This window comes from Lynx rufus, unplaced genomic scaffold, assembly GCF_022079265.1.
Source record: "Lynx rufus isolate CCGP_SWC_20201006 ecotype Redwood Valley unplaced genomic scaffold, mLynRuf1.p SCAF_23, whole genome shotgun sequence".
Lineage (NCBI taxonomy): Eukaryota > Metazoa > Chordata > Mammalia > Carnivora > Felidae > Lynx > Lynx rufus.
In genome coordinates this window covers 10,356,067-10,500,245 of record NW_025814838.1, presented here as the reverse complement: position 1 = coordinate 10,500,245, position 144,179 = coordinate 10,356,067, and the positions used below count along the sequence as shown (strand labels likewise).

At 40.3% G+C, this 144,179-nt stretch overlaps 3 protein-coding genes and 1 pseudogene across 5 annotated transcripts; 1 reads left to right on the top strand and 3 right to left on the bottom strand.

The window, feature by feature from the left end:
* Positions 1-2,098: 2,098 nt before the first annotated feature.
* Positions 2,099-2,717, top strand: LOC124518029 (60S ribosomal protein L15-like; annotated as a pseudogene).
* An 11,397-nt stretch (positions 2,718-14,114) lies between these two features.
* On the bottom strand, positions 14,115-19,201 carry RPS15A (ribosomal protein S15a). The gene is made up of 4 exons (XM_047087686.1): positions 19,064-19,201; positions 18,397-18,476; positions 15,401-15,486; positions 14,115-14,252 (listed from the first exon to the last, which is right to left on the bottom strand). Exons 1-4 carry the CDS (start codon positions 19,194-19,196, stop codon positions 14,159-14,161), a joined length of 393 nt encoding a protein of 130 aa, XP_046943642.1. The 5' UTR covers positions 19,197-19,201; the 3' UTR covers positions 14,115-14,158.
* Positions 19,202-26,133: 6,932 nt separating this feature from the next.
* On the bottom strand, positions 26,134-34,431 carry ARL6IP1 (ADP ribosylation factor like GTPase 6 interacting protein 1). Its single transcript, XM_047087569.1, has 6 exons — positions 34,286-34,431; positions 31,974-32,107; positions 31,378-31,497; positions 29,005-29,122; positions 28,285-28,369; positions 26,134-27,887 (listed from the first exon to the last, which is right to left on the bottom strand). The coding sequence occupies exons 1-6, from the start codon at positions 34,319-34,321 to the stop codon at positions 27,769-27,771; spliced, it is 612 nt and encodes a 203-aa protein (XP_046943525.1). The 5' UTR covers positions 34,322-34,431; the 3' UTR covers positions 26,134-27,768.
* A 2,357-nt stretch (positions 34,432-36,788) lies between these two features.
* Positions 36,789-141,051, bottom strand: SMG1 (SMG1 nonsense mediated mRNA decay associated PI3K related kinase). Of its 3 annotated transcripts, XM_047087643.1 has the most exons (64): positions 140,649-140,725; positions 115,717-115,774; positions 112,487-112,650; positions 110,663-110,818; positions 108,392-108,528; positions 107,386-107,444; positions 106,161-106,374; positions 103,133-103,258; positions 102,643-102,715; positions 101,639-101,736; positions 98,961-99,134; positions 97,050-97,274; positions 95,760-95,861; positions 94,396-94,665; positions 92,692-92,822; positions 92,392-92,553; positions 91,817-91,935; positions 91,015-91,102; positions 90,820-90,921; positions 90,201-90,341; positions 89,426-89,625; positions 88,606-88,802; positions 88,289-88,450; positions 87,402-87,556; positions 85,725-85,867; positions 85,378-85,579; positions 82,123-82,232; positions 81,291-81,438; positions 80,756-80,915; positions 79,516-79,636; positions 76,141-76,389; positions 75,541-75,825; positions 73,337-73,481; positions 73,066-73,204; positions 71,892-72,122; positions 71,620-71,797; positions 70,937-71,098; positions 69,928-70,145; positions 69,444-69,598; positions 67,795-68,017; positions 65,674-65,920; positions 65,041-65,270; positions 63,473-63,721; positions 62,833-62,971; positions 62,636-62,745; positions 62,297-62,515; positions 61,286-61,476; positions 59,905-60,077; positions 59,477-59,756; positions 58,742-59,014; positions 58,277-58,511; positions 57,786-58,012; positions 54,779-54,929; positions 54,491-54,680; positions 53,642-54,111; positions 50,790-50,927; positions 48,999-49,151; positions 47,843-48,022; positions 46,720-46,947; positions 45,854-46,065; positions 45,587-45,693; positions 44,280-44,459; positions 44,094-44,200; positions 36,789-41,317 (listed from the first exon to the last, which is right to left on the bottom strand). In XM_047087643.1, exons 2-64 carry the CDS (start codon positions 115,728-115,730, stop codon positions 41,240-41,242), a joined length of 10,905 nt encoding a protein of 3,634 aa, XP_046943599.1. In that variant the 5' UTR covers positions 115,731-115,774; positions 140,649-140,725; the 3' UTR covers positions 36,789-41,239. The 3 variants fall into 3 exon arrangements, with proteins under 3 accessions (XP_046943599.1, XP_046943597.1, XP_046943598.1); XM_047087641.1 differs by lacking the exon at positions 115,717-115,774 and having other exon boundaries at positions 140,649-141,051; XM_047087642.1 differs by lacking the exon at positions 115,717-115,774 and having other exon boundaries at positions 44,280-44,456; positions 140,649-141,051.
* Between the last annotated feature and the right edge of the window lie 3,128 nt (positions 141,052-144,179).

Here is a 144,179-nt window from a genome sequence, read left to right as displayed (position 1 = left end):
AATTTACAATTGCATGGAGAACCATAAAATACCTAGGAATAAACCTAACCAAAGATGTAAAAGATCTGCATGCTGAAAACTTATGAAAGAAATTGAAGAAGACACAAAAATATGGTAAAACATTTCATGCTCATGGGTTGGAAGAACAAATATTGTTAAAATGTCAATACTACCCAAAGCTATCTACACATTCAATGCAATCCCAATCAAAATTGCACCAGCATTCTTCTCCAAGCTAGAACAAACAATCCTAAAATTTATATGGAACCACAAAAGACCCTGAATAGCCAAAGTAATGTTGAAAAAGAAAACCAAAGCGGGAGGGATCACAATCCCAGACGTTAGCCTCTACTACAAAGCTGTAATCATTAAGACAGTATGGTATTGGCACAAAAACAGACACATAGGTCAATAGAATAGAACAGAGAACCCAGAATTGGACCCACAAATATATGGCCAACTAATCTTTCACAAAGCAGGAAAGAATATTTAATGGAAAAAAAGACAGTCTTTTTAGCAAACGGTGCTGGGAGACTTGGACAACGACAGGCAGAAAAATGAACCTGGACCACTTCCTTACACCATACACAAAAATAAACTCAAAATAGATGAAAGACCTAAATGTGAGACAGGAAGCCATCAAAACCCTAGAGGAGAAAACAAGCAATAACCCTTTGACTTCAGCCGCAGCAACTTCTTACTTGACACGTCTCTGACGGCAAGGGAAATAAAAGCAAAAATCAACTATTGAGACCTCATCAAGATAAAAACCTTCTGTACTGCAAAGGAAACAACAAAACCAAAAGGCAACCGGTGGAATGGAGAAGATATTTGCAAACGACATATCAGATAAAGGGTTAGTATCCAAAATCTATAAAGAACTTACCAAACTCAACACCCGAAAAACAAATAACCAGTGAAGAAATGGGCAGAAGACATGAGAAGACATTTTTCCAAAGAAGACATCCAGATGGTCAAGAGACACAGGAAAAGATGATCAACATCACTCATCATTAGGCCACACTGAGATACCACCTCACGCCAGTCAGAGTGGCTAAAATTAACAACTCAGGAAACAACAGATGTTGGTGAGGATGTGGAGAAAGGGGAACTCTTTTGCACTGTTGGTGGGAATGCAAACTGGTGCCGCCACTCTGGAAAACAGTGTGGAGGTTCCTCAAAAAATTAAAAATAGAACTACCTATGACCCAGCAATAGCCCTGCTAGGAATTTACCCAAGGGATACAGGAGTGCTGATGCATAGGGGCACATGTAGCCCAAAGTTTATAGCAGTGCTTTCAACAACAGCCAAATCACAGAAAGAGCCCAAAAGTCCATCAACGGATGTATGGATAAAGATGTGTTTTATGTATACAAGAGAATATTACTTGGCGATGAGAAAGAATGAAATCCTGCCATTTGCAACAACGTGGATGGAACTGGAGGGTATTATGCTAACTGAAATAAGTCAGTCAGAGAAAGACAGACATCATGTTTTCACTCATATGTGGAACCTGAGAAACTTAACAGAAGACCATGGGGGAAGGGAAGGGGAAAAAATAGTTTCAAACAGAGAGGGAGGAAAACTCATAAGAGACTCTTAAATACAGAGAATAAACTGAGGGTTGAAGGGGGGTAGGCGCAGGGGAGAGGGGAAAATGGGTGACGGGCACTGAGGGCACCTGTTGGGATGAGCACTGGGTATTGTACGTAAGCGATGAATCACGGGACTCCACCCCGGAAAACAAGAGCACGCTGTATACACTGCATGTTAGCTAACTTGACAGTAAATTATATTTTAAAATATAAATAAAAAGTAAAATTAAAAAAATAAAAAGTATATATTTAAAAAAATTAAGTTTATTCATTTATTTTGAGAGAGAGAAAGCACAAGTGGGTAAGGGGCAGAGAGAGAGGCTAGAGTGAGAGTCCCAGTCTCCGTGCTGCTAGCGATGCGGGGCTTGAACGCACGAACCGTGAGATCGTGACCTGAGCCGAAGTCACTTAACCAACTGAGCCGCCCAGGCGCCCCTCAAAAAATACTTCTTGCTTTCCTTCTGGCGCAAGGATAAGCCATCAGCTCCAGGATAAGCCCAAAATGGGTGCTTAGAAGCACATCCAGCAGATACAGAGGAAGAAGCAGTCGGGCGTAATGAGCTTTCTTCTCAGGCTGTGCTGCAGGCAGTATTGCCAGCTCTGCTCTCCTTGCCCACCGCCCTCCCCCCCACCCCCCACCCGCCACAACACAACCCGGTAAGAGCGCGCAGACTGGGGTACAAGGCCAAGCAAGGTCATGTCATGTATCGGATCTCTGTGCAGCGTGATGGCCCAGTTCCTAAGAGTGTGACCTACGGCAAGCCCGTCCATCATGGGGTTAACCAGCTAAAGTTTGCCTGAAGCCTTCATTCTGTTGCAGAGGTACAAGCCGCATGCCAATGTGGGGCTCTGAGAGTCCGGAGTCCTTTTACCGGGTTGGCGAAGATTCCATGAAGTTGTTATCCTCACCGATCCGTTCCGTAAAGTGATCAGAGGAAATCCTGACTCCCAGTGGATCACCAAACCAGCCCACAAGCACAGGGAGCTGGGAGGACTGACAGCAAGCCGCAGGCCTCAAGAGCCGTGGCCTTGGAAAGGGTCACAAGTCCCACCACTCTACTGGTTTCTCGCAGAGGCCATGGAGAAGACGCAGTACTCTCCAGCTCCACCATCCCTGCTAATATAAGTAATGTTTGTAAAATAATGACCTAATAGACAATTCAGGACAGCCAAAAAAATAGGTTTCTTGAGGGCCTTCACTGTGCAAGGCACTGTACCAAGTTCAAGATTCCATGTGTGCTGACAGGAACGGTTTCTGCCCCATTTAAAATAATCCCTGTAATACAACAAACACTTCTTGTCACCTCAGGATGTACTGTCCTTGTACCTTGAAATAACAATAACTCATCATTTCACTGGCCCAGTGCCCTACTGGCTCCCGGGGGGTCTACACTTTCTGCAAAGTGCTCTGAAGTATTTCTGGGAGTCCCCAGGTGCTGCCTTATGTGGGGTCACAAAGGAGCCCTGCTCCATGAGGAAGCATCTGTTCCACGAGGGGCTGCCTCCAATGTCCTGAGGACCTTCATGGGTAAGTTCCACAGCAACCTGGGAGAGAATGACTGTCTCCTCTTCTGTGTCTTATACTCTGTGAGACGGCTCCCAAATGGGGCTTATGAATTTTAGAATAACAGACTTGCAAAGTTTACATTCAACCCTTCTGTCCAGGAACAGATCTGGGAATGTCCCCAACACGGACTGCACCGAATGACAAGGCCAAACTCAGAAACACCCCTTTTCTTGGATTAACAGGGCCATGTGGTTCTTTCCTAGGCCTCTGAGGGTCTCACCGCCCCACCCCCACTTATCAGACATATGAAGACACGTTTAAATCCCACTAAGAGGGAACCCCAAATATACCCGTAAAAAATGCCACTTCCAAAAACAGCACAGACCTCACTGCTGTTCGAGGCAGGGTGGTAGACATCCATCACATTTTCAGGCTGTGTAGCACCTCTTTTTATTTTTTCATTGAGGTAAAATTCACAGAACATAAAATTAACCATTTTAAAGTGTACAATTCAGTGGCATTTAGCACATTCACAAAGTTGTAAAACCATCACCCCTTCCATGTTCCAAAACATATTCATATCCACGAATGAAATACCATACCCATTAAGCAGGCATCCCGTTCCCCCCTCTTCCCAGATTTACCTATTCCGGATGATTCATATACGTGCACCAATACAATATATGACCTTTTGTGTCTGGCTTCTTTCACTTGGCATGTTTTTGAGGTTCATCCACATTACAGTATGTATCAGCACTTCCTTCCTTTTTATGGCAGAAGTGACAGTCCGCTATCACTTCAGATTGTTTATCATGCCATGGACATTTGAGTTGTTCCCACAAGTTGGCTCTATTGTCAACAGTGTATGAACATTTTATACAAGCATTTGTTTAAATACATGTTTCCAATCCTTTGTATATATACAAAAAATATACCTCAGAGTATGTACATTAGAGTGATTGCTGGGGCGTACAGTAATTCGGATTTTAACTTGTTGAGCAATTACCAAACTGCTTCCCACAGTGGCTGCACCATTGCATATTCCCACCAGCATTGTCTGAGGGTTCCAATTTCCTCAGATTCTCACCGACACCTGTTGCTTTTTTTCTTTCTTTATAGCCATCCTATTGTGAAATGGTATCTTGTCGTGTTTGGACTAGCATTTCCCTCACAGTTAACAATGCTGAGCATCTTGTTTCATGTGCTTGTTGGCCATTTGTATATCTCTTTCACAGAAATGTGTATTCAAATCCTCTGCCCATTTTTTAATCACCTAGTCTTTTTGTTGTTGAGCTATGAGTCCATTATATATTCTGGATGCTACGTGTTAATCAGATACATGAGTCTGCAGTATTTTTTCCCATTCTGTAAGAGGTCTTTTCACTTTCTTGACAGTGTCCTTTGATGCATAAAAGTTTTAAATTGTGACATTGTCCCATGTATCTATTTTGTTGTTGTTACTGCTGCCTGTGCTTTTGGGGTCATATCTAAAAATCCATTGCCAAAATCAAAGTCATGAAAACTTACCATATTTTCTTCCAAGAGTTTTCTTTCATTTTAGCTCTTACCTTTAGATCTTTGATTCATTTTGAATTCATTTTTGTATATGATGTGAGTTCAAGGTCCAAGCCCCGATGTGGGGCTCAAACTCAAACCGCAAGATCATGACCTGAGCTGAAGTCAGACGCTTAACTGACTGAGCCACCCAGGCGTTCCTCAAGGTCCGACTTTCTTTGCACATGAATACCCAGTTGTCCGGCATAACTTTTTGAAGACACTATTCTTTCTCCATTAAATGGCTTTAGTATCCTTGCCAAAATTAATTGGCCATAGATGTATGGTATCTGTGTGTGTGTCTCTAGACTCTCATTCTATTCTACTGATCTGATTGTCTTTACTCCTTCTGGGACTCCCATTCACACAGATGTTAGTATTCTTGATGGTGTACCACAGGTCTCAAGCTCTGGCCATTTTTCTTCATTCTTTTCTCCTTCTGCTTCTCAGACTGAATAATCTCAATTGACCTACCTTTAAGTTCACGGATTCCTTCTCCTGCCTGCACAAATCTGCTACTGAGCCTCCCTAGTGAATGAGTTTTTCCTTTCAGTTATACTCTTCAGCTCCAAAATTCGTATTTGGTGCCTTTTTAAAATTCCTGCCTCTTTATTGATATTCTCTATATGCTCAGACATTGTTCTCCTGGTTTCCCTGAGCTCTTTGAGCATATTTAGGACAGTTTAAAGTCTTTGTCTAGTTAAGTCCAATATCTAGGCTGCCTCATGGACAGTTTCTATTTTATGTAGCAACTCTAGAAGTCAGATTTTCCTTCCTCCCAGGGTTTACCATTGCCTATTGTGAGTTGCTGGTGTTAGCTTGCTTACAGACTTTCTCAACTATTTGTATTGAGGTCTGTGCTCTTTACCACTGAACTCTGCGTTCCTTTAGCTTATTCGGATAAGATAGCTGGTATCTTACAGTTACCTTAAATGCCTGCAGCAAACAAAAGAAAGAATTTTTTTAAGGAAAGAAAAAAATACTCTCCTGTATCTTTGCAAAATGGAACCATGTCAGGGCTAATTCCTTGAACGTTTATTCTGGCTGCTTACAACTCTGCCTTAGCTTCACTCCCTCCTCGCACAGAGCCCAAAGGCCAGCAAGACATGAAAGCTTCGAGTCTTCTTAGGCCTTTGCCAACTATGTGTGTCTCACTCTTAGTCTGCACATGGCTTTCTTGATTCCCAGGCATACACAGAAGCTTCCAAAAGCTCTATTCCCACATAGGTCTGTCCCAATCTCTTCTTTCCCAGGCTTCTTGGTCTATTACTTGTCCCAGGTGTTGTTCCAGGCCACTGAGGCCAGTACCTGTGCCTTTAAATGCTTTCAGCAAAAGCCACCTGGAAAGCCATGACAGCCCTGGGGATGCCCTGAGTGAAGAAATAGGAAGCCTTTCCACCTGTCCTTGAGAGAGGCACCATCCACACAGCTGGACACCCACAGCCACACTCCTTGAGAATAAGTTCTATATTGCTTCTTCTGGCACTAGCAACCAGCACCAGACATTTGGGCACCCTTCCTATGGCCATTTTAAAATGCCACAGCACTCTCACCATAAAGCAGCAGTTTCCCTCTTCAAGCTTTCCCTTGTTTTCAGTTTTTGACTAGATTTCCGAGTTCTTCAAAAGCTGATTCTGACAGTTTTTGTCAGTTCATTAGTTGTACTGGGAGAGGGATGCAGCCCTGGATTTCTCTATTCTACATTTTTGGTTCCCCAGCACCTTTTGAGCACTCTGTGTTTGGAGAAAATTCCTGTATGGAGTCTAAAGATCCCCAGGGTAGAGGCCAGGGACTTGTTTCCCCAGGTTCCTTCCAGCCAGTAGTGCACTTAGATCCTACCAAGATTGGCCCCGTATCTCAGAAATACATAAAAAAAAAAAATAAGCATATGAAGGAACAGAGGGTGCTCTTGTCACTCAGGATCATGTGCTCGGCACTGGCTCTGCATGATCCGTAATCCTCAACATCCCATTGCATAACTACCACTGTTCAGGCCCCAAGGAATGATCGCTTCACCTCTTGCCCTAAAGTCTCTCAACAAAAGGCAACTGTATCTAAAGGTCACAAAGGTTTGTGGATTCCAGCCTCTGCCAATGTCGTAGACACAAAGTGCTTCAGAGGATGAGAAGGAAGTACTGAAAATGCACTTAGGTAAGAGAAATGACAGATTAATTAACTTAATTAACTTCTCGAGTGGCATGCATGCATTAGATTCTAACATAACAGCAATGCTGAGCATCCATTTTTCTGTTTCTCTTCATGTTCTCAGCTGTCCTCAGCTTACTGTAGCCAAGGAACATTCTGCAATTTAAACAATTTATATCACTCTCTAATTTGTATGCAAGAGATCTAGACACAAGATGTGTGAAGTGACACCAGTTCTTTACATTAGCAACTACACTGACACTGAATACTAGAACTACAAAAACTTGTGTAACAAAATTACATAAGATTAAGTTTTGAAAATATTATTTAAAATTTTCAGCTTTATACAACTTTGCTTTAAAACTTTGATACCTATTACTTATATAATACTTTGTATTTTGCCCTGTAATAAAAAATTTTTTTCAATGTTTATTTATTTCTTTTGGGAGACAGTGCACAAGCAGGGGAGGGGCAGACACAGAGAGACAGAGAGCGCGAGCAGGGGAGGGATAGAGAGAATCATACAAGTAGGCTCCACACCATCAGTACAGAGCCCGAAACGGGGTTCGATCTCACACAACCATGAAATCATGACCTGAGCCGACAACAAGAGTCAGATGGTTAACCAACTGGGCCACCCAGGTGCCCTTGCCCTATAATTTTAATAAATACTTTTGAATATTTTAGAAAATCTGACTGATGTTTCTGAACATTTAAATTTTTTTTTACATTAACCTTCATTTACATTTTCTCTGAAAATAAATTCAAACTTTTTTTATATTCTGAAATTGTAAATTTTGAAAATTGTATTTTGTCCTTTGAGTCATTACTGCCAATAGAACACAAATTACACAAAAAAATTTATTATAACAACCTACTTAGTGATTTTATGGAAATGAAGGCAAGAGAAATAAACTTTAAGAAATAAATATATAAGAGTTTGTAAGTCACAAAGGTCTTCATTTTATTTCTCACCCAAATATTGCTGGCCCATCAACTTACTCAAATATATCCAACAATCAAATTGTTTTGATATTTTGTCAACTTTATCACATAAAAAGATTTGTTTGGGGGGCTGGTGTTATGAAGTTGTCAAGGTAGGAGGACAGAACTTTTTTATTAAACAGCTTGATAGCCTGAACTACAACTTTTATATAGATGAATGGCACACAGGCCTACTTCTGAACTTTGCTCTGGCACTGTCTGTTTGCATTTGGGTTGTTAACTTTTGACCTATAGAGCACCGCTTCTCAACCTGGGGGATGTGACAATGCCTGGAGACGTTTCTGGTTGTCTCAAGTGGCATCCAGTGTGGAGAGGCCAAGTATGTTGCTAAACATCCTACAATGCACAAGACAGGACTTCCCCACCCCAACAAAGAATTATCCAACCCAAAGTGTCCATGGTACCAAGGGTATTCTAGTAAAGGTAACAGAGAAACCTCAAGCTTCTAGAAATAGCAAAGAACTCAGGAGCATGTTAGGAACACGGGGTCACAGAGGGAGCTGTGTGTCCAGAAGCAGCTACAGTTCTCCAAAGAATGGGCCAGAGGTAAAATGGAAAATCCATGCCTAGATGCAAAGGCCAAACAAATTCTCTGGCCCTTCCAGAGATTCCACGAGTTATTTTATATCCTTCAATAAATTAGACTAGCTTGAGAGGTTTTTTGCAACTGAGGAACACTAACTGATAAAGGAGGGAGAACCAATTTCCCATCCCTCGTTTGAGGAAGGGCAAGATCAAACCCCATAAAGTCCCAGAACACAACAGGGAAAGAGCTGGAAGTAGGACTGTTATTAGTATGCAAATGAATGACTAAAATTTAGCCCAAACTAGTAGCTTTCAGCTCAAACAAGTACTTCTTTTTAAGTAAAAGAGGAGAATGTTATTCGGTGCTCACAAAATACAAACGTGGGAAGGGATGTAGCAGCATCTCAGGGAGAGCCCAGACTCAACCACACGAAGACTTGATCTAGCTTATCTGTGCTGCTCATTCATAGACCATCCTTTTTGCCCAAAGTAACCTTTTTCACGTGGCAGAAATAATGAGAACCAGGAGCACTCAATGTTTTCACCTTATAATTTCCACCATTTTAGAGAGACAAACTACACATCTCCCAAGTTCAAAATATCTTAAGGTATCTTCAACCTGATTTGCAGTAGGTGCTCCCTCCAGGGACTGAATATCTGTGTCAGAGGGCTGGGGGGTGGGGTATTTAAGACCCACATGGACACCTGGAGGGGGACAGAGGTAGTTGATGAAAAAAAAACTACATTCAGAACCAAGAGTGCTCTAGTCTCCATACACCCACCCAAAGAATCCCTTTTGTTATTCTACATTCCATCCTATTCCTTTTTGTAATTTAGTACATAAACCCTTAATAAATCTCAGAGATTGGTCTAAACACTTATATCAGTAGATATGTAACAAACCAAATCATCAGATGATTTCTTGTTCTTCCTACACTCCCACTGGTAGATGGTTGGAGCTTCTGGACGGTCACCATCACTGAGGCCTGGAGTAATGAAGCAGCTACTTCTTGCACAGCACCCATCACCATGGCAGAAAGAAAACAGGCACAAAGGTCTCACACCAGCCACTAAATGCTCCAGTTTGGAAGGTACAGACAGCACTTTTTCTCACAGCAAATTCACTGGCCAGAAATGGTCACATGGAAAGTGCATGTGCCTGGCAGGGGAAGAACCAGGGTATTTTGCAAATAGCTCTATTTATCACTCCAGCATTTCACAAGCATTATATTTAATCTTCACAGCCATCACAGAAGTATTACTATTATCCCTATATTAAAGATGTGGAAACTGATACATAGGCAAGGCAAACAGCCCAAGGTCACACACTGAGGCCAGCATTTGATTCCAAAGTCCATTTGTTTAAACATGGTTTTTGTTTTAATTGCCTCCTTTGGTTTATCTTCTGTATGGTCTTCAATTCCATTGCCCGTTAAATCACTTAAACATAAAAGGGGGGACCTGAACGCCAGGACAACAACCCTACACTGAATCCCGCCCACATCCCACTCTACTCCCAATTCTTGGGTCAATGGAAATCTGTGGACTCAACACAGCACAGCACGGGTGCTGGACAGGATTCCACTTTAAAAAGCATGCTTTCAAGAGACTCTTAAAAACTGAGAACTGAGGGTTGATGGGGGGTGGGAGGGAGGGGAGGGTGGGTGATGGGTATTGAGGAGGGCACCTTTTGGGATGAGCACTGGGTGTTGTATGGAAACCAATTTGACAATAAATTTCATATAATGAAAAAAAAAAAAAAGCATGCTCTCCAGGGTGCCTGGGTGGCTCAGTTGGTTAAGCGCCCAACTCTTAGTATCAGCTCAGGTCATGATCTCATGGCTGAGACTGAGCTCACACCAAGCTCTGCACTGACAGTACAGAGCCTGCTTAGGATTCTCTCTCCCTCTGCCCCTCTCCCACTTGCACACTCTCTCTCAAACTTCAAAGAAAAAAAAAAAGCGTGCTGTCCCACACAGCCATGAAGAGTCAGAAAGGACTTTTTTTAAACATGTCAATATCCCCTTTGATAGTCTAGCTGCTGGTTATAGAGATGAGTAACAGGCTTCCCCCCCCCCACCCCCATGGAGAGGTCGGTCTATTACAGATGAAAAGGGTCCAATGAGCAATGAGGGTGGGGACCAGATGCTTGTACCCTTGTACCCCAAACACCTAGACGTGTTAAGTATCTCATAAGCCCTAGGTACGATGAAGACAAGAAAGCATGACAGAACATGGTTAAGGGCCAGGAAAGTCTGTACATTTAAATCCTGACTTTGCCATTTCACAGCACCTTGAACACATGGCTTCACAACTCTTGCACTTCATTTTGCAGCTGAAAAACTAGAGCCAGTAATAGTAGTCATTTGGAAGAATTGCTGAAATTAAATGAGATGGTATATGTAAAGCTAAATTCTGTGCCTGGCACATAGTAAACATTCAACAGGCATTCTTATTTTTAGGAGCAAAGAAACCTACTTATTAATGCATTCTTATCTTCAGGAGAAAAGTGTAACAGCACATATTCTGGAGGAAGACTTATAGCAGAAGAGACATTTAAGCTGGCTCCTAGGAACATCTCCAGAGAACAGGAAAAAGACATTCCAGGTGGGGTGAGCCTTAACCAAGGTTCAGAGGTGAGGGCCATTTGGGGTGGTTAATTTAGGAATTAGGAATCAAGTGAGAACCAAATTTGGGATCTCCCAGAGCTTGCTTTCTTTGGGGTCAGGAGTAGGAAGCAAACTTCTTAGCCTGCAGTGAAGCCATCTCTCAGATGACTTGACCAAGAAAGACATTCTTACCCTAAGAACTTAGAGCTCCTCTATCTGGCACCATTGCCAGAGTGAACCCACATTACCCAAAGGTAAGGTCAAACAGCCTGTAAATGAGAACACAGCACACACTGACCATGGACACAGATGTCCTAAGATGAGGTCTTTGGCAGTGTGATTCTTTAACCTTCCTAAATTTCTTTCAGCCTCTGATCAAAGGCTCTATAGAATGTCTCTCCAAAAACAAATGCATGAGTATCAATTTTGCATGTTGTTTTCATAAAGGTCGTCTGTCATCTGTCTATAGGTTTTAGGTTAAAAATCCAGGATCTGGATAGGTGCTGAGGCCCCTTTTAAAAAACACAAACTCAAAATGCATCTGGTAGGCTCAGATGATCAAAATGCTGGCAGCCCCACACTCACCTCCTGGTATCTGCCTGCCTGTGGGAGCGGCAGGTTGGGAGGAAAGGCTGTGTTCACACCACACCTCTGAGGTAAGCTATCCTGTCAGCAGGAACCTACGTGGTCTCCAGATCCTCAAACCTCGGAGTCTAGTTCAGGCCAACCAGCTCTCAGATCATGTTTATTACTCTATTTACTGGATCTCAGAAATATGGGCTAAAACCATCTGCTTCCTCATCAACACAAGGGAACTGTTGCCATTAAAACCATCAACTGGCCACTCAATTTTCCCTACCTTAGCACCTATTTTCTACCCATGACCACTTCAAAGGACAGAAGATCCCCACTACATGTTGACAACAAATGGAACCATTTTGTTCTATTTTAGTACTTAGAATCAGTGCCCAAGAGGATGATTCATTCATTCAATCAAGATGCACTTTCAGAGGCATCCACTGTGCCAAAGCATCAGTCTAGGGGGAGATACAACAGTAAACAAAACACGACCGGTCTTCCTAGAGCTCACAATCTTGGCATTAAGAGAAATAATCAAAGATTCTTCTGGACTCACTTCACCTCTCTGAGAAATACAACTACATATAGGACTGCCAAGCGCTAATTAGCTGTTTTACATAACGTCATCTTTCCCCCAACTTTCAAGTAGGTTTTCCACTATTCCCATTATGCAGATGAGGACATCATGGCTTAGTGGAAAAGCACACTTCAATTCTGGTTTGCTAAACCCCTAAGCACATCATAGGCCCGAAATCCAGACATGCCTGTCATCTTGCTTTCTTCTAAGATTAAGTGGAGCCTACTAATCAGGGCCAGTCTTGGCATTCCTAGCTAGTTCCCACATCTTACAGGATCTCCTCCTTTCAGAAAGTTACATTACTGGGGCGCCTGGGTGGCTCGGTCAGTTGAGCGTCTCAGGTCGGACTTCAGCTCAGGTCATGATCTCACAGTCTGAGTTCGAGCCCTGTGTCGGGCTCTGTACTGACAGCTCAGAGCCTGGAGCCTGCTTCAGATCCTGTGTCTCCCTCTCTCTCTCTGCCCCTCCCCCACTCATGCTCTGTCTCTCTCTCTCTCAGAAATAAACATTAAAAAAAAATTTTAATTAAAAAAAAAAAGTTACATTACTGAATGCTGGCCATGCCCTGGCCCCAAGCTGTTTCAAGTGCACTGTTAGCATCCCTTGAGGTAGTTTCTCTTTTTACCTAACAGGGAGACCTACAGAAGTTGTCATTTGCCAGACATCACCTTACAACCAGGGGAGTGATAAGTGAACATCCCTACTACTTGAGTGTTGAAAACTGCTTGACCTACCAGGAAGTCAGAAAGTAGTCTTACAGGAGTTACTAAAACAATCAAACAGTGAAAAAGCACCCTTTTCTGAAAAGGAAAAAAAAAAAAAAAAAAAATCAAACCCAAACCCACACCCTTCCAACAAGCTCTTAGCACCCTACATCCTACCGGACCTAGTAGACTTCTTGAAATCAGGCTGGCAATCAGACTTTTTTTTCAACTTTGGCTCACAGGACTAGAAGACAATTAATTCTTGAGGCTGTGATCTGCCCCATTCATTCTACTCCCCTGCCTGGCAAATGCAGCTAGCCAGGTGCACAATGATCCATCTGGGCTCTCTTCCAAGCTTCCTTTCTCCTTAGCCAGACCCACAGAACTTCCAAGAATCAAGATCTAGCCTGTGCTGTCCAATAGGGAACACCAGTCACATGTGGCTATGTTAGGGGGCTGGTCCCAATTAAAATGTGCTGTGAGTGTAAATACATAATTTCAGAGACTTATTACAAAGAGTAAAACTCCATTTCATATCCATTGCATGTTAAAATTTTAAGTTTGAACATACAGGTTATTAAAAAAATTCAGTTTCTCTTCGCTTGTCTTAATACAGCTACTGCAAGGTTAAATTACATATGTGGCTTTTGTTACGTTACTGGACAGCACTGCTTAGAAATGGGGAGTGGAGCCCTGGTGTACTTCACAGAAGCCACCCTACACTCTTTGATGGTTGAGCTATTTATAAGCATTCCCCATGTGACACGGTCCAGCAAACTAATTTTTCTCAATTCCAGGAATACATCTGTGACAGGTTTACCATAAAACTAGTTTTTAAAAGGTTTCATTTTTCTGACATTTTACAAACATATACTGCTAATATGTTACTGACATGCCATCCAAATTTACTCGGAGATAAATCTTAGTGAGCTGTGGGCTCTAGTGGTCTGCTTCCTGCCTGCTTCCTCATAGGCACTTACAGTTAATTGTAGCCATCTCATACTTCTAGGACAGTTAAGAACAGTGCATGAAATGTGTGTTGTCAAGCTAACATCAGGAAAGGCATCACTCCTTCGAGGGTTAACATAAGACTCCAGAAAGGGAAAGCTTCACCACCTGGACCCCAACCCAGATTCAGCGATCCAGGGCTAGATACAACCTCCTCTGACGAGCCATGAGCATGATGGTGGGAGTTATCACAAGGCAAGACTTTCTCATGCACTTCAGGGAAACAGCATTCCCCAATTAACAAAGGCTGCACAGTGACGCTCTTGCTACTCTGCTGTAAAGTTCAAAACGACCGAGGGAAGCACTAGAGTCCAGTGAGGCATTTTATTTGTATGAATGTATTACATCCCTAGAAAAAGAATCCCAGGATTTTCCCTCCTGTGTGTTTTCGTCTTGCTTCTTCATGGTCCATGATGCCAGCTGAGGTTGTCAGTACAATGAAACTATGGAAAGTTAAAAAAAAAAAACAAAAAACAAAAAAACATGTTGGTGAGTTTTTCCTAAAAATAGTTCAACATAGAGCCACTTTGTGGTACAGAAAAAGACCAACATTCATCAGTGCTTAAGACGCCTTCCCTTAATAGGGTGCAGAGACTAAGGCTGCCTATTTGGGCCAGCAAGTGCAAGCATGGCTCCTGGAACCAAAGACCCAAATCCAAAAACCTTAGCTACACAACACACTCCTACAGCCTTGCCCTCAGCTAACACCAAGACACAATGCTATTAAACCTAACTGTAAACAAAAACTGAACTCCCTTATTTCAAACTGTCACTTTCTGTTCTCAGGGAAGGAGACAGTTTAAAGCAATAAAGCGTTGACATAAACTTGACTGAGTTGTTTCTGCCACTTACTATATGATCACAGGCAACCTATTGTAGAGACAGTCATCTGGACAATGGAAATCCTACGTGGCCTGGCTACCTCAAGGGTTACTATGGGAATCAAAGTAAACTGTGAGGCATTAAAATTAGCACCATAATTATAATCGGAAATAATTCATGACACTATACATGGAAAACAGTAACCATGAAGTGGGAATAAATCCAACCACATCACCAAACATATGACTGGGGGTGCTTACGTTCTTAACCACAAACAGCTAAGTGCTTACAGGATCATGTCAGAGCCTGAAAGTATTTTGCCAGAATCAAATCAGTTGATAATGTAAATGAAGAGAACAATTATCATTTTTACAGATGACAAAACCAAGGCTAGGAGTTATGCAAGGCCTCACAGCTTTAAAGCAGGAAAGCAAGGATTTGAACTCCTTCTCTTTAAAAGGATGAAGAAATTGAGTTTCCCCAGAGGCCTAGGGTTCAGAAGTGATTCTAGCCATAGAACAAGATCACAGTGAACATAATATAAATGAACTATATGTATGGAGTCAAAAGAGCAGATATTAAAGGGGACACACTGTCACTTAGCACATGAAATATGGCAACGCAAGAGAGCTAATCCTTGAGTCAGGACGATTGGGGATGGAGGCAATTACTACTCTAACAAAAACAAAAAAACCTCCACTCTAGTGGTCCAAGTGCACCACAGCAATCCTTAGCATTAATTTCTTTCATATGAGGAAAGTCAACTCACCCAAACTGGCGGGATGGGAGCAGATTATTCTGCCATTTTTCTAGATCTTTGAGTTGTACATCAAACCTGGGGCTGATCACTCCACACTGTAAAAGCATAACAGAAAACACCGTTCACATCTCACCAATACCAGAAAAAAATTATTAACACAAATGGAATTTGTATCTAAATAGTCATATAAACCAACCAACTCAGCATTTATTGGGTAACTATTCTGTGCAATCTTTAACATCCACATCATTACAAAAATACACTGAATTACAACTATGCCTGGAAAAAGTTATTTAAAAAGTAAACAGAAGAGGCAGAACACAAGGCAATATATGGCAAGATCAGGTCAACTGCGTACATCCCTATTGGCTAGTTGTCCCAAAACAAATAACCAGATTTTAAAGAGATAAGAGACTAAGACTTAGACAAAATTGTACTCAAAAAAATTTTTTTTCACATAGGCTGAAATGAAGATGTAGGGTCACCAATTCTTCACCTATGAGCTAAAAGTACAAAATATTAGAACTTAAAAAAATTTCAGACACAAAACTGAAATCTAAGAACTGCTGTTCCACATCAATGAACTACCAGGATACATTTACAATTAACTAATCTAGCAAAATGGGTGGAAGCCAGAAAGAACAGAGTCCTTACAGTTACCTGCCCTGTTTGCTACTGGGACACAGCAACAATCACCTTCCGGCGGGGAGAGCTCGCCAAGAGCACTAAACATTTAATCGTTCAATTACATGCAAATCCTAAAACACAAGAAAAGTTCAAACATCCACTAGCAGACTGTTTGTGCTTACTGTAGGCTCATTCAAGATCCCTGACTAGATCAACTGGGTTTAGAAAGTAAAACATGAGGGGATCAAAAATCTCCTTGATTAGAGCTACATATGCCCCCCTCACATCTCTACCCTACAAATCACTAACACACTTGTAAATATCAATGCAGAAAGGTTCCTGATATTTATACACCAGAGATGATCATGTGAAAACACTCAGGATTACTACCATTCAAGTAGAACTCCAGAGGGCTAAGAGAGCTGTGTGCACATCCACACAGGAGTCTTGCGACTCCAAAATGCCTACCAGGAAGCTAAAGGACACTATGAGGTTAGAACTTACTCAAATTTTTACAACAGTTACACTTCCACAGGCAGATCTGAACCCAAAGAAACTGAAAATGGGCCTCTGAGGCCCAAATGCCCTAAGCCAGGAGACCCACTCAGGTTTTCCTTTTCATCAAGATCTTGTCAGCTACGGTGTCAACTGTCAAGAGCAACCCCACAATGGATAACAGGAATACAGACACAAGAAAAGGGCAAAACAGTTCTTCCTCCAAGCAAGCTGTAACGGTAGACTTGTGAGGCCTCCACTCGACCACACCCAGGCTTCTATTTATTCCAGCAGCAAAATCTCTTTCGGCTAAAAGAATTAAACCTCTCCTAAACCAGACAGATCTTAGGATGTGACCAAAACTGGAATTTCAATCTAATTTCTAAACACTACCTTACTTCTCAGCCCCATTAAACTTCCACAGTAAGGGTACATCCATTTCTTGCATGAAGGAAACTGAGGCAACGGTGTCCTACAAGGGAGGAAAACTGAAGTTGAGAAAAACTGAAAACTGACGTTTTGTTTTGCCCCACCAAGGTGAGAAAGCTAAGGTCAGAAAGCTCAACTGCCACCATTTTTCAAGCTACCACAGAACAAGAATGCCACAAAGGAGTTCCACTTGGGAAATACTGTTCAAACTTACTTATCAAGTTTTATGTATAGTGAATATTCGAGAGGAATTGGGTGCACAGCACTTCTAAGAGGTTTTTGTCTTTGTTTTTTAAACTTCAGGTCATTCTGTGGGACAGTTTTATAATGCACTGTCAACTACATTCTGGAGCCAGCTCTGCCACTGTTGGGCAGTGCGAGATGAGGGTACCTTGGGCCTAAGTCAGCTTCCTAATTCCTAAGAGTAGGAAAACACACCCTCTTCTACTTCAAAAACACTTTGTGAGGGTCTGAGTGACAATGAGTAGTGAATCCAAATTCTATTTTGGCTGGAGTCTACTGGCTAACAACTAGAACAGTCTCAAAATTAACTTGAAAACTCTTCTAATCTCTCATGAAGGCTTCACATTCAGTAGTTTTCATCCAATATTAGGTAGGTATCCACACATGAAGCAAGTTCACTAGACAAGGAAGCAACTTTATAAAACAAATTGTTGGACCAGGGAATAACCTTACCAATCAATTTGGCCCCTGCCACTAACGACTCATTTCTCGACCTGTTTTCCCCTCATCTGTGTTGGACCACAGGATGTCAAGCTCCTTGCAAATCTGAAAGCTAGAAACCTGAACACAAAAAGGAGGGCAGCAATTCAGGGACCCTAACTTGTTAAAGATACCTGCCCCTTAACACATGCAATAAGTTAAGCCACATCAGATCAAATATATCCAACAGGTTATGCTGACAACGCAAAATGAAATGGAGCACAAAACTCAAAGACACCCATACAGCCCACGCCAGTAAAAATGTAGTTATTAATATTGTTAGAGAACCCAATCCTGTTCAAAAAACACAACATTATCACCAAGAGAGACGAAGAACAAAGTTATTTACAGATAGGATTAGACCTTCCTTCGGCACAAGTTCAAGCCACTGGGTGGGCAGCGCGTACCATCCGATATTGAAACACCAGTACCATCAGGAGTTCAATGCACCCCCACCCTGTGGCATCTCCCTTCAGACAGCCCCCATACTCCACAAACATTAGGTCAACTAACAATTCTAGAGCAAATACAACCCTAGAGGAAAAAAAAAAAAAAATCAATCAAAACGTGACATAAAAATTAATGATTTCAATCAATTCTTAATTTTTTTAACCTAACTAGGTGGAACAAGCACACCACTAATTCAGTTTTATAAGGCCAATTACAACATGTCTAACACCATGTTTGGAAATTCTTAAAGTTCTTCTATGTGGAAGATAATCAACTCTTACCTTGTTTAACCTGCCTGTGAGGTTCACAACAATTTTCCCAGCTCTGTGATCATCGATGATTTCAAATTCGCCAATGTAACCTACAGAAAAGAAGTTATCAACTTAACAGACCTAAATGCTTATGCTCTAGGATTCCCACTGTTTGCCTACTTTCCTCTCACATCACCTCAAGTGACTGCTTGTTTACATGGTTTAGGAAAAGACCGTTGCTCTGAATCAAAACTTTTCCGGCTGCCAACACCCCAAAACGACCCACCCTGCAATTCTAGCGGGGATTATTTTCCCCTTGCCTCCCATTAAGCTACTCTGTGCCCAAGACCCGCAAAAATTTTCCTTTCCATCCCAAAACTCTTGGAAGAGCTCAGGATACACTGAACGACCAGTTCCAGCAGCAGCTATTACACAAGAAAGGCCATTTTAGCTCCCAAACTACTAACAGAGCAACAGTCACAAACTTCCTCCTCTTTTCAACAGTCCTAACTTACTCAGCGCTTCCTGAATAGCTTATCTGTCCCAACTACCCCTTCCACAGCCCCACTGCATTGCATGAGTTTCCAAGTATAACCTACACCTAGCTCCCCCATCTTCCCAGTCCTGTCCTGCACAACTAATGTCTACAGAACGGATTCCTTCAGTATCCTTACATGAAAACCTAAAACACACTTACCATGCTTCATCATCACAGTCAGAAATCGCACGATGACTTTGGAGCATGGCCTAATAAGCACCTGGCGTTTGCCTCTCTTTTCAGCATTGTTAATGCTCTTGAGAGCATCTGCCAGGACATTCATGCGCACCATTATGGCTGTTCAGGGAAGGAAAAACAGGGGTTTTACCGGCATTCTCAACATCAAAAGGCTCCCAATCATTCCACTGCAAACGCATCCTTTTCCTTCTGCCTCTATCATTAAACTGTCCTATCTCTAAGCAGACAGGTTCCCCCGAGCAATATCAGCTACGGTCGCTCAGCTACTGAGAACGGGACCTGCGAATCACCAGGCAGGTTTTCCAAACTTTTGAAATCCAACAGCAATAGGACTATTAACACTGCCCTTTAACCAACAAATTCGATGTCAGCCTTGTCCAAAAGATACTTAGCTTTCACTAACACTAACTAAAAACGTCGGTACATGTGCCAACCAAAGTTGTGCCCCGGCAGCAATCGTACCACAGTGACAAGTAGAACTTTTTACGTGCACCGGACACGACTGTATCCTAACGTGCACGAACTGCCCGATACTCTAATGTGAAAACTGAGGATGGAGCCCAAAGCATGCTTCAAGCTCCAACAGTAGGAATCCAACCTGCTTCCTCAAGTTCCACAAAGTATCAAGGGAAATCCCGGAGCCCAGAAGATCTAGGCTAGCTCCCAGCAAACTGCCAGCCCAGGCAGAAGGCAATTTTTCCCTGCTGAGTGGCCTCACCCTCCTAAGCTTACAGCGCGGCTGAAGGAATGGGACGCCAGCTCGGCCCACGTCGGCCACCGTCCCCGATGCTTCCCGCCGCCCGGAGCCAAGGCGCTACCCCAGCCACTAAGGGGAGGTCCTGGAGCCGCCGACCACGCTGGGTCTACCGCCTCTCCCGTCGGCCGATTGCTCCGTTCCCGCCAGAGCTGCGGCCTGCGTTTCTCAAACCGGGATCCCCAAAATGCAGAGCGTGGAGCGGACGGGCATGACTCTCCTCTACTCCTGCCCAAACCCTCGCAAGCGCAGCATCCTCCGCCCAAGAAGGCCCTGGCACCATCAGAGAACACCGAAGTTGAGGCTCAGACTGCAGGATGGCAGAGATAGCCAACGGATGATGTTGGATCCTTCAGAAAGAAGTACTCACCGGCGCGGAAAGATGGCGGAAAGAGGACGGGAGGGGCGAGCGCACGGAGTTATGGGAAGCGGGCGGCCTATCGCGAGACTTTTAAAGGAGGGCCAAAAAAAAAAGTATTGCCTACTGGAAGAAGGCGGGTGAAGGGGCGGAGCCTCTTCAGGGGTGAGAAGCAGAGAATCGATGGAATCGACCTCTCCAGGTGAGGCCGGGGTGGGAAGGATCGAGGTTGACACCTTTCTAGCCCTTACTCTGTAAAAAACTGAACTGAAAATGGCTGAGATATTTGCTAATTTTTGTTGTAATAACTGTTCACCATTTAGAATAGATTTTTACATTTGTGTATTTACAGTATCTCTGAAAGGACCCACGCAAATCGATAATTGCCTCTGACGAGGGCCTGAGGAACTGGGATGAAAGACTTGCTTTTCTCTATATACAATTGTGGTTTGTTTTTCCACACCTGTGTATAGATTATTTTTCCTTTTTTTTTTTTTTTGGAAAAATTTTTTAACATTTATTTATTTTCGAGAGAGACAGAGACAGAGACAGAGAGACAGAGTAAGAGTGGGGGAGGGGCGTAGAGGGAGACACAGAATCCGAAGCAGGTTCCAGGCTCCGAGCTCTCAGCACAGAGCCCGACGCGAGGCCCGAACCCACAAACCGTGAGATCATGACCTGAGCCGAAGTCAGGCACTCAACCGACTGAGCCATCCAGGTGCCCCTAGATTATTTTTTCAAAGTCAAAAACATATTTTTAAGTCAGTGCTCCCTAATTCTTAGAAATTATTTACTGGAGCTCCAAACATTTCTTTCTAAAACTTCCAGGATACACAGTTTGGATGAAAGCCACAAACGTTTCAAAAAAAAAAAAAAAAAACTACTCAGGATTCTGAACCAGTAGTTTTTATCAACAGTTCTGCACCCGGACAAGAACTAATTTTGATAAGTCTTCGTATTTTCTCTGAACCTTCCCTAAATAGGTGGCAGGGCGGGGAGGGATAATAATACTTAACTCTAGAAAGTTATTGCAAAGGTCGGATGAGATAATGGGGCAAAGGGCTTGCACAGTGTCTGGCATGTAGTAAATGCTCAATGTATTTTTTTTTAAATGTTTATTTATTTTTGAGAGAGAGAAACAAGAGCACTAGTGGGGGAGGGGCAGAGAGAGAGGGAGATTAGAATCCGAAGGCGACTCCAGGCTCGGAGCCATCAGCACAGAGCCGGATGTGGGGCTCGAACTGGGGAACGGGGATATCATGACCTAGGCGGAAGCAAGCCGCTTAATGGAGAATGAGCCCCCCAGGTGCCCCACTCAGTGTATTTCGACAATGGGAACAACAGGGAGCTTTAGCTATTGCTTGAAGCCGGGATCTGATACCCTGTAAAGGAGTGAGTTCTCCGAAGCTGAGGGACCTGAGGCTAGTTACTTAACGTCCCAGTCCCACGTATTTGCAATAGCATCCTTAGGTCGCTGCTTTCACCCTTGACCTCCCTTTTACTCACCCCTGTTTTTCCCACAGGTAGCCAGAATGACCTCTTTAAAACCTAAATCAGATCACACACTGGCTCCCATCACCCTCAGCAAAATGCAAATTCCTTACAAAAGCTTACAAGGTCCTCCGTGATGTGCACACCTGCCTTCTGGCCCTGGCACAACAGACCTCATTCCCCACCATTCTTCCCTAGCTTGTTTCTTCAAAGAAACACCCCAAGCGCACTCCACCTCAGGGCCTTTGTATTTGCCTTTCCCTCTAACTTGAACATTTTTCCAGTTTGCCAGGAAGCTGGCTCGCTGGCTTTCCCAGACTCTATTCACACACACACACACACACACACACACACTCATGGAGCCTTCTCCCCGTTCCTCCTAACTCCATTGCCTGGCTTAAAATTTTCTCCATAGCACTTGGAATATTGGAAGTGTATTTAACTGTCTCCATTAAGTTCCAAGAAAGGAGGGATTTGGTCGGTTGTGTTCACTGCTGTACTCACAGCTCCTAGAAAAATTATCTGGCACACAGTAGGCTCTTGATACATATTTGGTGAATAAATCAGTCTGCCCATGTGTAAAATGGGAATGATGCTCCTAATCACTTGAAGTTGCTATGAGGATAGATGAAATAATCCATATAAAAGAGATTAACACACTATAGGAATGTCACGTGGTGACAGATGGTAACTATACTTACTGTAGTGAGCATTGCATCATGTACAGAATTTTCAGTTCACTATGTTGTACACCTCAAACTAACAACATTGTGTATCAACTACACTTCAGTAAGAAGAATAAACACAAAACCTGACAGAGTGAGCGCTCAATCAACAGTAGTCTCTCAGCCCACCTTGCTCCTAATTCTTCTCAAATCCTAAGTGAACCTTGAGGGGCTCCTGGCTGGCTCAGCCAGTAGAGCATGTGACTCTTGATCTCAGGGTTGGGAGTTTGAGCCCCCTGCTGGCTGTAGACATGACCTAAGTGAACCTTGAGGAAACCAAAACTCAGTTTGCACAGCTCCAGGATACAGAATTCTCTGGGTATAATTTACATTACAAAAGGACCATTAGCTGTTTTTTTGTTTTGTTTTGTTTTAGTTTGAGAGAGAGTGTGCTCTCTCTGTGGGAGTGGCAGAGAGAGGGAGAGAGAATCCCAGGCAGAGAATCACCCTGATGGGGGCCCCCCCCCCAAACCCACCAACCGTGAGATCACGACCTGAGCTAAAATCAAGAGTTGAACGTTTAACCGACTGAACCACCCTGGTTTCCCTTAATGAAAATTACTTTGATGAACTGGTTCTCTGTACACTTACATGTCTTGTTTACTAAAAATGTGCAGTTCACCTTAATTGAGGCATTAACAACAGTGGGGAGTTAAGAAACCCACTTTCGGGGCGCCTAGGTGGCTCAGTCGGTTGGGTGTCCAACTTCAGCTCAGGTCATGATCTCACAATCTGAGTTTGAGCCCCAGAGCCTGCTTCGGATTCTGTGTCTCCTGCTCTCTCTGCTCCTTCCCGCTCGCTCTCTGTCTCTCAAAAATGAATAAACGTTAAAAAAAAAAACAACCCACTTTCCTTCAAGAACCTTCCCATAAACAGAAAAATAGTACCACCACTATCTCCTAATACATTTCACTCATTCATTCAGCAAACATTTAATGAGTGTCTTCTGTGTGCCAGGACTTGTATGAAATGGAGAGAGGATGAAAATACGTTTCTGACCTTAAGAGGTTCGGATCCCAGCAGGGAAAACAAACCTCTAAGTAACAATATAATAGTGAGCAGTGTGCTTTAATGGATGCCGATGAAGTGCTGTGGGAATGCAGAGGTGGCCTGGGAAGTTGAAGATTTCACAGAGGTGCCATTTGACCTGTGTCATGAAGGGTACCAACACTACCAATTCGTGACAACCACTGTGTGCTTCCAGTAAATTAACTCATGTAATCCTCAAAACAAATGCGGTTGTATAATGCCCCTACGAGATCTGTACTTTTACCCTCATTTCACAAATGAGAAAATGAAATTCAATCTGAAATTGACTTTATTTTTTTAATAACGTTTTTATTTATTTACTTTGAAAGAGAGAGAGAGAGAGCGCAGAGGAAGGGCAGAGAGGGAGGGAGAGAGAGAGAGCATCTGAATCAGGCTCTGCACTGTCAGCACAGAGCCTGATGTGGGGCTCCAACTCACAAACAGTGAGATCACGACCTGGGCAGAAATCAACAGTCAGACGCTTAACAGACTGAGCTACCCAGGCGTCCCCAAATTGACTTAATTTAAAAAGTCAAAGCAGGGCGCCTGGGTGGCTCAGTTGGTTGAGCACAGAACTCTTGATTTTGGCTCAGGTCATGCTCCCAGGGTTGTGGGATTGAGCCCTGCATTGGGCTCCCTGCTGAGGGTGGAGCCTGCTTGAGATTCTCTGTCTCTCCCTCTGTGCCCCGTTCTCCCCCTCACCCCCACTTGCACAAACAAATCAATCCACCAACCGATAAATGCCAAAACAAAAAAGTGGTTACTTGTCTAAGCTATTAAATTACTTGATGTGGTTTCAGCCTAGGTCTACCTGATCTCAAAACTTGAAGACCTGTGGGGCAATAGATATTCTAGGCTTATAACAGCTCCAAGAACTAGGAAGTAATGGAATCATATAAAGACAGATAGAAACCTCAGAATGCCTGGGCTGAAACTGAGAAATAAGTTGGAGGCATATGGCAACAGGACGAGGGCCATGTGTAAATTGCCTCACAAGCTTGTCATATATGCTGTAGGCAAACTGGAACCTGCTTGCTGAGAGGTCTTTGAAGAGGATTGTGATCTGAGTTGTTAAAATGTTAACACGTGGGGGCACCTGGGTGGCTCAGTCGGTTAAGTGGCCAACTTTTTGGAAAAAAAAAAAAAAAAGTCAACATGTGGAAGATAAAATACTGGCAAAAATCAACTCTCCTCAACACTCACAAATCCCCCTTCTTTTGTCCTTTAAACAGGGCACTTAAAAGTGCCTTTTTTGGGGCGCCTGGGTGGCGCAGTCGGTTAAGCGTCCGACTTCAGCCAGGTCACGATCTCGCGGTCCGGGAGTTCGAGCCCCGCGTCAGGCTCTGGGCTGATGGCTCGGAGCCTGGAGCCTGTTTCCGATTCTGTGTCTCCATCTCTCTCTGCCCCTCCCCCGTTCATGCTCTGTCTCTCTCTGTCCCAAAAATAAATAAGCGTTGAAAAAAAAATTAATTAAAAAAAAAAAGTGCCTTTTTTTAGACAAGCACCATGCCCAATGTGGGGCTTGAACTCACAACCCTGAGGTCAAGTCACATGCTCTACCAACTGAGCCAGCCAGGCACACCCCTTAACTCTTCTTCATCCGACCAACTCCAAACAGCCTCCGGTGTCCTGTGAACTCCAGGATGATGGGAACTCCACGGGAGATGGTGTCAAGGCCAGCATCAAAAAAGGACTTTTGCTGGAGCCCGAGCCGGCCCAGGGGTAGCCAAGCTGGCCTGAGAATGAATCACAGCTGGATGGAAGAACACCAGCATTTCAAAACTCAGGTGACCATGGGCAGACCTACCATGACTAAGATTTTCCTTTTCTGGAGATCACCAAACCCACAGAAGGCTCTAAGAAGGAGCCAAACTTTTTGGTGGGGGGTGGGGAGCAATGGTTAGAGGGCTCAGAATTTGGTATTGAATCTGTTCCTAAGACCCACTAAGTATAGACAATGAGGCCCACTGATCAAACAATTTAATCCTTTTAAGTAAACTCTATGCCCAATGGGCTCAAACTCACAACCCCAAGATCAAGAGTTGCATGCTGTACTGACTGAGCCAGGCAGGTACTCCTTCCTCAATTAAAAAAAAATTTTTTTTTTTTTTTACTATATTTTGAGAGAGAGAGAGAAAGCCAGCGCAGGGAAGGGGAAGGCACAGAAGCAGGAGGGAGAGCAAATCCTAAGCAGGCTCCACACTCAGAACGGAGCAGGACTCGATCTTACAACCACGAGATCGTGACCTCAGCCAAAATCAAGAGTCAGATGCTTAACTGAGCGAGCCACCCAGGTGCCAGTAAAACTTTTCATGATTAGAGTTCAAAGTACAGACAGAAGTCATCCACCAATAAGCGAGTACGTCATGCAACTCTGAGCTGGGTCCTGCAGAAGTAACCGTAACAGGCACTCTCTCTCCAGCCTGCACTGCTCCCTGCCTATTCTTCCAGCATGGCCCTCTCATACTTCATCTTTGGCCATGGCTTTCCGTTGTATCTCCTTTTCCATCTAGCACGGTGCCTGAAGTTTGCTGAATCAATTAATTTACACCTTTTATTTCATTTTGTTCTTCAAGAGTAGGCATGTAATGATCACTCAGGGTAGTTCAGTAACTGGATTCACACATCCTGTCAACACCTTAATGGCTAAGGTATAAAGAAAGCAAGACACAAGGAGGGATTCCAGCTTTATTGTTCCCCTTTTACACAAAACCAAGTAGAAGAAATAATACAAGATTAAAACTGCAAAAGTAGTTAATTGGTAGAACACATATACACAAAAAAATCCAGACAGCAAGACAGGCTTATCTACAATGGAAAACACATGTAAAAATTAAGGTAGTTTGTAGGTTTCATATGGAACATTAAAAAAAAAAAAAAATCAAACATTATGCTACAATGGTTGCCATTGTTTACAGTAATATTGAAGGGGAGAAAACAACACTTATTTAGGGACAGATATACCACAAGGTCCAGGTTTTACAGCATCAGTGCAATAAATTCACAAAACTATATTACAGCTACTTAATCAGAGTTTAAGAACTGTTCCCAAATGTCACATTTTCAGCCCTCAGAGTTTCAATTCCTACAGTTTTCAACTATTCTAAATTTCTAGCTACCGAGAGGGAGGATGATTCTACACTTTCCAAGGAGTTACAAAATCTCTGTAGACCAGAGGCCACCTATCGTCGCCAAAAGTCTGCTCTCCCCGACAGCCCCTGCATTCTTCACAGAAATAACTAGGGAAAAAGTCAGATGCCAGCATAGTCACCACCTCATATGCCCAATCTAAGGGGACCAAAGCAGCCCACAATTACCTTCAAATGAGAATCTTGAGGCTTACCTTTAAAAGGCTTAGTCTGGTCTTGAAAAATTAGTAGGGATAAGATTTATTTTCTACTGAAATGAAATCTTGACTACATATAGGAAGACTTCTGTCCTTTATTGGCTGGTATCGGAGTGAAGGTCATAGACCTGAGTCTTAACCTATTATATACTTAGGTTCAGTCAGCTGGAAAATCTGAAATTAAAAATATGCTAAAAATACTTAACACAAACTTTTAGAAGCCTGCTGTTAAAAAGCCTTTAAGGATCTACTAACTCAAAGTCTCAGAGCAAGGAGAGAAGAGCTCTAAGCCTGTCATACTCCCCATTTGAGAAGAAGGATCAGTGTTTCTTACAAATTGCTAAGTTTTGCACAAGGCAGAAACCAACCCATACTAGGGCATGGAAATGGTTTCATTTGATTCCAGAAGGATCTTCTCCCACAGTACAGAAACAGTGTGAGGAATGAATCTTAATTGGTCTCTTCATCAGAAGCGGGAAACTTGGTCTCTGTATTCATGGAGCCAGACAGTTTAAGCAGACTGTGGAAGCAGACAGTAGAACCAGCTTCCTGTAGCCACAGACCACTACCTTGTATCTAGCTAAAGCGAAGATCAACGGGAACAATTATCCAATGTCACAGTTAAGTATACTAAAAGGTGAAGTTCACCACTACGTATTTTTAAAGGAAGTTGCCTAAAAGTAAGAATTCAATGAACCTGGGTGAGAAAAATCAAAACAAGTCGTACTCACGAATGAATTGTCCACATAAGGCCAAGTGATGAGAATGCATTCAGCTACACTTCACATGAAGACACTATGCATAAAGCCTTACTTGGCAAGGCTGAATTTCTACTAACTAAGGGCAGAAAGAGGGAGAGCAAGGAGCTACTTCTGTAACATTTCAGAATCCAGACAGCATTAAGAGAAACTGTTCCCAAGGACAAGGTGTATGCCATTCATTACACTCAGTAAAGCAGACGCATTATTCATTTTTCTTTTCTTTTTGTTTGAGAAGCTTATTTATCTCCCTTTTGGCCATTCCAATGTACTTCAAAATGATTCCGTGCTGGTTCAATCCAGGAAGCAACAGTAAGAAAGTCACTTAAAAATAAACAAACAAAATTAAGGAGGCATTAATTAACTTCCTACAGGTGATTACATTTTATAGAAGTTAGTCTCCCAGACTATCAGACACTCCATTACTTTCACTGGTATTGATCCCCTGAAACTTCTGTCACACCCCCCCCCAACCTCAGATAATGAACGCTGCTTATTTTTACCTCTTCCACACCACTTTCTACCTTGGTTAGTATGTCTTAACTTACTCGAAGACCACAAACTCCCAGAAAGCAAGGCTGTAGGTTTTAATTCTCTTTCTAGACTGGCAGTTCCTCCATCTGTACCTTCCAACTCGACAAGCACACAGATACTACTTTACAAAGTCCCACTCAGACTTCTACGGCCAGAATATGTCTACAGCCCCTCCTCAGAGACTTACCTATCAGGTAGGTGAGCAGCAGGTTGTGGACTTGCTGTCCCACCCACGCAACCGCAGCAAGAGAAACGATCATGGTCATGAAGTACTAACAATGAAAACAACAAGAAGTTATCAACCCCTAGAAACAGACCCAGAAGCCTAACTGTAGGACGCTGTTTCAAAGGTTAGAAAATAATCCAGTACTTGTTACAACTTTTCTTAAAAGACTTCGTATCTAAGGATTATATATATCTTACATATTAGATATTAGGTTTTATGTATTACATAAAAACCCATAGGAAATTCCATTAGGTCTACTTTATAGAATTTATACACATTCCCTTCTAGAATTACTGTCATTCTATATATAAATTAGTTTAAAATCAATTATACTTTTACAATTAATAATTCACATAGTAACCTCATGTGAAGCTAAGAGATAAGAGAATAAATGCTTTTTAAGTATTTGTCTTTTACTTTTATATTAGTAAGCATAGAAGAAACATTTTGCTCTGCTAGAGTACAAAGTTAAATGCAAAATATAATTTTAACTTCCAATAATTCAATCTAATTCATACAGATAAACATTTACAAATGTAGTTGGAGGAGTCAAACCAACGAATAATAAATATCAAACTACAACTATTAAAACAAAAAGGCCATCATTAGGCTACAATGAATAAAAATGGACTCGATCTTAAAATTTTGCTCTACTTAAATAAGTCAAAACAAAAAAAGTACCATTTTAGGCTTTTCTTCCTTTAGTGTAAAGAGGCGTTTCCACCAGCCCACAGCTCTGCGTCGAGTTTTTACTAGATTGCTACAAATTTCATGGAATCTTTGCTGTTGCTCAGTGGTCCTACAAAAAAATTTTCCCCTTCACTATAAGCAAATCTTTATAGTAAACAGAAAATATCATCCTCTCAAATTTAAAAAGCTATCCCCTAAAGAAAGTCTAAATAAAAAACAATTCACCATTCTCTTATGAACGTGAAAAAGTTTCTGTACTATTAAGACCCCTTGTATAGCACAGGAATGAGTTTTTACATAAAGGCACGTGTAGGGGCGCCTGGGTGGCTCAGTCAGTTGAGCCTCTGACTTCAGCTCAGGTCATGATCTCCCAGTTTGTGAGTTCGAGCCCCGCGTCGGGCTCTGTGCTGATAGCTTGGAGCCTAGAGCCTACTTCAGATTCTCTGTCTCCCTCTCTATCTCTGCTCCTCCCCTGCTCATGGGGCACAAAGCCATGGTAATCCCTGGTTCTAAAGCCACATTTAATTATAGTAACAAAAGACTCAAGGCTACTATGGGCCATGTTATAATCGGTATAAACTAATTTCTCTATTCCTGTATTATTTTTCAGATTCTAATGAATCCTGGGTTGTAGCCCATCAGGGTCTCACTGTTTTGAGGAGGACGTTAAGTTTCTACCCAACAGCTGTATCTGAGCATTCCAGTAAGATGGTAACAACTACATTCCAAGCATAATACTGGGCTTCATGCCCACTTGATGCCAAGGTAGCAACCAACAGCTCAAATCCAAATTCTTTATAAATTTAGTCCCAGGGAGGGAAAATAGAAATAAAATAGAGTAAAAATACAAAAAGATCCTCCAAGAAAGCCCTTTTTTGTTTTTTTGAATTATGATTAAAAAAAAAAAAAGTTCACCCTTGTATTGTCTTTGCTACACAGATATGATGGCTGCTGTAGACCCTCACTGGGCAGATATGTACCTTTCTCTCCTCTAGTTCTTGTCCCTGTAAAACTGCAGTGACAGATACAGCAGAAGGGCTCCTGATGAGCCCTGAGACTCCTTGTCAGCAGCTGGACCTTACATGCTGCCTGTGGTCAAGGCTGAATTGTGGCTATGAAACGGTGTTCTTCCTTCTCCATTAAGATCAAAAAATAAAATTGTTATGGACTGAGCCACATACTGATTACCATGAAACGTTCACTGTTTACTTCTGAAAAATTTTCTCCCAGAGTTATGAATTAGCAGATTAGAATGTCATCTGACTAATAAACTCAAGGTCAGAGGATGATGTCCTTTGTTAAGTTGTTACATTACATGGTTACAAACTTGCCCAAAACACAGCAGCAATGCACTGTTACATGTGAAAAACAATTCAAAGGACATTTTCTACCACTAATCCATTCTGCTATAGGGGAAACATCTTTAAATAAACATGCTTAATTATCCCATAACTTAAGCATATTCCCCTAAAATGTCCAAATTTATTCTTAAAGATCCATAAGGCATATTAATTTAAAAAGTCTTAATTTTACAGAATTATAATTTATAAATTATATAATTATAAAAAATATTTTTAATTTATATTTATGTATAAAAATTATATAATTTATAAAATTATAAAATAATTTGGTATTATACTTTGTTATTATAATTGAACAAAAAACTAAAGGCACGTGTAGACTACTAATCAAATTAAAATAAACAACCAAGGAAGAACAGCAACTAGGACCAAAAAAACAAACAAAAAAATCTACTCCATCTAGTTTTGTTATTTTTTGGATCAGAAGGAAGTTAAAATATTTGAATGAATCTGTTCTGAAGCACTTGCTATGCATTTAGCTGACTACCACTACACTGCCTCAGTATCAACCTTAAACACAAGATCAATCTTAAAAGTCAAAATATTTCACAGCACTTAGAACAGTGCCTAACAGCAGACATTCATTACATAAATGGACAAAAAAATCTGTTACTATTTCCGTATTCTTTCAAAAATAGCTTGCGAAATATACTATCTTAAATATCAAAGAAAATGAATGTAAAATGTAAACAATTTCTACAGAAAGTTCATTATGAGTTCTGCAGTATTTGATAAAACATTACCTCAAAAAATATCACTTTAATAAAAGGTCTATAAAGAAAAAAAAAAAGCCAAAATAAATGCTAGCCCATAAAGGAACTATGAACTGTAAATACTGAAAATTCATGATTTATAGGCATCACCTAAGAAATTCTTCACGTAAAAGCAACAATCCTAACCTCTAGGTATCTGATGATTAGACAATTCTCGCTGCATAGTAATCACAGCCACCAGGTTCAGTAACTTCACAGAAATTAGACTGCCAAGTCATTACGCCACCTACCATTTATTGGAGCCAAAAATTCTAGGAGCCAGAATGGGAACAAGGTAGTCAGCCAAGCACAAAAACATAACAAAACAGGAAACACCAGACAGAACAGATGGATCTAGATAGTAGATAGTCCTGTTTAAAAAAGAATAATAATGAAAGTTAGAAAAACACAGTCATTATTATTCCTAGCTGAAGACATTTATTCATTTAATCCTCTGAGTCTTAAAGATGTTATCTGCCCTTTTCCTTCTAAGTTTCTCACAAGTGGTTTTCTGAGAAGCTTCAGAATACATGACATCATAGCTGCAACGGTTAATGTGAATATCAAGAGACAAAAGCTCCCTGGGGCCCTCAATACCTTTTAGGAGTGTAAAGGATCTTAAGACCAAAAAGGGTGAGCGCCACTGATTTTTTCAACTGCATTAGGTGACCGAGCTTACATAAGTACTATAAATTCTGAAAACTAGAAGAAGTGCTTTAAGAAAAGGCATTCTTTACAGATTACACAATACAAAAGACTTAAGGCACTTTCAAAAATGGAGGCCGGGTATTACCTGAGCCCTTATTAATAACAAGTACAATCCATATTAATTTAAGAGCTCACTTACAGAAACACCAAAGAAACCACACCCATGATGGCAGGTGGAAACCAGGCTCTTTCCCATCTGAGGACTTTATCAGCCATCAGCATCACTTCTCCCCATCCTTGAAGCTGCTCTTCCAGACTTGCAGTCTCTGCGGCCTGCAGAGAAGATCAACGTGTAAAGTGATCATTTTACTGCTCTCAGCATCTCTGTCCTTCCTAGAGAGGTAAATTATTTTTAAGGCACCAAGAATGTAAAACAGCTCTTAACCAAATCATTATCTTAAATCAGTTTCTAAAAACACTCTGCCATTTTGGTACCAAAGACAAATTAATTACGAGTAAAAAAACAAACAAACCCCACCTATCGTTCAGTGGTCAACTTCCAAGTCCAAGCACTGGGCTACTCTTTTCATAAAGAATGTGACATAATTCCTATAAAGCCCCTCAAGGTGGGGATAATGAGACCCATTTAACAATTAAAGAAAGTGGGCTCAGAATGGTAACTACCTTTCCCAAAGTCATGGACCAGTAAGTGACAGCCCTCAAAATATAAAATTAAATCACATTAAGTTCACTCATTTTTCGGGTGGTTAGAACAGATCTGTTGTTTTGTCATTTCACTGATTTATACCCCTACTTCTAAAGCCATTAGGAAAGCCTCTCCCTGAACAGCATTCAATTTTTAAAATAGCTTTGTGTAATGGAATCATTTCGATGCTGGCATCATTTGCACAATTAAGTCAAACTACTTTCACCAAATTACATGAGGCATCTTAAGCTCAATATATCTCAATACACGGAGTGCTTTTTACACTTACCAGGACATCTGGTGAGACTTCAAATTTCTCTGCGAAGTAGGCTTTTAGGATAAGCTAATGTGGTAAAAAGCCCTTAAACTGGTTTTGGTACAGGAAAAATAAATGAAACAAGAAACCCACATGTTCTTATAAATGTTATCACAGGGAAAGATGCAAATGCAGCCTAATCATAATAAACATGCTATCTGTGCCACACTCATCACTTAGGTGACTTTCACATTTCTGACTTTGTATATCCTGCTTAACACAGTTAAACACGGGATTACTATGTGCCACAAACTCGAAGTATTTTATATACTTACGCTTTAATTCATCCTCCCAGCAAGCTAAAAGGATGGTATTGTTACACTATCAGATACGCAGAGGTTAAGAGATCTGAATTGAGGAAATGCAAAGCCAAAGGCCTTGTTCTCAAGTTACGCTGCTCTGCTGGAAAGAACAGTTAAGCTCCAGGTCAAGCAGGATCTGTCGTTTCAGTAAGCTGTGTGAATCTGGGCAATTTCTTTGTGCTTCAATCAATCCTCTTAAATGGAACCTGGCTGGGGCTAACTATGCCAACTATTGAGAAGTGTGTGCGTTTAAAGGAGTAGGTCATGCATTTCTAAAAACCAACCCAAGATGAAAATCGTGCACAATCAAAACTGCTCTGCAAAGTCATTTAATTAGTTAGCATCTGGGCTCTTGGAAAAATCAATCGTCAAACACTAAATTCTTTGGTTCCTCTATTCATTGTGGTCGTGGTGTGTGTCCGGTCTTTCCTTGGGGAAAAGCAACGGAGACAAAGCAAGGATTTCTCCCGTGTTTTGTTTGTTTGTTTTTGCCAGATCATGCCGTGAAACTTGTAGTGAGGTTGACTCTGTCCGCCTGTGATAACGTCACTGCAGTTCCTTCGGACCCCTGCTTATTCTAAGGTCGTCCTGTGACACACACACCCCCCTTACAAACTCCAGACGAAAGCCAGGTCCTCCCACTATCCACCTTGCTGGTCTCCTAGTCCCGGTTCCCCGCGGTGAGCTCAGAGCCTCCTTGCGGTTTAAGCGGTGCCAGCTCTAATAAATTCTCGCCAGCAGCCCCTTAACCCTCCACCCCTGCCCAAGTATTGGGGGGGTGGGGGGCGGAGAAAAGAACGAAACCCAGATACGACTGGGGACCTGGGACTGAGAAGCGCTCGACAGGCCACTCGCGGCCCTCTGTCCCAGGCTGCACCCCAGGCTTATCAAAGCCCTCCTACTCCCACTTCCTCTTCATCCCCTATTCGCGGTGATCACTCGCGGTGCCTGATCACGCGCCCTCCTCCCCCCGTCGCGTACCCTCCCCGGGATGTTAGGGGTCGATACATCTAGCGACCGCCACGCTGGAGCTACCTAAGAGGCCCAAGGGGCAGGCGTCGTCGTCTGCGCCCGGGAACCGGGAGAGGAGGGCGGGGCCCGCTACAGGGCATAGGAACGAGGCCGCAGCACCGCCTGGCGAAGCCAACCGATGTCCGGAGGCCCTGCTCGGCTCCCCCTCGACTCACCAGCAGGTTGGTGCTGCGATTGTCTCCCTCCGCCATCGTCCCTGAGGCGCTGCCTTAGCGAACACAGCCCACTCTCCCAACGAGCCTTCCGCAGAGCCCTGCACGGCGACCCCAACGCGAGGGTACGCCCCGCAGGCCACTTATATAGGCCAGCCGCCTTTCCCGACAGTCCCCGCAAGGCCCGCTCCTCATTGGGTGGATTCAACTCAAGTTTAAGGGTAGCCGGACCAACCGCTGCTCAGCGCATGGCTTGAAATCGAGGTCAAAGGACACCGAGGCGGCGCAGGGTCGAGGGGGCGGGGACAAGGAGTGACCAACCAGCGCCCAGGAGCCGCATGACGCCCCGCCCAGGCCTTTGGGTAGCGGTTGAACTGCCGCATCCTCCTGCTGGGTCTGTCAGCGGACGGAGCGGGTGTAGCCGCCGTGGTCGCTCTCGGACCCCCTCCTACTGGAGTTCAAAGCAGCTAAGGGGCCTTGCTGGAATTTTAGTCCTTGAAGAAGTTGGACTTGCATTATCAGGCGGGGGGCGGAGGGCGGAGGCGGGCGCGTGACACTAACCTCGCTGTGATTTAGAGGCCCGGTGCGCGTCGCCCTCGCTGTGGCCCTGCGCGGCCCTGTCTTCTAATCCCTGCTCTGGCCGCCCTACCCAGGCCCCTGAGTCTCGGAGACTCGTGCCCGCCCCAGGAGATTTTGAGCACAAGTAAAAGAGCTGTTTATGTAAATTTGTAGCAGTTTTTCCCATCAGTTAAGAGTAAGGCCTGTAGCTTGATGGAGGAAGGACGAGGGGAGGGGGCGGATTCTGGGTTTAGTTCTCAAACTTGTGAAAAATGCACCAAGTTACGAAGTTGGCTTACTGGGTCTTCAGGAAAATCCTTTGTGGGGCAGGGCGTTTCAGTTACTTAGGGAACCAGGAACTCCTTCTCCATCAAGGGTCATGCCAAGGAAAGATGTTAAATAAACCCTCTGCTAAGCAGTGGAATTCATAAGCAATTTAAGAACTAGATGAACTACTAGATAGATACACTACTTACTAGATGAATAACTTCCACCTCTTTTCTCTGCAGGATTGCAAAATGCATTAAGTGCTTGATTTTTTATTAATAGGAACAAAACCATGCCAGATGTGGACCTGGTCGGATAGGTTTCAGGAAACTTTACCGTAGCTTTTAACTTACAACCTTTTATCCTTTTATAATCACCTGTATTATGTCACAAGTTTAAATTTATTTTAAAAGTATTACTTAAATAACTACCAGGTTCCTAAGAGTTCAGGGAAGGCATAAAGAGATGTGAGAGAACAAGCCAGTGGGGAAAGGAGCATTGTGAATTTCATGGAAGGGTGTGAATTGCCACAAATCTTTGGGGCGGGAGAGGCGGGAGAGGCGGGGGGGAAGCATCTGGATGAGGTATAAATACTTGGGGGGAAGTAACCCTTTACAAAGGAAGGGGGACTCTTAAATATAAGTGCCACTTTCCGGAATGTTGGAGTGGGGATCGGTTTTGTGGGTAAGATGAAGCCGGCTGATAGAGATCCCATTTGGGGAGATTTTAAGCTATGAAGTTTGAGGAGCAGGCCCTTGCCTACCTCTTCAAAAGGACATTAAAAGGTCCCTATCAGCAGCCACATAATTAGTGAATACATTTAGCACTGTGTGCAAAATCTTGATCTAGACACGATAACATCCGCATCCAAAGGAGAAGCCACAGAATTATTATGCTTTAAAAATGACATTTCTACTCTGGGAAATCAGCCTCTGCTACAAAATGCTTCTGATTCAGCCAAGTTCCCTATGTACAACTTCAACACCAGCTTGCGAAATTGAGGTAGGTGAAAAAAACTGAAGCAACTCCAACAGCACAGGTTGCCCCAGTCCCCAGTTACTTTTGTTACTCAAGGAATGAGGTCCCAGACCTATTGGCAACTTCACAGCACAGAAGCCCTGCTGTAAGGTCTTTCTGTAAACTTCCAATTGGCCTAATCATTAAAAAACACCTACCCTCAAGGGCTTTCTTTTGCCCTTTGTTTTTATACAACAAAAATAGGATGTGCCCAATGATGACACGGTTCACATAAATCCTCTTAAAATGAACTGGCAAGAACAAAATGCAATCTCATTTCCAGATATTAAAACAAGCCAGACATTTTCATTCTATGAGCTTTCATACCCCAGGGAATATACATATTAAAAATGTGCTATAGTTTTGTTTTTAAATACTGACAAGCTGATTAAATTATACCTTGATACTAGAACTTACCCACAGAAGTAAAATTTTAGCTGCTGCTCAAAAATAGACTTTGACGATTAAAAAATTACTTTGAGGTCCACCCACCTGGCTCAGGTAGAGAATGTGACTCTTGACCTCAGGGTTAAATTCAAGCCCCACGCTGGATATAGAGATTACTTAAAAACAAAATCTTAAAAAAACAAAAACAAAACCTCTAACCATACTGAAAAAGTAAGCTTTCTGAAACTTACTTTAACCAATAAATCCAGAGCTTAAATGCTATGTCTTTCTTTAAGACTTTATTTTCTGAAAAACAGGTATTTCATACAATCTTTGCTGTTAATGCAAATATGCACAAAGTAGGCATGTATTTTTGTTGTCCAAAAGATGCATTATGAACATTTTCAGGAAGCTGGTGTGATTTATTCAACTTTTAATCTTAAATACAATCACAAAATTATATCCATCAGGAGGCATTACAACCTTTTGTACAGAGAAGCCACTTTATTTATACAATGTTACTAGGACAAGGAAGATTCATTTAAACTCAATTTGCTCTTATAAGGGTAAAGTAAATTAACAAATGAAGTATGATGTTGCCACTGACATTACAGGTGGAAATATAAGAGAAATTTAAAACAGGAAAATAACTGACACAACAACTTTAAACAGGAGCTGAAACTTGGACTGTCAGGCAAAGAAAAGAAAAAAAAATCAGCCTGTTTTGAAAGAAAAACATTCTACAAGCCTGCATTTCAGGAGAACATGCAATTCCTTAAGTTTACCATCTTCAAAAATCAAACTAATTGTATGACATTTTTACATTAGCACAACAAACAGCTTTTCCCTAGTAAGCCCAATTTCCCTTAGAAAGCAAGGGACTCTAAGTGGTTCATGTTGTACAACTAACCCTTAACCTGTAAAGCTTCTCAATTGGAGTCCATTTGCCTTTTTGTAAATAAGGGATGGTGGTGATGTTACTCAGGCCTAAAAAGCAGGAAAAGTGCAACAAATCCTGAGGGGTTCATAATACAGGGGATTCCCCCTTCTGCAATGTTTGGAAAAATTTGTAACCCTAAGCTAGCTTTTCCCCACAGGAGGAAAATTTCTACTACAACCCATACATTGAAAACAAAATCTACCTTCTTTAAGTGACCCTTACATTACTATAGTCTACCTCCCTGATTTAAGGGGGGAAAGTCCTAGCTCTAAATTACATTTTACAAGCCTATGATGATAGAGCATGGAAGGTCACTGTTTTTCACATTCATCTAATCTTATGTAAAACAAAGGTATGTGCGCTAACAGTAAAGCATTTGCTGATTTTTGATGTATATGAATCGGTCTAACAGGCTAATTGTAGGTGCTTCCTTTCATATGAAAAGAATTAGGTAAAAGAAGAACCAGCCCCTTTGATTTTAGTACTGCCAAAACAAGTAAGCCCCCAGAATAATTACAAATATGTGGAGGATAATAGGCCAGGAAGACTTTTCAATTTAAAGTACTGCCTATAATACCCCAGATTTAAAAGGACCTAAGATTGCACATCAACTCTAATATTTTTGGCTGTACTTGCATTGCCCTGCTCGGCATTTTTTTAATGGCTCTTTCCTTAAATTTCACACGTCAGAACAACCACAATTAAAAAACAAAAACAATGCAGAAGACACCAAACACGGACAGTATTAAGAAAAACTACACACTAAGCTTCATAGTGGCAAGTGTTAAGGGCAGAAGTTACGAAAGTTTTTCTTTGTATTACAAACCCTCACCCTGAACTTGGGGTTTGGGCTCTTAAAAAAAAAAAAAATTAGGGAAGCAGATCAAGAGCTTGATTATCAGTTCACACAGAGAAATCTCACATATCTCAAAAACACTCACCACAAGTGCCAGACGCAAAAGAATCTTAATCCTAGCAAACTATGTTAACTCATGACCAGAGAGAATGAGATCCTGCAAGACACAGCGAAGAAAGACTAAACGAGAAATACACACAGCTCCGTAAACCACTAAGCCTCCACAGCTCTGTAGAGATATCAACTAAAATTCAGGCAATTTTAGAAAATCAAAGACAACAAAACACTTACGATCAACTTCAATTTCCAAGGGTACTTTGAATGGAAGAAGAGGTTGTAGGTTATTGTATACCCCCTGAATCTTGGAGAGAAAGGAAAAGAGAGGAGCAGATCCCTGGTTGTCCACAGGTATTCTGTATCAGCAAAGACGTGTGACTTCACAACTACCGCACTCTCAACTTTATCTTACAAAACAATCCCCCCAGTATTGCGCTGGCTTCTCAGTCTGCTCCATCACTAGGGCCTTTCACCACGGATTACATCTGCTGAGTTTGCTTCCAATGGTTCAGAAAGCCAAGGCTGCTTACAGAAAGACTTCCCAGACGAAGGCAAACCGTACAGATCAGGGTCTCATTGTGCAGAGTGCAGTAAAGAGCAAGCTTTGAAGTCATCGGTCACATCTGCCCCACAACCAAACATGTATGATGCCACACTATTTCTTCTCAGAGGGACCATTTTAAAATAAAAGCGATGGATAATTTATCAGAGGCACATGTTTCTGATATAAAGCTGTTTTGTTTTTGCTCGGATAAGGTGCCAGGTACCTCTGAAGCCTGAAATTCTCAGGCAATAAAACCCACCTATTTCCTTTACCTTCCTTACCTAAAAAAAAGCAATTTCTGTCGGGACAAACTAGTGTGACCTTGTTTTATCACTGTGATAAAAGTTTTTCCTTGTGACAACAAAGAATGTCGCTGGAAAGACTTTACTTTGAGAGAGCAGAGGTAATCAGGTGATGGACGTGGCAGCTCCCACAGAGCCTCGAGGAAATAAAGCAGCGTGCGAAACACAATATGGCATCATTATTCCAGATAGGTTGTTTCGATTGTGAAAATAAGGTCCAAATGAATGAAGAAAATAAAATTTGATGCACTAGGTTCCTTAACTGGCTATCGGACACACGGGTATTTGAAAATACCACCTTGCTTGCAATACTTGCCTAAGTATTAAAAAAAGCACTGATCCTGAGATGCATTCTCTCACGGGTACCTAAGGATTATAGATTAAGGTGGCAATCAGAATACAGAAAAGGCCAGAGCTATGTGGAATTTTTCCTTAATACCCTTCAAGTTTGTCTGTGAAGACCGGCGACCAGAAATGATCACAGTCCTAATCTCTAAAATGCAGGAAAAATGTATTCAATCAAGATTTTGTGTTCTATTTTGTGTTGATACGTGATTTTAAGAATCCTATCCTAGTCTGTGTTTTATTGTGGATCAACAATTCAGCTTACAGTACTGAAATGCAACACTAAATTTAAGGAAACCTTGATCATGAATTCACAGCAAACTATTAAAATTGTGCAAAAAGTAAAGGACTTCACAGATTAATAACTGAACTTAATAAACGATGGCGGTGGTTCTCATTTGCTGATGTTTCATGTACATGTCCTAAAATGCCAGGTAAACCAAAGCACTTTTAATTTACACTTTGTAAATTAAAAGTATCAAATGAGAAAACTGAATTAAAAAACATTTCACTCTACCTCCACCAGAACATCACTTTATTGTTAATCTGTCATCAACAATGTAAAACTCTAATAGGTACTCTATCCTGGTTTTTAAAAAGGTAAAAGATTACATTGGATTAGCTACTTTCTATGAAAGAAACTACAGCAATCGCAGAAGAGGGAAAATTTGAATGACCTCCCAAAAATGCACACTATAAGCAAAGGGGAGTGTACATTAAATCAAATGTCTGTTAGATTCATTACTTTTGAATGCACAGTGACAATTCTGGAAACTGTACATGATAGAATCACAGAAATGACTTAAATAACCAGGATTACATTTTGTATGTGATCATCAGACCTTTAAACAATCCTTGAATTTTCCATGTTATCAGTGGTTTTGGAGAAATTCCTGTTTATCACTCCAAATGGGTTGTTAACAGCATCGAGACGGAAGTATATGAAATGTAAGGATTGAAATAAAAGTAAATTTGAAAGATGGCTAATCTACTAGATCAGGTAAAAGGAGGATGGGTAGATGGTGTGGGGTTGGGGGAGGAGGACAGGACGATGGGTAGTTTTTTTTCCCTTCATTTCAGAAGTAAGTTCTTCCAATGTAGTGTATCTGTTACATAGCTCTCCATTTCCAGTCCATTTCTGAAATTCTTATCGCATAGCCTTTTTGTGCCTACTGGTCAACCCAACCAGTACTGTTGCCAAGCAACAAGTGTTACACGAGAATCTGAATGCATCAAATCTTCCTTGGCTGTGATTTCTTCGCGGCCCCAGTCTTCTCTGTTTCTGAGCGGGGTTTGTTTTTTCCTGGATTGTACACACAGGGTCAGGTGGAATGGAGTTCCAAATCACTCTGTGCTCCGCGGCATCCCGATTTCTTTCTGCAGCTAACCTCCTGACACGTTTGCAGCTGTTCTGTGGCAGAAAGACAATCTCCATGTTCAGGCGGTGAGCTTTCTTTCTTTCACCCTTGACCCTGGGGTTGCAGGCCATGGTGTTGGGCGTATCCCTGAGTGCAGCTGTCCTGCAGGATTCACTTCCTAGCGCCCCGAGATTTCCTAGGTTTCCTCAGAGTAAGCCCCCAGTTGCATCACCACCGACTGTGGTGTGGCTTTGGATGCCTGAGGCTGAGTTGATTCTGGTGGATGTCTGACCTCGCTTAACCAGACTCATCTACTGTCTTGCCATTCATACCCAGGCTGTCCAACCTTCATACAGCTGAGCCAAGTTATCTAGATTAGTTGCTTCCTTAATGACATAGTCAACCTGTAAAAGTAGGCAGGATAATATTTTAAACCATTTAAAACTTCAAAGGACATATATGAGTTCTAAGAATTGTTTAAAAGTTAAGTTTCTAATCACCCAAATTAATTGCCCATAGGACATGTCATTGCTATGGTGGAGAGGTTAAGTAACCTGAGCTTCCCTCATAATCCCAGAGTTTACAAGAGGTGTGTCTTGGGAAAGTCAAAAATCCCTTTGAGGCTTGTCAATCCTTAGATGAAGAGAGCCCCCACTGACCCCACAGGTGCTCCTGGGGTTAAACACATGAAGTCACTAGGTAAATGCTTAGGCAGCGTATAAGAAAGTGCCTGGCACATTCTGCAATACAGTTGGGTACTCAACAAATACCTTGATTCTGACTCAGCTACATTTTCTTTTATAGTAAGAGATATAATTATCTCTGTATCCAGAGGATCCGATTGTATATTAAATGCTCAATATAGGGCTGCTGAATGATGACTTATACCAAAAGCCGTGCACAAAGATCTCTACACTTACCCCACTCCTCTAAGTCCCTTAACTCTCTTTCATATAAAATTTAGTAACTATCAGAATAAAAAGCACAATAGCCAAAGATCCTTCCAACAAATGGATAGAGAGCGAAGATAGGCAGTCGCGAAAGTACACAAGCTATTAACCTACCAGAAAGCTTCGGAAGCAAAGATACCCCTCTGACTCAATATCGTCCATGGTTTTTTTAAGTTTAATTATTTTGAAAGGGAGAGTGAACATGTGTAGGGGGCGGGGGGATGAATCAATCCCAAGCAGGCTCCACACTGCCCTACGCAGGGCTCAAAACACAAATGGTGAGATCATGACCTCAGCCAAAACCAAGAATCGGACACTTAACCTAAGACTGAGCCACCCAGGCACCCCCTGTCCATGGATTTTTTTTTTTTAACAAACTTGGTAATTTCTAAGGAAGTACCTCTTGACCAAGAAGAGTTTAAGTTTCTACACAGTGGTGCAGCAGCATTTAAAATAAAAAAACTTTTAGTGCTGATGTTAAAACTGAATTGTGGATGTCAAAACATTGAAAACAGGGTAATCATAGTCTCAAATTTTCAACCCACAGAAGAAAAGGTACATTTGTAAAGGAGAATTCAGGAGAACACTACCATTGACCAAATGACCTAACTTAGTAACACAAAAGATGGCACAATGACCGGTATCCCTTAATGTAAAATTCTGAGAAAGACACATCAGCGACATAGCATTCCTGACAAAAATGTTGATTCTGAATTTAATTATGAGGAAAATATCAGACAAATAAAAAGTGAGGCACACTCTACAAAATGACTGGTCTGGACACATCAAAAAGGTCAATGTCATAAAAGAAAAAAAAGAAAAGAAAACGATCAGGAACTGTTCTAGACGTTGAAGACAACTAAAAACTAGAACAAGTTGGGGCGCCTGGGTGGTGCAGTCGGTTAAGCGACCGACTTCAGCCAGGTCACGATCTCGCGGTCCGTGAGTTCGAGCCCCGCGTCAGGCTCTGGGCTGATGGCTCAGACGCTGGAGCCTGTTTCCGATTCTGTGTCTCCCTCTCTCTGCCCCTCCCCCGTTCATGCTCTGTCTCTCTCTGTCCCAAAAATAAATAAACGTTGAAAAAAAAATTAAAAAAAAATAGAACAAGTATATGAAATGAAGATGAGCCTTGACTAGATCTTGTTGGGGGCAGAGCAGGCAGTTCAAGAGAGAAGGGCTAAACAATAAAGGCCATCCGGGGATAATTGGAGAAATCCGAGTATGGACTGAATGTTAGGTAACAACCAATGTTAACATCAATGGTAAGTTTCCTGAGTTAATGTTTTGTCTAGGAGAGATATATTGAAGTATTTATTAATTTTTTAATAATACATAATAATACCTACTAACACTTCATGCCTAAATACTTCAATATATGGGGCAACTAGGTGGCTCAAGTTGGTTAAGCTTTCGACTCAGGTCATGATCTTGCGGTTCATGAGTTCGAGGCCCGCATCGGGCTCTGTGCTGAAAGCTCAGAGCCTGGAGCCTGCTTCAGATTCTGTGTCTCCCTCTCTCTCTCTCTCTCTCTCTGCCCCTCCCCTGCTCGCATTCTCTCTTGAGCACACATGCTCTCAAAAATAAACATTAAGAAAATTAATTTTTCAAAATAAACAGCTAGAGGGGAATTCATTCTCAAATATATAATTTTAATAACACTAATGAGAAAATTTAAGAGTAATGACTTCAGACAAACTGACACCCCCAAACACTTTATAAATACTATTCCTGCACCCAAACATCACCCTCATTTCACTGGAAACCTTCAGATAGTCCTCTTTAAAATGCAGATTAACTGTGTTCTCGTGGAGGAGAGAGGGTCAAGTCACACTTCTAATTTCTGCTAAAAGAGGGACTGGGGAGAAAGGAACATGCTAACAGGGTAGTCAGAATAAAATGGTGAATGTTTGACAACTCCAGAGTTATGTTACTCAAAATCTTCGGAATCCCGAAAATAAATTCCAGTTCCTCATTTCTTGATGAACCTCCAAGAATATGGGTGAGTTTATCTTTTAACCTGTACTGTTTCAGCAGCATGAAAATGTGTAGATCAAGTTTAAAAATGGTCACCTGGGGGCACCTGGCTGGCTCAGTCAGAAGAGCATGTGATTCCTGATCTTGAGGTCACAAGTTCGAGCCCCATATGGGGTGCAGAGATTACTTAAATATAACTTTTAAAAAAATAATAAAAATAATTAAAGTAATAAATAAATAATTTTTAAAAGGTCACCTGTTCAGCAACTGACATCCTCCTATTTGGATCAACATCTCGGCCCTCTAGCTTGGCTTTCACTCTCTTCCACACACTCACCGCATATGAGTTTCTCTCTTGCACAGCTACAAAGCAACGGAAACACAGATGTCAAACCACAACTTTGTACAAGTATCTCAGGCACCCTTATTCTTACTAACTTACCCTTCCCAGTTTTAGGGTCTCTGACAGCCTTTTTAGGACTACAAGCAACACTCTTGCCAGTTCCTGGAATGGTGCTTGGTGGAGTATCGGCTGATGTGGCAAGATTTTTCTGAATCAGCTTTCTAGCGTTCTGTGACATCACATCAGGCTGAGTCTTCTGGCCGGTGTTGCTCCGGACTGCTACAGGGAAAGAGTGGGTAGCTCAATTCACATGTAAACAGAAGATGGAGGGAGACAAAGAGCAGGGCAGGGCTCTCTCAACCATCAACTACACATATATAGCCACAAAGGTGAGTATGATTTTAGAACCTTAAAATCCTTATCCCTTCAAATAGATACTGTCCTCTGAAAAATATAGCCTAAAGAGCTAGACATTCAAAAACGAAATTTGTACAGTGATGCTTGTTGTGGCACCAAAATACTAGAAACGTATGAACTGTCCAACAATATAAGGCTAATATGGTAAAGACACAGAATGGCATATTAAATTTGGGCATGAAGTCACTTGTTAAAAGACCATTTGGTGGCGAGGAAATTACCAATTTAATATTAAGTGGGAAAAGACAACAAAAATTGCATTCACAGAATGATCACAATTTGTGCATGTACTATGCATACGTAACTACAAGTATAACAACAAGTATATTAACGGACTGACCTCTAATTGGAATGAAACTACAAATTTTTCTTTTTATAATTTCCCTGACAAGTATTTATTTTATATTCATGTGTTATTTTTTTTTTAAGTTTATTTATTTGTGAGAGAGACAGCGTGAGCGGGGAGGGGCAGAGAGAGAGGAAGACAGAGATCTGAAGCAGGCTCTGTGCTGACAGCAGAGAGCCAAATACGAGGCTCAAACTCACGAACCGCAAGATCATGACCTGAGCTGAAGCAGGACGTTGAACCAACTGAGTCACCCTGGCGCCCCATTCATAAATTATCTGAAGAAGATTTAAACACAAGGTATTTTTACTCTCTCACAGAAGCACTTTTAAAGTTAAGCCAAAACTTAAAAGGGGGAGGGGAGCACCTGGGTGGCTCAGTTGGTTAAGCACCTGACTCTGGAAATCAGCTCAGGTCATCATCTCATGGTTTGTGGGATCAAGCCCCATGTCGGGCTCTGCGCTAACAGCAGGGAACCTGCTTGGGATTCTCTCTCTCCCTCCCCTCTGTCCCTCCCCCGCTCAATTGCGCTCGTGCTCTCTCTGTCTCTCAAAATAAACAAATAAACTTTAAAAATAAATTAAAAAAATAAGATTAGGAACAGATGAAGTTTCAGGTCTTTTCTGAAGTGGAAAAGTCATACCTGCAGCAAAGGATGGCTGATAAGTAGCAGCTGACGTTGGACTCGAACATTCATTTGTTGCATCGGTGACTAAGGGTGATGCAAAACCCACTAAATTATTATAGATACTGAAATACAAAACAAAATGGCTTATTTATGAAATGCTTCACCAGGTAGCTACTTATAAATCTGAACAAAACTGAAAAAATTTAAATGAATTAAATAAGCAAAACTTACTCTACCAGATTTTTGCTTCCATTTGAAATCTAGGCCAGAAGGCATCCTTACCTCTGACTCTGTGTTTTCAGTTCTTTCAAGGTGGGAGTTATTTCCTGGAGCATTTCAACGTGTTCTTGACTTCGAACCTGACCCATAGCTTGGACTAATGTGAACAGCACCGTCTGAATGTTGTCTTGCCATGATTTGTATTCACCTAGGAACTGCCTGACACTGCTCTCATAAGGGACATCCTCGCCGTCTGCCAGGGCAGCTTCTTCATCCTGGAATCCACATGTTAATGACTGACAGAAATGGTACTGGTCTCAATAGTAGCTCCTAAGACAGTCACATTTTGAATAACAAGTAATAAGTGTTTTTCCAGCAAGTGTTTAATTTGTTTACCATGATTAACTCCTTTTCTACAGGAATCTGGTTTCCAGTACAAAACAAAAAGTCAAAGTAGAAATAAATCCCCAAGTTAAATGATTCATTGTTTTGTAATGATGAAGTTATTTAGCTTTTTTGTGGGGCTGAGTTTCCTTACTATGGAAATTATGTAGGATACTGAAAGGAAGAGACAACATTTCATTCATTTTGGAGGTGAACGAGCTTAGGGATAAGGCTGGGTAGGAGGACGAGACATTGGAGATCTAAACACCTGGAGACTATATTCAAGTTTCAGCTTTGTTGTTAAGTTATAGGACTCTGGGTTAATCCATTTCTTTAACCCCCAGTTTCTCTGGGTACAAAATCAGAATACGACTACCTGCTTTAGAAAAAAAAAACGTTGATAAAAACACAAATTAACTCCATTACAAATTGGAAGATGTGAACCAAGAAGTTGTTTTTGTTTATATCGTTATTTTCCCAAATACGACTACTTGTAATTTTATGAAAAGAGAGATCTGACTGGGTGTCACTCATATCAGTCTTACCTTGGCCATTGCTTTTAGGAGGTGTTTGACATCTCCAAGTTGCCGGTTATGACCAGTGAGCACAGTTTTTATATTATCAACCAGATTCTGAATTGTTTCACAGACCGTTTCTATCTGTTGCTCTTTCTCTGTCTGAATTGCCCTCTGAGTAGACATATCCTGAGTCAGTTGTTTGTGTGCTGACAAAAGCCATTCAGAGCTGCCAATAGGATGTTCAAGACTGGTGTCCTAAACAGAATAAACATTTGATTTTAAGCATTAGATGGAATAAATAATGGAAGATTCTTTCCTTCATCATCACCATTAAAAGGTACTAGTAACTCAAAGTGACACAAACTCATTTGCCAAGTCATGAACTAATGACCTACACAATAGTTTAAGAAATAGAAATAGTTTAAGACATAACAAATGTATCTAGAATAACAAAGATGATCCGAATCTAGAATGCTAAACCCAATGTAAATCATGCTTTCAAAGGCCACGAGAGCTTCCTAATTAAAGTCTTCTCATAAAATATAAACATCAAATGTATCAATTTGCTATTTTTGGACTTAGCCCTCCTGTCCAGCATTCACCTTCCACTAGCCCCCTGTCTGCTACCGTATTTTCAGTACATTTAAGTCATTTGCTATACGTTGTATTTCTCCTCCCTCTGAAACTCCACAGAACTTCCAACTGTGGCTCTGAGAACCCTTTTCACTTTTTTAAATACAAATACATTAAAATAATTTTTTAGTATTTTATTTATTTTTGACAAAGAGAAACAGGGAGACACAGAATGTGAAGTGGGCTCCAGGCTCTGAGCTGTCAGCACAGAACCTGACACAAGGCTTGAACTCACGAACTGTGAGATCAGGACCTGAGCTGAAGTTGGACGCTTAACAGACTGAGCCACCCAGGCTCACTTTTTAATTCATTGTATTTATAATTAATAGGTTCCTTGGGCGCTAAGAGCAAGATTTAACCACTGTTATATCCCTCATAACAACATCATATATATAGTATACACACTGCATAAATGTAAAGCAAGTGAATATATTAAATGGAGTTTGAGCACATGCCACTGGCCTTATCATTTTCATCAACAAGCCTCTTTACCCCCACACCAAGATTCAAGACTCACCACTCTCTGTAATAAACGAAGCTCTAACTCAGAGACCGAACTGTTAAACTGTGATGCAAATGAACACATTTGCTGGCATCGTTTGATTAGTTCAAATAACGCAGCATCCAGGTTTAAGGCTTCTGCAGTTCTAGTTCGTAAACTTTCAAAATGAATGATATTGCTGCAGAGGAAAGTGACCTGTGAAGAGGCAAAAGAGGAATGGAACCACCACAATAAGGGGGGAATGCAATTTTAATTGACATGAAAAAATACTGCCTATTCATTTCCAGAATTCAGGACCAAACTGGTCCTGAAAATGGTATGAATGTTTGACTCTTCTGGGACAAAACAGAAGTAAGCCTGAGAAAGGCTATGAATAAATGCACTTTTTTTTTTTGGTTGATGTTATTAGGTCTGAGATGGTTAAAAGCACCTAAGTACAATTGGGTAAAAGTATCTGCTGTACAACTGCTTTCACACAGAAAATTTATTCCGTAATAGAACTATCATCATATTCAGGGGCAGCTTATTTGTGCTATGTGCAAATTTCAATTTGGAATGTTGCCCTTCTGCTTCTCCTCTTGCCTAACTTCACAATAAAGATCACAGAATACTAACTGGCTATTTGACGACATTACGTACATCTTTTAAGGTATGATAATACTATTGTGATTATGCAAATAGTTCTTTTAAGTACGTACTGAAACATGTCATTGATTTAGTCTAATTTTCTACCTGACTGGACATACCTAATAGTTTGTTTCCATTCTCCACCCCCCAAAGTAACAAACTTAATCCACAACCTCTGGCAGAATTCAAGATCATAAAGACATTTTATTGCCATGCTGAAAGAATAGTATCAAATCTTTGGGTCACCTAAGCTGCATAAAGAGAACCTTAGACAAATATGGAATTCAACTCCATATTTTCCAACAGACGCTGAATCTACTTTATCTTTAGCTGGGAGGCAGTAAAGGTCCAGGAAAATAACTGGCTGTGAGCTCAGCCTAAAGGATGGATGCCCTTCCCACCAAGGCCTACCAGGTCCCTCTTCCCAGTACTGTCAACTTGAGGGTGGGTTCTCAAGCTACCCCTAGTTATCCCACACGTAACTTCCAATCAGCTGTATCATCATGTAACTGAAAACAAAGATGGCACGCACGGGTCACAATACCTGGCTTGCTCTTTGGCTCTCTTTAAGGACAAGATTTCTTCTTTCGGCTATTGTTGCTTCAAAATCCTGCAGTACAGGTGCCAGTGCAGGGTTAGCACCGCCTGCCCACTTGAGTCGCTGTTCAATACTTGCTTCAAGTGCTGCTAGTTTCTCCTGTAAAAGCCAGCAGAATCTCAGTGAATATCTAACACTCTCCAATTCCTACCGGGCATTTTATATCAATACCAGGGAGATTCAAAAGAAGCACATGCATCATTCAGAAAACATTTTTAACAAACACCTTGTGGAATTAATCGCGATTTCACTTTCAACAGGTTCAACATGTCTGGGAAGAACTGGCTTTCAGTTTGTCTTAAAATTTTTCATTTTTAAATAAAGTAGTCTTTAAAATCAAACACCTGCTACATCCAATTCCTAATGCACTTTATGTGCTATCTAGAAGAAAATCCATTTATCGCTTGCAACAACATGGATGGAGCCACAGAGTATAATACTAAGTGAAATAAGTCAGAAAAAGACAAATATAAGGTTTCACTCATATATGGAATTTGAGAAACAAAACAAGTGAAGAAAAAGAGAGAGGGAGAGAGAGACAAACTAAGAAACAGACTCTTAACTATAGAGAACTGGTGGCTACGAGAGGGGAGGTCAGTGGGAAGAGGGGAGAAATGGATGATGGGGACTGAAGAGTACCCTTATCATGATGGGCGCTGAGTAATGTAGCGCATTAGTGAATCACTATATTGTACACCTAAAACTAATGTAACACTGTACGGTAACCACCTAGAATTAAAATAGAAAGCTTAATTCAAAAAATCCATTTATACTTTTGGTTGTGAAAGATGAAAATCTAATTCTCAGAAACTCAGAAGCTTATGGAAGATAGTAAAAATGTATCCAGATTACCATGATAAAGAAGGTTTTATGTAACAAAATTATTTCACTATTTATTCACCACTTCAGGCAAAGGGTTCCCATCCTTTGTCTTTCCTGCACTTCTCTCCCGTTCTTTCTCTCACACAAACACACCTCTCAAGTGAGAAAGGCTCTCCACAGTTGAAAACTAGGCCTAGTATGCTACAGAGAAAAGGTACTTCGATCTTCAAAGAAGTGAGCTCCAGAAAGTTTCATTAAATATGTAAAAATTATAGAAGTGACTACACTTGATTTTGTACTCACATTAATTTATAAAATGAACAGGAAGACATCAGTTACTACTACGTACATGATATAAGAATACACAATACAAAGATACGTATATAACCATAATCAAGAACTGTTTCTCTTATTTAAAAAAGGGAGGTGAGACTAAATATTAAGCAGAAATGACAAAGAAATACAGTCAATAATAAAAGGAAAACATTCTATCGCCTTTAAATACCTTTAATTATACAACAGGGATAAGAACTGCCTAAGTTTTTTAGGTCTGAACAGTAAGCCAGATGGAACTGTTTATGTACATTTCACAAGACACATTTTTCTAATCACCAGAGTTCCCTTAATGCACAAAGGCAGAGTGATCATCAAATCCATTAAAAACCTGAAATATTTAGTATGTCTCTATTCTCTGGCTCAAAATACACAGCTTAGTAGCAGGAGTAGATTTGGTTACCTTGGAGGGTAAGGAAAAAAGATAAATCACGCGTAAAAGTGAAAAGTAGTGTGCCCCTGTAGCTCAGAAGCCAAGGACAGACGGGCAGATACACTGAACCACGGAGCACCGACACGTCACTACGGTGCAGGTGCTCTCTCAAAGTCAATGTGCTGCAAGTAAGGTCTGACCGAACACACCTGAACTGTTGCAATTGAAGTTTCAATTTGGCTCAGAGTATGGAGTTTCTTTTTCATGCTGGTTAGGATGGCAGACCGAGGGGGAGGTGTGACTGACACGGCTTGTGGTCTATTGATAAGGAGGTCTTCATGCTGCCACTGTTCAAAGAAAAAGCAATGTAATAAAATCAGCAGGAAAAAAAACCTTTAGATAAAGAGATGGGAGGTATGAATTAGGACTGGGGGAAAGGAGAAAAAAAAAAACAAAAACAGCTGCAGCAAAGCGAGGCAGGCAGAGAAGTGTAAGTGCAAAATTACAAAATGATCACAACCAGGTGAAAAGTTTCCTAATGTAGAGAATGGCTGATAAATTTCTTCAATCAGTGAAATGCAACATCTAAGTAATAATTCTGAAGATATTTCCAAGTCTGTAAAAAAGTTTAGTATACAACCTCCCCCAAAAGACATCTCCAGTTAAGAGATCGGAACAGGTACTGGGGGGTGGGGAGGGGTTGTCCAGCATAAGGCTACAGAAGTGATTAAAAGAAATGATGGCAGGAGTCACAGAACAAAGACTTCTCCGGAGAAGAAAGGGGCAGGCAGTTGCTGACAGAGGGTCAAGCGCCTTCCATTTCAAGGGTGACCCCAGAAGGCCAACTGGGCTATAATTTAAAAGTAATACATTGCGCTTTTATTAAAATGATGGACAGCTGTTCAGATGAACAAAACTGAAAGGCTTTTTTATGTTTTCCATACGGCTGTCAATTTTTAAGGAAATAAACTAAAACGTATCAAATAATGAAACTTTCAACATCACACTTTTTAGAAGAAAAAATTTTAAAAACTCCAACGTGTTAGAAAGACTATTAATACATAATGAAAACAACTTCAAAATCTGAATAAATTAGTTTTCTTAATTCATGAGCTAAAAAAAACAGCTATTGATAAAACCGCAAAGAGAAGGAAATACACTGGTTCCTCACACTGGGCTATAACCACCAATTCCACCACTGGGAAGCAGCTTCAACATAAATGATACCAAAAAACCACTGTCTGTACCAAAACAGACCCCAAGAAAATGGCAGTCCCCAAATATTACTCTATGAGTTATATAACCTGTTTGAAGCTACTGATAATATTGAAGCCTGTATTGGCGGGGGTGGGGGTGGGGGTGGGGGTGAGGGTGGGGGTGGGGGAATAGCTACAATTTATACTGTGCTTAGTGTCTTAAACAGAACATAACTTTTTTTTAACATTTACTTTTAATGTTTATTTTTTGAGAGAGAGCGCGCACGAGTGCACGCATGAGAGTAGAGGGAAGGGGCAGAGAGAGAGGAAGACACAGAAGCCAAAAGAGCACAGTGCGGGGCTCAAACCCACAAGCTGTGAGATGATGACCCAAGCAGAAGTGGGATGCTTAACCGACTGAACCACCCAGGTACCCCTTTAATGTTTATTTTTGAGAGAGAAAGAGAGAGAAAGAAAAAGGAAAGAGAGAAAGAAAAAGGAAAGAGAGAAAAAGGAAAGAGAGAAAGAAAAAGGAAAGGAAAGGAAAGGAAAGAAAAGAAAGAAAAGGAAAGGAAAGGAAAGGAAAGGAAAGGAAAGGAAAGAAAAGAAAAGAAAAGAAAAGAAAAGAAAAGAAAAGAAAAGAAAAGAAAAGAAAAGAAAAGAAAAGAAAAGAAAAAAGAAAAGAAAAAACACAGAGCATGAATGGTGGAGGGGCAGAGAGAGGGGCAGGGAGACACAGAATTCGAAGCAGGCTCCAGGCTCTGAGCTGTCAGCACAGAGCCCAACACAGGGCTCAACCCCACGAATCACGAGATCAGGACCTGAACCAAATCGGATGCCTGAGCCACCCAACTGTCCCAAACATCATTTTTTTTTTTTAAGTTTATTTATCTATTTTGAGAGGGGGGTGGAGAGAAAATCCAAGCAGGTTCTGCACTGACAGCCTATTCAGAGCTCCATCTCACAATCCGTGACATCATGACCTGAACTGAAAGGAAGAGTCAGACTCAAATGACTGAGCCACCCAACATTCCATATAGATCATCATTTGGGGGAGAGGGGGGAGCGGTGGACTTTTTAAAGTTTATTTATTTTTGAGAGCGAGAATCGCAAGCAGGCTCCGCGCACCTCCCCAAGCCCACCCCAGTGCAGAGCCCAATGTGGGGCTTGAACTCACAAAACATGAGATCGTGACCTGAGCGGACACCAAGAGTCAGATGCCTGATCAACTGAGCCACCCAGGTGCCCCTAGAACATTTTTAACCCTCATGGTCCTGAACTTTTGTGAGAGGTACTGTCCCCACCTTAGGGAAGTTAAACTCAGATTCATATACCTGAATCCAAATCCATCTCACCCCCAAAGCCTGTGCTATCATACTGGCCCCCTAACTAATCAAGGACAAAAACCGGCTTCTCAAAAAAACAATTTCCAAATGATGACAGATTCATGCACAAAGTTGGTAACACATCAAGAGAGCATCAGGGAAACAGAACAGAAGTCACCTTAGAAATCATCTTAATTACACGTTAAATCACATAGGAGGCACATTCACATAACGAATAAATTCAACCATTAGAAATTATATTTACAAGCAATACTTAATGATGCAGACAACACCAAACATACAACGCTGATGGAAATGAATTCAAAGGTCACAAAGTGTAAACACAAAACACTCTCCACTACATGGAACACAGACAAGGAATAACAGGAAAGAAACACCAAAATTCCAAAAAGCTGGGTTTGCTGCAAGCTGGCACAATTCAGAATGTTTATATTTTTTTCCCCTTATATTGTTTTATATTAATCTCCCCAGATTTTCAAATTCCTACACTGGGGAAAACCACACTCGAAAAATACTTACTTGAAACATGGCAATATGCAGCTGAACACGCTGCAGGCTTGTCTTACAAGAAGAAATACTGGTTTCCAGCCTGCGCACCAAATCATGCTTCTTCCAGGCAGTGTCGTAGGAACTCGCTAACACAGTTGCCCTGTTCATGACCAACTGAGAGAACTTTCCGACCTGGATGTTGTGCTCCACTGCTTTCTTACAAAGATCGTCAACAGAAACTTTGCTTTCAGCACCAAAATCCTTCGCCTCTACTTGAGCAATAATGTCTACACCTAGAGCACTGATAAAACTGCAGAGGGTGAGTCCTAGGGCTTGGTTGGGAAGTCCAATCAAGAGCTGCCTCACGAAGTCAGCCGTGAATGCCTTTATAGGTTTGGCCATCTGGTCTTCACTGAAACAAGAGTTTCTAAAAAGGGTTTTCACATTGACCATCTGAACAGGCCCATTTACAGTATTCTGATCTTCAAGTGAACTTGATCCTAAAAAAAGAAAATCTTCTTAAAGTATTTCATGCAAAGCAAAATAAGGTGACAGTACTGCTTATTTAAAAACAAGACTTGGGGAGCCTGGGTGGCTCAGTTGATCGGGCGTCTGACTTCAGCTCAGGTTGTGATCTCACAGCTCGTAAGTTTGAGTCCCCGTCAGACTCTGAGCTGAACCTGTTTCAGATTCTGTGTCTCCCTCTCTCTCTGCCCCTCCCCAGCTCACACTCTGTCTCCCTAAGAACTAAATAAACATAAAAAAATAAAAAAAAATAAAAAAAGACTTAATGAACATACAATTAAATTAAGCCCACCCCGTCCTGCACAACTAAATTCTACACAACTAAATCCAACTCGTTTAAATGTGAAGTATTACCTGACAAAGTTTTAGAAAAGGTACCACAGAGCCTGAAGAACTCCTTAATTGTCTGTAGTCTTTTTAGAAAGAAAATTTCTTCTAGCACCTGCCGGTGATTATCATCATCAAAAAAATTGACTTGGGTGCTCCTAGCTTCCCTTATAATGTCAATCTTTCGCCAAGCTATGGGAATTTCCATCTTGTTTAACTATGTAAAAAAGAAGAAAAGTTCATTTCTCCACTCTTTGTACTGTGAACAACTACTTTACTACACTTGCATTATTTATTCATAAAGTCAATATTTACCTTTTCAATTAGTAAACCAAAAGCAGTTTCCACTTGGGCAAACATGCCATCAAATGCTACCAACAACATCTGGCCAGCTGACATTTTTGGTGTTTCATCAACTGAACCATTTCTTGGTTGGATTAATTCACCATATTGAGCATGAAGTATTCTAGAGAAAAAGAAAAGGGAATTAAAATCCTACCTGAAGAGTAGTAAGTTTGAGAGAGAACACACAGAAGGTCAACAAGTGTCAGAGCCGGCTAACATGTAATCTAGAAAACAAATCTTGTTGCGTGAAGAGTGTTAACGGTAAAACGGCATGTAGTGTCCACCATAATGTGAAGTTAATGATTCCAATTCAGTATTAGTAATTGATCATGTGATTAAATTTAATGCAAACCTGAATTATAACAATTTTTAAAAGAACTATATAAGATATTACAGTCTCATTTTATACAAAGAATGTAAAATAATATAACCTCCCAATAACTGTCAAGAATCACAAAATTCGTGAAGTTGGAGGACTTAGCAAAAACTGTCCAGGATGTTCACACTACTGTCACATGACCGAGCCAACTACAGGCAGTAAACTCAGACGCCTGCCATCTTTGGCAAGCTTGGTTTTGAATAATGCATAGTCTGAGCACAGGTTTTCAGAAATTCACCCTGCTCATCATTGTTAACTTAAGACTTACAAAGTGGCTTATGGATCAAGACACTATTCCGAAATTTTTATATAAAAAAAAATCAAAAACAGCACTCCTAGTACCTAAACTAGTATCAGTTTATGTCACTAATGTTAACTAGATTGTCAACTTTATCACACAGAAACTGCTACGAAACTATTAAGAGAATTTAAAAACTAGGCTAACCAGAGCAATTTCTTCTTCTTTTTTTTTAATATACGAAATTTATTGTCAAATTGGTTTCCATACAACACCCAGTGCTCATCCCAAAAGGTGCCCTCCTCAATACCCATCACCCACCCTCTCCTCCCTCCCACCCCCCATCAACCCTCAGTTTGTTCTCAGTTTTCAAGAGTCTCTTGTGCTTTGGCTCTCTCCCACTCTAAGCTCTTTTTTTTTTCCTTCCCCTCCCCCATGGGTTTAAGTTTCTCAGGATCCACATAAGAGTGAAAACATATGGTATCTGTCTTTCTCTAACCAGAGCAATTTCTAATGGAAAAAAGAGCTACAACATGCTATAGAATTTTCCTTAAGATGATGAAAGTTTCTCCAAAACAAGGTACAAATATAAGCTGTAACAGAACCAAGCATGAAGATAGTCACCCAACTCATACAAAACAGTGGACAATCATCCATTTGAGGTAAGGGAAATCTGAATTAGATATTAAAGGGAGATAAATGAGGGCTGAAATACAGTGAGAAAGAAAGGTGTACAGATCTACATTTCACATTTGAAATAATGCTAAAAATTAAATGATAAAGATGTTAGGCAAATAATCTAAACCATCGTCTAGCTGACATTTATAATAATTACACTCTTTTTTTTATTGTATGGTGAAGTAACTACAAGTAAACATAAAATAGGAAAACTGTGAGTGCAGAAAACACTAAAAATTATTGTTAACATTTTAGGTCAAGTAGCAGCACCATGATTAAGAAAAATAAGTTTAGGGGCTCCTGAGTGGGTCGGTTGGTTCAGCGTCCAACTTCAGCTCAGTTCATGATCTCACAGTTTGTGAGTTCAAGCCTTGCATTGGGGTTCTGTGCTGACAGCTCAGAGCCTGGAGCCTGCTTCAGATTCTGGGTCTCCCTCTCTCTCAAAAACAAACATTAAAAAAAAATTTTTTTTTAAGAAAAATAAGTTTATATTTTAGATACATATACTTCCTACAGTATTTAAGAATGAAAAGATACCTGCTTCAAACTAATTGGGGTAGTACAATTTAAAAAAAATTTTTTTTCTAACGTTTATTTAGTTCTGAGAAAGAGAGAGAGAGCAGGGGAGGGGCAGAGAAAGAGGGACACACAGAATCCAAAGCAGGCTCTGGGCTCCAAGCCAGCAGCACAGAGCATCACTCGGAGCTCGAACCCACGAACTGCGAGATCATGACCTGAGCCGAAGTTGGACCCTTAGCCGACTGAGCCACCCAGGCATCCCAGGGCGGTACAATTTAAACTTAATTTAAACAACTTAAACAGATGCAGATAATACCCAAAGGTGGTAAAACAAAGGTTCATTCTACTATTCTACTTTCTTTAATCTTTGAATTTTCTCATGGAGGAAAGCACGGCAGGTCAATCCATTTCAACTCTCTCAATTATACTTTCTGGGGTCAACTGGACACGAGAATGCCAAAGAAAGAGGTCTTGAGTCACCAGAGATAAAGGGACTTAAACCATGGGGATAGTGCATGGCTGGAGGAACCACCCAACCTTTACAGGGTCCAAGGTCAAACTGTTTTTCTGGATTTATGAGATGAAAAACACAGCGTTCAGTATCTAAAACAAACTTAATAAAATTTAAGCAAATTTAAAAGCCTTCACCTGAAGTGAGTGAGCCGTACACTCCATTAGCTAACTAAACTGGCGCATGTGATTTCATGGAGTTCTGAGGGCTGGCTTAAAAAATACTACACTCCACTCCGTGTGTATTCACATAGTGAAACACCACCCACACACGCGTCGTGTATGTGTTAGAACGGCACGGAGCTACACACACACAAACAAGCGCGTGAGTAACTGGTGAAACCTCAGGAAGCCCTGCTGACCGCGGCAACATCCCTTTCGCGGTGCTGCCACAGCCCATCAGTAGGCAAGATGCTAACGCCGCAGGATGGATGAAGCATGAGCGAGATGTCCCTGCACACGGTTTTTACGACTTCCTGAGAACCTGTAGTTATTCCCAAATAAAAGTTTTTTAAAGATAAGTAAGCATTTGCAAGTAATTGTATCTGCTGTAAAATTAAAACTGAACTCAGAGTAGAATAAGAGCTCAGAACCCCTTTATCTGGCTTCCCCATCTCTTTCCCAAGAAAACTGCACAGCTAGCATTCACTTGCCTGGCTACATCGATGTAATGAGCATGTGTTTCTTCCTCGAGTCCCATAGCTGCATTTCTTAAGTAGGCCTGAAGAGATTCAACTAGAGTCTGCAGGGGAACGCCATCAGTGGTCTGCTCAATAAGACTGTCCAGCTCATGAAGCATACTTTCTAATGTGTACTCTCCTTTCATCAAACATCTCAGTGCTTCTGGAAATATGATTTGCCGGAAATTTGAATTTAATTCCTATAAATATGTGAGAAATATATTTTAATGTTTTCTGAGTTTAGATAAGTTATACATTTACAGGCTTAATGCCATATATTAAGAACTTATGCAACTATAACCAACATATGGCCACAAACCTCTCAGTGATCTTTAAGTGACCAATGAAGCAGGATTAAAAGGGGAGAAGTCAAATTGCCTTTCTGAACCAAAGATGTAAGAAGTACGGTGTTCAATTGATCTAAAACAAATTCATCAACTTTAAGCTAACTTAAAAGTGCTCACCTGAAGGGAGGTGTATACTCCGTTGGCCAGGTGAACCGCCTCAGAAGCTTCCAGGGGGTTCGGGATGTCTAAGTCCTGCGGCACCAGGTGGCACTGCTTCAGTAACTGCACCAGGCACGTGACGTTCCCGCTCATGCTGCAGAGCTCCTCCAGGAACCAGGCTCCGTCCCGAGAGGTCAGATCCACCAGCTGCTCTCCCGCGCTTGAAGCTGCACCTTCCATCATCAGGTTCCGCCTAAACTCAATTAAATATTTGTACAGTGAAACCGACCCAGCTACCCTCACTCACAAAAGCGAATGCCTCAACACTGGAAAGGAAGTAAAGCAGTTGTGACGTCAAGCAAGACCCAGGACAGTACAGAATACCTTAAGTTGGGGATTAAACAAAAAAACAGTGAAATCGCAAATAAACATCAATGTTTTCAAGACAACGAAACGGTCTCCACAGGAGGCTGGCTGACTCACCTTGTGAGGGTACAAAGGGCCGAAATAATAACACTCGCTAGACTCAAAGATCCTTCTTCTCCATTCTCGTGAAGAAAAACTTTAATACAACGTTCAATTTCTTTCAACTGATCTTCACAGACAGGCACAGTGACAGCTTCCTGTTTCAAGCGTTCCACTTGCCTAATAAGCCTGCTGTTGATGTCGGCTGCGTACCGCTGCAGAGTCATTTCGGTGGCAGTGATGAACTGACACACTGTTGGGGGGGGCTGGGGGGCATACTGCATTTCGTATCTATAAAACCAGAGAGAGGCGCTTGTTTACAACACAACCACACTGGACCCAGGGCGACATGGGGTATCGCATATGATCCTCAAACCTTAAACAGGAGAAATCGTGATTTCCATTTTTACAGCCAAGTCTTAGGAACTGAAGTAACTTTCCATGATGACTCGTTAAGGAGGGACAGATCAATGTTTGAGTTTAGCTCTCTTGACCCAGATCCCCGTCAGTGGCTAAAGAGACTCCGACACTGGGATCCACTTTATTTAATGAGGAAAACCACACTGTCTTAGGAGGGAAAGCATGAGCTCAGATTCTCCTCAAACCAAGAAAAAAGTGACTCCGTTTAAAACCCCATCCATCAACCCATTCTCGCAGAAAAAATGAAATATCATGCACACATAATGATAATCATTTGAACACAGCTTTGCTTCCAATCGCAGAAGTTAAGCAAATGAAGCATGACCAACTCACTTCCTGTAGAGCTCTTGACAGCGCTCTACTGTGATGTTACAGATGAGCTCTTCCATCCAGGTCTTCCACTGTTCAATCCGATGTTTCTGAAATATGGCCTTGGGGTACTGCAGAGCCACGGTCGCATAGTGATGCAGCTGCTCCAGGCAGCCCCGGAGCACGGAGCGCCGCTGCTGGAGAAGGGCGCCCACCTCCCCCTCCAACTGCTCGCACTGGCTGATCAAGTGGGCCTGGCCGGCATTCTGTAGGAAGGCTGTCGCTGGCACATAGCTTGGAGGACCTTTTGGTGAAAGAGGACTATTAATACCAGTGCAACTATTCCCACCCAGCAGTCACTGCAAGGAGCACAGAGCAGAACCCCACACATAACAAAACAACCCCAGATTCACAGGCTCACGTGTGTATCTAAAATAAATCAAAACCCATACCAAGGTCCATTTGTGTGCTGATCTCCTGAAGCAAACTTGCAAGCTGTGTTGCTTCTAAATTATTGAACGCAGCCTGATAATGTGTTATCCACTGTTCAAATTCATTGAGCTTCACCTGGATTGCTTCCTGAACAGCCCTTTGCTGAGTCTGTAGTTGAGTGTGTTCAGAATACCTAATAGGAAGGGAAAACATTTTTTAATTGGTTCTTTCTTCTACGTACTTTCATAACCTTGATTTTGCTCATACTTGGGACTGCCTAGTAAGCTCCCTTTTCAATCTTGAGGGCAGTGCTCAAACGTAATACCTTACTTCTCTGATTTTTCCCGTAACTCTCTCAACTATACTCACAACATTCTAAATAAAATTCTACCATACCTTCCAGGTTTTGAGTTCTCTTCAGCATAAAAGACAAGAAGGTTGACAGATCTTCTGAATCTCACAGACTCGTGCAATGTGTTGCATCTGCATATTTACCGCTTATTGAGCACCTACCTACTCTGTACGAGGTTCATTCACTTAGATCATTCTAGTTTAATGCTTAACTCAGCAAAGTGGATAACATACCTGCCACTGTACTAATGAATAAGGACTCAGACATAGACTGTAGAGAGAAAACCCAGGTTTGCCTGAATCCAAGTTCATATTCTAACCACTATACCCACCCATCTCCCACAGTTACATGCTCAAACATATGAATATAAAAAAGCAGAAAATTTAAATGAATTTTTGTGCATTAACATTTTGAAACTGCAGTCCTTGGGAGTATTTTTATCATTTATGTAAACTGCTGTAATAATTCTAATTCAGGTTGACAATGTTTACACAAATGTGAAAATTCTCCTTCATGGCAAATATTAAGAAACAAGAGCTTGGGGCTCCTCGGTGGCTGTCAGTTAAACATCTGACTTGGGCTCTCAGTTCATGATCTCACAGTTCACGGGTTCTGTGCTGACAGCTTGGAGCCTGGAGCCCACTTCATATTCTTTGTCTCCCTCTCTCTTTGTCCCTCCCTCTCTCATGCTCTGTTTCTCCCTCTCCCTCCTTCCCTCCCTCCCTCTCTCTAAAATACATAAACATTAAAAAAAAAACTTTTTTTTTTTTTTTTAAAGAAACAAGAGTTCAGGGGCGCCTGGGTGGCGCAGTCGGTTAAGCGTCCGACTTCAGCCAGGTCACGATCTCGCGGTCCGTGAGTTCGAGCCCCGCATCGGGCTCTGGGCTGATGGCTCAGAGCCTGGAGCCTGTTTCCGATTCTGTCTCTCCCTCTCTCTCTGCCCCTCCCCCGTTCATGCTCTGTCTCTGTCTGTCCCAAAAATAAATAAATGTTGAAAAAAAAAAAATTAAAAAAAAAAAAAAAGAAACAAGAGTTCAACACTTTTAAACCTGTGTTGCAGAGTGTGAGAAGGATGGTCCACTCCTTCCGCTCCTTCTAGAAACTCTATTTCTTCTAGCAGTTTGCCCTGCAGTTTTTCCACATCTGTCAGTTGCTCTTGCAAGCTTAGGTATTCATCTAAGCTGCTGTCCAGCTTAGGAAGCACAACCAGCATCTCATCCCTGTTCTTAAACCAGTTCACCTGTAGAAAGATAATTATGATTAGAAAGATTCTTACAGGGTCAACTGTGAGACAGCATGACACGTGCCAGAAGGAACGCGTTAGATGAACACCCTGTCCCTGACAGGGTGATGGTATCACCTGCATTTTACAAATAAAGATAAGCAGGGCGTTCAAGTTCACACAGCTGTAGTAAACGGGGACTCAAATCCCACAATAGCATGTAGTTACCACCAAGGTACACAAAACAGTGTTGGCATCACTGGCTACCACAATACTAAGATTAAGACTGACGGGAGGCTATCTAATTAAAGAACACCTAAAATAGTCACTGGTAAACACACTGCAGTGTATTAAAAAAGGTCTAATTTTTTTCAATTCATGAACCCATCTCCAACAAACGGGAGTGTGATCATGTGCCTTTGTGCACAACACAAATGTGTTGGCAGCATTTCCTACTAAGACATCAAATCGCCCTATTCTGCTGCCCTTTCAATGTTGTACATGACAGTCCTCCAAAAAATAAAAGCTATCTTTTTTTAAAGATAGCTTTAGAGGCACGTGGGTGGCTCAGTTGGTTACACGTCTGACTTTAGCTCAGGTCAGGATCCCGCGGCTCGTGGGTTCGAGCCCCAAGTTGGGCTCTGTGCCAACAGTTCGGAGCCTAGGGCCTGCTTCAGATTCTGTGTCTCCCTCGCTCTCTGCCCCCCCCCCCCGCTGAAAAAATAAACATTAAAAAAAAATACTATTCCTATGAAAATAACTAAATCAACAGAGTTTCACCCACTTTTTGATGGACATGTTAACACTAATAAAAGACGGTGACTGTCACTGCCCTCACCTTAATTTCAGCTACTCTGGAAGAAAAGAGGCTGCGGGTGATCTCTCGCTCCATCTCTCTCTTGCTCTGCTTGCTCTCGGCCTGCTGGCCGCCTCCACCGTACACAGCGCCAGCAAACCCGGCCTCGCCCCCGGCCGTCCAGTCCACCAGAGGGTCATACACAAAGGCCTCCAGCAAAGTCAGCAGAGTCTCTCTGCCACGCCGCATAATGTGTAGAACCTGTTTTTAGAGAAGTTTCAATCAAGCTTTCCCCCAGTTTCCTCACTGAAATGCAGTCTTTCATTCCACAAGATCTGTTAATTTAACAGGTACATGAAAAGGTGGAGAGAAACAGCGTACCTGCTCGCATGAAAGCCTAAAAACACCTTCTACTCCAGTTACACCCAGTGCCGTTTCAATGTTCTGTGTCATTCGGAAAGGGACCTTCTCAGGAACTCTAAGGCTTTTACCTTGAAAAGACAAATGGTTCTATTTTTGTCCTTTCACCAAAAACATCTGACCCACACGTAAATGTAAAAAGTCCAATTTGATTTTACCTTTTTCAAAGCAAACGTTGTAGTCTATGTGAACCACCTCTCCAGTCGTCATATCTATGAGAACGTTATCCAGATGTCTGTCTCCAAGGCCAATTATGTATCCGACCATAGACATGACTGCAGTAGATCTGGCGTAAGACTAAACAAGAGGGTAAAGGGTGGGGAGAGCAGGCTCTAACACCATCAGCAAATCTCCTTCCAACACAGACTGGACGCTTCAAAATTCCCAACACCATAACCCCGCTCCCTCATTTCTAACTAGCTGGCACTCCTCGGGGCTGCTACAAGCGGTCACGGAGGCTCTGCGCTGAGCAGCAGCACACAACACTGTGGTCCTTGTTGGTCGTGCTCAGTATCAGAAGGCCGGATTTTAAAATCAAACTATTTTCAGTCTCCCTAGTTTTTCCTTTTCTCAAATTTTTATTCTTTCGTCCCATCCATAATCCCCTCTGTTCTGCCCACACACAGTCATGGCCACGCCTCATAAAAATAAGTGCACATAAGATTCAAATACAGTTCTCGAATTTCCACGTCTGGAGGGAGACAAGGGGGAAGAGAAGGACGGTGAACAACACACACAAGATAGGAAACAGGCAAAAGAAACAGCAATATTGATTACAGTCCCAAACAAAACACATACCTGTGTGACTCTCCACCATTCGTCAGGGGTGGTACAAGATGACCAAAGCTCTTTAGCAAGGAGATTTGGGGGGGTGGCCTCCATTAACTCTTCTAATACCGCCTTCATTACATGAAGAGGCCAATCTCGTCGGGACACATCCAAACTAAGTCCAACTGCTTTTAAAGCAGGGCCAATTTTACTATAATAAAGTTCACTAGGACGAGGTACAATTCCCGGATTCTGAGGAGTTTGGTAGGAATCTTGGGCCTTAAAAAAAAATTTTTTTAAGAAAAAAAATTAACTTTATTTAAACAAAGGTTACTTGGAATATAAAGTAGTATGTTAAAAACTGATTTTTGAGTGGCATTCTCCATCTATCTAGCCAATTTATACACACCAAACAGGTAATTCTTCTGGAAGTTCCATCTTTCTTACAATCTACACATCTTTCTCTTAATTAACTACTATGACTTTATTGGAAACTTGGTCTACTGTTCTATTTTCTCGAGGTTCAATTCAAACTCAACATCCAATTTACATTCTTCTTTGTAACATACAATTCTATTTAAAATTAGTCGTTAATTTGGAATGCCTGAGTGACTCAGTACGTTAAGCATCCTACTTTTGATTTCTTTGGCTCAGGTCATGATCTCGCGGTTTTTGAGTTCAAGCCCCACGTGAGACGCTGTGCTGACAGTCTGGAGCCTGCTTGGGATTCTCTCTTTCTCCCTGTCTCTGCCCCTCCCCCACACGTGTGCGCTCTTGCTCCCCCTCTCAAAATAAACTTCAAATCTATCATTAATGAATGTACAAATTTCATTCTTCACTGATCAAGTCATTTAACAACATTCAGACAAATATTTAGGTAGTCCCTAATTCCCATCGCTAATCTACCCCCCAATAATTGTTCTGTAGTCTTCTATGCTTATTTTTTAAACTCGACTCCTTTCAAACTCTTGTTCCTTCCTATACCTAACCTAATTAGATTGTTTTGGCTAGATACGGAATCCTGAAGTTCAGACTAGAAAACTTACCTTGTATGTCTGTAGCACTTGGTACTGTTCCTGGCATATACTCAACACTCAGGTACTTAGCTACAATTAATGCTAAATTGAATCCCTAGTCTAAATCAAAATCATAAATTTCCCAGTCACAAAATCACATAATTAACCCTAAATATAAAGTTGTTTATTATTTACATCCTTAATTTAAAAGAACCTGGGTTTCCAAGCTGTTTCTTATTATAAGTTTAACTTAAAAGACCCTAGTAAGCCCAATAAAAAAAGCATCAAGATGTTAAACATCAACTTACTGAGTGATTAATGACCATACTACCATCCTACCTGCGCCCCCCTGTATTCGTCCAGAACAAGACTGTCAAATGTCACCATTTCTTCCTCTTAAGTTTTTATAAAATGTGCCTCAGAAACACTTTCCCAGATACCTTAAATCTATTCTGTAACATATAAACTTTCCAAAACACTCAAGAACAGTAGCCTGTAAGCATTTCACACAGAACAAGAGACTAATATGCTTTTTTATGTATATTCAAATAAAAGTATATGCATATTTGAGTTTGAATCAACCTTCTGTGCTTGTAAGGCGGCCTCCCGTTGTTGCCATCGTTTGTAAAGACCAAATAAAGGTGTGGCTCCATCCACCCACTGGATTAGTCCTGATCGTGTTCCTAGCGGTGTTACAGAATAGTGTCGGGCATGGAAACGGGGCGTTTCCTGGCGATTGATTGTAGCAAACATGGTATTCACAATAGACAGGAATTGCATTATTCTCTCATCCAGATGTAAATCTTCCAATCCTATGGAAACAAAAGTTAAAGTAGCTAGAGTGGTGACCACATGGGTGTAAAGTGCAATGGGGTGGAGGGGCATGGGGGCTTACAAACACACACTTTTGTGTTTCTTCTCAGTTAACAGAGGCAGTCAAAAACTGAGAGCCAAAGAAGCACAATGACAGCATTAGAGAACATTCCATTTAGTCACAAGGTATTAAGACACTACCATTATTAGCTGCACCTCATTTCTGCTTATATAAGTTCTTAAGCAAAGAGACAGTAGGAAATGGAAAAATCTTACTACAGAGCCTTCAACCACTGCTATTCAAAATCACGGCCAGGCTATTCACCTGAAACAATCCTCTCCCATCACATTTCACACACAAAATCAGATTAATCAGATTAATGCTCTTCTTTTAAATCCCACCTTTGAAAAGGTAAGGATAGCTTTTCCCATCTGACCCCAGAAAGAGAAGTTTCTTTGGCTTGGTTTTGGTAGGTAAGATGGTGATGGTTCCGCCCACACTGTGGATTGTGACAGTGTCTCTAGCTGACACCTCTCCAGGAAGAGCAATTTCAGTGTTAGTCATGGCAGCCAGCCAGGGGCTGATTTCTTCAAGACGCAAGATGTAACTTGCACGTTTCTGTGCTCTCTGTTGCAAACTCAGCATTATCTATATTTAGGAGATGGGGAAAAACAAGTCCATGTTATCATTATAGCACTTATTATTTTCTTCCACATTCAACTGGCATTAAAGTAAACTTAACATACCAACACAGATACTTCTTATTGTAGTGCCTATACTTATTTGACGTTATGTATTTAGGCCATCCTGAGAAGGGAAACAGTGGTGTGCAGATGTGACCTAGGTGATTTTTACTTTGTTCAGACCAACTTCTCTGTCCAAACAAGCAATGAAATCCCAGCAGATGGAAAGAAAGCACTAATTCAGCAGCAAAATTCAGAGCTTCTAACAAGCTAATCCCCCCACTGTTAAGCTACGTTTGATCAGTGCCAAAACAAATCAATTAAGTCCTCACAATAGAGCAGATGTAACTGACAACTGTTGGCTATCAAATAGATACACTGTTAGAGCTCTGACCACTTAAAGTATGTAGAATAACACCACAACCCCCTCTAATAATTTGCAGGGAGTGAATAGCATATGTAGGTGTATCCCCGCTTGCAGCTAACTCAATAATGTGCACCTGAATTAATGAACTCTGGATTCTGCTTTCATGTGAAAAATGTGTAATCAATCCTTAGCGAGCTTTGTTCCATAAAAGGAAAAATACAACTGGGAACACCCCAAGTATCCATGACAGGACAATGGATACACTGTGGCATTTTCCCATATTAGATCAATGTTCACCTGCATACAAAATATGGATGGACCATTAAAAAAAAAGAAAAAAAAAAACCCAATGCTAATCTATCAATTATGGAAGTAATAAAAACATACATGCATACACGCACACATACACACATATACATACATACATACTGGTATACTGTATATAACCTCATTTATATTAAGTTAAAAACATCCTTTAGAAATGCATCAGTAAATAAAAACTATTTTTTAAAGTATTCTTCCTATCTCTTCCTCTGGTTTTCTTGGTTAATTTATTGACAAGGAGACACAGAAGCAAGGAACTGCTAATGAAACACAAGCAAACAAGTTTGGCTGGGCCACACACACAATGAACTTCAGTCTTCATGTTAGCCCTCTAGCCTTGTGCTTCTAGCTTACGTCCTATGAATTTAGCATGTACTCTAGTTTCCTCTAGATTGCACTTACTCATTAAAGTCAGGTGGACTTTCTTTCTACACTATCTTTTAATAGTTTTCTCATTGCTAAAGTTAAGTAAGGAAATTAGAAGTAAGGTAAGGGATAGAGAAAGAGAGAATGAAAAAAAGAAAAGGCAACAACATGATAAATGTTCTCCTAAAATAATGGTGCTGTTGCTGTACCAGGTCAAAGAAAATACACAATTAAGGGGACCAAAACATAAAAGACAGGATTCTCAAATATTTAAAAACGCTAATCATCCCCAAGTAGCCTATGCAGAACCGATTTCAAAACAGTTACTTATAAAAATTGATGTTGTTCCATGTGAACATTTTGTCTGTTATAAATATTTAATAACAAAAAAAGAGAGGAATATTCAATACCCACCCCAAAGAAAACTATATAGGTACACGGTTAAATTTTATAATCTTTATGAAGACAATAAAGCAAGCAATCAATATTTAGTTCGAGGCCAGACCTCTTCCTTGGTTAATTTTTTACAGTATATTCTTCCTTAGTGTGAACCCTCTACAGATAAAAGTTTGCTGCCCTAGGCCCACTCACCACCAAATTCTCAAAATAAAGAAAACACCTTTCTTTCTCCACATTCCTTATAAGCAACTGGTCATAGGTTGCCTTCTAGGGGCCTACAAAAGTCTTCTCTCACATTGCAAGTAAGGAGAGTCCCCATATTTAAATTCTGTATCTCATACGGAATTTCCCATTCTAGTAGCATTCTTGAGATTTTTCTGTACCTCTTTAAAGGGAATCCAGCTGCTTCCAGGCTTTGCGGGATTGGAGGGTGTCTTCAGTTTTTCAAGAGCATTTTCAATTGCTTCACCATAGTTATCCTGAAACCACTTTTCATGAGGTGTCTCCGCAGGGGCCGCGGTGATGCTCCTCACATGCTCCAAAGCAAACACAATGGGCTTCATCAAAGCTGTGTGCTTTTCCCGCATGATAGCAATTTTCTCTTCTCTGGCCAGGAAGGCATAAAGAGTTTTACAAACATGGAACAGTTTAAATGCATCAAGTGCAAGTAAATACTATCAGAGAGTAAGCTAAATAAATAAAATACTGGCAAAATAACTTACTAACACAGCACTGTAAAATATCCAGCACATGAAAGAGGAAGCTTTTTTCAACAACTGGTACTGGGAAAACTGGACATCCACTTGCAAAAGAATGAAGCCAGACCCTTACCTTCCTTATACGACATGCGAAAAAATAACTCAAAATGGATCAAAGACCTTAAGGGCTAAGACTTTAAAACTCTTAGGAAAAAAAATGTAGAGGAAAGGCTTCTGGCCGCTGGATTTGGCAACAATTTCTCAACAAAAGGCAAAACAGAAAAACCAGGCTACTATATCAAACTCCACTTACGTGCATCAAAAGATACTATTAAGAGACTGAAAAGAACGCGCAAAAGGGGAGAAAATATTTGCAAATCATACATGTGAAAGGGGGTTAATATTGAGAATTACAGAGAGAACTCCTAAAATGACAAAAAAAATTCCCAACAACCCAAATTCAAAACTGAGCAAAAGATTTAAATAGACATTTCTCCAAAGAAGCTATTCAAATGATCAAAAGGCACATGAAAAGAGGCTCAACATCACTAGTCGTTAGGGAGATGCGAGTCAAAACCACAAGCAGATACCACTTCACACCCATCAGGATGGCTACTATATAAAAAAACAAAAAATGACAAATATTGGCAAGTATGCAGAGAAACTGGAACTCTTGAGCACTTGTGGCAGGAATGTAAACTGATGCAGGAAAACAGCACCAGTTCCTCTGGTGGTTCCTCTGTAATTCAAACATAAGAGTAACAATATGACCCAGGCAAATCCATTGGATCATACACAAAATAACTGAAAACGGAGTCCAACAGATACTTGCACACTGATGTTCACCAAAAAGCAACCCAAATGTCCACTGAGAGATGATGGCATGAACTGAATGAGGTATATGCATACAATGGAATATTATTCGGCGATAAAAGGAAATTCTCACATATGCCACAACATGGATGAACCTCCAAACATGCGAAGTGAAACACGCCAGGCACAAAAGGACAAATACCTTTGATTCCACTTACATGAGGTACTCGGAGGAGTCAAATTCAGAGACAAAAAGTAGAATAGTGGTAAAGAGGGGCTAGGGTTAAGGAGCCATGGAAGGTTAGTGTTTAATGAGTACAGAGCTTATGTTTGGGATGAATAAGTTCTCGAAATGAACAGGAGTGATAGTTGCACAACACTGGACACACGCTTACTGTGACTGAATTACACTTAAAACTGGTTAAAATAACAAACTTTATGTCTTGTGTATTTTACGTTACAAGCGGGGAGGGGGGCAGGGAGCGGCTTTGTTTTCAGAGTAAAAGCGTATGAAAACGTACTTGCGTAAGGTGTTGTTGTTCTGGACTCTCTTCACCTCATCTTCCAGCTGCTGGATTCGTCTCAGGACATACATATGTTGCTGTAACAGAACTCCCAACCAGAGCTCGTCCCAGAGAACAGTGACCCTGCGCAGCTCAGCCACAAGCATCTGAACCTGCGACACATGGTACATCCAAATACGCTCAGCTACAAGTCCACACACCCAGCACGGTTCTGCAAACACTAGGAATTACAAGTTCACTGTGTGCATCTTTGATTCATTCTATGAGCAGAGAACCTTGATTAGTGATTCTATCAATACTGATTTATAAAACCGGTACTGACTTGTAAAAGCTCATTTAGAGTAAAAACTCTAAAGGTTTTTTTGTTCTTCAAATACTGTTTCCATGACAGTGTTTATGGATGGGTTCTAGGTTGTTTTATGGGGAGGGAGAGAATATAATAAAAGCTGTTTTAAAACATATGAATTGTGCTTTTCTGTACCTGTAACACCATGGTTGGGTTTGCAGAGGACAGTTTATCGACAATTTTGCTGTAGCAATCCTGCATCATGGCCTGGTCTTCATTTAATCCACTTTTAGGTTCATCCTTGTTGCTATCCTGAGAGGCAGGAGGACTTCCTCCCTCACATTCAGAAACCAGCAATTCTTCTCCTTGAATATTGCCAAGTAAAGTTGGAATTGCAGAGGAAAACTTATTTCCTATGAGAAAATGCAAGAATAAGGTACACTTTGGAAGTTTCTCCTATGCGCATACGTTAAGAAAAACATCAGTAATCTATGGGGCGCCTGGGTGGCGCAGTCGGTTAAGCGTCCGACTTCAGCCAGGTCACGATCTCGCGGTCCGTGAGTTCGAGCCCCGCGTCAGGCTCTGGGCTGATGGCTCAGAGCCTGGAGCCTGTTTCCGATTCTGTGTCTCCCTCTCTCTCTGCCCCCCCCCCGTTCATGCTCTGTCTCTCTCTGTCCCAAAAATAAATAAAAAACGTTGAAAAAAAAATTTAAAAAAAAAAAAAGAAAAACATCAGTAATCTATTTGACTCCAAGGGCACTCACTTTAATTTGCCTTCTGTGCATTAAAATGACCAAAAATCATGGATCTTCTGCCTTGTATTTATTAATATTATAAGCAAATAAAAGATAAATGAAAAAATAAATAAATGAGCCTCAGCACACAAAGCTTCCTCACAGCCAGAGCCCTCTGAGCTTGGTTTCCTCCTTATCCACCATTTACTCAGCTCATCAGGGAACCTGATTTCTCCAAGCCTGAATGGGTTACTGTAAGGCTGAAGGTCGCATGTAAAGAACATGCCCCACTGTGGGACTCAGCAGTTACTATCTCAATAAACCGTAATTATTATTAGTATTATTTATTCTCAAAAAAAATACGAACTCCCCAACGCTGTAACATAAAGCTCAAAAAGTTTACCTAACAGACATTCCTTGCAAAAGACTTTCTATTTAGAGCAGAGTAGCAGTGTTTTAATATTCCATACCTGAAGCCTGTGATTCAGTACTAAGTGATATGGTGCCCACTATTGCAGGGTACAGTATGAGATGTGGGGAATCTTGAGCCACTCGGCAGAGGAGGTTACAAATACTCTGGCGAACATATACTTCAGGATGGTTTAAGCGTGAGAAAAGCTGTGGAATAATTCCTTCAGGATAAGAAGAAAAATACTTTAAAGTTATTAAAAACTGTCAACACAGTAGATGCAAACGTGTAAAACCTGACATATGTCAGCATCAGTTCTAAGAGCCTCAAATTCCTCTCTGTATTAATAACAAAGAACCCTAACAATAGCTCCTGATTTGCACATTTGGTCAGGGTACAGAGCAATTCAACAATGTTCTGGCCAAATGTATTTTCTAAGAATGCCTGTAAAAGACAGACACAGATCATTTTTTAACACCCGGCATATAAAATTTTTTTAAAAGTTATTTTCACCAGGATCTCCAAAATTCATCTTGCATGCATAAAGCTCCTGCCTCTCAGCCTTCTAGTTCTCTAAAGGTGGGAGACAAGAACATGTAACGTACGGGTCACATATTCTATCACTAGTGTAGCTACTCTGTAACACATTCGAATAATAAACATGAAGGAACTACCATTTTTTAAATTGTCTTCTATCTCCTACCCAGAAATAATTTTCCTGAAACATTTTATTTAGACCCTTACCTCTCCATGGAGCAGTAGGTGTTGTTTCCAAGCCACGTTCCAGATACTGCCTAAGCTCGCCGGCATGTTTCACGAGCAATCTGAGCAGGCGCAGGGTGGCCATCACAATCACATCATCAGTGCTCTGCTCTGCTCTGTGACTTAAGTGTAGCCTAGGGTCGTCTTCATCTAAGGGAATCTAAGATGAAAGGGAGAAACAAGAATACCGTTTTCGTCTGCTAGGTGAGAGACGTCGAATACACTTTCTCAGAACAGAACAGTGTGCTACCTACCTGCCCAGCGTTGAGTTTAAGGAAGGTAAAATATGCACTGCAAGACAGCTTGTATAGGCTGAAGATTCGATCTACAACTTTCCTCCACACTTTAATAACTCCTTCTGTTGCACTTTCATCAAGTTCTGAAAGCCACGGGCAGCTTGATATTAACTGACGCCAGATAACATCAACCATGTCGTCTTCCTCGTTATCTTCACCTTCTGTTATCTGAAGCGTTATATCTTCATCCTGGAGAAAATTTGGGCATAAAATGCTATTGAACACAAACTGAAAAGGGGAAAAAAGGTATATGATTTTCCTATTCTACAAAAGCATTTTTCTCATTGATGAAAAATTCAATTACTTCACACTTAATTTTATACATGCTAAACCAGTATCAATACACTCCTCTGTATGATGTTTTACTAACGTAGCTAATGAAGACGACTCCGGTGTTTTGCACCTTAAACGCTTCCAAATTATAATGTGATGTTCTGCTGGCAGAACATTAAACATAATCTGTTCAGAAGGTTGAGGCTAAATGTTCACAGAATTCACTCTCAACAGACCCTGCTCTCTTCATAGTACTGGGCACGTACAGAACACCAGCTCTGGCAGACAGCGATACATGCTGAAGTCCAGAGCAAGACGAGGTTAGGTTAGCGAATAAAATCCAACTTTTAAAGTCTGTATCTACTCAGTAGTTGTGACATTCTAAAATTGACAGAACTCTGAGCAGAGAGGGAATAAATCCTACAGCTCGTTTAGTTCACTAGGTTTCAACTCTGGCTGTGAAGTACAATCACCTAGTAAGCTTAAATATGCGCGCACATGTCCCACTCAGCTATCTGGGGTGGTATGCAGGCACTCGTGTGGTTTAAAAAGGTCCCAAGCTAGTGTTAAGAACCTAATTTCTGATCAAAACACCTAAAAGAGAAATTTCATTCCCATAAAACAAACTTCACCTATTTTAATAACAGGACCTTAAAGAAATGATTTCTCAAAAAATTACATTTTTCTTAGAAAAGTATCATAACTCACTTTCATTTTAAAACTCAAAGTTCTGATTTGTAACAAAAACTGCCTAAACCCTATTCAATATTTAATCAAGTGTATATATGATCAACCTCCTCGAAATCAATGAATTAAAACAGTGATCCTGACACCATTTCTCCCAACACATTTTCCTTGCCTGAATCCCCGCTGGCCGACAGACAGCCTGTCCGAGAATACCATAAATCCTCTCTTTTTCTTCCTCAGTTATAGTGTCTGGAAGCAGATTCTGAACTTCAGATTTTTCTCTAGGCAGCAGACGAACACCTTCTCCCTGACTATAAAAATAAACAAGTCACTAGTTGCAGCTATCAAAACATGCCATGTCAAGTTACCAAAACCTGTCAGCAGACATTTTCTGTCTCTGTTTTGCAATGCATTAGCTGAGTTACACATTTTGACATACGTACCTGGCATTGTCAACTACCTTTCTGCCCCACCTATAAGCCCAACTAGCCAATGCTGCCCAGGATTTGGCTACTTCAGGTGCCTGTACTGAAGATAGGTGATACAACTGTCCCAAAATGAAGTCAGGCTCTCCAACTCCAATATGCACTGCCATGATGGACAAAAAAATAAAAATAAAAATAATGAAAGAACTCAGCAATGCTACATTCATAAATTTCTAACGGCACTCCCATTAACATTTTGGGGTTTTATTATCTGTAAGCTATCAGTAAGTTCCAGAATATTACAGTGCAAAAGTTGACAAAAGAACACATTTCCTACTATGCTTTTTGAAAAGGCTAATAAACTGAAATCAACCACTCAGCTTCCCAAGTCGGCTTAAATTATCACCCTGTAAACCACATAAATATCTTTCACGACACTTTACATAAAAACAGTTCAGGTGTAAATTATGCAAAGAGCCTAAATGTCCATCAACTGACGAATGGATAAAAAAAATTGTGGTTTATATACACAATGGAGTACTACGTGGCAATGAGAAAGAGTGAAATATGGCCCTTTGTAGCAACATGGATGGAACTAGAGTATTATGCTAAGTGAAATAAGCCATACAGAGAAAGACAGATACCATATGGTTTCACTCTTATGTGGATCCTGAGAAACTTAACAGAAACCCATGGGGGAGGGGAAGGAAAAAAAGAGGTTAGAGTGGAAGAGAGCCAAAGCATAAGAGACTCTTAAAAACTGAGAACAAACTGAGGGTTGATGGGGGGTGGGAGGGAGGGGAGGGTGGGTGACGGGTATTGAGGAGGGCAACTTTTGGGATGAGCACTGGGTGTTGTATGGAAACCAATTTCACAATAAACTTCATATATTGGGAAAAAAAACAGTTCAGGTGTCAGATGTGTTGTGCAATGTCTTGAATTATGGATATGACTGGTTACTTCCTTATGATTAGATTAAGCTGAAGCATTCTGGGAAAAGTAATACATAGGTGATAAGTAAACAATCTCATTCAATCAGAAATTCATGAGGTAAATGTCTTTATCCACAGTTCAGAAGTAAAGAAATCACCTGCTAGAATGTCATATGCCAATGTAAGATTTTTTTTTTTTCAACGTTTATTTATTTTTGGGACAGAGAGAGACAGAGCATGAACGGGGGGGGGGGGGGGGGGGGCAGAGAGAGAGGGAGACACAGAATTGGCAGAATTGGAAACAGGCTCCAGGCTCCGAGCCATCAGCCCAGAGCCTGACGCGGGGCTCGAACTCACGGACCGCGAGATCGTGACCTGGCTGAAGTCGGACGCTTAACCGACTGCGCCACCCAGGCGTCCCAACCAATGTAAGATTTATAATAGTCACCAGACATATCCCTTATATCAAGACTATATAATATACAGATGAGAATGATTTCATAAGACCAATGTAAGAAATCAAAGTCCTATGCTTCATAACAACAATAATGAAAGTATATTCTCATGCTTTGGCAAAGAGGTTAATTATCTCCCACTCTGTAAAACATGGACAACGGTACCTACCATAACAGGCTCTCCAACACTGAATTAACTACCCTATTTGTCAAGTACCCTATTATTAGCACTAGTGTCAAAATGTGAAACTTTCATCTTTCAGTAGTTTCTGTGCTCTATCACCCAAGGAGACCACAGGGTACTATTATCTGTCTTTGTTGCTCCTTCTAGTGTGTGGTGACATTTAGCTTTCTGGGGCAGGGCCGTCTTGCCAGCAAAAACATCTAAGTGCATAAAAGCACCGTGGTTAGGGAAGGCCTGGTGGGCAGAGTTTTAAGTGACTTGCACGGTAGCATTAGATACTACAGAAATGTGTTTTACTTACTTCCAGGCAGTAAAATACGCTAAATTTCCATAGAAACAATTTCTGTGGCAAATTACAGCCAGTATAACATTGTAAACTTTAAAACAGGGAGAAATAACTTCTAAAATTAATATTTAAAAAAAATTTTTTTAACATTCATTCATTTTTTGAGGGACAGAGAGACAGCACAAGCAGGGGAGAATCCAAAGCAGGCTCCAGGCTCTGAGCTGTCAGCACAGAGCCCGATGTGGGGCTTGAACTCATGAAACACGAGATCATGACCTGAGCCAAAGTCGGACGCTTAACTGACTGAGCCACCCAGGCACCCCTAAAATCAATATTTTAAAGCTAATAAAATACAGATATCCTACCTGTAGATTCGCTCTCTATCCGAGGATATTCTTCTTCCATCGTATTAACAGATGGCAGTTCTATTAAAGCGAGTATGTTTTTAGACAAAGTAGAAAGACCTGTGAAGTTTTGCTGTTGCTGAGCTCTATAAACCTGTTTCAGCTGCCCTGAAATTTCTTTCCATTCTGCCTGGATCCATTTAGCTAGTGTCAGAATGGACTTGGCAACCGCATATTCAGCTTTGGCAGACTTGCAGAAAGATATGGCACAAGAACTCAACATTTCCATTGCGTGTGTTGACTGGCCTACAGAAAACCAAAAATCAGACCTTAGCTTTATATGCAAACGATTAACAGTATTTCAGGGTAAAGTGACAATGTAAATTCAGTGGTAATCAATGATCTCCAGAAACATTTCTTACTTGAATACACCAAAATTACCTCTTTTAAAAGCCCCAAATTATAGAGATAAGTCAATTACAGGTAATTTATTATTCAGGACACAAATGTTGTGCCACAGCTGAAAAAAACCCAACTTTTATTGCCTTACATCATACACATTAACATTCATACACATGATTTTTATTTTGTCATATACTAACCACAGTTCATTTTACTAACCTGCTGTATACAGCAATTTGGTTTTTTCAATGTCAAGTTCAGGCCCCCATTTTTCATCCACTTGACCTTGAGTTGATAGTTTTTTAAAATGCTGGACTAAATCCTGAGCAGTGGTAGTCTTTCCCAGCTGAACCTCACTACACTGTGCCAGCAGTCTTGTTGCAAGTGACACATTCCCTCGTTTTCTAGCAAATTTTGCTGCTGTTAGACCTAATTCCATCAGATGGCTTCTAATTGGAACTGTTTGTTCTGGAGAGAAGAAAACGTTTCATTAGTCCTTGATGGGTCTAGTCGCAGACTGCACGGAAACATGGCCAAAAATTCTTCCCCAACTATTTATTTTCCCTTCCCTACCACCTCCTTAAATCAAGATAACTCATTTTTCACCATCTTTAAATCCCTAGCAGCTAGCATGGTGCTTGGCATACAACAGACAATAAATGCTTATTGGAATAAATGTATACAATGAAGCTGACAAAAGTAAAAATGATTTACTCTAAGAGATCGGCTTTTCAGTTTCTAGATCTTTTTAGTAAAGGGCTCAGGCCAAAGGGTGGGAAGTGAGGGTAAAGCTAGACCATCCTCCTTCATGTAGAAGTACCCTCTGCCCTTTTATCACGCCATTCTCTCCGAGTTTACTCCTACCTTTCTGATGAACCCTTAGTCTCCTTCCTCTCTACTACCCATCCATTAAAACTGATGTTCCTAGGGGTCAATCCTAGGCTTTCTACTCTTCTTACTCTGCATATTCTCCCTGGACAATATCATTTGCTTCTGTAGTTTCAATTACCATGCAAATGCTGATGACTGTGGAGTCTTCATCTTGAGCCCAGACCTGACATCTGAGTCCCACCTGCCTACCAGTTCACCTACAGTCAGGCATTTCAAGGGTACTTCAAACTGTGTCAAGTTAAATCCATTTTCTGCCACCCTCCAAACACTCTACTTCCTTCTCCTGTTTTTCCTTTCTTGAGGAACATAATCAACCTGGCTACCTGAGCAGATGCCTGGCAGCCGTCACAGGACTTCACTTTCAGCCCTCCTATCACATCTACTTTTTGTCTATCCCTATCACACTACCTTGGTTACCTTTAGCAGGGACTTTAGCCTAATGGGTCCCTCTGCCCCCAGTCTTCTCCTCTTCTAGTCCATTCTCCAACCTGCAACTGAAGTCATCTTATACAAAGATAAATCTCAACACTTAACTTCCCTCTGAAGGCTTCCCACTGCCCAGACAAAATCCCAACTCCTGAATTTATCTTGAAAGGCACTGATGCCTTACATTTCATTCCAATCTCAGTCTCCTTCAGCTTCCTCTCTTCCCATTCTCCCTTAGGCAAACTGAGTCACCTAAGAATCTTTCATTATTGCCACTGGCCTTCCCATGTTTTTTCCAGCCAAATGGCCCACCACCTTCCTTCTCATCTCTACCTCCCTCGAGTATCAGATTAAATGTTACTTCTTCCCCAAATCCTTTTCCGACTGATTCTTAGGATTAAATCGGTGCTCTTGTTTTATGTTCTTTCAGCACCATGTACGTGCACTTCCATTCAGCACACCACTGCTGTTCCTTGTACGACGTCAGTTTTCCCTGCTAGACTCTAGAATCCCTTTGGTCTTAGGAATGCAGAAAACAGTCTTGTTCACCATTACATCCCAACTTCGAGCACAATACCTGGCACAAAGCACACTTGCCGAAGAAAAAAAGGCAAGGCGGAGCGGAGTTTTGTCTCAAATATAACCGCTGAGTTACTGACTTTTTATTCCCAATTTTAAAACTTGTTCAATATGGGAAGGATGAGAAAGAAGATGGTATTTGTAGTCCTACTATATGCCATGCTCTGCATCAGGGCTTTTATATGCCTTATCTCATCTCCCATAATCCTTACAAGAATCTCCTCAGCAAGGCAATACCCAGAACTGAAAGGGAATGTGACTCAGAAGTTTAATGACTTGCCCTAAGGTCCTTCCATTTGCAAAAGTTGGGCTAACGATCCAACCCAAATATATACAGCACTGAGAGTCCAGGAGAGTCACAGTTCCCAGTAATCACTCTGCAATGCGAGTCCACACCCCAGCATTACCTTACTTGAAATTATTATTTTTTTTAATGTTTATTTATTTTGAGAGAGGGAGAGAAAGAAAGCGCACGTGGGCGTGCCAGTTGGGGAGGCAAAGAGAGAAGGGGAGAGAGAGAATCCCAAGCAAGCTTTGTGCTGTCAGTGTAGAGCCCTGACACGGGGCTTGATCTCACAAACCGTGAGATCATGGCCTGAGCCAAAATCAAGAGTTGGGAGCTTAACTGAATGAGCCACCCAGGTCCCCCTGAAATTTAATACTCAAATGTATTCAGTAATCTTAGCTACCGCAATTTTCAACTACAATTCTACAGAATTCTGGCAACTTTTCCATTTTCAAGCAATAAATTGCTAACACCCTTTTAACATAAGAGACGTTTCTTTCTTAAAAATGAGATCTACTAATATTTATACAAATACTAATTGTCAACTCATTTGGAGTGTTTAAAACTTAACATCCACAGTCCATTATATCTGACAAAGAATTCATATCCAGAACAAATAAACAAGTTAATGACTTGACTAAAAACGGACAAGATTTAAACACTTTAAAAAGTAAGATACACAGTGGTCACTATGCAAATGAAGAGGCTCAATCTCATTAATCATCAGGAAAATGCAAACAAAACGGCAATGAAATACTACTATACACTGGTGCCAGGTGACTAAAATTAAAGACCAACACCACCAAAGATAGAGACACAAGAAGAAATGTAAAATGTACAAACACGTTCTAAGAACTCGCCAACTTATTTTTAACGTTGAACCATTACGACCCAACAATTTCACTAACAGGCATTTACTCAAGAGAAACACAAATATATGTCCACCCAGAGACCTGTACATGAATTTCACTGCGGCTCTACACATAATAGCCCACATTTTAAAACAACTCCAGGATCTATCCAAAGAACCAGATAAATTATGGTGCATCCATCAAATGGACACTACTCAACAACACAAAGGATCACACTACTGATACACGCAACACAGGTGAACCTTGAAAATAAAGTGCAGAAAAGAACCCAGACACAACAGAGTTGTATGATCCCATTTATACAAAACTTAAGATAGGTCTAATCTACAGTGACAGGAAACAAATCAGCACTTGCCCAGGACAGGACACATGGGAGAGGCGACTGGGTGGAGGCATAAGAAAAACTTTTTGCGGTGATATAAATGTTCTAGATCTTGAACGAACTGGTGGTAAAGATCTGTCAAAACTCATGGATCTGTACATGCCAAACGTGTAAATTATATCTCAATCAAAGCTATTAAAAAAATCCAAGCTAATTACCTTTTATCTTCTCCAACAACTGACTCTGGTACATGGTATATCTTAAGGCCTGCATCCACGGCCTCACATCATGCTGTTTACATGAACGCAGAGCTTCACTGAAGAGTGGAATAAGACAATCCTGCCAGAGAAAAACCAAAACTACTTAATGCAAACAGACTCCATGCATGTTTGTAGACCGAGTTAACCTGCATCCCCTTAAACCAGCTACTCAGCTCTACTTGTCTATTCAACTCCCCCCTTTCTTCATTTTATCTTCTAATCACAAGAGGAAAAGAGACAGTCTAAGATAAATCTTTGCTTTGCCTTAAAAAGAAAGAAAAAATCGGGGCGCCTGGCTGGCGCAGTCGGTTGAGCGTCCGACATCAGCCAGGTCACGATCTCGCGGTCCGTGAGTTCGAGCCCCGCGTCGGGCTCTGGGCTGATGGCTCCGAGCCTGGAGCCTGTTTCCGATTCTGTGTCTCCCTCTCTCTCTGCCCCTCCCCCGTTCATGCTCTGTCTCTCTCTGTCCCAAAAATAAAAATAAAAAAAAATAAAATAAAATAAAAATAAAAAAAATAAAAAATAAAAAATAAAAAATAAAAAAAAAAGAAAAAATCAAGTCCAATTTATCAATAAAGCACATTTTTATAAAAATAAACACAAGCATATTAACTATAAAACAGAAGTTAGATTACAGAGAAACATAAAACTACTACTTTATTAGCAGATTCTCAAAGATTCTAATTCCCTTGGGAAGGGCCCATCTTTGGTTAAACTGTCCCCTATCTGGGAGAAGGATGGGGTGTCTTTTTTTTTTTTTTTTTAAAGTATGTTCTTCATCCAACATGGAGCTTGAACTCAAGACCCCAAGATCAAAAGTTGCATGCTCTACCACCTAGCCAGCCAGGCACCTTGCGGGTATCTTCGCTAATCAAATCTAAAATTTGTAACACCTGTCAAACGGAAATATATTTACATACACTCTCTTCAAAAACAAACAAACAAAGGAAAAAATTAAGCAATTAGCCGTCCTTAAAACTCTCTATCTTTACTTCCTCCATCTGCCTCATACACTTCTCAAATGAAAATGTGCCTGAAAATGGCATTTTGGATTTCTGTATTTACTACCTTGTCCAACAAATGCTACAAATACTATTTTAAAAATTAAAAAAAAAATTTTTTTCAAAGAAATCTTTTTCTACACAAATGCGTATTAATGTTCACAAAAATATCCTGATAAAAATACACACATACACACCTCTGTTGAAAGTCTGTTAGAAACTGTGTTCTCCAGAGCAGAAGAGCAATACAGCTGTAAGGTACTTAGAACTGGCAGAGACTGTGAAACCGTTAAAGTAGAAAGTCTCAGGGGTCCAATAGCTATGCGGGAGGTTTGCTTCAAGTACTTTACCACATTTCTGAAACAAAATATATACTGTTAATTAACAAATGAGATTTTCCAGCCGGTAATCACTGAAGAGATAAGGCAGTTTGATAAGATGCTACCACAGTGGCATCCAAAGAGGGGAAAGGAAGAAGAGCTGTCTGCCCTTTAGTAAAATGACACAAGCAAGTCAAGACATGCTTCTGCGGATTTCTACAGTTTATTTAGTTTCAACCTCTATATATGCTGGCAAGGGGCACTCACGTTTCACGCGACTTCTACAACGAAAACGAAGCTATATCATGACTAACTAGCATTGTAGTGAACTGTTAAGTGATTCATCGCCAAGTACGTACATTCACCATATGGTACACACAGTGCACATTAACCTCCTTCGGATTAAACTTACTCAGTTATGGACTGCCACTTCTGGTCTTGTTCTATATGGTTTAAAGCAGTTGCCAAACAAACAGAACTTCGCAACAACTGAACCTCAATCGATTTCTGAAGTTCCTTTGGATCTGGGCTTAACATGTTAGGAAGCAGTTTTTTCATATCTACAGAGAAGTTAAATAAATTCTGTTAAGTTGTTTTTAACGTGTTAAGAATAAGACATTTTAACAGTATTAAAAAGTTATCACTGATGAATACATTCTTTCATATTTAAGCTCAGCCAGCTGAACACTATGGTGAAGCATTTCTGAGAGCTATATAAAAGTCACAGTCTGCATTCAAATTATATCTCACACCCACCCGAATCAGCTGATTTCCCAAGTTCGAAAATCAATAAGCCAACATACGCTACATTTTAAAGGGGCAAATCTACACCTATTTTGCAAACCTTACTGAATTCGGCAAAGCGGTGCTAACACACAAAGTACTCACAATACTAATTTTAGTGTAGAATTTTACAGAATGTGCCAGTTGGGGTAAAGAAATTAACAAACCACATTAAGACGCTAAGAAAAATATTTAGCTTAAACACTGAACTTTTTCAAACGTGGCCAGATAAATCTCCACGTCTTATGACAGTCTTTTTAAGTTAGATTAACTTTAATTAAACTGTTTCCATTTGCCAAATCAAATGTAAGTAAAACAGCCCTACATATGTTCCTTCGCATGGGACTCTGCCCCAAAATAAATGTACAAAAACCTCCCGTTTTTCCAGTAAAATACTAAGCCAAATATTTTGGGCAACTTGTCCATAAAATACCTAATTTTAAGATTATTATCTCAAATACCTATTTTCTCTTTTGATCCTCCAGCAAGTAGATTGACATTTTCTCCTGGTAACAATTCTAACTGCTCAGTACATTCAACAAATTCTCCAGATTCAAAACTGCTTAGTGATCTGTAATTAAAACATCAGTTAGCTTACATCATACCCTATCCAGCCTGTGCAATCATTCAAAAGAAAGGCAGAACAAATTCTGGAAAAAGCCCAGTTACACAGCATTCTTTTGGTGAAGTTCCTTCTACATAGGCCATCATTTTATTTCTATTTTGAAGATGGGACTACCAACTTAATTAGCACTAAAATTGGAGTGGCAAACCGGAAAGCCACAGCTATAGACATTCAGTTTAGCACGCTCACCTGTCCTCTTTTTGTAGTCTGTTATCCTCCGGGCCCATCCAACAAACTGACAGACCGCTGCAGGGCAATGGCAACATCTGATTCTCCCCAAGCTACTTCTCAGTTCCCTCCGAGACCCCATTCCCTACCTAAAGCCTAAGCCCCTGGAGGGCTCCTGTCCTACTATCTCAGGGCTCCATCCTCGTCCTGCCTCCTTTCACTGCTGGCCATCCTCCCTCTCTCCCTTCTCCAACGTGTCTCACAGAACCTGTTTCTCTTCTTTCAGAGAATTCTTCCTTTCCATCTCCTCACCTTATCTGAAAATGGTGGCACCTCTGAAACCCTTTTAGTCCTGCAGCATCCATGTGAGGAGAGGCCCTCTCCTAGCTCCTTCCTGCTACTTTCAGATCACTCACTCTGTTCCCATTCCTACTACAGCTGATTTCCAACCAAGAAGATGACTTAGTTTCTCATCTCTTTCTATTAATCTCTCATCTTTTCCTGTCCCTCTCACTGTGTCACCTGCCTTACAACTCAGCTTGAAGCCAGCACTGGAAATATAACATCAATAACTGCACCTGCCTCTACTGTATAAGCTCCAAGCCTGGATTAAGGTAAATGCCAGCTTCTCACATAAACTGTAACTGAAGAACTGTCGAGGTTTGGTGACAGCACCCTGATCATTCCGGCCACTACTGGATCTGAGTCCTCTCCAGGGGCAGGTTCCCGCGTCCCTCCCCACTATACTCTACAATGCCCTCACACTGTCAGCTAATGATGGACTCCTCGGAAAAAAAAAAACATAAAACAAACAAAAAGCCCAACTATCTATCCTCTACCCTTTCATTTCCTCTCCCCTTACCTCTAATCCACCATCTATCCACTCCCAAAACAGTCTATATCCAACTTCCGCTGCTTTCCTTGAGGCATAAAAAAAGTAGAGCCCAGTTGATCCTTCAATGTTATTTATCCTGTTTCTTAAACCTCTGCTTTCCTGTCACTCTTTCCCGTGAACTTGAAAGAACACTAAAACTCTCCAATATTTCAGGTAACTACACAACATTCTCCTCCAGCCACAGCCTCCTCCTCTCCTTGACTTCAGGAAAAACTCACCACCCAAGTAACCCAACTAAAGCTTTTGATTTTCAACTTTCTCCACCACTCAACAGTACTACTCAACCCAGCTGCTTCTCGTGATCTCTCTCTACAAAGCTCTTCTTGCTTGTCATCTCTGGAGCTTCTGACAAGACTGACTATTCCAGTCTGCTTCTCCTACATCTTGGACTTTTCTCTCCTCAGTGTCTTTCTGTTTTTATCAGTGGCTTCCTCTCCCTTCCTGGAACAAAGATGATCGTAAGGATTCTGACCTTGGCCTTCTTTCCTTTTCACTCACCCTTCTCCAGAGCTTAATCTGTGATTTCGTGGCTGACAAAGGCTCTGGAGTATAAAGTGTGAAGAGAAAAAAAATGTCTTTTACTGTCACCTATATGCTAATGAACCCCCAAATCACTCTCTAGCTTAGACTTTTCTCCTTTGTTCCAAATCCAATTCTTAACTGCTTACTACTCTCCTCCGCATGTTTCATATGCACCGTAAAAACACCTCCTGGTTCTGTGTGCTCCTGCTTCAACTAACAGTGTCTGTCCTCCCTCCACCTTTGTCCCACAGATAAATGGTCTACCTGCTGCCACCCCTGTCGTCCACCTCCAGTCTCTTCCCAACAGCAGGGGGAATGACTAAGTCAAATCACGACATGCCTCTCCTGTTCAAATCTCACCTAAGATTTTCCATATTACTGGGACTCAAAGTCCTTCCCCATCTACCCTCTATCCTGATCTCCTATTATTGACTCTGCTTCAATAATAGTGGCCTCTGGGCCACTTTCTGGGCCATTTCCAGAACACTCAAAGCACATTATTCTTTCATCAGATCTGTTTCCTTAAGTCTTCGCCCAAATGTCATGCTGATGGCATTCCCAACCTTGTCTATCTGCCTGTGTGTCCCTCTAGAAGGGAACTCCTCAAGAGTCGGAATTCACGTTTCATGAGGTGCTACACCCCACTGCCTGGCACATAGTACATGCTCAATGGAAAAATTACCCATTAACCCATTTGCTCCCTAGAAGCTGAGCTCCACAATGGGAAGGACAGCTAACGACTCCTGTGTCCCAACCTCTTGGGGGTACAAATTTTGATTTAAGAAATTCAGTACATATATTTTGGTTTTTGTTTTTTTATTTTAATATTTATTTAAATAATATCTACACCCAATATGGGACTCGAACTCATGACCCTGAGATCAAGAACTGCATGCTCTACTGACACAGCCAGCCAGGGGCTCCCAGTACCTACATTTTGAATTAAGGGATTAATAAATGCACAGAGAAATATGGAGATGAAAAGAAAGGGAGCTGATTTTATAAATGTTCATAAACTCTGTCCTCTCAAGAATATTTTTGAGAAGTTCATTTTTTTCTAATGTTTCCTTATTTTTGAGACAGAGCGTGAGCAGGGAAGGGGTAGACAGAGAGGGGGACACAGAATCCAAAGCAGGCTCCGGGCTCCAAGCTGTCAGAACAGAGCCTGACGTGGGGCTTGAGCCCACCAACCGTGAAAAGTCATCAAATGTGACCCTTCCTAAAGCAGTAACAAATTTGCTTTCACTCCTTTTGATTTTAAAACCATAAGCTCTAAGAATGAAGATCAAATGACCGTTTCAACAGTTAACAAGTCTGTTTTCCACCGTATGAGTATCTTCCTCACATCTAACGCTGGTTTCTCGTTGTAGTCATTTTTTGAACAGCAGTATTACTAGAACTTCAAACATGCTGCAGTAGTAGATGGTACCAATCTTAATATTTTTCTGCCATAGAGGCAGACTTTAAGGTTGCTGAAAATTTATTTAGCTGAAAAACAGTCCTTACTTTATGTAGTTGAAATCAGCCTTTAGGTTGAGAGAAGTGCTGCTGGTACTCTTTTTCAGGTCATGGATAGCATTCTGCCAGTCCTGCACGGCAGCCCAGTCGGCAATGGAAATGTAACACTCACATGCTTTATTTCCCAAATAATTTATAACCTCAGGGGAAGAGTCCGTTGATTTGGACAGCACAGTTTTCCTGGATTCACCTGAGTAAATGTATTTTATAAAACAGAGAGATCCAGGGAAGTTATAAATATTTTAATGAGCAGAGAAATCTAAACTATACAACAGGATCATTAATACAAACTATCTGAGCGTATACGACTTTTTATTTAAATCCTGGACGCTCACCATTCAGAGAATGTTTGGGGCTGGCACTGTTTCGCCCAGCGTTGGCCAACGTGAGAACGGATTTGTCAAAGCTGGAGACGCAGCAATCGACACCTGTCATGGCACACAGGTGCTCCTGGTACTCCACAGAGGCCTTCTCAAACCTTCAATGCAAATTCAAACAGTCCTTACTTTTAAATTAGCCACAGACTTCATTCCCAAAAAAACTAAAAAAAAAAATTAATCACTCAAATAAACTGAGCAGAGATAACGAATTAATTATTTTGTGTGGGGTGGGGTGCACGAAATTAGATTTTTTCCTCACAACAAATGAAAATAAATGTACACACTATTGAAGTTTTTTTAAAGGCAGTATAAAATCACAGAAAATATTAAGTATCTGACCTCATTATATGCCAAGGCTAAGTAGAAGAACAAGTTTTAAAAAAGAATTCATAAAGTAACAGATACTAATGGCGTAATTTAAAACTTCCAGGTATGAAAAAACACCATAAACATTAAAAACAAATTATAAATCAAGAAATTAGACCACATCAACAATCCTGCTCTATCAGTATAGCAGGATTTCCTATACTTGACATATCAGTATAGGAAAATGAGAGGCCACGAAGACAAAATCTGTTTTTAAAAATCACATATGGTCAATAGAACTTCAGGGGAAAGTTATATTAATCATTACTAAAAACATATAAATTAAAACAAATTATCTTCACTGATGATGGTGGCAGGGTGGTTGTTTCTCAGTGACCCTCACTATTCACAACAGCAAAGGCAAGGGGTTACTCTATCATTAAGGATATAAAATGGAATCTCTTTTCTGTACAATAACTTTGCAACAGTATGTATCATAAGCCTTAAGGTCTGTAGCCTTTCTTCTAGTAAATCAACTTGCAGGTATGAATTCAAAGAAAAGAAACAAAATTATAAGCTATAGCTTACTATGAAGAATTAAGTGCCATGGTACATTAAGATTAGTAAAAAACATCAGAAACAACCTTACTGTCCAAGAATAAGGAAAGTTAAATTATGGTGCACTCACAAAAAATACAACTGCGTCATTAAAAATAACATTGTAGAATATTTAACATGCCAAAATATTTTTTTAAAGGTTAGTGAATAGAAAAAACAAAATGATGTGAGTAGCAGAAACACAGCCATTTCTGAGAAACATGGGGAGAAGACTGTATATAAAAGAAAAAAGAACTACAGAGGCACGTACACCAAAACTAACAGTTATCACTAGCAGATGTAATTATGAGTTCTTCTATTTTTCCCACATTTTCCAGACTTGGGAAAACGGACATAAATATACACAGTCTGTTGCAATACATATTCATTTACCTAGAGAATGAGTGCACAGGGCTAATGAGCAAGCCCTCTAGCCATGAAGGACAGTTTGTACCAGACTCTGACAAGAAAGGTTATCAATTATGACGCAAGTAATTGGCAGATCTTATTTTAAGGAGGATTTCTTACTAATCTGTAAGTAAGAAAGGCATCTAAGTTTTGCTGTTAAAGAACAGACTAAAGATGACTCCTAGTAAAGTGATTCACAGCGAGTTTCAATTGCTGAAATTGAACAAAGCTGTTTTAACATTTAACTACAATGTTATCCAGGAATACAGAGGGTTTAAATGTAAAGATATCCCATTACCTATTTCCTACCTTCCAACTTACCTCCCTTCTGCCTGCTGGGCCACTGAATTAATCCAGAGAAGATTCTTGCCAGCAATGGAGGATGACCAGACAGCAATTCCCTGTATGGCTTCAGGACAATGCAGCTCACACAGAGCTTCTACCACCATCATGATGGTTACTTCCAATTCATTCCCCTGGAAGTTCATTCACAACAATTAACCACAGACCTCAATACCATTAAACTTCAAGCATCTACTAAATGTACAACCACTGATCACAACCGAAGCCCATTTAAAAGCACGTGTATTTAACAATTATTTTTACAACATTACATTATTAGCTTAGAATTCTTGAAATTTCACATATACTGTGGCTACAAAAGGTAACTAACACAAGCTTAACAGCAGATGGTGTCAGGCTTTACAAAGTAAAAAAAAGTTACCCAAATTTAAACTGTGCTATCTGTAGGAGTAACATATGCAGTAAATATAAAGCAAAAGTCAAATATAAATAACCATGAACTAAAGGATGATTAATTTTATGTCTGAATATTGCCTACTGCTATTATCGAATTAAGAAACATTTGTTATTTTTGGATTCCAATTGTTTATTGAACCCATTTATAAATGAGCACTCCTCCCATTCATTGTAACATTATTATATACACTTCCGCATACGTTAAAAAAACTACTACCTGCACTCTCCTGTACATTATAGTTACTAAAAATGATTACAAGAACTATTTCTTCTACAAGTTTCTTAGAACTACCTTTAAAGTTCCAAGCCCTTAAACATTTGACATGTTCTAAGCACAAAATATGAATAGTGACTTGGAACAGAAATTTTAACTTATTTCATTCATAGATTAAATCACAACCAAGGAATTAAACTCAACTTTTTCTAATCAACAGATTTAAACACTTTACCTGAGATAGATTTGTCTTCATTTCTGTAAGCAAGTCAAAGCCATGCCTCACTGTCACAGCAGGCTGGCCTGCCAACAACCCAACCCTCATAATGGAGAGTCGGATCCGAGTCAGCCAGTCTTGACAAGTTTGGCGATTGGTATAGAAAAAAGTCCTAATGACCTTTAGAATAAAGAAAAAGAAGAGCTCACGGTTGGTTAAAATTTTAGGTACAGACGTCTCAAATACACAAGACTACTGGGATTTCAGCTCTGCACACACTGCCAGGCTTGACCATGAAACTGCTACAAAGCAACACTCAACCCACTGGAACCAACCTTGGGAGGTGACGTTAATGCATTAGCGCACCCCTCATATGCATTATACATTAACTTCTCCAGATTTTCCAGATACTGCAGAAGAAGAACAAGTCTAAGCTGGTTGCTACTGTGGCCTTCATCATTGTCTGCAGTTGTCCATTGACTAACATCTTGATCGGGGTTTAACGTGTGAGCCGCGAGACTTCTAATGATACCTTAAAGCAAAGACAGAATTCCATATTTAAAAGACATCTCTAAAGATTCTAGAAGTTAGAGATAATTTCACAAATTCCTATTTGTCAAGCATCCTCCCTAACCTACCATTTAAAAACAAAATTCACAACATGAAAGGTCTTTTATTTTAGGGGGAAAAATGTTTTAACACAAATCCCCTAGTTTTTTTAACAAAAAAAGACATCCATGCTGTTGTCAACACAATTATTCAATGAAAGGTTATTTTAGCAAATATTATCTGAAAGACTTGAGGAATAAAAAAAGCATATAACCTCAAATCTCTGAACAAAGATAAGAAACCCTTTTGTTTTTAAAGGCTATTTATTTATTTTGAGAGAGAGCGAGAGAGAGAAAGAGAGAGAGAGAGCACACGCAAGTGGGAAGGGCAGAAAGAGAGGGAGAGAGAGAATCCAAAGTAGGCTCCACGCTACAAGTACAGAGCGCAAAGAGGGGCCTGGTCCCACAAACCATGAGATCATGACCGGATCCGCTATCAAGCCTATGACACTTAACTGACTGAGCCACCCAGGAGCCCCCATCATTTCTTAATATAGGGTTTAAAGGTACTTCTATCACCAAGTTTGAAAAACACAAAGCCACTTACCTTCAATTGTCTGGAACGTATCCTGAGCTCTGCCCAGTGGGGTTCTCAACTTAGAAAGCACAGTGAACTGTGCTGCTTCCCAAATAGCCCACTGCCAAAGGACGGCATCTGTCTTTAGAAGATTTCGGGGAATTGTTGATTGGTCACGCTTATCCAGTCTCTGGCAGCTATAGAACAATCTTTCTAACCAATTGTCCTTCCTGGGAAAAGTAGTTTCATATTTAACAGACAATGACAACTTCATTAAATAAAAAAAAATAAAAAATAAAAAAATTTGCAAGGGGAACAGGCGTAGGGGACTACAATTTTTCCTAGTTCAAAAGGCAAAACCCTTAACACTGAGAAGCATTATATCCCTACCTTTCATGCTGAGGAGGTCTTTTACAGTTAAAACAAGATGGGGTACGATGTGGAAGGATTATTACGGTAAATGGCCCATGAGAATTTGGCTATCAGGATAAAACATTCACTGCAACTCAGCACCTGCAGAATGACTATGTCCCCAGGCCTCTCCTCAAGCATTAATGACTAAGTCAGAACAGTTAACTGTCAAACATATTTCATCACTCAATTTTAAAGCCCATTTTTGTTTCTTCAGATGCTATCTTCGAAGCAATTCTTCCTACTGCTGGAAACTAAAATAACCCATTTGAGAAGATATCACTTTCTATTCTGCCACTCCTGACATATTCTCCCCAAAAATGGGTGTAGGGTCAAGATATTCAAGTACATTTAAGTTGCTTTTCCCAGATGAAAGAGTCAAAGAAAATCTTACCCTGTTCTATGAGAATTCCCATATAAAATAAAACTAATAACATCAGAGAAATCTTGTGGGTGGAATGTGTTACTCGGTGCTTTACTCATGTGACTTCTTAATGCTAAAGAAATTTCTTGAATTTCTGTGTGATTGTTATTGCTGTAGACAGAAAATAAAGTCACTGTTACACAAAATGTTTTAGTAAACAGGCTAGTTCATACTGTAAATGGGCTATTTCCTTGCCAACTAAATGCAGAAGTAAAAAAATAAAACAGACTTCAAAACAGACACTGAAATATTATTACAGTTTCAAAATCAACCTAGTAAAAAATAAAGATTACAGTTGAGTTTTTCAAATAACTGAAGTACTAAGAAACACATTTTGGCACCCTATTATATAAATTATTCGGTACTTATTACCATGAGCTTCTAAGTTTATAAAAAATATTAAACTTTGTTACTTTCTTCTAGACCTGGACAATTTGATCCTTTGACATGTCTTCAGTCACTGAGAAGTGCCACACAAGATGTGACACTGATTCACTAATAGGCAATTTGTCGTTTCTTAAACTGAAGGACTACTAGGCAGTTAAAACATAGCGGGAGGGATGTGTTTGTTCTAACACAACTGTTATACCTCAAGACAACATCTAAAGGAATTGACTTCAACAGCTTTCCAAATGCTTGTCGAATGCGAGTTCCACTGTGGACAAGCTGAACACGGCAAACATCAACACACCTACAAAAAAACGAAACAGGTAACAGAAAGAAGTGCAGCAACAGTTCCAAGGTACTAGGACCAGGGTCAGAAGATAGAAGCTTTAGTCCATACCGCTGTAGAAGATCATCTGGCAAGGAAGACGACAAAGCATGTAGACTGCTGCAGGCTTGCAGACAGATATTCACGTCTTCAACAAGAGCTATTAACAGGAATTAAAAGATACTTTCAGTTTGCCACAAGAAATCACATGCCAGTACATAACTTCCTGAACACACTCACTCGTTCAACAAATAGTGAGCGCCCACACTACGGACTAGGCATTGCTCCTGCCTAGAACCATCACTGGCAGTAACAGCTGGGAAAACGATACGTTCAATAAAACCCACTTAAAGTTACTAGTCTTCACCCAAACCTTTTTCTGAAGGAAATTTCAAAAGTATATGGAATGTATAAATATTTTTCTAAGATTAAAAATGTGACAACCACTTAAAAACAATTTATTTTTCATGTATTAAGAATACCAAAATTTGGGGCACCTGGCTGGCTCAGTCGGTTAAGGTTCCGACTTTGGCTCAGGTCACGATCTCACAGTTTGTGTGTTCAAGCCCTGCGTCAGGCTCTGTGCTGACAGCTCGGGGCCGAGAGTCTCCTTCCAATTCTATGTCTCTCTCGCTCTCTGTCCCTCCCTGCCCACATGCGCGCATGCACACACTGCCTCTCTCTCTCTCTCTCTCAAAAATAAACAAACATTAAAAAAAATAACAAAAGCTAAGACAGATTATGCATCTGCCCCGAGATGGGAATTATACATTTCATGTTATGAAAATGTTCAAGTGACTATCTTTCTCTCATTTTACTAAAGACCCCTTTCAAGTGTAGATTAACAAAATCTTTAAAAATCACAGAATCTTACTGTTGGCTAAAAGGCCTTTACAAAATTTATGGAAAGATGGAAGAGAGAATAAAGGTGCATATGTTTCAGACTTCTTCATTAAAACAGCCACTTCCAAAGCCCACGTCATTAACAGTTTCCTGAAACACAAAATATACAACTGATTTTACATTAAAGAGAAAGAAAGAGAGAAAGAAAAGCTTTAAAATAATCTATTCTTCTTACATTGGTTTGCTTTTGGCTTTTTAACTATCTCAAGCAACAGAAAACAAAAATTCAAACTATAGAAATTCCTTTGTCAAAAAGTTGAATGCCTTTTAAGAAAATCTCCCCAAACCAGAAGGTGTAGCACAGAATATAAAAAAACTGTATAGGTACATTCTTCTATACAACTGCAGGCAGGGAGGTTTCATTCAATTCTTTCGGGAAAGAACAAGAAATCCTGGATTAAATAATAGAGCTGTATTTTCAAGTGTGTCGTAACGAAGAGGCTGCTCTACCCACTGCCTTAAGGCTGAATTTCTTACCCTCAAATTATGTAGCTAAGTTAATGAAAGTTAAGAACACCTCATATTATGAAATTAGCACTTAGTTACCTTGTGTCCTGGTTAAGATTATCTTTCTTAAGCAATATTCCCAGGAGATTTAATATAATTGAGAAATGTTTTTTTGTAGCTGTAGTTACAGTACTAATCACAGCTCCATCAAACAAAGACGGGGACGAAGAACTAAGACTACTAGATATAAAGTGATCGTGCCTGGAAGACAAAAGAAAAATCATCTTTCATCTCTAATTTTTTTTAAAAAAGCAGTTCCAAAGTCAACACTTTCAAGTGCCCATCTTCCCTCATAAAAATTAAAAAGAAATTATTTTAAGTATCCGTACAGCACAGTACCTGGTACAATGAGAATACAACGTGTAGAGCACTGCATACTGAATGGCAGGGAAGTGAACAGCCAAGTCACCGTGCACAATCATCAGATTCTTACTCAGGAGGGCAAAGACAGTTGGAGACAGTGCCCACATCTGATGACGTAAAAAGAGAGTAAATGTTTGTTTTCTCCAAGACACGCTTGTCCTTCAAAATATGTGCACACATTTTTAAAGTCTAAAACCACAGATTTAAATCCAGAAACAATCTAGTGCATTAAACCTGGGGTCAGCATTCACTTTTTGTGAAGAAAGTAAGTATTTTAGACTTTGCAGGTCAGGTGATACCTCTGTTGCAATGGTCACCTCTTCAACTCTGCCAGGGCGGTGAGAAAACAGCCATGGACAAAAACATAAATCAGAGTGGCTGTTTCCACAAAAGTTCCTTACAGAAACTTTTTATACATACCATATTTACTACATACCATATTTACTACAGTAAATATAGTATATATATACATACAATACTATACTATTTTTATACATACTATAAATCCTTGAATTTAAATGGGAATTATATGGTATGTGAATTAAATCTCAATAAACATTGTTTTTTAAAAAGAAAAACAAAAATAGGTATTGAGCTGTACTTGGCTCACGGGCCAAAGTCTACTAATTCCTGATCTAAACAAAGCACTCGGTACCCTTTAGTGTACTAGACTAGACTGCCTCTCCTCAATTTTCCATCTGCTGCAAATGGCAAGGTGCCCTGTCCAATGAGAAAAAAGGCACCTCCTGCCACTCTAAGCCTTTTCCATCTTTCCCTTTTCCTTCCACGGCCAACATACTCCATTCCACCTGACTGTCCCTTCCCGATACTGTTTCCAGAGTGCAAGACAAAAACCTCCTCAAATCTATATACAGTAAGAAGTGCTCAACAATGAAAGGTTAGGGTCCGAGTAGAGTTTACTGTCTCCTTCCAACATCTGCCGTAAGGAGCAGTGAAAAGAGGAGCTACACGCGGAGCGACACAAGGCAATCTGATCACGAGAGCATGTAAGTATAAACATCAAATGTTGGCTTTTCCCTCCCTTCCCTCTTAGGAAACTTTATCTCTTAATTATATCCTATTATTTTTTATTAGAAGCAACGTTTTTCAATCCTTCAAGGTCTAACAGAAGGGGAAAATATACATATCAGCAATAATTATAAATCAAAAAAGCAAGGTCACTTCAAATTTCTTAAAGGAAAGTTATCTTTATTCTTTTCCCCAAAAGAAAGAATATATGAGTATTCCTAGAGAAAAGTAGGCAGTCAAAAAGTAAAACCATCTGTAAGCACTAACTTTAGTGAACAGAAGGAGAAAAGCAGGGAAGAAGGAGCTGTGTATTAAAAGAACTACACAAATTTGAGCTGTAGAAAATGTTGACAAATTTTTTTCTAGGTATGCTAGAGTCAACAGAAATTCATAAAAGACATTTTCCTAAAAATAAAACAAATGTGAAAAAAATCTTTTCAAAGGCTGTCAAGGAAAGGAAGAAGAAAACGAAATCTAACGACAAGAAAATATTCCTGTCAATTTTAATTATCCAGGCATGTCCTAAATATGGCACTTTGTTCTACAGTGACTCCAGAGACACACCGACATGATAACAGTAAATGAAATAAACATGCAATGACAAGAGGCTTAAATGAGATTAAAACAAAGCCACTACAAGTAAAGACTCACCCCAATTAGCGAGTTTTTGGCATTTCCAATTGTAGTCAGGGCACTGAGGTCAAATATAACTACAAATTTGGCATTGTCTACATTGAATACATGATTTTTAAAAGCCTCGTGTTTTATTTCAGAACAGGCATCAGGAAGTTGTAGACTATGTAGCAGATTGTTTAGGGCACAAGTCATTTCCCCCAGAATTAATTTATAGGCAGTCTCCAAAACAGGAATGTTCTTCAGGCTGAGCACTGCTTGATAAACAGCATGGGCTACTGCAACAACCTTCAAAAGAGAACGCAGGAGAGTGATAACTAAATGGAAAATAAAATTACTAGCTGCCTAATGTGATGATACAAATCAATTTGAAGACCGAGAAATTCACTGTCCAGAACATCAGAGACCTTAATTTCTTTAAAAATCCAACCTTAAGGAACCTACATGCATCAAAAAGTTTATAAAAATTTTCAGAGGCGCCTGGGTGGTTTAGTCAGTTAAGCGTCCAACTCTTGACTTCGGCTCAGAGGGTGGGCTCCCGCCCTGTGTCGGGCTCTGCGCTGATGGTGCAGAGCCAGCTGGGATATTCTCTCATATTCTCTCTCTCTCTCTCTCTCTCTCTCTCTCTCTGCCCTTCCCCAAACGTACGTGCATGGCATGCGCTCATGCATGCTCTCTCAAAGTAAATAAATTTTAAACATTTTCAAAACCTTATTAGAGAGAAAGGGTCCTCTAAATTAAGAGCTCATAAGAGTATCAAAACACACACAAAAAGAGCAATTTGTTAAAATTGGTTTTTCTTTTTTTTTTTTCAACGTTTATTTATTTTTGGGACAGAGAGAGACATGGCATGAACGGGGGAGGGGCAGAGAGAGAGGGAGACACAGAATCGGAAACAGGCTCCAGGCTCTGAGCCATCAGCCCAGAGCCTGACGCGGGGCTCGAACTCACGGACCGCGAGATCGTGACCTGGGTGAAGTTGGACGCTTAACAGACTGCGCCACCTAGGCGCCCCTAAAATTGGTTTTTCAACAACTACTTGGAAAATTGTCGCGGTTCTGACTGGGAGTCAGTTGAAAAGCTAATAGTTAAATTTATGACATACACAGTACTTCTGAACTTACAACTTTAAAAAGATAGCTGCTTGTTTTATGAAATTTTAATAAAACTTGATAAAAACAAATTACGGAAATATGAAAAGAATAGCTGCCCACCAGTCTGACAATCAACAAATACTAAGTTAAAGGCATCACTGTAATCATTGCATTTTAAATCCAGTATTTAGCATTTCACTCAATTTCATTTATGTAGCCTAACAGGCAACTTAGGTCAACTCTTCAATGACCTAAGTTACCAGAAGTTCTTACCAGGGCATCACTTACCTCCTTTTCTTTATGATAACGCAAAAATAGTAGTTTAGATGATGGTATAAACAGTTTTTCTACAAATGACGATGGCAGTTTTGTATTTATCTGTTCAACAATCTAAAAGAATAAAACAAAAAGAAGTGAGCTATCAAGACACAAAAGGACAAGAGACCGTTTTTAAATGCAAAATGCTAACAGAAAGAAGCCAATCTGAAACAGCGACACACTGATTCCAATGATGATAAGACCTCGTGGAAAAGGCTAAACTATGTATACAGTAAAAATATCAGTGGTTACCAGGATTCGGGAGGGATGAATTGGTAGAGTACAAGGGATCTGTAGGCAGGAAAACCATTTAGTATGATACTATAATGGTGGCATTATTCATTTGTCAAAACCTTAGAATGTATAATCCAAAGAGTGAACCCTAAGGTAAACTATGGACCTCACTTAATAACCTGTCAATTTGGTTCATCAATTGTAATAAATGTATCACTAAACAAGATTAGTTAATAATGAGGGGAACTACTGTGGTAGAGAGTATGGGAACTCTGTACTTAAGGCTCAATTTTTCTCTAAAACCTTAAAAACTGTTCTGAAAAATATTAATTAAAAACGTAATATATCTAAACTATATTTTAAGTCCTTAACATTGTAACATTTAAATGTTGAGACACTTAAATAGGATACATGTATCTACACTTAAATATGGGCATTTTTTTACATTGGCAATTGGCAGAAATGTTCAGCAGAATATCAGCTACAATTTGCTTTAAAACAATTCAGTTGGGGATGGAAGCACAGCAAGGAAGACAGAAAGAGGCCTAGAGGAAACCAGATGGACCATGTGTTTCTAATTACAGAAATAATACAAAGATTCATTATGCTATTCTATTTTTTTAATACCCTTCAAAATGCCCATAATAAAAGACGGAGAGGAGGGGAAATATTTATGGTTAAGGAAAGAATAAACACTATAAAACAAGTTTGATTTGGGAAACAAAACAGAACAAGGTCTTTCAAAATAGCTATCAAGTACCGATACAGTATTTATCATGTGTACTCGATAGTCTTATGTGAAGGACAATGTTTCATCCAAAAAAAGAGAGACAGGGAAAAAAGCTATACTAAGATCAAACACTAAAAGTAAACAGATAACAGAGCAAAAGCAAACTAGATTATGTAAATACGACTAATTAACGCACTCTTAAAAGAACAACAACCAAGGCCTTCACTTCTTCTACACTAATTTAAGGGCCTGAATGAACAAACATATTAAAAAGCAACAAACAAGAATTCACATACCAATGTGAGTAAATTCAAGACTGAGATGATATAATCTGTACCGCATGTCTGGCAATTCTCCAGTTGATCTAATCCATATGTAATGACCATGTCACAATGTATAGTCATGCTAGGATCCAAGCTGCCGAGCAAAACACCAACACACTCATTAGCAGCTGTCAACACAGCCTCAGAAAAAAACACTTGGTTTGCAGCCGTCACACATCTCATTACTCTGTACAGAACCTGCAAATGGGGAGAACAAGCAGCTTTTTAAAAAAATTCACATGCTTCCACAGAGTAAAAAAAATAGTTTCTATTTAATGCAGTTTCAACTGAAAATTAACTGCCTGCCTTGTCAGTAGTCTCTTAATATTCTAGCTCTCAGTGGCTGAATAACAAGGGTATCTTTAGTAAAATACACACAATGATCTTGCCTAAAAAATTCTAAAGTACTACTGTGACAGAAAATGGAATTTGCCATCCTCTATTTCTTTCATACCCAATTTCTATCACCCTCCCTCCCCCACCCTAAAGTGACCAAATGGCTGAAGCTCAGAATTTTTATATTCATGAAATACACCAGTACTGAGAACAGTAACAGTATTAACATGGGAATAAACCAGCCATGAAAATAATCTTTCTCCATTAAAGCACTTGGGCTTTTGGTAATCAATCTTTTAAAACTAAATATCCTAGTCACCTTAGCTTATGAAAGTTCATGTACTGATGGCCTCTTTGGAAACAAAACTCTCATTCATAACATACAATACCTATTTGAGGATTATGAAAATCATGTAACTTCCAACCAAAAACCCCACTAAACAATAAGCATCACTATTAATGTACTAAATTTCTAATAAAAGTAAGTTAAGAAAAAGCCAACAAATTGACACAGTATATTTTTCTGTAATATTCAATAATCACCACATCCAGGCTTCAAACTATAGGTTAAAAAGGCCTAGAAGACCTTCATAAAAGAATATATTAAATATATAACTACCCTGGGAAAGGACTGTTCTTTCCTTTTGTTTTATATCTGAGTTTATGGCCCTTATTTCAACACTAACAATCATCAAGCCTGAAGATATTAAATCATCTTGTTCAGGTTTAAACTATCAAAATGCTGGTTTTAATTATCTTCAAGATCTGACATTTCTGCTCAAATACACAATTAACTTACCAAAAATTACATATACAATTAATATCCTATTTTATCTAGCAACGTATTCAACAGAAGTAAATAAACATGAGAGTTTTATCCTAACAGTAAAATTTTAATCATTTAACCTTTTATGACTACATCATGTGTGTTTCTCCCTTCTTATTCAAGCACAGCCAGTGACAGGTTCCCTTCTCATTTCTATCAGACAGAGCCACTCCCTGGACTAATACAGTGCAGCTCACGTTTGGGGCTGCTGAAGAGGGGCAATCACACTGCCTCTTATAACTGATCTCACACTACTATGTATTTAAGTTCTTATAACTTTATAACCTTTGATGTCAGGCTATCAAGTTGTTTCATCCTGCCATGCTCAGAAAAAACTACTTTTTGATGACTTCTCTGTAATGTACTATTCTTATTATGCTGAAAAACTAAACTCAGTAGTTGAAAAGCAAAATTATTAATTTTATGAAAGATTTTAAAAGAATATTAAAAGAACAAGAATAATGCATTTATGAAGGATCTCATGAGATAAAACTTTGCACATTTTAAAATGCAGTGTAGCCTTCGTCTCATATGGGGGTGGGGAAAGAAGAGGGATACAACAGGATTCCCTACTTTCCTGGTGATTTAAGAAAGCAGCCACATATGTACCTACATACTAAACAAATGAAGAGTTAATAACAGTTCACAAGGTAAAGAGAAACATTTACATTACACAACCATTTTATTTTTGAATGATACTTAAAAGTCCTAAAGACACTTACATCTGTTACATACGCCTCAGTAATTGGAGGACCTCTAATTGGGCTGAAGCGTTCCCCAATGCTCCTCACTACAGTACTGAACACCCGGAGAAGAGCTGCCAGCTTTGGTAAGGACACAGACGGAGGAGGAACATCTTCATCCACCGACTCCCCAGAGGCCACATGGCTGAGGTCCTAGATGTGAAATCACAGCACTCTTATTTAAGTAGGACATTGTTCAGGGCGCCTTGGTGGCTCAGTCAGTTGAGCATCCACCTTTGGCTCGGGTCGTGATCTCACGGTTCGTGGGTTTGAGCCCTGAGTTGGGCTCTGTGTTGACAGCTCAGAGCCTGGAGCCTGCTTTGGATTCTGTCTCTGTCTCTCTCTCTCTCTCTCTCTCTCTCTCAGCCCCTCTCCTGTTCATGCTCTGGCTCTCTCTCTCAAAAATAAACATTAAAAAAAATTTTTTTTAAATGTTTAAAGTAGGACATTGTTCAAAAAAACCCAAAAAACTCCCATTTTTAAAAGTTTATTTTAGGGGCGCCTGGGTGGCGCAGTCGGTTAAGCGTCCGACTTCAGCCAGGTCACGATCTCGCGGTCCGTGAGTTCGAGCCCCGCGTCAGGATCTGGGCTGATGGCTCGGAGCCTGGAGCCTGTTTCCGATTCTGTGTCTCCCTCTCTCTCTGCCCCTCCCCCGTTCATGCTCTGTCTCTCTCTGTCCCAAAAATAAAATAAACGTTTAAAAAATAATAATAATAAAATAAAAATAAATAAATAAATAAAAGTTTATTTTAAAGGTTTATTCATTGAGACAGAAAGAGAGAGAGAGAATTCCAAGCAGGCTCTGCACTGTCAGCTCAGAACCTGATGTAGGGCTCAATCCCACAAACCATGAGATCATGACATGAGCCAAAATCAAGAGTCAGACACCCAACTGACTGAGCCACCCAGGTGCCCCAAAAAACTCCCAATTTTTAAGTCAATTAATTTTGTAATAGATTTTTACAAATAAAGTAATTTTAGCCTATCAGAAATCAGAAAAAGAAACATGAATCTAAATGTAAAAATGAATTTGACTTCTCGAATTAACAAGCCAATATTTAAATAAGCCAAAATAACCTCAACAGATTAAGGAAGTAACTTCTCATACCAACTCAGATAGGTATTGAGGAAAAATTAATTGTAGTACATATACTCTGTTACATACAGGTATAAATGAAGCCAGAAACTTTTGCCATTCCGGAATTGGTTTCTGCCAAAATCTTACTCCAGGTATTCTTTGAGCCACTCAACTCAACAGTAAGTATCCCTACATGAACACCATGCACACAAAGAGCAAAGGGAAGTGAAGTGTTAAAAAATTATAAAATCTGGTTTACAAATCTAGTTAAGGAGATAAGATATACTCAAAGAAAAAGATTGGCAAAAAATAGGATACTAGAACCCACATACACCTACATATAATTAGGCACCGAAATAATTGAAGGGAATGAGATCTTACAAATACCAGAGGGGGGTTGGGGGGGAGAGAACTGTTACAAACTAAAATGGGCAGCTTCACTGATACAGATCAGCTTTAAAGGCAGGCCAGGAACAAAGATATTCTAAGTGTGGAGGCAAAGAAACACATACAAGCAAAATACTCCATTCTTCTCTGAAAGGCTCAAAATAGCAAAGACAAAGCTGAATCATTATGGGAGCCTCAAACACCACACAAGAATCATGGCAGTTCTGAGTAGAGAAGAAACACAGAGGTTCACACAGGACATGGCCGATTTAAGTCATGAGCAGTGGGCCAGGAAACCCAAGACCCAATAACAGAGACTTGAGCAGGACCCTTAAAGTGGACGCACTGCACTTATACAACTGCAGAGTCTGCTGAAGCCAAGGCTTATCCTCCAAAGCATGACCCAAGATCCTCAGTGCATGTGAAAGAAAAGTCTTTAGAGGCTTGTATACAATATCAATTCACTTTACTTTTAATACTTTTAGTAACAGAAAATAAAAATGAACTACAGAAAATGTCTTCAGAAAACTACTAGCAACCAGAATTATTTCAAGTTTTGCAAAATAAGTCCTGCTATTTTTCTTTCAGTCTTTCCGGTAGTGCAGCTGGTAATTTAAAAACAACATGTAAGGGACACGTGGGTGGCTCTGTTGGCTGAGCATCTGACTCTTGATTTTGGTTCAGGTCATGATCCCAGAGTTATGGGATCAAGCCCCACTTTGGGCTCCACACTGAGTATGAAGCCTGCTTGAGATCCTATCTCTCTCTCTCTCCCCTCTGCCCTTCTCCCTGGCTCACACTCTTTAAAAATTAAAAAACAAAAAACACACATCTAAAAAAAAAAATTAAAATATTTTAACTGTCTTGTAATTTCTATTCAAATGTCAAGTGGTCTGAATTATTTTAAAAATAAATCTACGTGTGTCTGAATGGGTCAGTCGGTTGAGCAAGTGACATCTGATTTTTGCTCAGGTCACGATCTCACGGCTTGTGGATTCGAGCCCCTCAGTCTTTGTACTGACAGTGTGGAGCGTGCTTGGGATTCTCATTCTCTCTCTCTCTCTCTCTCTCTCAAAATAAATAAATAAACTTCAAAATCAATCAATAAATCAATCAATCTAGCACTGTTTAAGATTTCTGTCTTGTTCTTAACTGAAATCTTAGGAAATAACTCAGGTTTCTATATACTCACCTCAGCATATGCCTCCATATCCTCTAGAAACTGACCAAGAAGGGTGGTAGAAAATGCAAGATCAGCCACCCAAAACGGCTCTAAACTCTGCAACCATCCTAAGAAACATAGAAAAATTTTAAAAGAGTAAAGAAAAAACAAAAAATCCAAGTTAAAAATAGTATCTTAAGAGCCTTGTTTTAAAAGTTATGATTTTCAGGTTGCATATCCTTAAAACATACCTTATTTCATAAAATTAGGACTCTTAACTGTTAAATAAGCTGATAATGATTACCAATGTCTTTTAATGCTGCAAAAATGAACAGTCTCCAGAAATTAAAATGTGTATCTGCGTCCTTATTTTTCATATTGTCACTATACACGTGGCTTAGAGTAAAATGCCACAATCTACCACCAGCCTGGCTTTCTACTCCAGAGCCACAACCACCCACCAAAGGTGTCCACTCATCTCCCCAGTGGAAATGGGTCAGACCCACTCTCAGTGTCATATCCTATGTTCGGCAGGTTATTGCACCAATTAAGCTAAGAGAAAGAAACCATTAGCACCTGAAACAAGCCAAAATGTCCAAACAAATTGTGCTAGTCATTCATTTAACTCAAAACAAATGAAAAAATTTGTCTTTATCATTTAGAGTTCTCCAAACGGATCCAGAAAAACAGGTCACAAATATCCAGGATTTCATTCTACACTTAGGAGTACTGCCCCTGCAACACCACCTCCTACCAGCACCCACCCCAAGTGACTAGGGCGAAGTCCTTTCAATTTCTCACAGGTGCAATTACAACCTGTCTCTACCCTCCCCTACGAACTACTAAGTACACAATCTTGCTTTGAAAGGACAGATTTTGCTAACAAGCAATGTTCATTTATAATAACCAAAATATTTCTGGGAAGCAATTCTTTTTCTTACATTAGGAAAGAAATACTATTAACAACTGGACTCTGAGGAACCAGAGCTCCTTCCCACAACACTTAAATGATTGGTATATGCTGAATAACTTACCAGACACCTGCTGTGTAAGCGAAGGTTTCTGAGTATGATCTATATGCCATCCAACTAATATATCAACTGTATCCTGTGTGGAGACACAGAGAAAAGGGCTAATCATTTTAAGGTCTAACTGCTATCCCTCCTGTGGACCATTTCAGAATTTCAGAGTAAGCAATCCTAGGAAAAGTGTCTGTGTTCGACCTATTTGACATTATATAAACTTGGTGGGGGGGTGGGGGGGGCAGGGCAAGAGAATAATAGAACTTTGTTTATGACCTTGAGGAAGTATTTTTTCTCTTTAAATATTTTAAGGCATTAATGTCAGAAAGTACAGATGGTATTTACAAAAATAGTATTACTGGACCATTCTATCCTAGACCCTCTAGTATCACTGATTACACTTTAACAATCAGAAGCTTTGTTTTCTCTGATTCCCAAGGTCCTTATACATACAACCAACCCTTCACATCATCACCTAAACAGAGAGGGTCAGGGAACTCACCCTAAAATTAGTGCTGAAAATATGAGGGTAACATCGAGCCACCAAAAGAATGCACTTGACACATTTGCAAAGTAATTCTGGTGTATCCACGTTTTCAAGAATGGACTGTAGGCTGGTCATTACAAGCTAAAAAATAAAAGTTGTGAATCATGAGTATTCAAAACAGAGAGAAAACAAGCATACTGGGTTCATTATTTATTAGTAACTTTATCTAAAATTGACTATAGTACCAAAGAAAACAAAGTTCACAGTTTTAGCTCCAAATGAAGTTGAAAGCATTTCATTCCACTAAGATTAGGCTGAAAATAAGTACTGTTTCATCGTATTTAATGTCTCTTAAAATATTTCCTAAGTAACGTCCGTTCACATTATTCCTAAGTGCTCTGTTTAATACCATGGACTTGATTATATTTCAAGTATAAAACTAAGATGTGCTTGGAAAACTTTTCCTTAAAGTACTACAATTACTCTCCAATTCAAAATCCATAGCAAATTTTATGTAATTTATGCTTTAAGATATATTTATGTAATTTATATATTTAAGATATATTTATGTAATTTATAATTTATGTAATTTATGCTTTAAGCACTTGCTTCAAATTTGAAAGACACAGAGATTAACATGGCCCCACCACATGAATGACAGACATGCGGGCTCATGTCACCACTATATACCGTTCTATTTTTTAAACAAATGTAAGGCAGACCACTGATACAATTATCTTGCAGCTGTCAGAAACCATTTTTTTCCTAAAAAGAAAAGCTCTTCTTTACCAAAAAAAAAAAAAAAAAAAAAAAGAGATTGCAACTATAGAAAAAATGCTAGAATTGGAAAAGCACCTAACATTTTGCAGTTAGAATCTATATGGGTAAAGAATACGAATGGGTGTCAAAATCACTGAGTGAAATATACTAAAAAAAAGGATATTCAGAAGGTGTCAAGGTATCATGCCCAGATTACTGACCAATTACAAAGGGAGAAAAACAAGCCTCCACAATGGGAAGACTCTGGTGGTCATCACCTCAACCAGGTGAGCACTCTTTCCCTCTGACAGTAAGAAAATCTGCAGTTATGTGCCTGCTGGTGGTGGGTTGCAAGAGTAAGGATGAACCCATGAAGGACTCATGACCAAAATGTTTAAAGTCAGGAAAGAGCAATCAAACACACAAAGTAGAACATTCCAAAAATAAGAACAAAAAGATGTAAACCATTCTAATTGAGAGAGAGTACAGAGGCATGCTACCAAACAATACATGGGTCCTGATGGAATCCTGGGTCAGGTAAGACAAAAGCTGTAAAAGGTATCTTAACGGCAGAAGTTTAAATTTGGACTGCATTATGTAATAAAATTTTCTTAGGTATAATAATAATTTTGTTGTTACATAAGAGAATAGCCTTAATCTTATAAGATGCATGTTGAGGGTGAACTATCATGAAGCGTGTAATTTATTTTCAAATGGTTCAACAAAAAAGGATGCGCTCCTGTGTGTGCAGAAATAAAACAAATGTAGCAAAATGTTAGTAAGTAACAAATCTAGATAAAGGACATATGGGTATTATACTGGTCCACGTTTTCCAATGGATTTGAAAATTTTCAAAACAGGGGCACCTGGGTAGCTCAGCTGGTTGAGTGTCCAACTCTTGGTTTTGGTTCAGGTCAATCTCATGTTTGTGGGATCAAGCCCTGAGTTGGGCTCCTTGCTGACAGCCTGGAGCCTGCATGGGATTGATTCTCTCTCTCCCTCTCAGTCCATCCCACTCGCACTCATCCGCGCACCCTCACACTCTCTCTCAAAATAAATAAATAAACTTAAAAAAATAGTTATATTCTTTTTTTTTTTTTAAGTTTATTTTTGAGAGAGACAGAGACAGACAGCACATTAATAGGGGAGGGGCAGAGAAGGAGAGAATCCCAAGCAGGCTCCATGCTGTCAAGCTCTGTGCTGTGAGATCATGACCTGAGCTAAAATCAAGAGTCAGACACTTAACCGAGTGAGCCACCCAGGTGCCCCAGAATATAACTATTTTTGAAAGTGACTTTAGTAAAATAAAGCATATCATGAATTGTAAAGAGCGCATATAAATAAAAGATAACTGATATTCTAAAACCATACCAAACTCTAATTTTTTTTTTTTCAACGTTTTTTATTTATTTTTGGGACAGAGAGAGACAGAGCATGAACGGGGGAGGGGCAGAGAGAGAGGGAGACACAGAATCGGAAGCAGGCTCCAGGCTCTGAGCCATCAGCCCAGAGCCCGATGCGGGGCTCGAACTCGCGGACCGTGAGATCGTGACCTGAGCCGAAGTCGGACGCTTAACCGACTGAGCCACTCAGGCGCCCCAAACTCTAATTTTTAAAAACATGATTAGTCAACAAAAATTTAATTGCTTGTAATTTTGCTCAAAATTCAATTGAGAGTGATCTTTTAATATATTCAGATACACCAAAGTGAAATAAAACTAAGTAGTTTTGGTTTTCATTTATACAAATTTATTGTATATCACCTGGAGTAAGAATTTTTGGCACATTATCAAACCTAAAAAGTGCTAGAATGAGTGCTGCTGTTCAGTTTGTCTCCCTCAAAAACCATTGAGTGTCCTCCTATCCAGCTTCCTCATCAAGTCTCTATTTTCATATCAGCAAATGATTCTGTTACTAAGCAAATTCAAAGGAAAGCTTCAAACATGCTAAAAGATTTAAAAAAAAAAAACAAAAAACTTTTTTTAAGTTTTTTATTTCAGTAATCTCTACCCCCAAAATGGGGCTCGAACTCACAACCCCGAGATCAAGAGTCATATGCTCTTCCGACAAGCCAGCCAGGTGCCCCTAACTTATTTTAAATCTACCTTTAATGTGTATCCTTCACTCAAACTCAGAAAGAGAAATGTTGCTCATATCATATTTACTACCAGTAAATAACCCCTTTTCTAAGTTTCCCTTCTCCAAGCTTCCCTCCAAAAACATTGTTGGGAAGTTGTTAAAAAATTTTCTTCCCCAGTACATCGGTTTTCCCCTTCATTCTTACCTGCATTACAGATGAAAAGGCTTTCTTTTCTCCTACAGTCTCTAATGCTTTGTAGGTGGCACATAAGTAGAGGAGTTTAACTTCATCTTTTGTAGATGAGCTAAATTTGCTAAAAATCCATTTGAAGATCTTCTCAGCCTCATAGCTCAGAGAAGCACAAAGAAGGCCAAGACAGCAAGCTCCCTCCTGTCTCAACTCCTGAAGCAATTTGCTACTGTTTATTTCAATGCAAACAAAACAAAACACACAAAAGGCTTAACATTTCAAAGATGACAAGAATGACACATTTTACAAAAGAATGTCTTCAATGATTTTTCAAATTTTTCTATTCAAACTACATAAAAGGTTGAAATTTTATCTTTAAATGTGTTCTCTATTCTATCCCAGTGCCCAAAAGCATCTTTGTTAGACATTAGATTTTCTTTTGCAGGATCAATTATTTACAAACAGTAAGGAAAGGGCCAGAGATACTAAAATTCAGCCTTCAAATTCCATCTCAAACTACATTAAATGATTCACAGGAAAGGGCAGCAACAAAGGATCAGATAAAACATACTACAAATAACTATATACAATGTAGTGTTCAGTAGGTAAGGACTATAAGATAGGAAATGGTAACAGTTAAAAAACGCAACAAACTTAAAAGGATAACAGCACTGATTTAAGTATATTAATAACTATATAAAATGAAACCATCAAAAAGCAGTAAGGTTCGTGACCTGCTGAGATGAGTTTTTGGTGCTTTCCAACACTGCAATTCTTTGGGAATCACCATACGAAGAATAGACTGCACACCTTTGTGGAGAACCCCAGTAGCCTCGTAGAACAGATGGTGTGAATGCACTGTTGCCCAAAGAAGGAAGCTCCCTTTCACCTCTATTCTCTAAGCAGTTTCAAAATTCTCTAGTTTACAAAAGGTAATTGCATTCATTCATGCCAGCATTAAGAGTCTACGTCATTCCACAAGTCAATGCTCAATTACTCAGTCAAGTTGACAAATTAGGAAAAAAAAAAAAAAAGAATGGCATTTCTTTTCAAGTGGATTCCATTCATACTCAATGGCAATTAACATATAAATGCTTTAACACCGATAAAGATGGCAACACAATGAAACATTAAGTAGATATTCATAAATGAAGCCACCAATGAGTTTATCTTCTTGTATATTTTTAAATAATTTCTAAAAATGCATTTTAAAAACTTAAAATTACCCATAGTTACTTACCTTTCATTAAGCACATCATGTACAGCAGCCAAGATATTATCCAATTGTTTAACTAGTACCTTTAAAAAAAAAAATTATAAAAAATTTGAATTCCTATACTTTCAGTAACACTGTATACTTTTTACTCATGTTCCCCTCCAAATTCTAATCAAACAGCACACCTTCCTTTTCTTATTATTCCCAGTCCCCAATTATCAGGAGTGTTACAAATTTCCTTTCAGATTCTGAAATGTATCCGTTCCTATGTACCACCATGATCATCAATGAAAAAAATAAACTCAAAAAGCTTTTTTTTACTTATGCTCAAAAAAAAAAAAAAGTGACGGATGGAGAGGTGAAAAGATAAATGACAAAGCAACATGTCACATATGACACACATAATGACAGAATTTAGATGGCAGACATATGATATTCAATTTCAATTTGCCATATATTTGAAATTCCTCATGATAAAATGGGGGGGAGGCAGAAAACTTATTTGAACCAAATATTATTTGACTCACCATGCCGTTCTCATTAATTTTTTCCTGCTCCACATCAAGTTCTTAATTTCACATTAGGAGAATTACTCAGAGTGTATTTGTAACTGCTCCTGAACTTTTTTCTTTCAAGAGTTTTTCCATTTATTTAGCCCTGGCCACTAGGGCATACCTACCCATGAATATAATATGTAACCTCCACCCCAACTTCACATATGAAAAACAAAGAGACAGTCTGTCCTAGCATACAGAAAAACAATTCTGAGGGCAACAAAATAAATGAACTAAACGTTAAAAGCACTTTATTGCAGAAGATACCAATGTAGATCCAACAATGGCAGGTAAATTACACAGCAGGGTCATTAAGTTCTCGATCACCATAATACAGGCCAAGTCAACCAGGAATAAGGAATCCCTGCCATTTTCTCCTTAGAAGCAAATCTTTTCCCTTCTTAAACCACTCCAGGTAGCATTATCTACTTTATTATGGAAACACAAAGTTATCAACATTTCTATACTGTACTCACCAACTTATTTTCTGGTTGCTGAATAAATTCTTTCAACTGCTTTACAGTAGCCAGTCTTCGGTCTCTGTCATCTTCCCGGGTGATCCTCCGAAGAAGATTCGACAGTCGAGACTCATCAGAATAAGACATCGATCGCTCTGTGAAAATAAGCATTTGTTTCTCAGTGAGCATCCCTTGTCATTAAAAAAGGGAAGAGAAGGGGCGCCTGGGTGGCTCGGTCGGTTAAGCATCCGACTTCGGCTCAGGTCATGATCTCACAGTCCGTGAGTTCGAGCCCCGCGTCGGGCTCTGTGCTGACAGCTCAGAGCCTGGAGCCTGTTTCAGATTCTGTGTCTCCCTCTCTCTCTGCCCCTCCCCTGTTCATGCTCTGTCTCTCTCTGTCTCAAAAATAAATAAACGTTAAAAAAAATTTAAAAAAAAAAAAAAAGGGAAGAGAAGTTCTGGTTTGCCACTTCCCTAGCAGCGGCATGCCTTGTACATGGTAGCTGGTGGTCAGACATTTGTTGAACTGAACGTGTGATTGAGGTTCACAAAAACGATAACGTGAACAAGAGACAAACAGAAACCCTCCAGCCCAAATATTTCAAAGTACGTCAAAAATCACAGTACACTGAACAATAAAAGTTCAACTGAATGCAGGTCCCATCACACTTTTATTTGTCACTATAAACCAAATTCCATCAGAGTGCTGGGCACAAAGCAGACCCTCAAAAGATAAACCTAAGCAAACACCTCATTCCAGAGGACCAGCTGAGAGAGAAAAGAGGATTAGAAATTACTTTCTTCAGATCTATTCCAAACTCTTCAACATCCAGCATGAGTACAGGTAAGAGACTTCTACAGATTACGGATAAAGTCTCGACCGGGCAGAAGGAGGCTATATGCTTCCATTTCTCACTTGGTAACCAGTGGAGGGAATTCTCTTGGTCACATTATCATCATTTTCCTAAGACAAAGTTTTTGTGAACTGCAATCACACATTCAGTTCAACAAATGTCTAATCACCAGCTACCACGTGCAAGGCATGCTGCTACTAGGGAAGTGGCAAACCAGAAGTTCTCTTCCCTTTTTTAATGACAAGAACAAATAAGAAAGCTCAAACAACGCTGGTTACTGCCAATAAAATACATTTAAGTACTAAATTTTTCTTTTTAAATTTTCAGCTGTGCATTGGTTATTGATTAACCAATGTACAGTCAAAACAAACTAAATTAAAGGCTCTGATAGTTTCATTTCTAAGGCATGAAAAATTTTCAATAATAAAACTAATTATCTGAGAGAAGGATAGGATTTTTTTAAGACCCCTGGCCCAGTGAGTAGTTCAGTAAAAATGGACACTGAAAATGTCATTAGGTTAAAAGCCAAGAAAACTAAGCTCTATTTACAACTCTGCCACTGGCCAAGTTACTTAACTCTGAGCCTGCGAGGACAAAGAACTGGACTAAATTAAATTAGCTTTGGGGTCACCTTCTAGCTTCTAGCATACCAAGGTCAAGGACATCAAACACTTTTTAAAAATCAGCACACCCTTTGACTAGTGGGTCCACATCTGAAAATTTATCCAAAATAAATCATTTTTTAAAAGCCATACACACACACACACACAAGCTGTATGCATAAAGATACTTGCCAAGATACACACAACACACACACATACACACACCCCATGGAAACAAATGGTCATAACTAAAGGACCTAAGAGTGACTATATCCAACAAAGTTTTTACGTCAGAAACTTCAAAAATTTCATGCTTAGCTTTACCAACAAAATAAATTTCTTCTAGAAAAATAATGACCATCATTACCTGTAATCATCATTCAAGGCACTTTACCTATTCAGCGGGGCTGTGTTACAAGGCAGAAGGTGGGATCCATTTATTTAACTTTAGAAAAGTGCCCACTCCTTTTATAACCATATTGCCTACAGACCCTAGAGTTAAAGGACTTGTAAGAGCCCATCACACAACCATACATTCATCATCTACTATAATCAGGAAAATCCCTTCTTTAGATCTTAGCTAGTATTCTAATCTTAAGAGAATTCTCTGGAAAGTGTAGTCTAAAAAGTATTAAAACCTTTCCTACGAGAATTTAGTCTAAGAAACAGTTCACAAAAGAATGCCAACAATTATCACCTATACATGTTTTTCAACTTGAAGTAAACTAACCAACTCATGTATGTGCAAAACATTAGTAAGAAATAAGGTGGCCAGGAAAAAGAGGAGATTTGTGGAGGCATTTGTGACTGGTCCCCAGTTTGCCCAATCTTACCCTGTGATTTCCTCATGTCTTTGATGGCTAACGCACGACTGCCATGCTGAATACTGGTGAACTCAGGGCTGGTCACATTGTTAACTCTCAGCTCTTGCCCCAACGACTTCCGACCATAAGTATTTTCCCCAGATCCTCCATTGACACTGTAGCCACCTACAACCAGCAATATTTACATTATTTTAATAGGGCTCTTTGTTTTACTCAATCAATTCCCGATAGTCCAGGATCTTACAACCCCTCTGCAAGCAGCTCAACCAGCCTCTGTTTCTCCTACTCTCCCCCTGTGCTGCCTGTCCTGAAGTCCTTTTGGTTTCATTTTGTGCACCCAAGGAAGAAGAGAAATGAAAACCAAAGTCAGATTTTGCACTTTAAAACTTTTTAGGGGCACCCGGGTGGCTCAGTCGATTAAGCGTCTGACTTCAGCTCAGGTCATGATCTCACAGTTTGTGAGTTTGAGCCCCACATCAGGATCTGTACTGACAGCTCAGAGCCTGGAGCCTGCTTCAGATTCTGTGTCTCCCTTTCTCTCTGCCCCTCCCCCGCTCACATTCTGTCTCTTTCCCAAAAATAAACATTAAAAATTAAAAAAACAATAAAAAACTTTTCAGGGGCGCCTGGGTGAGTTAGTCGGCTGCGCGTCTGATTCTTGGTATTGGCTCAGGTCGTGATCTCATGGTTGTGAGATCAAGCCCAGTGTCAGACTCAGCAATGGGCATGGAGTCTACTTAAAATTCTCTCTCACGCTCCCTTTGCCCCTCCTGACTCATGTGCATGTGCTCTCTCTATAAAAATTACCAAAAAAACTTTTTAGAAGTTTAGATGACAGACTAGTCAGGAAACCTCAGCCTTTATGATAATACTGTATTTTGGGGAGCAAGGAAACCACGTTATGTGTATTCTAATGTATGAAAAGAATTTAAAAAATTAAAAAAAGGGGGGGGGTGGCCCTGGTGGCTCAGTCAGTGAAGCATCTGACTTCAGCTCAGGTCATGATCTTTTGGTTCACAAGTTCAAGCCCCATGTCAGGCTCTGTGCTGACAGCTCAGAGCCTGAGCATGCTTCTTGGATTCTGTGTCTCCCTCTCCTTCTGCCCTTCCTCTCTTTGTTCTCTCTCTCTCTCTCAAAAATAAACCATTTAAAAAAATTGTTTTAATGTACGAAAAGAACATTTAAATTTTTTTTTTGTTTTAAATGTTTGTTTATTTTTGAGAGAGAGAGACAGAGCACAAGTGGAGGAGGGGCAGAGTGAGGAGGAGACACAATCTGAAGCAGGCTCAAGGCTCTGAGCTGTCAGCACAGAGCCTGATGCAGGGCTCAAACCCATGAACCACGAGATCATGCCCTGAGCCAAAGTCAGATGCTTAACCGACTGAGCCACCCAGGTGCCCCACATTTAAATTTTTCTAAATGAAGGGGGTAAATTTATTATGAAGTTTCAAAAACAGCACTGTAAAAATATTTATATTTTAAAAAATTTTTTTTGATGTTTCATTTATTTTTGAGAGAGACTGAGCGTGAGTGGGGGAGGGGCAGAGAGAGGGAGACACAGAATCCAAGAAGCAGGCTCCAGGCTCTGAGCTGTCAGCACAGAGCCTGACACGGGGCTTGAACCCACGAGCTGTGAGATCATGACCTGAGCTGAAGTTGCATGCCAAACTGACTGAGCCACTCAGGTGCCCCAATATTTTTATTTTAAACATATTAAAAGAAAAAAGTAGGGGAGAAAGAAAGAAGGAAAGAGGGAGCAAGAGGAAGGCTGGTAGGTTAAAAACCAAACAAACAAAAAAAAACATGCCTCTAACAGTAAGAAAGCATATATACCCTTTTCGTCATTCTGAATGTCAGTGTGAACTCTGGTATCATCGTGCCTTTGCCGAGACACCACAGCTGAATTGGAAGGTTGCAGTCCATAAGAAGAAGGCCCACCCCTATCTCTGGATGAAGAATATTTTAATGTATCTGGGTCGGCTGATGCACTGTCAGTTCTGTAAAGAGAGAAGAGCATGAGATTAAACTTTAAACAAATATTTTAATAGCCCAAATCATACATCTTTTCATTCAAGACTCTCCTACCATTCTAATTTTTTTCATTACTATTATAAATAAGCACTCCAATTTCAAATGAATCTCTCAACGGGGAAAGGATTATCAATGAATGAAATGCTAGCTTTCAGCTCCTTCTATTTTATAGACCCATTCAGACACACGCATAACTACCAGGATTAGAGTGACCAACTCATCCTGCTGTGCTTGAGAGTTAACGATTTTAGCAGTGAAATCTCGTGTCTGAGGAATCCCCTCAGTTCAAGGCAAACTAAGACAGTTGGTTACCCTGGTCCACGATTCTCTTCACATGATGTGATAAAAGGAATTCTTCCTAAGCTCTCCTCCTAGGAATGGTTAATCAGTGGAAAAATTACCATCTTCCCAGTCGTAAAAATAAAAAGCACAGGCAATATATCAGGCAAGGGCAATGTGACATTCCCTCTCTCTCTCCCCTGAATTCCTAACTTGATTATTTGGTGGGAAAGTAATTATAGAATGATATTTGAAGGCAAGCTCGATAGGATGTAAGAAAACATTACCCAGAAAATAAGATTATTTTAACATACTGGAGACTTCACTGAAGACTCCTAAACTCTAGAGACTACCTATTAAAATTATAAAGAGTGAGAAAAATAAAAGTAAGGTATCAGTAATCCAATGAAGCTGAATTAGAAGGCTGCAGTCCATAATCTACTTAAAAGTCAAGTACTGTCTAGAATAATCGCTGATACTTAGACATTAATAAACAAGTAGTGCAGGCCAGGGTAAGAGTAGTCCTTATCCTTACGTGAGGATCAGCTCTATGCCTCAGTGTCCTCATCTGTAAAGCAGGGAGCTGTGTTTCATGATTTCTCATGAGCCTTATTCCTCCAGCCATCAATCCTAAAGCATCAAGAAATAAGACCACACTACTCTACAACAGCATATGAAAATACCAAGAAAGAAGCTCCTGTCCTATTGATACTACTTCTGAAAGGAATAACTTCCTTACAAATAATCACTTTTATGATATGTACTAAAAACACCTTCTGAACCCACAATTATTTGGGAAACTTAAGAATACTGGCCAAGAGCAGTAACTAACCTATTTCTCAACCCCCATGGCTCTTCCCTCATATATAAAAGTGACTTCAGTGTTTGTGTATATATTTCAATTTATCATCTTTTCTCCACCCCCACCCATAAAAATACTAATCATGCAACTCTGAATAAGCTTAAACACCCTGATCTATATTTAAACCACTGTTAATACAGAATGCAAACAATAGGTCCAATGAAACTTGGATAAGTGACACAAATCTAAATTATTCCTAAAGTCTGTTAATCTGAAACGTGATAAGATTTCATAACCTTAGCCTACTACAGTAACTAAGGCTCCATAATGGAGTATCTTCTTCAAACATTCAGGGTTCACTTGTCAACAAGGCTCAGTACTTCCAAGGTGTGGAAAAATAAAATCTATGGAATTTCAAGAAAAAAAATGTATGAGGATTTTTTTTCTAAGCATACTAAATCTGTAAGCATTCAAATACCATTAACACAAAATGGAGCATGAGAGCTTTTTAAAACGAATGTAATGGCATCCCCCGTGTTTCTAAAAATAGCACACTGAGTGCGTACCTATAATAAATCATTACATACCATAAATTTCTGAAAGGGAATTGAAAAATAAAAGAGAGCTTATGAGCTTTTCGGACAGATTTTGAACTCGTCTATACACATGGCACCTAGCACAACCTGGAAAAGTAAGATGTTAGCAAGATAACAAAAATCTAACAATATTTAAATATCTGAATTTCCTGCTTAAATTATGTTTATATATTACATATACTACTTTTACCATTAAGAGTTAAGTATGTGTATCACTTTTCTGGTGACACAGCAGTAAACATAAGGCAGCAGAGAATATGAATTAAAAAAAAGATCTGGGCTCAAATCCCGGCTCCACACTGAAAAGGTAAGTGGGACTGTGCACAGGGTACTTAGTCTCTAAGCCTCAACTGTTTCTTGCATAAAATGGAGATAATACCTATCTAATGCGTAAAGTTGTTGTGAGGCTTAAATAAGATAATGGACTCGTAAGACATGCTTAGCTTGCAGGGAATGCTCAAAGTTATTAAGACCATAACACTAAATAAACTCAAGATTTCCAGTCTAACAAACAAATCATACATTAGTTCAAGAGCACAGGAATACAATTAAACAAGCTTTCACATCCAATATATAGCAGCCGATTTTAAATTCTTCATGGAACAAATTAAGCAATCTGCTACCAACAAAACTTCCCAATTTATTAGAAATACAGGTTTTAAAATCCCATGAGTTATGAACACCAAGTATCCCACCCCCATCCCCCACTGGGAGTCTGGGTTTTCAGAATAGAACAAAAAAATTCACTGGGGTGGAACTACTGTCTCAGAACTGTCTAAAAACTCACTAGTTGCCAAGTTCTTTTAATACAAACTGATCAAAACATTTCCAACCAGAATTCAAGTTATAGGTAGTTTGAACCCCAAAGCACAAAATGGCTCAGCATTTATATGAAATCTCTATTTTTTAATATCTAGACTGCTTAGGTCTCAAAAAAAAGTCAGTATCCGGCTGTTAGCACCAACAAGACCACCCAGTCCAATAAATAGAAAACTGTTAACGAACGGAAATGAGCACTTAAAATGAAGCAATCAAAGGCATAAAATACAGATTTGAATTCAAAGAGGCAGGCATAAATGTTAAGCCAGTTATAAGAGCTGAAAAAGCTATCATCTGCCAGCATTAGTGTCTCAGTTTAGTGATAAGAGAAAATGTATCTGTTAAAACTAAGAATCATACTAGCAAGGATCCAAAAATACCTCCACAGCCCCTTTAATACTCTAAAAATATTATGGAGAGAGAGAGAGAGAGGAAAAAAAAAAAAAAAGAAATGCATAAATTTCCCCCAAATCATTAAACTGAAGTTAAAGCCTGATGTACATGCCACATGAGAGGTAAGTTTCTAAAGCTCATACCTCAAAAATCGCATACTGTATAATATGGAGCCTTTGTGATGTTTTGCATCAAGTCAATCTGTAAGACAGTAGTTACAATATTAGTGAAGACAGTGGGTTAAAACATTTGTTGTTCAAACATGAAGCAAATATCACTCATGGGTTAGGTGCTTTTAGTTGTACTATGGCCCTCTAGGGTTCATATGCTGAAGCAAAAACTGAGATGGAAAGCCGCTCTATGCCTTAGAAGACAGAGAAGCTTAAGGTGGATACCAAAAACTTTTTAGTTACATAAGAGAATTTAAATGTTAACTATAACATACAAATCACATGCAAATCTCGTCACCGCTCATTTAGTTAACTATTCTCAACATACAGAAAAAGTAATAAATCTGAGAGGTCATTCATTTTGAATGACGCACATCCTCAGACCTCACATCAACAATCCAGCATGTGCTAGGCGATAGTATCTCCTGGCTACATGTGGTCTTATCCAGTTCTTGTAAGCACTTAAAAAGCAACCAAAGGGAGGGGGGAAAAAGCACCACTCTCAAAGTATGAAGTCAGGGAATTCCCTATCATGAAGCATTTCCCAAAAGCACCCCAAAATGACTTGATGCAAACACCACACCTAGTGGTGCCACTGGAATAAGCATCATATTGCTTCAAGTTGTTTTTAAGTAGGCTTATGGAGGGATTTTGCTCTCACAGTGAGATCTAATTTGTAATGGATATCAACCAGGAAATGAGATTTGCACTTAAGCCAATGAGGTGGGAATGCATTTATTCCCTAAAGCAATGGTGCACAAAGATAGTGTCACTGTCATAAAGTAGCTGTAGAATATGCTGGGAGTTCATCGTTAGTAAAAGTTAATACACTTGAAAATGATTTATCTTTTACAAATAAATTCAAGGTTATCCCTATGATGCCTGTTACTCACCTGGATTCAGACATGCTTTCATGAGGGATACAAGACAAGGTGAAACTATGCTCTAAAATATGTCAATGGCTACAAAATTCATTTGGGAGGCTCACGACTTCATTCTTTGAAACTCTTCCCACAAGATAAAATAATTCAAACTTAGTAAAAACAGAACTGAACCAGCATGCCGAAATTATGAGTTGACTTCAGTTTGGCAACACTGAAATATTAACAGTTAACAGAATTTCTTATATTATCTATAACACCAAATCTTAATTATCTATTAATGAATTCTTTGTTACTCATTTTTAATCACCAAACTCTCAACTAAATAGCCACTGAAGACTCAAAATATAAAAATATATTTATTTTTGTAAAATTATAAATAATTTCACTTTGCCCAATATAGGTCTGGCCTTTTCCCTCAGCCTCTAGAAGGTAATCTCTAAAGTCTCGGAATGTCGTGCCTAGTAAAAGTGTCCTTGTTCACCTGAGGCTTTGGGACACACCAGAAAGTATAACAATGTGACTTATGAGGGTGAGGGGGCTTTGAGTCACATGGATCACTCAACCTCCAGAAGGTCTGGAAACTAAGTTTCTGCATGTGAACAACTGATTATGTATGGAGTCCAAATAAAAAACTCTAGACACCAATGCTGGCGTGAGCTTCCACGGTTGGTAATACTCTGCATACTATCTGTCACACATCAACACCAAGAAAGTAATACTATGCTCACAACTCCACAAGGAAAGGACAATTGGAAGGTCCACATTCGTAACTTTCCTGGACTGATGTATAGGCCTTTACCAGTAGCTGATTTTAATCTGAATCTTTCACCTGTAATAAACTGTAACCATGAGTATAACAGCTTTCAGTGAGTTCAGTAGTCCTTCTGGTGACTTAACCAACCTAAGAGTAGCCTCTGGGACCCATGAACTTGGAAATGGTATCAGAAGTAAGAGTGGTCTTATGGACATTGCTCCTTCTCACTCTGCATCTGTATTTAAAATCACTGAATATACTGTAACCCAAAATCCTAGATTGTGAATTTTGTTTTTTAATACCATCTTAAGAAAACATAGTAAAGATTTCACTTCGGCATAATTTCCCTTCCAAGTCATCTCAAACACCCTCCATTGACAGACCTCTAACCAAATTAACCAGAAGGGACAAAGCAACTCTAAAAGGGCACATCAGATTTTATCCTTTGCTTCATGGGCACAATTGTCCTCAGTGTAAAGACTGATCAACAGAGCACCCCCAGGTAGTTCCCAGACTACAACTAGGTCTTCAACACTGCCCATGTTTCCCTAATCAGGGTTCTCTCCTTCCCCAAACAGTTTTCAAGCTTCCTGCACCTTCCTCCTTTCCCCAGAGCTCTTCCAATACACTACTTTGCAGATTCCTGCTTCATGCAAAATACAAGCCATTCTACAGCACTCTCAATAGTAAGGGCTAACAGTTTTGAGCTCCTACCACATCTGGTAGGCAACTTAAATCAGCAGTTTGCATGTATCTAGTATTTCATTTAATCTTTAACATAATCTTATTGTTATGATTAACTCATTACTAAAGATAGTAAGTTCCCCTCTTACAGATGAGGTAACTAAGGTTCCATAACTGACCGAAAGTTGCACATCTGGTAAAAGGCAGACCAAGACCTCAAACTCTGTACAAACTTTCAAGTTCTTCAGCACTCCATCAGTTCTTGCCAACTTCCTTCCAGTAAATCCACAAATTCACCCATATCTTCACACACAGCCTTTCTTCCCATCACCCACACATAATGAACAAGTAAACATCCTATCTACAGTAACCTTCTGGATCCACACATTCCCCCTATTTTCTGAGGTATGCTGTGGACTCCCACTTTCCTACTGCTCATCATATCACCAACACATGAGCATCCTCAAGTCTTTCTTTTAACAACAACAAAAATCAAAATCTTGGGGCATCTGGCTAGCTCCCTCAGTAGAGCATGCAACTCTAGATCTTAGGGATGTTAAACTCTAGATCTTGTGGGATGTTCAAGTCCCACATCGAGGCGGGGAGCCTACATTAAAAAAAAAAAAAATCTTAATTTCCTTTCTCCTTCTAATTGTCTGGACTCTTCACAGCTAAAACTCTTGAGAAAAATTTATCTTCCTTATCTGCACTCACTTTTCAATTCACTGTAACCTGGGTTCCCCCGAGCACTCCAATGAAACGGTTCCTACCAAAGTAGGAGCTGCCACCTGTGGCCTATTTGTCTCTAAAATCCCATAATCTCTTTTCAGATCATCTTGCTCAACATCCCCTGATGACTTACTTTGGACAATTGTCTATTCACCCTCTTTCTCAATACCACTCTCAAGTTTTTTTACGCAACTTTAATTCCACTGACTTTCTACTTTCTCCTAGTCCAAGTACTTTCTTCCTCCTTCACTTCCTTCTTTCACCTTAGATTTCATGGTCTATCATTTCACTTATTATTGTTTTTATTTCTGATGTGTTGGTTGTGATCTCTCTTCTTTCATTCTTGATTTTATTTATTTGGGTCCTTTCCTTTTTCTTTTTGATCAAACTGGCCAGTGGTTCATCAATTTTGTTAATTCTTTCAAAGAACCAGCTTCTGGTTTCATTAATCTGTTCTGTTTTTTTGGTTTTAATAGCATTAATTTCTGCTCTAATCTTTATTATCTCCTGTCTTCTGCTGGTTTTGAGTTTTATTTGCTGTTCTTTTTCCAGCTCCTTAAGGCATAAGGTTAGGTTGTATATCTGAGATCTTTCTTCCTTCTTTAGGAAGGTCTGAATTGCTATATACTTTCCTCTTATGACCACCTTTGCTGTGTCCCAGAGGTTTTGGGTTGTGGCGTTACCGTTTTCATTGACTTCTAAATACTTTTTAATTTCCTCTTTAACTTCTTTCTTGGTCCATTCATTCTTTAGTAGGATGTTCTTCAGTCTCCAAGTATTGGTTACCTTTCCAAATTTTTTCTTGTGATTTCAAGTTTCATAGTGCTGTGGTCTGAAAATATGCACGGTATGATCTCGATCTTTTTGTACTTACTTAGGGCTGATTTGTGTCCCAGTATATGGTCTATTCTGGAGAACGTTCCAAGTGCACTGGAGAAGCATGGTCTATCATTTCAACAACACTCTTGCCAGTCACCTTAACCTCCCTTAATATTTTCCTCACACCGATCTGTTAAAACCCCAACCCTGAATAACCCAGTTATCAATTACCCATCATCCCTAAGTCATCACCACACTCCCAGGTCCTCTGATGTTCATCTCCCATTCTCTATGTGCACTTTCCAGACCTCCCCATTCCCTTTGGATTCCAAATTGCTCTCCTAAACCTCCTACACACACACACACACACACACACACACGCACGCACGCGTGCGCACGCACACTTTACTTCACCAAGAAAAAAAAGATACCATAACACATCGACACCCAATTCTAGGCCTTGATTAGGATCCATCTACTTCCACCTTCTCGTAACTTTGCAAATACCCTTTATCCTGTGGAATCTACCTTTCCTGCTGAACAATGGAATCTTCTCTCTACACATGTAAAATTTTCTAATGTCTCTCACTTAAAAATACAAAAATATGTTTAACAAATAATACAAAACAAACAGAAAAGCTCCATCCATCCCACCTGACACCACCAAACAATCTGCCTTCACTTTCTGCAAACTAAGAGTTGTCTCTATTTCCCACCCTGTTTCTTCACCTCTACTGGCACCTCAACCCACAATGATTCAACTTCTGCCCCATCACTTTTGGCCAAACCAACTATGACCTCCAGGATGCTAAACCCAAGATAGCTCAGGCTTTATCTTACTCCTCAGAGGCTTTCACAGGGCTGCTAAGCGGAGTTAAGCAGGTTGTGGCCCCCAGAAAGGTGTCTTGCAGAGAAGAGGTGGGCTGAATGAAAACTTCTTTTTAAAATTCCTACAATAACCCTGGGCACTCAGATCCCAAGAATTCAAAGTAACCAGATTCTTCTCTTCCTTTGGCTTATGGGACATTATACTCTCTATTTCTTCCTACCCGGTTCTACTTTCTTAGGAACCTCTGAGGGCTTGTTCAGCCTTCTCTACCAAGCCACTAAATCTTAAGGTTTCTTAAAGCCTGACCTTAGGCCCTCTATTCATCTCACTTTGTGTTCTCTCACTCAATCCATACCGATGGCAATATTTACCAGTGTGTGACAAGAACTCTTAAATCTAGGCCTCCATCACTGATGTCCACACTGAGATCTAGATCTATGTACCCAACTGTTTAAAAAATTTTTTTAATGTTTATTTATTTTTGACAGAGAGAGAGAGACAGAGCATGAACAGGGGAGGGGCAGAGAGAGAGGGAGACAGAGAATCCAAAGCAGGCTCCAGGCTCTGAGCTGTCAGCACAGAACCAGATGTGGGGCTCGAGCTCACAGACCTCGAGATCATGACCTGAGCCAAAGTCAGATGCTCAAGTGACTGAGCCATTCAGGTGCCCCATGTACCCAACTGTTTAAAAAACAATCTCGGGGCACCTAGGTGGCTCAGTCGGTTAAGCATCTGACTTAGGCTCAGGTTGTGATCTTGTGGTTTGTGAGTTCATGCCTCGCATCAGGCTCACTGTTGTCAGCAGACAGCCTGCTTCATAACCTCTGTCTCTGTCTCTCTCTCTCCCCCTCCCTTGCTTGAGCTATCAAAAAATAAAATAAACATTTTAAAAAATATATTAAAAAAAAATCTCAATGTTCTAATGCCTCAAATACAACTGTCTCCTTTCCTCCTGGAATCCCCATTTTAATAAATGGTACCATCATCTAACCACTATTTTCTAATAAATGGCACTATTTGATCAGCCAGACAGTATGTCTCCCACTTCCAATGCTCATCTCCATCCCACCTCCACATTCCAACATTATTGTTATAAAACACAAATCTGATATCTTCTCACTGCCCTTATCCTATGTACCTTACTTCCCTTTTTAGCTATATCTCTACCAACCACCCCTTTTATACTCCATGTCCATCCATCCTAATCTTTCACAGCCAGAGGGAAAAAAAAAAATCACCTTGCTCAGCCAGTCTGCCTGGAACAGCTTTGTCCTCACCCCTTGGTGACACTAACCAATTTATCTTTATCCTCCAAGCTTCAGCTTTACTTTGAAAAGTTTCTGATTCCCCTAAGTCTGGCTAATAGTCCCTGCTATATAAGTGCTACCAGAGAACCTAATAGTTCCTTTTGAGAAGTGTATTTAAATGTATTCTGCCAGGAGACTGAAAATACCAGAAGGGCAGAGGACTGTCCGTGTTGCTTATCATATATTCCCACTGCCTAGATGGCATATAAATCACCTGTTGACTAAACGATTGCTTACTGTCATAACTGAGGCCCTTCTCTCAACCGTGGAATACAGTTCCCTAACCTAAACCAACACTAACTTTTCTTCAACCCATACTTCCTCTCCAGAGCATTCTATTAAAATCAGTATTTTCTTGATCATTTAGTACAAGAGCATTAACTAAGAGCTAATGACTCTAGAAGGCAAACTAAGATGGTTCCAACCCTGTAAGAATTTATAATCTAGAAAGAAAAGAACTGTAAAGTCAGTAGAAGTTCCCATTAGGAATATAAAATGCTCTGTGATTTCAGAAACAATCCCAATATTCAACTCCTTCTTCAAACTCTCAAAGTGTGCACCACATTAGTTTGCACTTAGTAGTTACATACTAGCTTCAATTTGCTCGTTTGTTTGAGATGTGAGCAGAGGGTACTATCTTATACCACAAACTTTCATAGGGAAAAGAGAAAAATATAGTGGTTGTGGCACAGGAGTACAGACTAGATGAATACCTTGGTTCAAACTCCATTACAATTATTTAAATTAAGTAAAAATTTATATCTTAAGTTAAACTTCCATAACTAAAATCTGATCTATGCATATGATCTTAAGAGAAACTTATAAACACAAAAAGCCACATAGGTAAATGAATTCTGAATTTTTTTACCTACTTAATATGCATTTTTAACACCTTATTTATTTTTGTCACATCAAAGGACACTATCAAGAGAGTGAAAAGACAACTCACAAAATTAGCAAAATTGTTTGCAATCATGTATCTCATCAAAGTCTAATATCCAAAATACATAAAAAATTCTTGGGGTGGTTCAGTGGCTCAGTTGGTTGAGCGTCCAACTTCAGATCAGGCCATGATATCACAGTTCGTGGGTCTGAGCCCTGTGTTGGGCTCTGTGCTGACAGCTCAAAGCCTGAAGCCTGCTTCAGATTCTGTGTCTCCCTCTCTCTCTCTCTGCCTTTCCCTGCTCGTGGTCTCTCTCTTAAGAATAAACATTAAAAAAATATATACTATAACAAAATATATAAAAAATTCTTATAACTAAACAACACAAACAATCCAATTTTTAAATGGGCTAAAATTTTGAATAACTATTTTTCCAAAGATAAAGATAGCCAAAAAGCACATGAAAAATTGCTCAACATCATTAGTGATTAAGAAAATGTAAGTCAAAACCACAATTAAGAAATCACACCCACTAGGCTAACCATAATTTAATAAATAACTCGTGTTGCAAACATATTGAAAAAATGGAACCCTCATACATAAATGATGGGAATGTAAAATGGTACAACCACTTTAGAAAACAATTTGGCAATTCCTCAAGAAGTTAAACAAAAAATTACCTTTTGACCCAACAAACCCACTCTTAGACATATACCCTAAGAGCTGAAAACAGATCTTCTCACAAAAACCTGTACATGAATGTTCACCACAACAGTATTCACAATAACCTAAAGGAAGGTGGAAACCCAAAAGTCCTTCAAAGGATGAATGGATTTAAAAAACATGGTATAGGGGTGCCTGGGTGGCTCAGTGGTTAAGTGCCCCTCTCCCAGTAGCGCTCTGCCTCTCTTTCAAAAATAAACATTAAAAAAAAAAAAAAACCAAACCACAGTATATGCAGACAGTGGAAGATTATAAATTCCACATAAGATTCCATAAAAAGGGAGCGCCTGGGTGGCTCAGAGGGTTAAGCATCCGACTCTTGATTTCAGCTCAGGTCACGATCTCACGGGTCACAGGACTGAGGCCTTCATCCAGCTCCATGCTGACCTGCTTGGGATTCTCTACCTCCCTCTCTCTCTGCCCTTTCCCTGCTCACTCTCTCTCAAAATAAATAAACTTACAAAAAAAGAAAAGATTCCATAAAAAGGAATGAAGTACTGACACCTACCACAACACTGATGAACCCTGAAACATTATGCTAAGAGGCCAGAACAAAAGGCTACATATTGTATGATTACATTTATATAAAATATCCAGACTAGGCAAATCGACAAAGTAGATGTGTGGTTGCGAGGAGCTAAGAGGAGGGCAGAATGGGAAGTGACTGCTTAAAGGGTACCGGGGTTCTGTTTGGGGTGATGAAAAGTTCTGGAACTAGACAGTAGTGATCGTTGCACAGTATCATGAATGTACAGTTGGCTCTTGAACAACACGGGTTTGAACTGCACCAGTCCACTTACATGTGGATTTTTTTTCAATACATACAGTACAGTACTATAAATGCCTTCCTTATGATTTTAATATTTTCTTTTCCCTAGCTTATTTTATTGTAAGAATACAGTAATACACAAAACACACAAGATATGTTAATTGACTATGTTATTATGAGGCTTTCAGTCAACAGCTGCCTATTAGTAGTTAAGTTTCAGGGAAGTTATATGCAGATTTTCGTGTGAGTGTGTGTGTGTGTGTGTGTGTGTGTGTGTGTGTGTGTGTGTGTGTCTGTGTGTGCAGGGGTGTTAGGTCAACTGTACTCAGCACACTGGACTGTAAAATGGTAAACTTCATGTCCATTTTACCACAATTTTTTTTTTAATTTATGACATTCTTGGGGTACCTGGCTGGCTCAGTCACTGAACCATGCAACTCTTGATCTTAGGGTTGTGAATTTGAGCACCACGTTGTGTGTAGAGATGACTTAAGAATAATAATAATAATTAAAAAACCTTTAAAAAAATATATGGCATTCCTGAAAAGATAAAATTATAAGAAGAAACAGACCAGAGGTTAGTTAGCAAGGACAGAAAGCAGGCCTGACAAGGGCACAAGGAAATGTTGCAGGATGATGGAACGATTCTATAGCTTAACTATGGTGGACACGTTTACAATATTACATGTATTTATCAAAACTCAAAGAACTATACAGCTTGTAAATTGTACCTCAATAAATCTTTTTTTTTTTTTTTTTGAAACAAAGAAAGTACACAAGCAGGGGATGGAGCAGAGGGAGAGAGAAAATCTTATGCAGGCTCCATACTCAGCGAAGAGCCTAATGTGGGGCTCAATATCACGACCCTATGATCATGACTTGAGCTGAAATCAAGACTCGGACGTTCAACCGACTGAGCCACCCAGGCACCTCAATAAATCTGACTTTATTTTTTTATTTAAAAAAAATTCTTTTTAATGTGTTATTCTATTTTTGAGAGGGAGAGAGAGAGAGCACAAGTGGAAGGAGGGACAGAGAAAGAGGGAGACACAGAATCCAAAGCAGTCTCCAGGCTCTGTCAGCATAGAGCCCAACACAGGGCTCGAACCCACGAACAGTGAGACCAGGACCTGAGCCAAAGTCGGATGCTTAACCGACTGAGTCACCCAGGTGCCCCAAATCTGCCTTTATTTTAACATTGATTTATTATTATTTTTTGTTGTTGTTTGAGAGAGAGCGAGTGCACAAGTGGGGGAAGGGCACGGAAGAGAAAGAGATAAATCCCAAGTAGGATCCACACTGTCAGCCCAGAGCCAGACGTGAGGCTCCAACCCATGACCCATGAGATCAAGACCTGAGCCGAAAACCAAGAATCAGATGCTTAACCGACTGAGCCACCCAATCACCCCAATAAATCAGACTTTAAAGGCAACAGTTCTTTACAGTGAAGGCACAAAAGATAAGGAAAAGACTGTTGATTTATTCTTAATACTTTAGTATTTCAGGTCTTATATTGCCTACCCATATTTAGCCAATCTAAATGGAAAAGCAAAATATGGCACCAGCTTTAAGTCACTTTAAGAAACCAAAGACTGTTAGTGTCTGAATTAATTAATCAGGTCTAAGAACAGGAACTTAGAGCTCAGAAAGGATTAACCTAGCCAAGGTACAGAAAGAAACAACAGCATTTATATCAGTAAAAGACAAATGTTACCTACATTAGTTAAAAAAAAAAAAGTTTCTAAATTTCTAACAAAATAGCAATTTCATTCTTTATCAATGCCTGAGAAATACCTGAGATAGTCCCGATAGCACTCTATTTTTTTAAGAATGAAATGCACAAGGAAGGAAGGAAGGAAGGAAATGCACCATAAATTCTTAATATTTTAGTGTCTACCCATTTTGATACCATTCAGAATTGTGGCTAAATTCTTATTAACTGACCACTGAGAAAGCAGGAAAAAATTAAAGAGTCAAACCACTAAGGCTGATAAAATCAGAAAATCATCGGCTGAGACAAAAACATGAGAAATCCACTGCTAATTTAAGTATTCTAAGGTTCTTTACCTCATCTGGCATAAATTCATACCTAACCAGGTATTAAAGAATAGTGGCAGTTATAAAATCTGGTATGCTTTGAACCTCCAATACAAATGTGAATTTAGGGTTCAGTATTTAACAGAAATAACTTTGTTTATGCTAAATAATAGCTCACCTAAAGGCTCATGAATCTAACGCACCAAGTTAATTTAAATCACTTTCTCTTGGCCTTTATTTTTAACCAACGCTGGCTGACTGCCTTAAAAAGAAACCCTGCTTCAGCTCCCATTTGTATCGCTTATCTTCCCCTTTTGTCAGCAAGTCCTGGAAGTACTTTAGAAACATCCCATTCAGCCTGGGAAATTGCCAACATTGAAAGGAAATCTCTCACTCCATGACCTCCCTAGCAGAGGAAGGACAAAAAAACTGAAAGTCTACAAAGAAACATGTCCACCTCTTCACCCACACCCCCAGGGCTCTCCAGTTAAATGCCAAACATATAGCCCATTAAGACAGAGAAGGTTAGAGAAGAATCACTAAGTGTTAAATACTATAGAAATCCTAAAAGGAAGAGTCTGGAAACCAGAATGGGACTCTACAATCAAGAAAAAGGCAGTGTTTTATTAATATAAAAATGTGTGCGACCATCTTTAAAAAGTCCTGAAAATAGGCAAATACTGACTATAGAGTTATTCAGATAAAATTCCTCTAGCTAAAAGATTCAAGCACATCCCATCAAGGGATTGACATGCTTGTGAGATTCTCCAACAACTACATATTTAAAATTTTCCCTTTAAAGATAATTCTAAAAAGCACTGTGGTGTCTTTTAAAAATAAATGTACTGTGTAAAAGATAAACATCACTACCACCTTTTTTTTTTTTACAGGTGACACTGGTCAAGAAAAATGATGTGGTTGCCAAAAATTACTTGTAACACATTAAGAAAATGTTATGCAATTTAGATACAGTTAAAAAAACTATTACCAAGTTAGGCACTACTGCCTAATGGTATGATACACCCTACAAATCTTGGGCACAGTCAAGGTTTTAGAGTATCAGAAGAGCAATATTCCATGTACCCCTTAGTAAGTAACATATCTTAAATATGATGGTAAATATGGAAAAGGCACTTACTGAGTTTCATATTCCACACCCGTGATTCTTAACAAAGAGGAAGTTATTAACAGAAATACTTTGAGCATTCTCAAATTATACACATGACCCCTGCCCCAACCCTCTTAAAAAATAAATGTACATTAAAAAAAAAAAAAAAACTTAGAAGAGAATTTAAAACACCTTGGTTCTATGTCTAACTTTACCAACATTATACGAAGACAACAAGTAAGATTTTTTTAGTAGGGCTCCATGCCCAATGTGGGGGGGGGGGGCTTGAACCCATGCCCCTGAGATGAGGAGTAGGAAGCTCTACAGACTGGGCCAGTCAGGCACCCCAATACAAGTAGCAAATTTTAAATGGACTCTGATTCCTCTCAACATCTCCAATAACACCTACAAGACGGATCTCCTGAGATATCCTGGGGTGCAACAGTAAAGAAACATACTACGTGTAATCAGGGGTAAATATGTACGATAAACTCTCTACTTAAGTACTGGGACTTCTGCTTTAGAGGCGATCTTGAAATAACTACTTCCTATCCTTGAATATAAATAAAAAGATTCGATAGACAAATCTCAAAAAATATAGTCCCCTAAATCAAGTAGCTGGGAAAGAAAGATACTTTTCAGAATAATCACACTATTCTTCTAACTATAGGAAAATTTATTAAAAGAAGACAGTTGTGGTAGTTACAGAAACATAGTAGAAGCAGCAATCAAGTGCTAGGAAACAATGCTCCCACTGTGCTCAGTAGTAGCAAGAAATATATTGAGGTATTTAAAAGTATTTAGCCTTGGGGCACCTGGATGGCTCAGCTGGTGGAATGTGCCACTCTATCTCTGGGTTGTGGGTTTGAGCCCCACACAGGGTGTAGAGATTACTCAAAAAAATATAAGACCTTAAAAAAGAAAACTATTTAGTCTTAAGTTTAAGAAAACTATGAAACAGTTCAAAATGATCACTTAAGCGACTTTTTCTCATTAGATTTTACAGTAGACACACATTAATCGGTTTAAGTGTTTTTAAAATAAGAAACTTTCTTAATTCCCTTTTACAACAAAGGAGAAAAATCAATGTTTCTAAATATGAAGTTCTGTAGAAGATGCATTTACTCACTTTAAGTAAATTTATCGCACCATAATTTAAAATAGTAAAAACTCAGGATAGCATAATAATGTATATGTCTCACAATGATATAAAATTTATTCCTGTCTTTGTTTAGAAGGTACATGTGGTTTATTTATTTTTTTAATGTACTCCAAACTGTTACACTGGCAGAATATATCCTTGTCATGATTCCACGATCCATCCTCCCTACCCCCTTTAAAACATTAACCAGGGCGCCTGGGTGGCTCACTTGGTAAGCTTCTGACTTTGGCTCAGGTCATTATCTCACAGTTAGTGGGTTCAAGCTTCGCATTGGCTCTGTGCTGACAGCTCAGAGCCTGGAGCCTGTTTCAGATTCCGTCTGTTTGTCTCTCTCTCTCTCTCTCTCTCTCTCTGCCCCTCCCCTGCTTGTACTATGTCTCTTTCTCTCTCAAAAATAATCAAAAAAAGTTTTTAATAAATAAATAAACAAAGCATTAATACCTGCAATGCCTGGGTGGCTCAGTCAGTTAAGCATCTCTTGATTTCGGCTCAGGTCACAATCTCACATTTTCATGAGTTCAATCACTGCTTGGGATTCTCCCTCTTTCTCTGTTATCCCCGACCCCGCCCACCGCTCACCCAAAATAAATAAATAAACGTAAAAAAAATTAATACTAGATGGTGGGAGAAAGGGAGAGCAACGCAGCATTCAACTGGTGTTCTTAAAGAATTAGTTCTTCAAATTCCAGCTGTATAATAAAAGTTAGGCAAGGTACAAACTACCTTTTAATCTACCTTTCTTTATTTAATTCCATTGGCACCTGCCCTCTAATTTATGCAAATAGTTACAAAGAGGAGATTTTTTTCCCCTGGCTCATAATTTTAACAGGTATCAAGTTCTTAAAGTGCGAATAGTAAGACACAGAGAAAAAATAGACAATTATGCAGATTCACAGTCCAATTCCTCATTAGCCTACTTGACATAGGCTTAGATTATGGCAGCATACTAAAAAATGTAGCAAGAGAACCACTATTATACTGAAGAGCAATTAACTGCATAACCACCAATTTAATAGATATCAGTTATATATCACAATATTTCATATAAATAATATCAAACATCATATATGCCACATCTAATAGAAATTTAACAATGACATGTGCTCCCATTCATATATCCCATTCCCACGTAAATAGAAAATAAATCCCATATTTATTTTATGAAATAAAGTGTTATTTCATAAAATACTCCTTATGAAATTCTTAGAATGACTACACACATGCATACAAAGTACTAGAAGAGAAAACTGAACTAGTGCGTGTGTGCAAGTGTGTAGTGAATCCTGAAACTTTCTGAGGAAGAGGTAAAAAAAAAAAAAAAGGATCTTTAAAATTCCAGATTTGAATCAGACATGGCAACATAAACAGCATTTGTGTAGCACTTCAATAATTTTGAAAGTAATTTTCCAAACTTTAACCTTCACAACCCTACATCTTAGGGAAGGCAAGAATTACCTCTTCAGGGCAACAGCTGGGTAGTGTCAGTACAAAGGACTTTTGTCTACCCATTTTTAGTCCACTGTTATTTTCATGACACCAGCCTCTCCTAAGATAAATATTTGTGAAGGATCAATACTAAAAATGCACATATTCTTAAAAAAATAAATACACCTGAGAGAGGAACATAAAACACCCTAGTTCTATTTCTAACTTCTCCAATGCAATTACACTAAGACAGAAACCAGATTTTTAAATGAACTCAAAGTGGGGAAAACAGCACTACTGGTGTAATTTTTATATCCTAATAAGAACAGTAAAAACGGCATACTAGTATTACAGTAACTCCACGAGACAGGCCACTTAAACAAAAGCTTCCTGGGACACCTGGGTGGCTCAGTAGGTTAAAGCCTCCTGACTCTTGATTTCAGCTCAGGTCATGATCTCACAGTTCGTGAGTTCAAGCCCCGCGCAGAGCCTGCTTGAAACCCACAAACTGTGAGATCATGACCTGAGCCAAAGTCGGATGCTCAACCCACTGAGCCACCCAGGCGCCCCAATACAAAATGTATCTGACGGTAGATTCCTTTTTTTTTTTTTTTTTTTAAAGTAAACTCTACCCGGGGCGCCTGGGTGGCGCAGTCGGTTAAGCGTCCGACTTCAGCCAGGTCACGATCTCGCGGTCCGTGAGTTCGAGCCCCGCGTCAGGCTCTGGGCTGATGGCTCGGAGCCTGGAGCCTGTTTCTGATTCTGTGTCTCCCTCTCTCTCTGCCCCTCCCCCGTTCATGCTGTGTCTCTCTCTGTCCCAAAAATAAATAAACGTTGAAAAAAAAAATTTTTTTAAAGTAAACTCTACCCTTAACGTGTGGCTCAAACTCAACCCTGAGATCAAGAGGCTCATGCTCTACCGACTGAGGCAGCTGGATGCCCAAGTAGGGTCCTTTAAACCTGACTGAAGAAGAAACACTGGATCTCAAGTTTCATAATCCTGTTGTTGGGAAACCTGCTACATTTTCATTTTTCTTCATGTGTACCCAAAGAATAGGACAGGCAAGAAAAGCGATCTTTTGAGGACAGAAAATCCAGGATGTTTTCAATTGAATATATATATTAATTTAACTGCACCAGGGGCGCCTGGGTGGCTCAGTCGGTTAAGCGTCTTCGGCTCAGGTCATGATCTCGCGGTCCGTGAGTTCAGGCCCCGCATCGGGCTCTGTGCTGACAGCTCAGAACCTGGAGCCTGTTTCAGATTCTGTGTCTCCCTCTCTCTCTGCCCCTCCCCTGCTCATGCTCTGTCTCTCTCTGTCTCAAAAATAAATAAACGTTAAAAAAACGTTGAAAAAAATTAAAAAAAAAAAATTAACTGCACCAAATGTGATACTGGTTATCATCTTTGGGATTTTTTAATCAGAATCTAACCTAATCAGAGTCCCATTCTATAGAGGACAAAAATTTGACATCTTTCCTAAAATTAGTAGGTTTTTCCGTCTGAATTCTGGCAAATCTCAGAAAGCCAGCATAGAATATTGTCATTAGGGCAATGAATCTGAATGAATCTGAATGTCCAATCAAAACAAGGAGTCTGAAAATAAAGCATTACACTTCAGATGAGGAATTCCAGCGGTCATATTATCAGGAATATAAACTAGGGAAACCTTCAAGAGGCTGAACACCAAGAGTTGTTCATGGGTTGCTTCAAAGAACTAAATATGCCAAGATCGCATTTAAAATTTGTCCAAACACACACACACACACACACACACACACACACACACACACATAAACACACCCATCTTTTCAAATCAGGATTAGGGGCAACTGGGTGGCTCAGTCAGTTAAGTATCCAACTCTTGATGTGGGTTCAGGTCATGATCTCAAGGTTTCCCAAATCGAGCTTGGGCTCCAAGCTGGTCATTTAGCCCACTGGATTCTCTCTCCCTCTCCCTTTGCCCCTCCCCCACAGGCACACAAGGTCTCTCACTCTCAATAAATAAACAAATAGAAGATTAAAACGCTAAAGAGAAGGTAGTAAAAACAAATTTTCAATGAACAAAGTCAAATAAAAAGGAAAAATTAAATTCAAAGAGCTTCAGTAAAAAAAAAAAAAAATGGTGCCAATGCTGTTATACATGGAGGAAAAAATGAATATTTGTCAGTATATATATTAGTGGAGGCTTCTCCCTATTCAACAGGAAAGGTATTAAGTATTTTGGATGCTACCAAAAATAAAGATCTAATAAATACTAAGTTAAACAACATTTTTTAATTTAAAAAAAATTTTTTAAGTTTATTTTGAGAGAGAGTGAGAAAGCACGTGCTTGCACAAGGGAGGGGCGGGAAAGGGAGAGAATGCCAAGCAGGTTCTGCACTGTCAGCACAGAGCCCAACACAGGGCCTCGAACTCACAAACTTCAATATTACAACCTAAGCCGCAATCAAGAGTTGGACACTTACCAGAGCCACCCAGGTGCCCCAAAAGAATATTTGTTGAAAACTTGCAGACAAATACATGAGTACATAATTATCGCAGGCCACTGCAGAGCCATTAACAATTTTCTTGTGAACCATAAGAGCACTCCTGAGGTTCCTTAAGATGCTAAAATAACGTATAAGGGAAAAATGTAGTGGGGGGGGGGCGCTGAGTGGCTCCATCAGTTAAGCTCCATCTGACCAGTCAAACTGTGCTGACCCACAGCACAGAGCCTGCTTGAGATTCTATCTTTCCCTCCCCTGCTTGCGTTCCCAAACGCTCTCTCCCTCTCTCAAAATAAACATTTAAAAAAATGTGTTTAAAGTAGTGCTTCTTGTAAACAAAAAATAACATAACTGAGGTAGTTCCATACCAAAAAAGAAAAAAAATAATTAATTCTGACACCAGAAACCTCTGAAAAAACGTCTTTTAAATGAACACAAAAAGCCTTTAAGAGGTTTTTAAATAAACATGAGATCCTAAACATACTATGTAATATGAATAGCAAATTAAGCTCCAAAAAAATGATTTCCAACAAGAATACAATTCCCTTCTTTGAAAGGGTGTGAAAATTAATATGAAAGAAGTAATTTACCATGTTGGGAAATCTGTTGATTCTGGGGGAAAAAAAAATTTTTTTTACGTAAGCTCTATACCAAAGTGGGGGGTCGAACTCAGGACCCCGAGATCAAGAGTCATATGCTCTACTGACTGAGCCAGCCAGGTACCCCTGATTCTGGAAAATTTTGATTTCAGTCATTCCCCCAATCAGCAGGCACACAAGGACTCAGGTATTCTACTGGAATGTCAGAAGGCACAACCCAGTGCTTAACTTTTCAGTGATCAGATTGTTTAAATAATGTCCAAATAGATACAATAGATACGGGATAAAATGTCAAGGTGTAAAAGAACTTTTTTTTAAATATTTTTTAATGTTTATTTTTGAGAGACAGAGAGACAGAGAGAGAGAGAGAGACGCGCACACACGCGACCACTACGGGGGGGGGGGGGGAGGGGGGGGGTGGGCAGAGAAAGAAAGGGAAACACAGAATCTGAAGTCATCAGCACAGAGCCCGACACCGGGCTCGAACCCACAAACCTTGAGCCGAAGTCAGACACTTAGCTGACTGAGCCACCCTGATGCCCCTGTAAAAGAACTTCAAATATGTGAGCAAGGTATTTTTTCAAGATGGATATTCATATTCTTTCTTAAATGAACATATTCTTCCTTCTGTAAAAGATCTGGCCATCTCAGGCTACTAGAACACTGTCTCTTTAAACCCGTTCAATCAGCTTAATTTACTGCTGCCTCAGGCTAACCAGGCTGCTATACCAGGAACAGTTCCCTTCAAAATGCCTCTCATTAGCTTCTGTGTTGTAAGCTAGAGTTAACACTAAACACAAAAACAAACTTGCAGAATTTCATTTTCATGTATTTACTTGAGGAAGAACACTCAAATATAGAGTGTATACTTTTTTTTTTTTAAATAAGCTCTACACTCAACGTAGGGCTTGAACTCACGATGCTGAGATCAAGAGTTGCATGCTCTATCAACTGAGCCAGCCAGGCGCCTCTAGAGTGTATACTATTAACTGATGCACTAGGAGGTAAGAAGGGACGCAGAGGTCGAACCATTATACAAAACGCAAGCACATATGAAGGCTGTTTTTTGGAGGGAGACACACATGAAACTTTCAGATAGTTGTTAAGTGCTATGAAGAAAACCCCAGATGAAATGTCAGAGAAAGCTGCTTCTTCTCAGTGAGGGGGTGACATTTAGGCTGGGACAACAGAAGGGCATCCAGGTCACCGTACTCTGAGAAGAGCAATCTATGCAGTAGCTACACAGCAAGAACAGTACATGCAAAGGCCCTAAGGCAGAAATGAACTTCAGGAGTGCTTTAGGGCAAGTAAGACACAGAAAGGGGAGAAAAAGACAGGCTCAGCCCTCAAGGACTTAAGAGATCAATCACTGAAGTGATAAGCAGTTAGCTTTCACTGTAGACCTGTTGTAACAGAAGAGGGATCACAGAGGGCAGAGGTAGCCAGGTAGGGGAGTTAAAGGAAGTACAAGGTTTAGACTGGGGAAAAGCATGAAAAAGAAAGCAACAATAGGTATCAAGATGGTAGAGAAAAGTCCACGAACCTGTAGCTGACAGGACTAAACTCAACCAAGAAGAGCTCTCATGTGTCCTAAGATGCCTAAAAAAGTTAACAAGGGAGCCTCCACCTGTTTTTACACAGGATCTTTAGATATCCCAAGAAAATATGTTTATAGCAAAAGAAAAAGAACAGAAAAGAACATGACAAGATTACCAATCCACAGAAACTATAAGTTGGTAATAAGTCCTAAGAATATTCAAAGATTTCCTTTGTACAGCAAATTTTAAGGCAAGATCTACCCATACACTCTGCCAGTGCGGTGTTTTTTGTTTGTGTGTATGTGTTTTGTTTTGTTTTGTTTTGAGGGGCGGGGAGGAGTGTAATCCATCTGAAAAGTCAATGCTTATCTGTATCCTAAGTGGGGTCATGGTTACCCAGGTATATACATTTTGTCAAAATTCACTGAACATAAGATCTATACATAAGTAAATTTCATCTAAAAAAAAAAGTAACACAGTCCAGTATAAAAAAGTATTCAAAAAAAGTACAATCAACTAATACAAGTGGAGGAAAACTAACACTATAAAAATACAAACGTCTCAATAAGAATAGGTTACACTCGGGGCGCCTGGGTGGCGCAGTCGGTTAAGCGTCCGACTTCAGCCAGGTCACGATCTCGCGGTCCGTGAGTTCGAGCCCCGCGTCAGGCTCTGGGCTGATGGCTCAGAGCCTGGAGCCTGTTTCCGATTCTGTGTCTCCCTCTCTCTCTGCCCCTCCCCCGTTCATGCTCTGTCTCTCTCTGTCCCAAAAATAAATAAACGTTGAAAAAAAACAGTATTTAAAAAAAATAGGTTACACTCTACATTAAAAAAAATAAAATAAAATGTAATAAGCTTGAGTATTTCACATGGAAATTAAACCAAAAAATGTCTGTAATCTTTACTGTCCCGCCTCTACACAAAAGGGGATGTTTTATTTTGTAGTCCCCAAAATAAAATGGGTTCTGAAAAACTTTCAAGGGGGCGCCTGGGTGGCGCAGTCGGTTAAGCGTCCGACTTCAGCCAGGTCACAATCTCGCGGTCCGTGAGTTCGAGCCCGCGTCGGGCTCTGGGCTGATGGCTCTGAGCCTGGAGCCTGTTTCCGATTCTGTGTCTCCCTCTCTCTCTGCCCCTCCCCCGTTCATGCTCTGTCTCTCTCTCTGTCCCAAAAATAAATAAACGTTGAAAAAAAAAATTAAAAAAAAAAATGAAAAACTTTCAAAAGCCAAAGACAGGTAACCAAAATAAGAAGAGACACCAAACAAATGACTACTTGTGTGAATCCATAAAGCGAGGGCCACTGAAAAGAACCCCAGGGATTTATTTTAGGTGATTAGAATAAGAAAGGCAAGTAAGCAAGTGTCTACTATATGCCAGGCAGTGAAGGCAAGAAATCTCAAATCTAAAAGTTGTGAGAATTCAGATAAACCAACGAACAAAAAGCAGAAACAGACCCATAAATACAGGTAACAAATTGATGGTTGCCAAAGGGGAGCAGGGTGGGGGAATAGGCAAAATGGGTGAAGGAGAGTAGGAGATACAGGTTTGCAGTTCTGACTTACTCATTAAGTCACCAGAATAAAAGGAATAGTGTAAGGAATACAGGGGAGAAAAAAAAAAAGATTGTGAGAATTAACCGTTCACAAGACACCACAGACCACACTCCATTTTCTGTATATGAACATTCCATCTAAGTGTCCTAACCTAAACTGAAGTGTGAGTAGATAAAAAGTATCACTGTAGTGATCATAATCAACACCAGAAAACACATGAGGGGCTTTTGCTTATGGAAATTCCCACATACTGGGCTGAATATTCTGTATGAATTTAAATAATGATTTATAAACAAAATATTCAGGTCCTTAGCAGTCTCTGTAAGGTACGGATTCAAGGCCCACCATACAGCTCCAATATAGCTCTTGAGCTATATCTCATCTGTATCACTCAAAAGTACCCCATCCTTCTCATCAAAATGGAAATATTTTACCAAGGACCACTTGCTTATTTTACTTTCTTTTTTGAGACCCCTCCCCAATTACTGTCAAAAAAGTACAAATCAATTTCACGGCCCCACTGCCCCCTATTCATCTGTATAGCTTTACATCCTGACTCTCCAGGTTTTAAACCCTATTAATTACACATAAAAATAATTAAATCAAAAATTATATACCACTTCATAACCATATAATACTTCACCATTTCAAAGTCTTTTCTCCCATATTAACCTATAACCTCCTTAAAGATAGTGGCACTATCAGTCATAAAAATCCCTAAAGGATCAATATTTCCTAAAAGCAAATATTTTCATTGAATTAGAATATTACATAATCTCCTGCTACTAACATGCGCTCCAGTTATACTCCCAACTAGAAAGGAACCAAAACAGAAGAGGTAAAAGAGGTTCAATTTAAAGACATAACTGCCAATGTTTCATAAAGCATATGGTTTATTTTATAATGGAAAAAACAAACTCTCCCCACAAATTAAACACCCATACAGAGTTATCTGATAAACCTCCATAGCGTACTCGAAAATCTGCAGTACAGAATTGGTAATCGTTACATTCTATTAAACTAAAGCTCTATCTTTAGTTATAAAATATGTAACTCCACTTAATTTTTCCTTTATGTATTTCACTATATCATGTACCTATGGACATCAAATAGTATACAGACTCATAAAAAGCTAAACAGACAGAACCACCTGGGTGGCTCAGTCAGTTAAGCATCAGACTTCAACTCATGATCTCCTGGTTGATGAGCTCAAGCCCCACACGGGGCTCTGTGCTATCAGCACAGAACCTGCTTTGGATCTTGTTTCCCTCTCTGACCCTTGCTTGTGCCACCTCTTAATAAATAAACATTAAAAACAACAACAACAACAAATAGACAACTCTGGTTTCGAAAATCCAGCTTCTCACAATGCCAGACATACCAGTTTCTGACTTTTCTATCTTCACAGCACTCTTCCTATTTTTTGCTCTGTGACAATGGAGGATAAAGGTATTTGTACTTTTGAAAACTTTAATCTGTCTACATTCTACCAAAAATGGAAGCTATTTTTAAGATACAGTTTCATCGTTAGAGAACTGTAGAAAGATGACAAGTTTGGGCACTGTAAGATACCCATTGTAAATCTGTTAAATAAAGTCCTAAGATTCCAAAGTACAGAAGCAAAATCTTGTTTTCTCTTTACCTGAATGCTTCCTCTTGTTTGAACTGATCTTTGACTCCAATGTCAAATTAGTCATGCCATTTTGGAGTATTAAAGTGTATAATAATTATACATTTAATTTTTAAAACAAGTCATTCTGATCTCTATCTTGATTGGTACAACTGGAAGATCATATTCCAAAACAAAGTCAAGAAAAGGACATACTTTGGCTAGTGGCAATGATAAAACTACTCATTTGCCTAATCATTCATAAATCTTAATTGACACTAGAGTGAATGAAGAGGAAGACTATCAACCAGTGCTATACGAACGCTTTCTGCTAAAGGTATGCTTCTAGCAAAGATGGGCTTATTCTGTTGCCATATGACACTAGTCTATTCAGCCACCTGGAACACTTCCTGTCAGTATGTGCGAAGTATCACGTGTGGCCATGACTGACTCAACAGTTGGTTTCCAGACTGACAAACTAACACGAAAAGAAACCAACAAGAGTTGCTTTAATTTTTTTTTTTTACCCTTTATTTATTTTTGAGAGAGACAGAGACAGACAGACAGACAGACAGACAGACAAGAGCGTGAACAGGAAGGGGAGAAAGAGAGGGAGACACAGAATCTGAAGCAGGCTCCAGGCTCTGAGCTGTCAGCACAGAGCCCCACGCGGGGTTCCAACTCACGACCGCGAGATCACGACCTGAACCTGACCTGAACCGAAGTCAGACGCTCAACTGACTGAGCCACGCAAGCACCCCAAGAATTGCTTTTTTAAATCCCACTTGTTCAAAAGTCTAAATCTAAGAAAAACAAAATCAGACAAGTAATGGTATAGAAAGACAAATAATTTTTGAAAAAACCAAAATAATTCACATGAACCATAAGGAATCTGCCTACATTTGAAGATGTTTAGAAAAATAAATCTCCATTTAAACAAAGAGGAAGATGAAGTTCCATTTGTCAGTTAACTGGAATCTGTCACCTTTCTGAAGAGGAGACAGAATAACCCACCACAAACTTATGAAAATTTATGATTGGCAAACAAGGTTCTTTACTTTTTAACAAAACAACTATGGCAACCCCACAGATAAATCAAGTTCTGCTATGGGGTACTGTCCGTCCTTCTCTGTTCCCTCTTCTACAAAAAAAGTTAGGTATTTCCAACATCCTAACCAACTGTTACTCTGTGTAACCAACTACATCTCACAGTATCCTCTACCTAGGCATAAAGTTCTGAGACTTGGTTACAGAGCCTAGCTTCACAGAAAGCTAACACCGTCCCCCCAACAAGCACACCACAGCCATGAAACAGAACACATAAAAGAAGATATGGACAATATTAATAATCCACATACATATTCCATAAATATATAACCCATTCTGCCTCATATCTGTCAAATGCAGTCAAGTGACCCCAGCAGGTGGCTGCAACTCTGCTTCTCCATTTATTTAGAATTAAAAGTTACAAGTTATTCTTTTCCAAAAGCTCTAGGACTATTTGTGAGCACTTTATTTAGTCCTCTAAAGGGATACTTTTTTATACTTTACATATGCTGACCACAATACTGAAAAATAATGGGAAATCTACCATCTAAGGCTGTCAAATGTCAAATTCAAGCTCATTTAATCATCTGATTTACTAGATTCGAAAACAAAAACTACTTCACACATTTCAATGAAAGTACAAAACTAAGAATGTCAATTACAGATAATTTAATTACTATCAATTTACTTAAACGAGTCAGTTGATAGTACTTAAAGCACTCACAAACCCTAAGTGGTAAAGGACAAGTAAAGCTGTACTTTTCAATTTTTTAAAACTATTTAACATCTCAATTCAAGAGTCAGGCATTAACTCTTACACACAAATGTCCTCAACAGACACAGGGTTTGGGAAGATATATTAAACAGAGTAAGAGGTGTACCACCCCTCATCCAAAAGACTTTTCCATCCTCTTAAAATGTTACATTCTAACATCTGAACAAATTATTATTTCCAGCACTATTGAAGTTACATATAACCACGAGGAAGGAAGTCATCCCAAGTGTCTTAACACTTATTTCGCCAGTTTCAGGACAATCATAATTCAAGTGCGCTTCAAAGTATGAAAACTCCATGAATCCACTAACCCTAAAACCTTATATACATTTAGGGAGTTCTTTTAGGCACTCACACCTAAATTAGGCACAAGTGCCTCATGATTAATCAGAAAGACACAAAAACTGTATATATATGTAAAAAGGTGATGCTCCTAATATGTTCAATTCCAAAAAGGCCCCAAAGCAGTCTGAGATCAAATGCCCTCCATGCAAGAGAAAATTCTCTACTCCTCTTAGTGCCTGCTCAACAGTCCAAGTATGAATTGCTCTCCACCAGGGTAACTGCCCCTGCACTTGGGGAAAACTTCATTTCCCAGGACCGGGGTGGGTCAGCCTCATTAACACAGTCACAATCTCATTTCACGCCCCACAACTGCCCTGCCTAAAGTCACAATAAAGCCTTGGAGTGTTTGGGGGTTTTGTTTTTTGAAATATTAACACGTGGGGGGCTCACAGAAGAGAATCACAGTTAAGAAGCTCTTTTACGTGGGTGCTGAGAGTGTAAGGGACCAAGGGAGTGAGTGGGTAACACAGAGGGTCCTGGACTCCCAGGATTCCCCAACTCCAATTCCAACTTGGTGGGTGGTAACCAGAGTCCCCCACCACCACCATGCCCCTTTCTTCACCCTCCTTGACCCAACTCCTAGGCCAGTGCCTTCGTTGGGCGCCCTGGTCTCAGCTCCAGCCCTGGGGCTGAAATGCAGTGGCAGGGAGACATTTAGGCCTCGCCTCCCAGCGGCCTTCCTCCCCGAGCAGGGGCGGGAGGGGACCCAGGAAGCCGCGCTCGGTTCCTGGGGGGGTGGAGGGCCTAGGCCGCGCCTCCCAGCCGGATGGCCCTAGGCCTCGGCCCGCCCGAGGCGGGGCCCGGGGTCGGGGCGGCGGGCTAGGCGCCGGCTCACCCACCTGGGTTGCCAGTCATTCCAGCTCCGTGGGTACTTGGTGCCGCCGCCGCCGCCGCTGCTCAGCCGAGACCCCGGGGCTCTGCGGCTCATTACCTTCCCCGACACGACATGGCCAAGCGCCGCCGCCCAAAGAAGCGCGAGTCGCCGCCCGAACCGACCGCCGCCGACACTCCGCTCCCGCCTGGGGTAGAGGAGGAAGCCGAAGAGAAGAAGAAGGAGGAGGAGGAGGAGGCGGCGGAGGGCGGGGGAGGCGGACGGCCGTTCCGGGTTCCGCCTGAGCCCGCAGCGCAGGACGAGGAGGCGGGAGCAACGCCGCGAGGGGGAGGCGGAGGAAGGGGAGGCGACGTTTCTTCCAGGGCCGAGCGCGGCCCGCGACGCCGGGACCCAGGAGGAAGAGGACGACGAGGAGGAGGCGGTGGCGGCGGCTGCTCACGCTCACACAGCCACGGCTTCCCCGCCTCCCGGCTCCGCCCGCCGCGCCGCCGCTGCCGCACGGCATGCTGGGAGCGAGGGGCGGTGTCGGCGCCCGCCAGGCCAGGGGAGAGGGGCGGGGCCGGCTACAGGGGGCGGAGCCGGGCGGGCGCGGCGTGCGGATCGCCCTCCCGCGCTCCGGACTAGCTTCCACTCCCTGCGGACCGTGCCAAGGTCCCGGCCCCGCCGCGGGGGATCATGGGAGAGGGGAATCTCCGCCACCACCCTCAAACACACACCCTCCCAAACACTCTCCAGAAAGCGTTAGACCCCCCGAGGGCTGGGCAGTCAGGTGTAAACAGGCATCCAATCAAGGACCCGGGGTGTCTCCGCGGGCGCACACGCACACACTGGCGGGCGTGCCCTTAGGCTCACGTGGGCGCACTTTCCCCACCCTATTCGGTAAAAAGTAAAAATAAAGAGCGGGTGGATAGTCCCCTACCCAGCCCCCTCCGGAAATGTGCCCATGGAGTCCTTTCACCTTGACCATCTCTTCCCGGTGTAAAAAACTAAACTAAGTAGAGGGAGAAAAAGGAATCCCCTCCCCCCCCCCCCCCGCAATGCCTGTCCCCTGCAATGTGAACTGTGCTTTCAAATCCTCTCACTGTGTAACACTTGTCCACCTTCCCCACCAGAAAAACCTGGCTGGTAGGGAGAGGGTTACACACCTGAGCACTTTGCCCTGCCCACAGTCCCCCCGGAGAGATTTCACGAAAGCATCTGACACATGCTGTGGGTGCAGATGCATAGAGAAAAGCCGAACAAGATGCACATCAAACAGGTTACAGGGGAATTACCTTTGGGGACGGTAGTCAAAAGCGTCTTCACATTTACACAGAGGGTCTTAGCCTATTTTATGTTGCAAGAAGTCAGTTTTTACATACTACCTGTGTAATTAAAAATGGTTACCTAAAGTTCTTGAAGATCATAAGACTTAGGTATTTCCACACCCACACCTCCTCAACCTTGGGCTCCTTGCTTATACCCACCAACCACTCACTAAGGTATGATCCTGCCAGCTCTAAAAGATGAAAAATTCATTGGGATTCTCTCTTACCTTCTGCCTCTGCCCCCCCCCACTCCCCCCTCCACCCCGTACATGTGTGCTCTCTCTCTCTCTCTCTCTCTCTCAAAATAACTAAATTTGAAAGACAGAGAGAGAGAGAGGAAGAAGGAAGGAAGGAGGGGAGGAAGGGAGGAAGGGAGGGAGAAACCTCTGAACCTCGGAACTGGGGCTGATATTTGACTCAACACAGAAATTCCCACTAGGTCAGACCCAAGCCAAGGTCACGAAGTGTGTTAAAAAAAAAATGAACAAGACCTAATCAAGAGGGATATAGCTCAGGTACACACTCCATCCCAAAATTTGCCCATACCAGCCTACCTCCCTCTTGCTGACAAGAGGATATGAGGCAGTGTTCTACCTGTTTGGAATAAGAGGCCCTATGAGAGGTGTCCTTTCTTCCCTGTTTATCCTTCCCTCTTTCCTATTCTCCTGAGAGAAAAAGTCCCTCTTCAATAAGGTCCCAAGATTAGGGTCCCCTCACTCAATATGGTCATCTCTGGGAGACTATTATTCTTGCCACAAGGTATTTGGGTTCTATTTGTTTGTAATTACTGTTTAATTACATAAGCAATAATGAATACATTGTCCTCATATGACTTTTGAATATTATACAGCCTAATTCTGATTTATTCTTTCGTTCAACATTCAGCAAAATTTATTGAGCATCTACTAACTAGGTATTTGGGGTCAGGACAGTAATCAAGACTCCATCTCTGTCCTAAAGGAACTCCAGGAGTAGGAGTCAGAAAGATACATCTATTCTTAGAAATGACTGAAATAGTTATTTTTGCTCAATTTCCTCTCTCTCCAGACCTATCAATCTGACCAGAAAGGCCCCTCTCCCAAAGCCTTTTCTTAATTGTAAGTTCTGAGATTCCTTGGACCTGCTTTCCTCAGTTCTTGTACTTTTTTAAAAAAATTTTTTTAATGTTTATTTATTTTTGAGAGAGAGACAAAGTGTGAGTGGGGGAGGAGCAGAGAGAGAGGGAGACACAGAATCTGAAGCAGGCTGCAGGCTCTGAGCTGTCAGTACAGAGCCCGATGTGGGGCTCGAACTCATGAACAGTGAGATCCTGACCTGAGCTGAAGTCGGACGCTTACCGATTGAGCCACCCACGTGCCCCCAGTTCTTGTACTTTTTATGCTCCAGGTGAGTTAGTGCTCTCCTCCCCTCCGATCCATGAGCAAATGGCTGATGGGGCCAATTAATCATTTTTACTTCCTTAAATAGTTTATTGTAACAACGGTACAATAACCAAATTATGTTAGATTCCAAAATGATTTGCAGCACAATAACTAGAACCTTAGACCCCTAGGAAAAATGTCAGGGCCCTTTAAACTTTTCAAATTACAGAACAACAGCAGAGTAATTCGAGGATGGGCTCTGGGTTCAGATTCCAACTCCTCTGCTTGAAACTGAGGGAGTATCAACAAGGTCCTGACTGTCACAGTGCCCCAGTGTCTCGTCTCTAAAATAGAGATAATAGTACTGACTTCCTAAGACTATTGAGAGAATTAATTGAGATCTCACATGTAAAGGGCTTGGCACGGTGCCTGCCGCACAGTTAACAATCAATAAATGTTAGCTAGAAATCAGATCTACTGATTTCTACAACTTCTCTGAGGCACATGGCTATGTGGATAATATTTGATCAATGAAGAAGGAGAAAAAAGGAAGTAGCTGTCCTAGGTTGCCCCCAGTCGCTCCATCAACTGCTTCTTGTTTGTCATTTTTTTTGTACTTCTCCTATAGAAATAATTAACCCTCAAAAGCACTCAGTGTTGGCAAAGGGGTGGTGTGAGGACACAGATGGTCGGGGTAAGTGTCATTTGGCAGCAACTTCCTGGAAAGCAATTTAAGAGTATGTATACAAAGATTTAAAATTGTGGGGCGCCTCGGTGGCGCAGTCGGTTAAGCGTCCGACTTCAGCCAGGTCACGATCTCGCGGTCTGCGAGTTCGAGCCCCGCGTCGGGCTCTCTGCTGACAGCTCAGA

Coding starts and splice junctions, on each gene's coding strand:
- RPS15A (XM_047087686.1), bottom strand. CDS start 19,196: ATGGTGCGCATGAATGTCCTGGCAGATGCTCTCAAGAGCATTAACAAT. Junction 18,477..19,063: donor GACTGTGATGATGAAGCATG/GTAAGTGTGTTT, acceptor TCTTTTCTGTAG/GTTACATTGGCGAATTTGAA. Junction 15,487..18,396: donor TCACAGGCAGGTTAAACAAG/GTAAGAGTTGAT, acceptor ATGCTTTTACAG/TGTGGAGTGATCAGCCCCAG.
- ARL6IP1 (XM_047087569.1), bottom strand. CDS start 34,321: ATGGCGGAGGGAGACAATCGCAGCACCAACCTGCTG. Junction 29,123..31,377: donor ATTTTTGGCTCCAATAAATG/GTAGGTGGCGTA, acceptor ATTTTTTTGTAG/GACCACTGAGCAACAGCAAA. Junction 27,888..28,284: donor GCTGCTCACCTACCTGATAG/GTAAGTCTCTGA, acceptor TTTATTTTTAAG/TGACTTTCTTACTGTTGCTT.
- SMG1 (XM_047087641.1), bottom strand. CDS start 140,737: ATGAGCCGCAGAGCCCCGGGGTCTCGGCTGAGCAGCGGCGGCGGCGGC. Junction 112,651..140,648: donor TGGAATGACTGGCAACCCAG/GTGGGTGAGCCG, acceptor CTCTCTTTACAG/AACTGACAGTGCATCAGCCG. Junction 90,342..90,819: donor CCTTTAGATGTTGTCTTGAG/GTATAACAGTTG, acceptor TTCTGTCTACAG/CAATAACAATCACACAGAAA.